This window comes from Canis lupus, chromosome 17 (assembly GCF_011100685.1).
Source record: "Canis lupus familiaris isolate Mischka breed German Shepherd chromosome 17, alternate assembly UU_Cfam_GSD_1.0, whole genome shotgun sequence".
Lineage (NCBI taxonomy): Eukaryota > Metazoa > Chordata > Mammalia > Carnivora > Canidae > Canis > Canis lupus.
Genome location: NC_049238.1, coordinates 39925084 through 40048082, shown reverse-complemented (window position 1 = coordinate 40048082; position 122999 = coordinate 39925084). Strand labels below are relative to the sequence as shown.

General features: G+C 48.9%; 5 protein-coding genes across 15 annotated transcripts; 3 read left to right on the top strand and 2 right to left on the bottom strand.

The window, feature by feature from the left end:
* The first annotated feature begins 8700 nt into the window (after positions 1 to 8700).
* On the top strand, positions 8701 to 18289 carry TGOLN2 (trans-golgi network protein 2). Its single transcript, XM_038561596.1, has 4 exons — positions 8701 to 8887; positions 9108 to 10297; positions 11849 to 11932; positions 13402 to 18289. The coding sequence occupies exons 1-4, from the start codon at positions 8842 to 8844 to the stop codon at positions 13405 to 13407; spliced, it is 1326 nt and encodes a 441-aa protein (XP_038417524.1). The 5' UTR covers positions 8701 to 8841; the 3' UTR covers positions 13408 to 18289.
* RETSAT (retinol saturase) lies at positions 17485 to 31463 on the bottom strand. 3 transcript variants are annotated; one of them, XR_005372478.1, is made up of 12 exons: positions 31129 to 31462; positions 28694 to 28876; positions 28135 to 28376; positions 27398 to 27599; positions 26737 to 26934; positions 24544 to 24663; positions 20759 to 20897; positions 20445 to 20554; positions 20199 to 20365; positions 19823 to 19982; positions 18987 to 19584; positions 17485 to 18014 (listed from the first exon to the last, which is right to left on the bottom strand). XR_005372478.1 is itself a non-coding variant. In XM_038561593.1 (11 exons), exons 1-11 carry the CDS (start codon positions 31292 to 31294, stop codon positions 19445 to 19447), a joined length of 1827 nt encoding a protein of 608 aa, XP_038417521.1. In that variant the 5' UTR covers positions 31295 to 31462; the 3' UTR covers positions 18278 to 19444. The 3 variants fall into 3 exon arrangements, 2 of the variants coding, with proteins under 2 accessions (XP_038417521.1, XP_038417523.1); XM_038561593.1 differs by lacking the exon at positions 17485 to 18014 and having other exon boundaries at positions 18278 to 19584; XM_038561595.1 differs by lacking the exons at positions 17485 to 18014; positions 26737 to 26934 and having other exon boundaries at positions 18278 to 19584; positions 31129 to 31463.
* A 117-nt stretch (positions 31464 to 31580) lies between these two features.
* Positions 31581 to 57697, top strand: ELMOD3 (ELMO domain containing 3). 4 transcript variants are annotated; one of them, XM_038561586.1, is made up of 13 exons: positions 31581 to 31790; positions 32363 to 32426; positions 33791 to 34078; positions 35573 to 35650; positions 36126 to 36195; positions 41397 to 41465; positions 42471 to 42562; positions 43774 to 43897; positions 44191 to 44313; positions 47173 to 47303; positions 54687 to 54763; positions 55031 to 55158; positions 55641 to 57697. In XM_038561586.1, the coding sequence occupies exons 3-13, from the start codon at positions 34025 to 34027 to the stop codon at positions 55841 to 55843; spliced, it is 1149 nt and encodes a 382-aa protein (XP_038417514.1). In that variant the 5' UTR covers positions 31581 to 31790; positions 32363 to 32426; positions 33791 to 34024; the 3' UTR covers positions 55844 to 57697. The 4 variants fall into 4 exon arrangements, with proteins under 4 accessions (XP_038417514.1, XP_038417516.1, XP_038417517.1 ...); XM_038561588.1 differs by lacking the exon at positions 31581 to 31790 and adding an exon at positions 41131 to 41291 and having other exon boundaries at positions 32360 to 32426; positions 33791 to 33917; XM_038561589.1 differs by lacking the exons at positions 31581 to 31790; positions 33791 to 34078 and adding an exon at positions 41131 to 41291 and having other exon boundaries at positions 32361 to 32426.
* Positions 57698 to 58641: 944 nt separating this feature from the next.
* CAPG (capping actin protein, gelsolin like) lies at positions 58642 to 71566 on the bottom strand. 3 transcript variants are annotated; one of them, XM_038561591.1, is made up of 10 exons: positions 71465 to 71566; positions 64650 to 64685; positions 64300 to 64472; positions 64067 to 64221; positions 63689 to 63856; positions 62206 to 62355; positions 61750 to 61842; positions 61211 to 61343; positions 59484 to 59572; positions 58642 to 58818 (listed from the first exon to the last, which is right to left on the bottom strand). In XM_038561591.1, the coding sequence occupies exons 2-10, from the start codon at positions 64670 to 64672 to the stop codon at positions 58753 to 58755; spliced, it is 1050 nt and encodes a 349-aa protein (XP_038417519.1). In that variant the 5' UTR covers positions 64673 to 64685; positions 71465 to 71566; the 3' UTR covers positions 58642 to 58752. The 3 variants fall into 3 exon arrangements, with proteins under 3 accessions (XP_038417519.1, XP_038417518.1, XP_038417520.1); XM_038561590.1 differs by having other exon boundaries at positions 71311 to 71534; XM_038561592.1 differs by lacking the exons at positions 58642 to 58818; positions 59484 to 59572 and adding an exon at positions 60053 to 60077 and having other exon boundaries at positions 71311 to 71535.
* Positions 71567 to 89789: 18223 nt separating this feature from the next.
* On the top strand, positions 89790 to 97152 carry SH2D6 (SH2 domain containing 6). Of its 4 annotated transcripts, none has more exons than XM_038561582.1 (16): positions 89796 to 89865; positions 89996 to 90021; positions 90406 to 90440; positions 90829 to 90911; positions 90996 to 91152; positions 91720 to 91778; positions 92429 to 92495; positions 93419 to 93441; positions 93899 to 93959; positions 94337 to 94415; positions 94560 to 94590; positions 94717 to 94741; positions 95187 to 95242; positions 95507 to 95590; positions 95760 to 95918; positions 96550 to 97152. In XM_038561582.1, exons 1-16 carry the CDS (start codon positions 89863 to 89865, stop codon positions 96664 to 96666), a joined length of 1065 nt encoding a protein of 354 aa, XP_038417510.1. In that variant the 5' UTR covers positions 89796 to 89862; the 3' UTR covers positions 96667 to 97152. The 4 variants fall into 4 exon arrangements, with proteins under 4 accessions (XP_038417513.1, XP_038417512.1, XP_038417510.1 ...); XM_038561583.1 differs by having other exon boundaries at positions 89807 to 89865; positions 90841 to 90911; XM_038561585.1 differs by lacking the exon at positions 95760 to 95918 and having other exon boundaries at positions 89790 to 89865.
* The last annotated feature ends 25847 nt before the right edge of the window (positions 97153 to 122999 follow it).

Here is a 122999-nt window from a genome sequence, read left to right as displayed (position 1 = left end):
GCTGGCCTTCTAGCCTGCTGCCTCTTCACCTAGATCCCATTCCTGGACATTCCCTTTTACCTCGCCAAGTTTTTCTCCTTCACTCAACTCCATCGGTTCTTGCCTTCATCTTCGTCCTCTGCCCAGTGTAAGACTGTCATCATGTCAGAAGCCACCTTTTGCCTGATTGGTCTCCACCAGCATCCCCTTCCCCTCAGCGGGCCCTAACACAACAGCCCCCAGCTTTTGGTGGGCAAAGCGGTCCTCTGAAATGGTTTTTCCCCACACTGAAAGGGATTCAAGGTGCCTGCCACTTCCTTGGTGAAGAAGTCTCTGTGCCACCCCCTCACCAGTCAAGACCTCCCATCACAGTCCCAGAGTGGCAGATGGGACCTGGCCCCACGGCCTGGCTCCCGTCCCCTGGGTCAGTGCTAAAACAATCCGCCAAAAATCTAAACACCCTCCTCCCTCCCCCCATCACCTCACATGCTTCTTCTGTGTGTATTTCTTTTTGTTTTTATGGGGAATTTTTGGAGCATTTTAAACTTCCAGTTGTTTATTTTCACAAAAGAAAATAAAATTGCAGTTGCAAGACCTTTCCAGAGTATTTTAGTTCTTTTGTTGAATCAGGCCTCCCATCTTCATAGCAAGCCCTGTGCTAGATTTTTGCAGGGGGTTGGCGGGGAGAATACAAAAACATGCCTGACAGAAAAATTCAGCTGAACTTCCAGCCTGAAATGTACAGACCAGTCAGTATTAGTAACTGAGATCTAAAGACAGTCATCTTTATTTTCCTTTATCTTCTCATAATTGCCAAGAGGTAAGGGCATCCTTTGGTTGTTTTGCATGGTACCTAGCATCGCAACTCTTTTTTTTTCTTAAGATTTTACTTATTTATTCATGATAGACACAGAGAGAGGCAGAGACATGGGCAGAGGGAGAAGAAGGCTCCCTGCGGGGAACCCAATACAGGACTCAATTCCAGGACCCCAGGATCACATCCTGAGCCAAAGGCAGACGCTCGACCACTAAGCCACCCAGGCGCCCTACCACTGTAATTTTAAAACAGCTTCTTTGAGCTATAATTCACATAACATGGAATTTATCCATTTAAAGTGTACAATTCAATTAGTTTTTTTTTAAGATTTTATTTATTTATTTATTTATTTATTTACTTATTTATTTACTTATTTATTTATTCATGAGAGACACAGAGTGAGAGATAGAGAGGTAGACACAAACAGAGGAAGAAGCAAGCTCCATGCAGGGAGCCTGATGTAGGACTCGATCCCAGGTCTCCAGGATCACACACACTCTGGGTGGAAGGCAGCGCTAAACCACTGAGCCACCCAGGCTGCCCAATGGGTTTTCTTATGTACAAAGTTGTGTATCCATCATCACAATCTTAGAACATTTTGATCACCTCAAAAAGGAATCCAGACCTTTTAGAAGTCACCCCCATATCTTGCCCTTACACACCAGTCCCAGCAACCACTATCTGTTTTCTGTCTCTGGATTTGTCTCTCCTGGACACATGATTTGAATGGGATCGTGCAGGGGCTGCCTATCTGGCTGGGTCAGAAGAGCATGCGACTCCTGATCTCTGGGTGGTAAGTTCAAGCCCCATGTTGGGTGTAGAGATGACAAATAAATAAAACTTTTAAAAAAATAATATGGGATGATACATCATATGGTACTTTTTCCTCTGTGTGCGTGTGTGTGTATTGGGGTTTTTTTTGTTACTAGTAGGCTCCTTGCCCAATGTGGTGCTTGAACTCATGATCCTGAGATTGAGAGGCAGGCATATGCTTTACTGACTGAGCCAGTCAGGTGCCCCATATGTGGTCCTTTCTCACCGACTTCTTTCAACCTACTATTTTCAAGCTTCACCCATGATGTAGCATGTATCAGTATTTCATTCCCGTTTTTATTTATTTATTTTTAGAGAGGGAGATGGGGAGGAGAGGCGGGTGCAGAGGGAGATGGAGAGAAAATCTTAGGCTCCACGCCCAGGGCAGAGCCCCATGTGGGGCTCGATCTCACAACCCTGAGATCAGTTTCAGGCCTGAACTGAAACCAAGAGTCAGATGCTTACAATCTGAGCACCCAGGCACCCCTTTTTCATTTTTGATAGTAAAATATCTGTAACATAAAATGTGCCATCTTAACTCTCTGTAAATGTACAGCTCAGTGGCACTCATTCCACTGACAGTGTTGTATCACCACCACCATTTCCAAAACTTTTCAACCCCCCTGAACAGATTCTATATAACCATGGAGTCATAACCCCCTCAGTCCCACTTCCTCCAGCCGGTGTCCTCATCCCCTTGCTGTTTCCATGAACTTGCTTATTCCAAAGAGTCCATTTAAGTGAAATCCTAAAGCATCTGTCCTTTTATGCCTGGCCTATTTGACTTAGCCCACTGTTCTCCATGTTCGTACATGTTCTTGCATGGATTAGCATTTCATTGCTTTAAGACTTGATAAAATACTTAAGTCTTCCTTTGTCTTTTTATGAGTACTTGCCAGTTTTTTGTTTGTTTTTTTTTTACCCTACTCAGACATGGCTTCTTTTTATTGTGGTAAAATGTACATGATATAAAATTGAGTTTTAACTATTTTAAAATGGACAATCTAGTGGTATTCAGTCCATTCACAATATCACGCAATCCTAACTACTGTCAATTTCCAGAATGATTTCATCATCCCAAACAAACTACCTGTTAAACATTAACTCCCCATGCACCTTAGGATCCTCTAATCTACTTTCTATTTATGAATTTGCCTATTTTGGCTACCTTCATATAAATAGAATCCTACAGTATGTGTCCTTTTGTGTTTGGCTTATTTCACAGCATAATACTTTCAAGGTTCATCTACATTGTAGCATGTGTCAGAATTTCATTCCCTTTTATAACTGAATAATCCATTGTATATATAAACCACATTTTGTTTATCCATTCATCTATTGATAAATACATGGGTTGCTTATACCTTTTGGCTATTGTGAATAATAGTGCCTTGAACGTCACATGTAAGTATAATGTTTGAGTTTCTGTACTCAATTCTTCGGGGTATATACCTAGGAGTCAAATTGCTGGGTCATATGGTAATTATTTGTTTTAAATTTCTGAGGAATTGCCAAACTGTTTTCCATAGCAGCTGTACCATTTTACATTCCAGCTGGCAACATGTGAGGATCCAATTTCTCCACATCCTCACCAACACATTTTTTTCTGTTTTTTATTCCAGTAGGTGTAAAGTGGTCCTCAATGTGATTTTGATTTGTATTTACCTAACACCAGTGATGTTGAGCATTTCTTCATACGCTTATTAGACAGTTGTCCCAGACTATATATTGAGAAGACTATTCTTTCCCCCAGTGAATGGTCTTAGCACCCTTGTTGAAAATCAGCTGACCATAAATGTAGAAGCTTATTTTTTTTTTAAGATTTTATTTCTTTATTCATGGGAGGCGGGGGGGGGGCAGAGACACAGGCAGAGGGAGAAGCAGGCTCCATGCAGGGAGCCTGACGTGGGACTCAATCCCGGGTCTCCAGGATCACGCCCTGGACCAAAGGTGGTGCTAAACCACTTAGCCACCAGGGCTGTCCTTTTTTTTAAAAAAAGAAATGTAGAGGCTTATTTCTGGAATTTGAATTTTATTCAATTCATCTATATGGGGCAGCCCCGATGGCCCAGTGGTTTAGCGCCGCCTTCAGCCCGGGGTGTGATCCTGGAAACCTGGGATGGAGTCCCACATCGGGCTCCCTGCATGGAGCCTGCTTCTCCCTCTGCCTGTGTCTCTGCCTCTCTCTCTCTGTGTCTGCCATGAATAAATAAATAAATAAAATCTTAAAAAAAAATTCATCTATATGTCTTTATGTCAGTACCACACTGTCCTAAATACTATAGCTTCGTAGTAAGTTTTAAAGTTGGAAAGCATGTTTTATAGTTTGCAGAGTATAGGTTTTGCATTTAAAAAAAAAAAACTTACTTTTTTTATTTTTTTACTTTTTATTTTTTTTATTTTAATGTAAGCTCTATGCCCAACATGGGGCTTGAACTCACAACTCTGAGATCAAGAGTTGCATACTGAGCCAGTCAGGTACCCCAAGTTTGCACTTCTTTTGTTCTTTTTTTGATAGTAAATGGAATTGCTTCTTAAACAATTTCCATTTTTAGGTTGCCTATTTCAAATGTATTGAAATAAAATGGAGTTTTGTATATTGGGGTCATATCTTATAACCTTGCTGAATTTGTGTGTGTGTGTGTGTGTGTGTGTGTGTGTGTTTAAGTAGGCTTCATGTCCAACATGGGGTTTGAACTCATGACCCTGAGATCAAGAGTCACATGCCCTACCAACTAAGCCAGTCAGGCACCCTATTGCTAAACTTATTTTAATAAACTTTTAGAAAATCCTCAGGATTTTTATTTTATTTTATTTTTTTAAAGATTTTATTTATTCATGAGAGACAGAGAGAGAGAGAGAGAGGCAGAGACACAGGCAGAGGGAAAAGCAGGCTCCATCAGGGAGCCTGACGTGGGACTCAATCCCAGGTCTCCAGGATCACACCCTGGGCTGAAGATGGCGCTAAATCGCTGAGCCACCTGGGCTGCCCATCCTCAGGATTTTTAGATCACATCATTTGCAAATATAGTTTTACTACTTCTTTTCCAATCTGGACACTTTTTATTTCATTTTCTTGCCAAATTGTCCTGGCTACTTCTAGCACAGAGTTGGGTAAGAGCAGAAATGACTGTTCCTTATCTTAAAGGGAAAGCTTCCATTCTTTTACCATTAAGTATAATGTTAGTTGTGAGATTTTGTACAATGCCCTCTTTCAGGTTAAGAAAGTTCCCTTCTTTTCCTAGTTTGTTGTGTTTTTATCATGAAAGGGTGCAAGGAAAATTTAAGATTTATTAAAAATCTCTGCTACCACTCTCTTAAACTAAAATTGGTGTGCGTTAGGGGTTAGTGCTGAAATCTGCCTTCTCTAATCCTATTCCAGTTAGAAGCTCTGCCTGAAGAAGAACCATATAACTTGATTGGTGCCACACTTGATTTGTGATGCCTAAGATCAGCCAGGCCTCCTGTGCCACTCATTGGTTATGACACTTGACCTTTGTCAGCAGCTCTTCAAATCCCCTCAACAACTCCATGTCACCATCTCAAACCCCACCTTCCCAGTCTTTAAGACTGCATTGCCTCTTAGACTATCAAGAAAATTGAGGCCAACTGAGGGTTTTTTTTGGAACCCTCATATCCCCACCTCCATCTCCACTCACCCTCTAACCATTTTAACTGCCTTTCCACAGGTCTCAAAGTCAACCTGTTTGACTCTGGTTCAAGCCAAAGTCAACTGCTCTGCTGCACACTAGACTCAAACCTTCGTCTCTGTACCTTGTAATCTTGGTCACTCTAAATGACCTCTTCCCTTCAGTCAATTTACATAATTTGAAACTGTTTCACATGCAAACTTCCAGAAAAGTGTAGTTACAATTTACCTTCCATTCACTTCTTATCCCATTGCAGCCAGGTTTGCCCTCAACACTCTACTGAAATATCTAATTCTGGGACATCTGGGTGGCTCAGTGGATGAGCGTCTGCCTTCAGATCAGATCGTGATCCTGGGGTCCTGGGATTGAGTCCCACATAGGGCTCCCTACCGGGAGCCTGCTTCTCCTTCAACAGCCTGTGTCTCTGCCTCTCTCTGTGTCCCTCATGAATAAATAAATAAAATCTTAAAAAAAAAAAATCTAATTTTAACTCCTTATCTTCAACTCTATGCTGTATTTTATTTTGTTGATTTCACTTTCCTCATAGAAACACTCAGGTTGGGGCATCTGGGTAGTTCAGTCGCTTAAGCATCTGCTTTCAGCTCAGGTCATAGTCCCAAGTTACTGGGATCGATCCCCACATCAGGTTCCCTGCTCAGCTCATGTTCTTGCACGTGTGCTTGCTCTCTTTCAAATAAATAAATATTTTTTTAAAAAAAGAAACACTCAGTTCTATGACAATTGGGACAACTGGGAACTCTCAAAGGATGTTGAGTAAAGAAAGTGGGAAACAAGATGATTGTGTCCCAGAAGATAAGTGGCATGACTGGTTGTAGCACTAAAACTATAAAGAGGACCTGTAAGGTAAGAATGGTACGTATGTTTTGTAACTGGCTTTATTTTCAGTTAATAATCTATCATATGCACATAAATGCCTATAAAGAAGGGAAAACCAACAAAATATTCATGACAATAGCTCTGGATTATAAGATATTTTTATTTTCTTACTTTCATTTATCTTTATATTTAAAAATCTCATATAATGTAATTAATTATATAATAATAACTTTGGGGAGTCTTAATTATATGCCAGATATACTGCATGATTTGGACACTACTCTCCTGCCTAGTAATATGGATGCCAGGTCAAGCTAAACAATTCCATTCCCTTCCTTACACACATGCCAAGCAAATATCCTGTCATGTTAGCCAAATATTTATTTAAGGGAGGTGGAGATAATTTTCTTTTAGAAACAGATTCATTTACCAGTTCACATCCTTTAGCCAGAGCAGAGTCACATTTCTGAAATAACTTCATAAAAAATTTCTCTGATTCTTTTTTTTTTTTTAACATTATTTGACAGAGAAAGAGCTCACGCACATGCACGCAGAGGGAAGGGGCAGAGGGAGAAAGAAGTTTGAGCAGACTACCTGCTGAGCATAGAGCCTGACTCTGAGCTGGATCCTAGGACCCTAAGATCACAACCTGAGCTGAAATCAAGAGTTGGTTGCTTAACCCACTGCACCACCCAGGGACCCCACTTCTATGTGATTCTTATTCTCTCCTCAATAATGAGAGTGTGCGTGAGATTTTCTTACAACAGAAGAACACTGGGAAGTATATTGAAGGGTTTGTAAATAACAAAGTACCTGGTCCTGAAAACATTCTATGCCATGTACCTGTTCCTTGAAATTCTGAAGAATTTCAACTGACTGGAACTGCATGACATGTAACCTAAATATTGTACTCAACAGACTACAGAGGAGTAGTATTTCCCTTGGTGGCTGTAGTCCTTTTTGGTGGGATTACATTTTGACCCGAGTTAACTGGAATATTTTCTGATGTAGTTTTCTGTCACACAAAGACTTATGTTCTGGACAACTCCCAGATCATTTGCTCCTAAATCTGGCTTTGCTCCAGACCCATCCTTTGCCATTTTCCTTATTCTCTGTTATCTAGCAATCTTGTTCTCATCTTTAGACTTCCACAAAATATTAGGCTCCCACCTGCTTCCAGGCCTTCGCACATGCTGAAGGGAGAACTCATCCTCTTCTCTTCAACTTCACCTGGGAGATATCTACACTCTTAAGTTAGGATCTATCATTTTTAAAACTACTCTCTACTAAGCACCTAACCTGGCAAATGATTATAAAACGATTTCAAGCAGCCATTAATGTATAAACATAACAGTACTTTAAACAGTATGATATGGGGATCCCTTGGTGGCTCAGCGGTTTAGCACCACCTCTGGCCCAGGGCATGATCCTGGAGACCCGGGATCAAGTCCCATATCAGGCTCCCTGCATGGACCTGCTTCTTCCTCTGCCTGTGTCTCAGCCTCTCTCTCTCTCTCTCTTTCGCTCTCTGTGTCTCTCATGAATAAATAAATAAAATCTTTTAAAAAAATAAAAAAAAAAACAGTATGATACAAAACTATTTACCCAATGATACAAATTTGGAGGAAAATGAATATGTATAGAAAAGAACAAAAAATACACCAATATAAGACGGAGGAAAAAATAAGTACATACGTAAGTGTTAAAAAAAAAAAAACACTAGAAAATAAAACACTACATAGAAACACAATAAACTAAGTGGTAACTGTAGAATGGTAGGGAGCAAGAACTTTCTCATGTATAGCTTTTTTTTACTGAACCATTAGAATGTACCAAACCAAATATATTAAAATGTTTGCAAGACAGGGACGCCTGGGTGGCTCAGCAATTGAGCGTCTGCCTTCAGCTCAGGGCTCAGGGCGTGATCCTGGGTTGAGGGATTGAGTCCCCATCGCGCTACCTGTGAGGAGCCTGCTTCTCCCTCTACCTATGTCTCTGCCCCCCTCTCTCTCTCTGTCTCTCGTGAACGAATAAAGTCTTTTTTCTTTTTTAATGTCTGCAAGGCAGAAAACACACTAAAACTTTAATAGTGATTATCCCGGAAGAATGGGACAAAGATTTTGTCTTCTATTTCTATAAATACGCTCACTAAATCTTCTATAATGACTGTGAAGAACTTTCATGACCAGAAAAAAGATGTACCTTTGGGGAGACCTCGGAGAGCAGTTTCCGCGGGGTCAGGAAAGAGAGGAACTGGACTGGGAAGGCTCCCGCTACAAAGGTGACGGGATCAGTTTCTGTTTCCAGATGGGAGAGACCTGAGCGCAACACGTTTGTGTGCTACGAGCAAAGAACCATGAGAAAAGAGAGGTTAGAAAGGTGAGCAGTCTGAAGCCCAGGCGCCGGGTCCCAGCGAGTGCAGTCCCCACGGGGCCATCCGCAGGCTAGGGAGCTCTGGCTCTGCCAAAATTGTCTCGGAAATACAAGGGCAAAGAAGGAAAAGGGGACTGACGCTCGTGGTGGACCTGGGAAAGGAAGAAGGTGTAAGCTGCCTGCGCCGAGGGACGCTGCGCCGGCCCCAGCGAGAGCAGAACCACCGTCCTCTCCCGCCCTTGCCGAGGCCCCTCCCCTCGCCTGGGCGTGCGGCGGAAGGACGAGCGCAGGAAGGGGCGGGGCTATGAGCGCCCAGAGTGCGCGCGCGGATGTCGCGAGAGCAGTAGAGAGCGGAAGAGTAGTAAGTGCAGGATGCGGTTCCTGATTGCGTTGGCCCTGCTGAGCCTCGCAGTGGCGGGTAAGACCCCACCCCCAATAATCCTACTATCATCCCTAGGTCCACCGTCCTCACCGCGGCCGGGTCGCTCTCTGAACCCGCTTCTTCCCTGCCGGAGCCACCCCTCCGCTTGCCATCACCCACCTCCCCCGTTTGCCTGTTGCCTCGGTCTCTTCTAGCTCTGAGGGCTCCCTTCTCCCGGATTTCCTCTCTTCAGAGCGAACTGGTTTCTCTATTTCAGTGGCCCCAACAGGAGAGCCTAGCGAGCTGCAGCCACAGCCCGGAGACAACGGCCCTAGCAAGAAGCCCAAGCTTGAGGCCACAGGAGTCGACCCTGACAAGCCCAAGCCTGAAGCCACAGGAGAGGACCCTGACAAGAAGCCCAAGCTTGAGGCCACAGGAGTCGACCCTGACAAGCCCAAGCCTGAAGCCACAGGAGAGGACCCTGACAAGAAGCCCAAGCTTGAGGCCACAGGAGTCGACCCTGACAAGCCCAAGCCTGAAGCCACAGGAGAGGACCCTGACAAGAAGCCCAAGCTTGAGGCCACAGGAGTCGACCCTGACAAGCCCAAGCCTGAAGCCACAGGAGAGGACCCTGACAAGAAGCCCAAGCTTGAGGCCACAGGAGTCGACCCTGACAAGCCCAAGCCTGAAGCCACAGGAGAGGACCCTGACAAGAAGCCCAAGCTTGAGGCCACAGGAGTCGACCCTGACAAGCCCAAACCTGAAGCCACAGGAGAGGACCCTGACAAGAAGCCCAAGCCTGAGGCCACAGGAAACGACCCTGACAAGCCCAAGCCACAGCTCACCAGAGATGACTCTGACAAGATCCCCAAGCCTCAGGCCATGGGAGACAACCCTGACAAGAAGCCCAAGCCACACTCTATGGGAGACGACCCTGACGATGAGAAGCCCAAGCCACAGGCCACAGGAGATGGCACTAGCAAGGTGAAGTCCCAGATGCAGTCCTTGAATGACCACTCCAACAAGCTGGTCTCTAACCCCTCTTCTGATAACAAGAAGCCCACCAAGCCTCACTTAAACATACCAGCCGACAAAGATCCCACTCTGAATGATTATAAAAATGAATCTGAGGAGAGAGTATTACTGGACTCTGACCCCACTTCACAGCAGGAGGGAGAAGGCAAGTCTATAGAGCTTACCGAAGATGTGGAACCCAAGAAGGCTGAGGAAGGGGATACGGAGCCTGAAGAAGGTTCACCACTCCAAGGAGAGAAAGAAATGCCTGGCCTTGCCTCCAGTGAGAACCGTGAAGGGACACTTTTGGATTCTGTGGGTAGGCAGAATGATGACCTTTATAAGGACAGTCTTGGAAGTGCTAGTGCAGAAAGCAGCCACTTCTTTGCTTATCTGGTGACTGCAGCCATTCTTGTTGCTGTCCTCTATATTGCCTATCACAATAAACGGAAGGTAAGTCAAGAACTGTCTTGAGGAATGAGATTTCCTCCACCTTGAAAGCTTGGTGTGTGGGCCAATATCTGTCATTCATCTGCCTGTGAGCACTGGAGATTTCAAGTCAAACTTCAGTTTTTCCTCAGATTCTGCTAGGTCTCTTTACTCTCATTTTATAAATCATTTTCTTTCATGTCCGATTCTTTTGAGTGCCCTCTGCTGCTGTGTTAGGTGCCAAATGAGGACATTTTTATGATCTGACCTGAATTGGGGTCTTCTCCCACAATCTTAAATTTAGATCATTTTACTGCCTCCGAGAATCTGAGTACCTGACAGTTTGTAAGTAGAGTACTTATCTTCCTATTTCCACTCTGAAGATAGTGCATCATTTCTAGTTTCCTTTCCCACACTTTTATCTTGCATCTGCAATGGCAGAAAGAGTGGTTACATAGTCTTTGACATCAGCAGCAGAGAGCCCAGGGACTATCTTCTACAATCGGTTGAGTTTCCGATTAGAAGAATGACCAAAAATTGCATGGATACAATCGTCTTTTAATGTTACAGCAGATTTGGTGTGGAGTAATATCTGTGTTGCTTAGCAACCACTCTGATGACAAATGATTGCATTTCTTATTGAGCTCTAAGAATTTATTTTTTTAAAGATTTTATTTATTCATGAGAGACACACACAGAGAGGCAGAGATACAGGCAAAGGGAAAAGCAGGCTCCATCCCTGGACTCCAGGATCACGCCCCAGGGTGAAGGCAGCACTAAACCGCTAAGCCACCCAGGGATCCCGCTAGCTCTAAGAATTTAGTAGTTTCTATAGCCTGGTTAAAATTGGAGAGTTCAGTTTATGATATCAGTATGCCTATGGCTATGAGGAATGAGGGAAGATATTTAGTAAAAATAGTTCTTTATTCTACATCCAAGTGCTCGTCCCACAGAGTAATCTTAGATGTAAAAGCAGTAAGGTTAAAATGAAGCAAGGTGTGGGGAGGAAAAGTACATTTGCAGATAAGAAATAATTATTGCTTGTGAGAGAAAAGGAATGTCTGATCCTAGAGCTGTGTGGGGCACAGCTGGCAGATCTTTGTGCTCTTGAGTAAATCATCCAGACTCCCACAGGCTAACGGCCAGAATAGTCTTCCTTCATCTGTCATTTCCTGTTTAGCAGTATAAAAGATTCTGATGTAACTGGAGGCCCCGTCCTCCTGAAAACTGTTATAATTTAAAGATGCCTCTTGTGAGTTTGCGGCTCTTTCACTGCCGGGGTCATTAACAAATGTAGTACCAGGGCAGCCCGGGTGGCTCAGCAGTTTAACACCGTCTTCAGCCCAGGGTGTGATCCTGGAGACCAGGATTGAGTCACACGTTGGGCTCCCTGCATGGAGCTTGCTTCTCCCTCTGCCTGCTTCTCCGCCCAACCCACCCCCTCCCTCTCATGAATAAATAAATAAAATCTAAAAAAAAAAAAAAAAAATGTACTACCAGGTGATGACCTCTGATTTCAGAGACTGAAATAAGCCATTGTAGAATCATCTGTTAATTTCTTTTTCCTTTCCCCAGATTATTGCTTTTGTCCTAGAAGGAAAAAGATCTAAAGTCACTCGGCGGCCAAAAGCCAGTGATTACCAGCGTTTGGACCAGAAGGTAAGGAAGGGAGCCCCAGGTGTGTGGGAGGGATATGCAGTCTCAGGTAGGCCCAGCAGTGCACTTGATTTGCACTGGTGGTGGCAGCTGATTCTGGGTGCCACTGCCATTGCCCTGCCCTTTGTGGACCACAAAGCAGAGACATCCATATGTATGCATGTCTGCAATATGAGAACTAGAAGAAGCCTTCATGTGTTCTACATCAGCTCCATCTCTTGACAGAGGAGGAAACTGAGGCCCAGAAACATGATTTTCCCCAAAGTTCCTCCTAAAAGTTTGTGCCAAAATCAAGACCTGATGGCAACTCCATAGACACCTATCCTATACTTTTTGCACTGAACCAGCACTTCACAAATTTTAGGAGACATGTTAATCACCCTGGGAATTGTGATGAAAAAGCAAAATCTGATTCATTACATATAGGGTGAAATCTGTGCTTCTACATCTCTTGGAAGTTTGTAGGTGACGCCAAATGCTGAGGAACCAGGCTTTAGGTAGCAAAGCATTAGACTACACTTCCTGAACACAAATGAGTCCAGAAACATAAAGGCCTCCAACTCCCCAGATTGGCTCTATCAAGTACTGTGGACTAGATTTCCTGAGTGGGGCCAACGCAGGCCTACCAGAAAGCAGAGCCTGCTTCCACCTCACAGTGCATGATCGGAGCAAGGCTCTCCCCAAAGGGCATCCTGTCTAAGTGGGAACAGGGTACTTCCACTGCCTTGCTGCCAGCATGCACCCCCTCCTTTTGCCTTCTGTGTAGGGACACTCAGGACATTGGTAAAAAGTAGTTGGTGACTCAACTGTGAATATTTCCAGGACTTCCTATAGGGAACACCGTTCATGTGTATAGCTCACACTGGCAAGAAATAAGCCACTCAGCTCAGAACACCTTTGCTAACTAGCCCAGTAGGTCAGCTTCACAATTTAGCCCTGGCCTAGTACCTTTCCCGATAATGGACTTCAAGGATTTATTTCCCTTTCACTTTTTTTCTAATTAAAAAAAATACACGTGTAAACAATTCAAAACAATGTAGAATCATACAAAACAGAAACTAAGATTCCCATATTCCTTTCACCAAGTGTGCATGTTTTAGTATGTTTGATTTCATAATTTTTTTTAATTTTTTTTTTTTTAAATTTAAGAGAGCAGGGGGCCGAGGGGGGCAGAGGGAGAGGGAGGCTCAGCAGGAAGCCTGACACGGGTCTTGATCCCAGAACCCTGGCAGACACTTAAAAGACTGAGCCACCCAGGCACCCCAATTTCAAACTGATTTTTAAAATAATTTTATGTGCTTTTATTTTATCAATTGCTTTTTGTATGTTGGGGGCAGCTTGTCTTAATTCTGAATTTCTTCCTGAACTGCAACTCTGATAAGTTCTTTTTTCCCCCTAGAATCATAGCAGTGAGGTATATTCCTCTAGAAGGAGATTAATGTTGCCAATGAATTGTGTTGCTCTCATTTCAGATTTGATTTTCCCGTTCTTGAGAACCGTGTCCTCCCTGCTGATTTGTTTTTAAATCAAGAGAAATGAAGAAAAAAATACTGTGACCTAAGAGACACCCCCTCCTCTAGGGTTTGGTGGCAGGTCTGGGCTGGCAGAGGTGGGGGGATTGCTTTGATTTTTGCACCTGCACTTTGGTAACCTTGTACTCCTGTGTCCCCATTATCTATGCTGGTGTCTTCCATCCTTTCCTCCTCTGAGTGTGAGTAGAGCAAGCATGTGGGAAGCCAGTTGTGACCAAAGGGAGATCTCAGCCCCTGGCAGGCTACTGCCACTGGCTGCCTTCCCTTGGGCCTGGGGCCATTTAGTGTTACCCTTTGAAAATAGCATTGTGTCCACCACTATTTATGTTGGCAGACCTAGGAGAACACTCTGCAGGTTGAGGTGCTCTTGTACCAAGCCCTTTTACTTTGGGGAGATGTGCCCTACAAAAGATGAGGTGAATGCTGACAGGTAAAGGGCTACCTGGAACACATGACTCTTTTTAAAGGCTCCAGCAGCAAACCAAAACAGCTTTTAAAAAGTGCTTTTTGCCTGCAAGTCCAACCTGTCTAGTGGACTAAACTAGACTAAAGTGTCCAGACTCTTAGACTAAAGAAGTTCTTTAGTCTTTTAGTCTTCTTCTTAAAGAAGACTAAAAAGTTCTTCACATTTTTCCAATATTTTCATATCACTTAAGACAAAGTCAGTTTCCATTTGGTTGTACTGACTGAACTTGGGGATTCTGGGAGTAGAGCTGTAAAGCCATGGTTCCCATCAGATTTTTAAAATACAGTTACGATTATTACAATACTGTGTTCTTCTATACTCCACAGTCGTCACAGAAATTTTTTAAAATAGGGTAAGCTCATGCTTTGCGTTTTGGATTTGATCTACATTATTTTCAAAAGGCTTTCATGAATGGTTTCCCATAAACTCTGTTTTGCCTTTGTTGCCTAAAGTAGAAAAAATAGACTTGTAATCAGAATCCAACTGTACTCTCTTCCACCTTAATCTAGTTAATGGTTCTCTCATCTGATATAAAATGCCAAGGGTAATTAGTAAAAATTTTCCTTCCAACCCATGTCAGGGGTTATTAAAATTTAAGAAATTCAGAGTTCCTCTGCGGTAACTGAGGTTAGTGTCTCAGATCATGCTGTGGTTTGAAGTTTTCCTTAAATCTGGTCTAGTTGTGTTAACCTATTAAAGAGAGTTGTTTCTGTAAAGAAAAAATGGAAATAGCTGATCTCAGGGAAATACAAAGAATGTGAGATATGAGGACAGTGGGATGAATTCTGTGCTGTTGAGGAAGTCAGTCTGCAGAAGGGACCATCCTGTTGCCACAATATCTGGCACTTTGCTTAAAACAGAGCATGGCTTTGAGTTGAGATTGGTGGAGATAAGGAATGAATGAATGCTCCTGGCATCATTCTCTCTACCTGTACACCAACCTTATAATACTTTATCTAAGGAATCTTCTCTCAGGCTCTCCTAGCATTCCATAAAACCATGGTTCCCCTTTGCCTACCTTTCCTCCTCCTAATGTTTTCTGTTTGCTTGTCTACACTAGCACTTTTCCTTCTACCTTCATGCATGCCTAGATTTTCCCTGCTGCCATCCATTCTACTTCTTACTCCTTCCTTTCATAACCTTTACACACTCACTTTGGTCCTTATCTTCCTACCTGTAGTGTTTTTCCAGAGGTTCAGATTGTCAAATCTAATGACTTGTTCTCAGAGCTTAGTCTTGACCATTTTTTTTTTTAAAGATTTTATTTATTTAATCATGAGAGACAGAGAGAGAGAGAGGCACAGGCAGAGGCAGTCTCCCTGTAGTGAGCCTGACGTAGGACTCGATCCTGGGTCTCCAGGATCACGCCCTGGGCTGAAGGCAGCGCTAAACCGCTGAGCCACCTAGGCTGCCCGCTTAGTCTTGACCTTCATAGAAAAGGACACTATTGATCATCCAAATTGAAATCCCCTTCTTTTGGTTTCTCTGACTGACCTGGTTTCTAAGAACTTTGCTTTACCCTGTGCTGGTGGAGGACAGAGCCCTTAAAGGCAGGTTTCTGTCTTCCTTCATCTTGTCAGAAATTCATCTATTCTTCATCCTCCAACTGAGTGACTCCCAAGTGTTTATCCTTGGCCTAGTTCCCAAAGAACCAAATCCTGTGGTGTGCTAAATATTTCAGCTCGCTTGTTCTATTGGCACTAAAACTAAAGTTCTCTCTTCTACCTACTACACTGCCCATTTTTTAAAAAATATTTATTTATTCATGAGAGACACAGGCAGAGACATAGGCAGAGGGAGAAGCAGGCTCCCTGAGGGAAGCCCAATGCTGGACTCAATCCCAGGAATCCGGGATCATGCCTTGAGCCAAAGGCAGATGCTCAACCACTGAGCCACTCAGGCATCCCAAGCTGCCCATTTTCTTTAATTGTCTCAGCTCCAGCCTATAGTCTTTTATCATTTTTATTGTTATAAAAGACCTATCCATTTAAAACAAAATGTCTCCCATATAGTCTTTCTTTCCATTTTCCTTACTTTCCTGCCACCCCCCCCCCACCATTTCACTTCTCTCCTGAATTTCTCCACCTCCCCCTACACCCACCCAGAGCCATCATAAGTTATCTACCTTCTCTTGTGTGCATAATGAGACCAGATACATCTTTCCAAAATCCTTACCCTGATCTAAAGCTATTATCTCCCTCTTGTGACTTAGAGAATCAAGCTTTTATAGACCCTAGTATTCAGGACTCTGTAGATCTACACTTTCGTACCTTTCGATAGGAGATGTAGAGCATCTACCTTTGTCTAGGCCAAAGGCTCCTCTTGTCAGGCCCATCTAGGCTTTTTGTTCTTACTGTGTCCTCCATTTCCTGGCTTCCCGCAGCTGTTCTTTGGTTAGGGTGCACTCCCTTCTCTTCTTTTGCTTGCCTCTCCAAATGTTCCTTCAGGGCCCACCTCAAGTTTTCCCATGCACCTTCTTAACTGCTCCCACTTCACAGGATTTGCTCTTTCCATTCTATTCTAAAAAGTACTAATGCCAATCACAAATTTTGGAACTCCAGAAAAAAAAGAAAAAAAAAACAGAGGGCAGATGTTATCTGATGTCTATATCTGATTGTTTCCCCAAAGTGCAGCTACTTGCAGGTGTGCCTTTGGCACAATCTGCATATCTGTGTACAGTGTAGTGACATTCCCTAGATACTCTTAGTTCAGGGTCTTGCAAAGGAGACATCTTCTTTGTTCAGGAAGTCTGCATGTGACTTAACTGAGGTCTCATATAGCTCTTCCTGGCTACTGCTTGCCATCCCTTTTTGATGGATTTTGCTTTTGAGGAGAGCAGAGAGATTGGTTTCAGAAACCAAGGTTGGCACTAAGTGGATGCAAAATATGTATTCTGTGGAGTCCACATAGTTCCATTTTTTGAGCATCTGAATAGTATTGTGTTAAAAGAAGACTATAGAATTTAAGTTTCACTTTAGAAATTACACTGAATGGTTTAGCGCCTGCCTTCAGCCCAGGGCGTGATCCTGGAATCCCGGGATCAAGTCCTGCATCAGGCTCTGTGCAGGGAGCCTTCTTCTCCATCTCCCTGTGTCTCTGCCTCTCTCTCTGTCTCTCATGAATAAATAAATAAAATCTTTAAGATTAAAAAAAAAGGTTGTTTTCTCAATAGTTGTCCTTTTGAAAATAAACAATCAGAAGCATGTTTTTCTAGAGATGGTGTATAGGAGGAGAAGTTGGCTAAGGCCTCTCCAACCAGGGAGAAGGGTAGAGGTAGGCAGTGAAGCACATGGAGCCATGAGAGGCACCCCTCTATCTATACAGCTACGGGCTTTCCTGCCCCAGGAAATCACCCCTTTTGGTTGAAGGGTGATTTCTAATAGGAGTCTAGGCTTCAGTCATGGATGTCATTAGAGGTGTTGGTTTTCTTGCTACAGGTTACTAAGTAAATTATTGAAAGAATCCACTTCTGGACTCGGGGGTAGTGGAAGCCAGTCTATCTAAAAAGGCTATAATAACTCGGAAAGCTCTGACAAGTAACTATATATATGCTGACATTTCTTTTCCCGTGATGGCTTTTATTGAAATAGTTGGTGATAGAATTATAAACCTCTATAATTCCCCTGATGGTTATTCTCATTTTTTTTCTCACTTCATGTCATTTAAGTCAAAAAGAGGAAGCCTGCTCCTTGTTTGAACAGGGTAACTTGATACATAATGCTGTTATGTATATGTGATGAAAGCTAGCACACTTTGCACATGTTCTGAATCATTTGAACAGGGAGGAGAGTATTTTACACACCAGACACCAGATCCTGTAGTTCTGCCAGCTGTTTTCTGAAGTCTTGCTGGGAGGGTTGCCTTTGACACTGCCTTGCTTAAGGAATAATCCCAGGAAGAGGTTTCCAGGTTCCATTTAACTGTTCATCCAGAGAAAGACTGAATCTCACCTCAGCTAGTCCCACGAGTCACACGTGAATTTCCTTAATATGTCCCAGTTGCGAAACTCCTCTGTAACAGTGTTGGGTCTGAGCTGTGTAGTTTCAAGCTGCCAGCAAAGCCAGCTTCCTCACACTCTTTGATGTTCCTTTAATTCAGAAGTTTCTCATGTTAAATGATTGTTGAAATTGTTTCCCTTTTTTGTTTACCCAATTAGAGTGCCACTGTTTTTGCAGTGTTTTATATTTTCAGCTTTAATTTAACTATATAATTACTTAATTTTATTTTTTTAAAGCTTATTTGGTCTAATGATAAGTATTTTTCAGTACATAATGTTTTACTGAGCTGCTTTGAATGCCATTTCAATGTAGTTTTGTATCATTGCACAGAAACCAAAATAAATTTCAAATATTAAAGCTCTAATATCATTAAATTTATTAAAATGGTAATAAAACTGATAGAAATAAGGCCTTTAGAAGTGAAAGGCCACTTTTTTTTTCAGCCTTTGTTCACCTTCCCATCCAATCCCCTTGCATGTATCAATAACCAGGAACACTGTCCCTGGCCCTTGCACACATTCTGTGTGCTTTCTACATTCTGATCCTGTCTGATTTCCAGCCCCATTCCTCCCTACCAGGTAGCCATGTTCTATGTCTAGCATGTAGATGGCTTGTCTTCCAGTGTCTTCCAGTTACCTCTGTGATTGTCATCTGCTATACCCGTGACCTGCTTCAACCCCAGTGGAGTCCACTTTCCAGTCCTGTGCCCTAACTACTAACGTCACCCTTTGCTGTTGATTTTTGGAAGATAAACCTTGAGGCTCAGGTAGTGAGCTGCACGAGGGTATCTTGGTGTTGGCCCGATGAAGACCTGTTGTCAACTTGAAAATAAGGAAGACAAACTGAGGGCTTGGCTGTATAAGAACTGGATATTCTAACATACACCCTGCTAAGTAATGTCTTTATCCCCACGTCCACAACCAGAGTGAACCTGTCCTAGGTATTTCCCCACCCTCTGAAAGAGCCATTGGAACCAGCAAAAATGGGATCAGGGGTCCTCTGAACCTATGGAACTGCAACCAAAATCATGCCCAGGTTTTGATAAAAATCTCTTTAGGTACCTCTTATCCTCAGTAGTGTGGAACTCCTGCAGCACAGCACATAGAATAGAAGAGGAGGAGCCTCGGGACAACTGGATCAAGTTGCTTCAGCTGGCCAACACTTTTGAGGGCTCGGTCCATCTAACCAAAGAACACTTGACTTCTGACTACTTAGAGTTGTGAGGTATGGGAGTGTGGTATGCAAAGCATTGCTTGACAAGACAGGCTGCCCAAGTCACTGGCCCACACCAGGCCTTTTAGTACAGATAGCACATTAGAGAGGTATGGGAGCTCATCACCTGCCCAGCTAGAAGAACTGCAGCTTGAGAACTGTGACCTGTGTGTCAGACCTCTTCAGAAATCAAAAACAAATTAGAGTGCTTTATGTGAGGAAGGAACCAGTACAGAAAGACACTATGGCTATGTCAAGGGTTGTGCCATAGTGTTAGCCAGAATCCTCGGATTCGTTGCTTACTGAACTATTTTTTCTTCTTCTGTGCCTGGATCCTTGAGTCGAGCTTCTTAAGGTCTAAGTACAAGTTCCGCTTCAGGATGGCACTGCTGCATAGCAGGGCCCCTTGCAAGGCCCCCATCAACCCACAGGTGAAGATATCCTGGCCTAGGAGACAACAACAGGGGCCTTTGAGCATCTTCCCAAAGAGGGGGCAGGCAACAAGGGCTCTCATGTTCATTAGACCAAGATGACTTTAGATCAGGACCGGGGTCCATAGCCTGCTGGGGCAGCCCATCCCTGTTTAGAAGACTGCAGGGGACAGACCTGAGGCCAGAACAGAGTACTTTGTGTGACAGGGAACCCTAGGGTCTCAGGCCCTGGAGAAATGAGGCAGTCAGTGTACCTGTCAGGTAGAGGTTGGGAATGGGGCTTTGGGCCCTCAGGGAGGCTATCACATGAGGATGTAGACGGTCCAGGTCATGGTCTGCCCCATAGCAGGCACCCCGGGGAGCAGCCAGATAAAACTGGTAGGTCAGTGGGGACCCTCCGACCACACTGTCCACCTGAGAAGACAAAAAGGCAGCCAAAGGGTGGGAGTGGGGCCTTGTGAGATCCTCCTCTCTTCCCTTTTCTGATCTCCCTGACCAAACTGCCTGTCTGCATGGGTTCCCTGCCCTTCCATGGAGCAGAGGTATCTCAGGGCTTTATTTCCTTCCCCCAAAGAAAAATAAATGTCACCAAGAGGTTTGTTGCTACTACCACATAGTCTGCCCTCCTACCTTGCCCTCCAGCTGTGGGAACAATCTCATGATGACCGACAGAGAGGCTTCAACAAAGGAGTGTTTGAGGGTCTCATAGTTGCTGCTCCGCTTTCCTTTTGCTTCCTCCTGCCACTCTTCAAACCACTCATAACAGGTGGGCACCAGCACAGTCATTGTGGACCGGTCTGGGGACACAGAACCAAGTTTACTACTGCCAGGCCCCGTCCCTGCTCCAGCCCCCACCTCCAGGACCGAAAGCCTCACCTGGGAACCGGTCCTCCCAAGTGGGATCTTTGGCTGATGAAGAAGCAATAAAGAGGATGGGCATGTGTGCTGCAGCCTTTTCCCTGGGCATCGACAGATAGTGCTCCATCCTGGGGGTGATGAGCATGGCTGTCCATCCCCATGCCTCACTCGCTGGCACTGCCCCGAGGATAGGTTACCCCCAGGGAGCACTCCCTCCCCCAGAGGGATGAAGCCGAGGCCTATTTCATATCCTGCTGCTGAGGCTCCAGCGTCAAGGGAGGAAGCAAGAGCCCTACTGCTGACCCCTCCCCCTATATGCACACACGCCTTACGCCTTGTCGAGGTCTGTGTCAAAGCAGACAAAGTAGTTGGTGGACTGCAGACCCAAGTCCTCCTTGGTACCTCGTAGGCCGATAAAAATGGAGAAGGCCCCCACGCCAGGCCGCACCATCTCCAGCTGCTGCTTCACACCTGCCAAAGTGTCAGGGCTGCGTGAACTGTGGCTGAGGTGGCCACTCCCAGAACTTGCTGACGCCTGCTCACTTTATGTGCAGCCTTACCCTCGGTGGCCAGCCTAGCACCCGGGGCCATTTTTACAACTGCCACAACACTGACTTGGCCGGGGTCTGCTCTTTGGTCTCCTGCCTGAGAAGAACACCTCAGGTACCTACTCTTCTGTCTCCTCCCACCTCTGCTCTAAGCACCCTTAGAACCCAGGGAGGCCCAGCTTCCCTAAGCTGGCTGTTCTGCAGGACAGTCTCAGGCTCGCTGCCTCCCCTCTTCCCCTGATGGCTTTAAGTTAGGAGCGGATTCCTGGGCTCTCCCCACCATACATAGCACGCATATGAACAGTAGTTTGCTATAAGCCTGATTTCTGTGTTACATTTAATACAAGCCATCTAATGAATAAATATGCATGATTCCTAATGTGAGTACAAGACCTCAAAATGGTAAGTGATGCGGATGAATAAATGCACACAGCATTACTGGCACTTTAGGATTCAGGTAGGGGAGGAGGAAGAAGAACAGTATGGAGGAAGGGGACAGCCTCTCTGAGAGCCATCTGATGTCCCCTGGTCCTAAGCGGCTGTGCTTCCCCACCTCTCAACAAATGACCCCAGACCAATCTTCTGGAAGTGGCTCCTACAAAGTCTTATCCTTTGTTCTCATTCCCAGGACCATTACCTGCCTGAAGGGTGACTGGGCCACTGGCTGCTCTGTCTCATTTGTTTAACAAGTATTTGTTGAGGACCTAAAATGTGCATAATCCTCTATAGGCCTTGGGGACGCTTAAGGGATCAGCTATCATGCCTGTCTACCAGAAAAGCACCTTTCCTGAAAAGTTGGCTTTCCTCATACAGGCTACAAAGAAAGTGCTACGTGTAGGGTAACCACAGAATTTATCCTGCAAAACAGGCAACTTCTGGGAGTAAAACGAGGTTGCACTAGGACTGGAAGTGGAAGATCCACAGGTGAGTGGCTGCTGAGTGCCCTTACGGGGGAGGAGGTGGGGAGTGGCTGTGGAGCACACTTAGAGGGAATGGGTGGGGTGGGGAGCAGCCTGCTGTGGAGCATACTTATGAGGGAAGGAGGGGTGCTGCCCTGGAGCTGCAAGAGCATCTCGTGGCCTACATCCCAGCCTCCAGGGTTAATCTCACTGCCTGCTCCCCCTCTCCAGCTGGGGTGGGGGTGGTCATGGAGAAGATGAAGGGGGGAGGCCCTGGAGTGAACCCTCTAGGGCTTTAGAGGCCCTTAGAATAGCACCTAGCCCCTCCTTCCCCTTTTTCTCCAATAGAAGGATGTGCTACAGGAACCGCACACCTAGCAGAAAATTAGAACCTTGGGTCCCAAATAAGGCACACAATGATCATTTCAAGGCGCTTTTTCTCCATGCTAGCCTTAGCTACCCTTACTGATACTGTCAGCCCAGTCTTCCCCACTCAAACACTTCCGCTTCAGACCATCCCCAGGAGACTCCTTGAGGCTCAGCTGTGGAATTAAGAAAAGTGCTCCCATTCACACAGGCTCCCTCTGCCTGACCACCCCACCTCCACGCTTGATGCCAACAGGCACTGCCTACTCCAGAGGCCACCAGATACCTGTTTCTCATTTGTCTCCAAGAAGGAGACAGACCCATGAAAACTCCACCCCCAAAGCAGCTGGAAACAAAGGGGTCCCAGCACCTGGGGTCTCCTTGGTTAAGCCTCATCACTGCCCCTGCCTGAAATGTTCTCAAACTGGGATTCACGGAGGCAGCATCCAACTCCCCACCCAAGTGGGGCAATTGGTTTTTCAGCCACACAGGGCTGCTGCCATTAGATAAGATACATAAAAGCAGTAAACTTTGTAACTAACTGGATCAGAAAGCAGGGTAACATGGCTGCCAGGGGAAGGAGGCACAGAGCGGGGGAGGGTACCAGGACCCATTAGAGGACAGGGCCAGGGTTCAGAGGTCTGAGGAGTTAGGGAGGCAGGGAGTACCAAAGTCTGTCAGCCGTACAGTCCTGCCCAGCTGCCCTGTCACTGGCCAATCTGCCTCACCCCACTCAGCTCACACAGTGTGAGGGATGGAAGACCTTAGCTGGCAGCGGATGTTGGCTCAGGCCCAGCTAAGTAATAAGGCAAAGCGATGAGAAGGCTGGTTTTGGTCATATGCATTTCATACATATGAGATCATCGCAACTGCCACCCACCCTCTCCCCAGCGAGGAAACCCGGGACGTCACTTTCCTACGGAACCCACTCTGCTGCCCACCTTCCCCAGCATCTCTTCCCTGAGCAGCCACGGGCCCACCCTCTAGAGTTGGAGAGCTCCCTCCCGTGGCTCTCTGGGCTCCACCACGCATCACTGAAGTCCCTGGTTTCCACCCCAGCCATATCCTGAGCTGTTCCTCACTCTCCACCTCCCACTCTAGCCAGAGGCTATTATCTAGAACCTTCTCACCCTCCTGGACTATGAGTCCCCTCCCAGCCAGCTGGTCTGTCCTCAGATCATACCAGAAGCTTCTAGTTACGTGATAACCTAAAGTCCATTTCAAAGTGCTAACCTCTTACTTGACTCTGGCTCGGCTACTCTGTTCTATGTAGGCTGGCCAGCTCTTCTGCCCCTTTTAGTGAGAACTTTTCTCTGGGAGCTCCACATTCCTTAGTCCAGAAGGGGCCAAGAACCCAGGCTTTCAAGTCAAACACACCAATATTTTCACCTTAGCTTTGTTACTTTCGCCTGGGTGGCCTTGGGAAGTTACTTCACTTCACCTCCTGCATAAACATTAGGATGATGACACCTCTCTCCTAGGTGGCAATGAGGATCATGTGCAATGACAAAGGTAAAGCCTCCCACAAAGATTTCACCAAGGAAGGGCTCACCTACAGATATGCCTACTGCCCCCTCACCACAAAAATCAGGCTTCTATATTTTTGACACAGCCTATCAGAAGAGATGACGGCATTGAGTGTTATTCCTGTCAGATTTCAAGCAGAATCCCAGAGTTCAAGGGACAGAAGAAAGCCAGAAGGGTACTCCTGTAGCCTCAGCCCCAAAAAGGAAGTGGTTCCCTTTATTTGAGATCCAACAATTATAGCAAGACTTTCTTCTCCATGTCGGCCTTAGCTTCCCTTACTGATAATGTCAGACCAGGCTTTCCCACTCAAAATAAGTGGGAAATTAAGGAAAAAAGTAAGATTCATACCACAAACTTAGTGAAAACCCAAGAAATATTCCTTTAGGATGCTACCCACCATCAAGAACTATTAGAGAGATGATTTAAGATCTGAGGAAACTGCAATCAGGCACCCTAGAACGGAGACTTGAAAGCCAGAGGGCAAAGTGGGTGAAGTTATGGGGGGAAAGAGAGTAAATATGCCAAGAATGGAATGAGACATAAGGACCAAGGGGTCTCTGGGAGTGATACAAGACTGAGGATGCTTCTCAAGACCCAAACACAGAGGCCTTGCTGGGAACAGATAGATGCTGGATACAGCATGCTCGTGCTCATCTGCTCTCTTAGAGACGGTCACAGGACAGTCAAGAAGAGCAAGAGCACCAGCCTGGCTGGGCAGGCTAGTCCCAGAGAGGCACTGTTGAGAGCTTGGAAGAGCAACACAGCCCAATCTTTTACCTGGCAGACAGCGGGCATTCTCTGGCAACAGGTAGTTATAGGTATTGAAGAGTCCTGCACTGGAGATCACAATAGGGCAATAGATGTTCACCAGCTCCTGATTCTTCTTCACAGTGACACCTGCAGGCACAAGAGCTTGGCTGAGGTTCTGGGCACTCCAGGAGGAAGAGAACGGCCCAGAGTTTGCACAGATCTCTCCCCACCTATGCTGCATTTTCTCAGACCTGGGCATTCAGCCCACCTAGGGCCAAGCAGGCAGGCTCCAGGCAAAACTGCAAAGCGAGTGGGACATCTTTGAGCACTCTCCACTTATCCCAAGTCACTTCTGCACTTTCCTTCCCTGGCTCTCTCCTCATCCCATGTGGGCGCCCTTTAGCCTAAACTGACAACCTCCATACTAACACTGACAAAGCTCCTTGGCTGAAGCCCTTTCACTGGAATCTCAGGACCTTTTTCCCTGCTGCCATATTTCCATTTCCAAAACACTCTGAAAGCCTCTGATGACACCACAACCTCTCTAAGATAAACTCCAAAGTCTTGTACCAGCCTTCTAAGGTCTGGGCCCTTCTAGGTCTCCAGCCCCATCTCCAGCCACACTCACTAAATGATTAGGTGGCACCATATGAAACAGCTGCTATTTAACCATTTTGATCTATAAAAACAGCAGTTTCTGGGGCACCTGGGTGGCTCAGTTGGTTAAGCATCTGACTCTCGATTTCAGCTCAGATCTTGATCTCAGGGTTGTGAGTTTGAGCCCCACGTTGGGCATTCCACGCCAGGCTTGGAGCCTACTTTGTTTAAAAAAGGCAGTTTCTTAGGGTTCAAACTACTACTTCTGGATGTCTAAAAATACTCAGTTCTTTCATACAGCTATACCTTTATATATTGTTCCCTTTGCCTGTAGTAACAGCCCAAAACCTTGGGCTAGCTTCTCAACCTTTGTATGTCTCTACATGACACTTTATATCTCAGTGATCCTCCCTATGAGGCTAGAAACTTCTTGAGTTGCAGATTTTCTTTGTAGCCATCTTATGTTTTTATCTCCATCTTTTATCACCTAGCACCTGAAAAATACAAGTAATATTCTGAACTAATTAAACTGATTAATCCTCCTTGCCTCATGGACCTCTTCTGGCCTGAAGGAGAACTTGCTCTGGACATCAGAGAAAAATCTCCCACAACTGACAGCCCCCTTTCCCTTATCACCTGGCAACTTCCTGGTCTCTTCTACAAATGCATTCTGAGAGATCGCTGCTGGCCTTTTCTCCCTTAGCTTTTTTGTATTCTGGACCATTCCTTCACATCCTTCTCCTTACAAGATTCCTCTGGTGAGTTCACTGTCACATCAGTCCTATCCTCTCCAGCCTGTCTCTAGTCATGGATGGCCTGTCCATTCTTTCTACTGGAGTCCTTCCCTTCATACACCTTCTCCTCACAGCATTCATCCGCAGTAGATTTTGACTGTGAGGTAGCAATAAAGACCTGAGCCAGGGGCGCCTGAGTGGCTCAGCAGTTGAGCACCTGTCTTTGGCCCAGGGCATGATCCTGAAGTCCCGAGATCGAGTCCCACATCAGGCTCCCTGCATGGAGCCTGCTTCTCTCTCTGCCTGTGTCTCTGCCTCTCTCTCTCTCATTCTCTCTCTCTCTCACTCTGTGTGTGTGTGTGTGTGTGTGTCTCATGAATGAATAAATAAAATCTTTAAAAAAAAAAAAAAAAAAGACCTGAGCCAGGATAATGAGATTCTTGGCTCCACCTGCCATTTAGAGATTGAGGGCAGAACATCTTGCTGGCCTACACTGCCCTTTTGAGTGCCCAGGGTACTTATTCATTCCATCCATCACTGAACAAACACATATTGAGTCTCCATTATGTGCTAGGATCTACAGACATAACAATTACAGAGACACAGCCCCTATATTCAAGGAAGTCATGGATTACTGGATAACTATTTTTACCTAGTGACTAAATGATTATATACTGTTCTTTGGGGCAATCTTCTATCCTTCCTGCATCCTTTCTACCTCCAGATTCATCCCTCTCCCAGAGCCCCTGCTCTGGGTAGTTTCGGCCTTAAACTCCTAGTGAGGACTGTTCTTCTCACACCTCGTGCCCTCAAGTGCTTGTTTCTCTCCATACCCCAGTTCTGTCCCATGCCAGCCCAGGGACCATGAAGTATGATGCAGGGCTCTCACCACAAGCTTTCCCAGCTGAGTCTAGTAAGATACTCCTCACAGTGGCACCCGTCAGGACCTCGCCCCCAGCCCGCTGAATCACAGGGATGGTGTGGAAAGCGATTTCACTGGCACCCCCTCGAGGATAAAAGGCCCCTTCTATGTAGTGGTCAACCACCAGAGCATGCATGGAAAAGGCACTATGGCTGGGAGTCACACCTACAGAAGGAAGGAAGGGGTGATGAGACAAAGGCAGGCAGCAGCACCATTTAGAAAGAAACACACATTCCTGCCAAAAAGCCCGCAGCCTAAGTCTACCCATCTCTCGGACCCAAATGAGCCCCAGGGCTTAGGGCAGCCAGAGGCCTGTTTCTATCCAAACATAGGGTACCTTACAGATCCTGGAGCCAGGGGGAATGTCCTCCCTGCAAAGTTCCATGCTGCCAAGATGAGGGAGGACATTGTTGGTTGAAAAGGAAAGCCATCCAGGACATGGATAAAGGAAATTTTTACCAGGGAGTCCAGCAGTAGGTTGGAAAGACTTCTCATCCATAAGCTCCAGAGGGCCTTGGGTATATCCTGCTCCATTTCAGTCAGTCAAGCAGGTTCAAGAAGAAAGATTGAGAGCCAAGAGAGCTGTGCCTCCTCCAGGGGCTGCCTAGGACCCAAGGCCAGTACCCACCGTAAGTGGGGAAGATGTAGCTGAGCACCGCCTGGAGCTCCAGGGAGGCTGGCAGCTGCTGCAGGACCTCAGCCAGGCTCTGGGTGGATGCACGAAGGAACGGAGAGAACCGAGTGAGCAGCCCACACTTGCCAAGGAGCTGAGCTATGCGCAACGGGAGCATCTTCAACAAGATGGCATGGATGACTCCACAGGACACCACCTGAGGGAAAAAAACGAGCAGTGAGAACTGGTCCCATCTCTAGAACCCCTGTAACAGAATCCCCATTCTATAACCTACACCAGCCCGGCACCAGGGCCCAGCACCACTGCCCAGGACTACTTAGCCCTGGCTGAACTTGGATGTTTAAAAATCTGTACTCTGTGAATTGTTCCTGAATTCCACATTCAGATGAGTCATTTTCTGCTCTTCGTTTTCCTGCTCAAATTCTTTTTGAAAAATCACATCTGATCTTAGAAGTTAAAAAAGGGTGTGATCTAACCACATACAAAGAAGGCAGCCTTGTCAAAAAGGAGAACAGAGTGCCCCCCAGAGGCCAGAGTGAGAGTGGCAGCCGCCGGGTCCAAGCTCCAAAGATAGGGCCTAGCTGGCCACAGAAGCCAACTAAGGGTAGGGGTTGAACTCAGGGCAGACTTCACTGTTCCTCCTCTCCTGCCTCACCCACCAGTCACTCCACTAATAAAGAAGGTCAGCCTTGTGAGGGATAAACAGGGGGTCCTCGGCATGTCCCCGTTACCTTAACCAGCTTTACATATTTGTCAATGGCAGCTTCTTCTTGGGGAAACTTCTCCTTGAGGCCCTGGATGTAAGCTTTCTTCCCACTGTACATGGGGAACTCCTTTCGGCCATTGGGCCTTTCTAGTACCATGATGTCAAAGGGAGAGGACAAGGCAGCCCAGTCCAGCTGCCCCTCAGTGATCTGGTCCAAGGCAAAACGGCCAATGCTGCCCTCTTGCATGGACCCAACATAATGGATTCCTATTGGGAGACAGAAAAACAAGGTGTCATAGGGATAAGGGGACTGACCCCTGGAAAGGTGGATAAGGAACCAAGGTGAAAGTGGTAGTCCTGCAGGGCTGAATCCATGACTAGAGGAGGCTACCCACCCTTTCTGTGGGGAGGAGTCGCAACAGAAACTATCACATCTCTGTCCAATTTGGTTCCCAGTGCTTCTAGCTGTCAAAGAAAGTGGTACCTCCGAAACAATAGAAATGTCCAATATCATCCCACAATGGCTACCCCAAGCCTCCTGAAGATACAGCCATGCTCCCAACCCCTTCCCACATAAACCTTACCTGTATCAAATTCAAGGCCATTATGTCTGAAAGTATGACAGCAGCCTCCTGCCTTAGTATGTTGTTCAAGCACCAGAACTCGCTTGCCAGCTTTGGCCAGAATCGCAGCTGCAGCCAGGCCCCCAAAGCCACTGCCAATCACCACTGCATCCAGCTTCTCTGGCACTCGGCTGGCTGAGAAAGCTACCCCAGAGGGAAAAAACAGAAAGTGAGCTTCTCAGGCAAGGGCAGCAAGAGAGCAAAGAGATGGAAACCAAGGAAGACTCCACTAGCTCATACACTGCAAGAAAACTCTAGAGAGTTTGGCATGGAGCAACTAACTCAAACAATTAGCCTGGAAAATACTCAGGATCAGCCAGACAGACTAAAGACAGTGATATGATTTACTCTGGATTGATTTACTCAAAACCAATATGAACCTGGGGATTTTTACCCTACTATCAAAGAAAGCAGTCATTGGCAAACCACTAGCCAGAAAGCTGACAATAATACGAGATGAGAAACTTAAGTGCAAATGGAGAGCTAGGAAAGAAAGAAACCAAGGAGATGAAGGACGGAAGACAGTGTTGTGGGGAGGCTGCCGGCTCATGGAACTGTCCATTCACAAGGTTGTTCTCTTTGGAAATTACAAGTTCTGTTGGCACCAAGGGATCAACCTGGTCCTATGATGGTTCTTCAAAACCCTGAAGCAGAGGCTTGAGCAGAACAGAGATGAGAAATCATAGCACCACCCCTTCATATCTGGGAAGTCTAGAGGAAGAACTAAGGATCCAGCACCTAAGCAAGATAAACCTGGACAGCACATGGCGCTACAAGGGCATTTCCAACACAACATTTGTTCTTTAAAGATCACTCCTGGACGGCCAGGGTGGCTCAGGGGTTTAGCGCTGCCTTCAGCCCAGGGTGTGATCCTGGAGACCCAGGATCGAGTCCCACGTCGGGCTCCCTGCATGAAGCCTGCTCCTCCCTCTGCCTGTGTCTCTGCCTCTCTCTCTCTGTCTCTCTCATGAGTAAATAAATTTTAAAAAATATATTAATAAATAAATAAATAAAGATCACTCCTGAAGAACTGAAATGTGGAGTTTTTCAAGCCGCAAAGGAACTTGGAAAACTTAACTTTTCAGACATTTCTAGAAAAGCACATTTTATATCACAACCCAGGATATACGTAAGTATATAATATAAACACATGAAATAGAAGTTTCACAATACAAATACTTGCCAGACCGAGTATGCCAGAACTCGTTGCCAGAACCAGTATGATGACTCTGATATTTTCTATTCTACCACATTTTGAAATGCAACCCACTAAATTGATTTCATTATGGCCAGGACCCACTAGTAATAGGTCACAGCCTAGTTTGAAAAACACTTAAACTAGTCATCTCAGTTTTAGACCAACCCCAGATACGTGGAGTGACTTGCTAATTGGTTATAGAGTAAATTAGTGAGAGTCCAAGCTAAAACCTTGATCTCAGAAGTTCAGACTATACAGTCTTTCCACTTAAAACAGTATTGTCTCTGCCTCTGTCACAAGATGTGTCACACAGAATTCTAAAATTTACAAGTGGGAGGGACCTTGAAGATCAAAGAGGAAATCTAATTTTTTTTAAGATTTTTTTTTTTTTTTTTTTTTTTTTTAACAGAGAGAAAGCAAGCCAGAGAGCACAAGCAGGGGGAACAGCAGAAGGAAGAGGGAGACTCGGCTCTCCCGCTGAGCAGAGAACTGGATATGGGGCTGGATCCCAGGATCATGACTCCAGCCCAAAGCAGACACTTAACTGACTGAACCACCCAGGTGCCCCTAATTTTTTTTAAAGCAGCAGAACTCTTCCTTTAAACCTTAGGAGGAACCCCAGAATATGTCCTCAAGCTGACAGTGGAGATACTCTAGTTGACCAAGGAGCAGCTCTGAGCCTGAGGCATCCTGTTGAAGCTCTCCCAAAGTTTTAGAACCAAGGTTCAACCACATGATTTGGGAGGAGGCATAACCAGTCAAATCATCTCTAATTGACAAAATACAATTTCCCACACAGATTGGAAGAAAGGAAAAAAAAAAAAAAAAGATTGGAAGAAAGGTGCAGCTCCTCCATGCCCCTGAACCATGGTGGAGGGTAGTTGAGGTCCTGTAACCAAATAGGAGAAGGTCTCTTGTCTCTTCTGCAGGTTGTGGACCTGTTCTTGGCCATATCATGGCCCTGGGATACCCAGGGCGGAACCTCGCGAGTGGGGCGGCCTTTATGGTCCGAGGTCGCCAGGGCGTAGACGCTCACAGGTAACAGACAATAAAGCAGGGCGCCTCCCCGTGCAAGGAAGCCCTCCCAGCACTTCACATATGGGGAAACTGAGGCCCAGGTGGGCAGTGGCTCGCCCGGCAGGGATGGGAATGCAAGCCCGCGAGTGCAGCCCTGGAGCCTAGGTCCCTTCCCACTGACCTCGCTTGAGGACCTTCTTCCTGGCCCCCTTGTCGGTTACCAGCGGCGCGGGGGGCCGCCTGACGTCCTCGGAGAAGGGGTTCGGGGCTCTGCCTGCGGACAGCGGCAGGTGCCTTCTGCAGAAGACCAGCAGCAGCGGAACGGCCAGCAGCAGCCAAAGCCACATGGCGGGTTCCGCGGCCACCGTGCCCAGCCTCTGCGGCCAGGACTCCGCCGCGCCTCAGTGCCCTTCCCGGCGGGGCAAGGGGAAGGCGGAGGCCGCCTGGACCACTGAGGAGCCAGAACCTTTGAGCCCGGAAGCCAGCGGCTCCGCGCAGCCTGACCCTCCCGGCGGCTCGCCCCGCCCCGCCCCGCCCCGCCCCGCCCCGCCCCGCCCCGCCCTCGGAGCGTGCCGGGCCGCCGGGAGGGGGCGCTGCGGGGCGGGAGGCGGCGCGGGGACGCGGTGCGCACGCGCGGGGAGGCGCGGCGGCGGCCTGAGCCCGACGCTGGGCCCGACGCTGGGCCCGGGAGTTCTGGGGCGAGGCTGGCGGGGCGCCCGCTCCGAGCGGGCGTTACGTGGAGATGGTCGCCCCGGGCCGAGGCGAGGCCGGGAGCTCCAAGCTAGAGAGAGGATCCCGCCCGGGGCCCAGAAGGGACTGCCGTGGCTCGCCCCGTGACCCGAGGCAAGTTGCTTACCGGTGCTCCGCCCGGAATCCACGCAGCCCCAGCCTGGAGTGAGGTTCCTGCCGAGACCCGCGCGTCGCGGCCGGCCAGCACCCCGGGGGCCAGTCCTTTCGCCCGCGGCCACGGCGCCCGCCCGGGACGGCGCTGCCTGCGCGAGGGCGGGGAGGGTCCTGGCGGCGCCCCCGAACCTCCGGCCGGGTCCCCGTGGCCCCTCCCCTCGGCGGGGGCAGTGGGGGCCGTGGGGACAGGGAGCGGCCCCGCGACGGGCCTGATGGAAGGGTCAGAGAAGGACTGTCAGGTCTCTGAGGGCATTCGCATTTAAACCAGGGACCCAGTTTCTGGATTGAATGCCTACTCGGTGAGTTGAGCTCCAGCAAGAGGTTTGAAAATCATACCCCTTATACTGTAGCTCCTTGCCTGAATACTTCATTTGAAAAGGACCCATCCTTTATGGGAAGGCCATTTCTTTGGGCCCGACTATAAGGAACTTGCCTAATGGGGGAAGTGACTTTATAACTTCCATTACTGGCTTATTTGATGAGTTTTTTGCTCTTTTCTTTCTCTGATACAGATAGGAAGTGTTCCTGTTGAAGTCCCCAGAGCTCCAGTAGTGCCAGGAACTGAGGCACTAGCAGGTGTGTAAAGCTGGTCATGCTACTACACTGCTTGATTTATTTTATACGCAGAAACAGAAGAGGCTTCCTGAGATCACTGGCGCCATACCTGCCTGTTGTCACCTTCCCAAGGTTGGCTGATGTGTGAATGTTTTGTTACGAAGGTCAAGGAGGAAGGAAAGAAAAGGGAACCAGATGCTGAGGCTCCAGAGGACACAGTGAGAGAGAGCTTGTTCCTGAGGTACCATGACCAAGGAGCACTGTCCTCCCCACTAAATTACGGTGACCCAAATGTCCAGCCCAATAGCCAGGAAATATTCCCATTCCGGGTGCTAGGAATCACTGCATCCTGCCACCTGACAAAGATTCCAGTTTGTTACTGGCAGCCAGTTCTTAAGGAATCCAGATCATGTTCCCACCGTTGTAGACTAACTCCAAAGATAGGCCACTCTCCTCCCTAAGTTACCCAAGTCTGTGAAACATGATGGTCAGTTGTGTATGGGCTGTTTACCTGCTTATGATCCAGACTTGTTATAACAGGTATCCATGATGTACATGATAAGTTAGGGACTTGTCCAGCCCTCCTCCCAAAGTGGCCTCGTATTGATGACTGTCTTAGAGTTAGCCAAACTGGCTAAACAGCTGCAACATGTGCAATATTGGTGTTCACTGTGAGGAAGGCTAGGCAATGTGTTGCATTTTTTATTTTCTATCATCCTAGGAACCAGGCCTAGTATTATAAGTCCAGACCCAATCTGTGTCTGATGCCTAAGCAAAGCCTGAGGACTTCAGCTAAGAACACCCATCAGGATGACGCCCATTAGCTTCATAACTTTGATAAGCTGCCCCCAGATCCCAGTGACTTCATTGTCAGAACCAGACCTCACCACTTAACAGTGGAGCCACTGTCCTCTGGATATTGAGAATCCAACCCAAAGAGGATTCCCCTTCTTTCCATCCAGTGGCATGGGTAGTAAGAGTTAGGCATTTGACTAAAGCAGCTGATTTATTCAGAATAAATTTACAGCTGCTTAAAGATTTTTATTTATTTTTCACGATTTATTTATTTATTTTTAGATAGAGCACGTGAGCAAGGGGAGGGGTAGAGGGAGGGAGATAAGCAGACTCCCCGCTGAACACGGAGCCCTACTTGACTGGGGGCTCCATCTCAGGAACCTGAGATCATGACCTGAGCTGAAATCAAGATCTGGATGCTCAACCTACTGAGCCACCAAGGTGCCCCTACTTAAAGATTTTTAAAGTCAGTTTTTCTTAACAGAGGCTTAACTGAATGATGAAACTAGTTTTCATTTGTAATGTGTGTGTGTGTGTGTGTGTGTGTGTTTTTGTTTTGTTTTGTTTTGTTTTGTTTTGTTTTTTTACAGGGCTGAGACTTCAGAGACCTCAGGGATTCCATTTAGTACTCAGAAACCTTCGACACACCCTGGTGATGGCACATAGGGACTGTTTACTTACTCTTAGCCTGAATGACTGCCAAGGAAGAAGACAAAGGTAGAGCAATCGGACCTCTGGCTCTCCCCATACTTCTAATCTCAGAACATATTAAACTCCTTTCTGAGCCCAAGGATGAAGCTCACTTGAATAAATGACTTTGAGTCATGAATGAAAACTCTTGCTCTTTCCATAATGAGAGAGAATTAAGAGATGGACAGGTAAGCAAGCACTTCTATTTGAGAAGGAAGGTGTTTGAGATATATTATTATTAGTAATAACACAGAGGATACATCAAGAGAATGTGGAACTTTAAAATGTTTTGAGAAAACCCTCCTTATAATGCTTTTGTTCTATTAGGAGAAGCTTCTATTGATTCACCTCTGAGTCAGTTGCCTTTGCTGGTAGTTTATCTCCTTTTCTTTTTTTAGAAGATTTTTATTTGGGGTGCCTGGGTGGCTCAGTGGTTGAGTGTCTGTCTTCAGCTCAGGGTGTGATCCTGGGGTCCTGGGATTGAGTCCCACATCGGGCTCCCTGTATGTAAGTGGTGAAATAATGTATATACTCTGCCCTTTGCTTTTTCCACTTAATATATCATATGGATTATTCCATATTGTCCATAAAACACTTCCTTGGGGCACCTGGGTGACTCAGTTGGTTAAGCATCTGCCTTCAGCTCAAGTTGAGCCCCACGTTGGGCTCCCTACTAAGTGAGAAGGCTGCTTCTCCCTCCCCTCCTGTCTTGTACTGTCACTATCTCTGTCTATCTCTCAAATAAATAAATAAAATCTTTAAAAAAAAAAAAACACTTTCTTATTCTTTATGGCTATGTTGAAGCTCATTGAGTTAATATGCCCATTAGCGGGCATTCAGGGTTTTTTTTTAGCCTTTTGTTGCTATGACAACAGTCCTACCACAAATGATAAATTGGATAAATTCCCAGAATGCAATTGCAGGCCCAAAATGGGCAAAGGGTATATAATTTTATCAGATGTCAAGTTGTAGAGATCGGAACAGTTTACATTTCAGTGTGTTACAACACTTGGTTTTCTAGCCAACACAGCATGTTAGCACGCTTTTTGATATTTGCTCATATAATAAGTAAAGACTATTATCTCAGAGTCATTTTATTTGACATGTCTCTTATTATAAGTAAGGTTGAGCATTTTTTGTTTGTTTCTGAGCAGTGCATGTTTCCTCTTCTGTCAGCTGTCCAAATCCATACATGCCTGTTTTTCTACTGGGTTGAGTTTCTTTTTCTGACTTCTAGGATTTTTTTTTTTTTCAACATCTTAGGAAAGTTAGTTCTGTATTGATAATCTAAGTTGTAAAGTTGATCAGGTGTTTTTTGTTTTTTGTTTTGTTTTGTTTGTTTTTTTAAAGTTGGTCAAGTGGTTTTTAAAAGCATAATGGGCAAGGGTTTAGCTGAAAAGAAAGGCCAAAAGTAAAGAAACTGCCTCACTAAACTTTACTGACTCAGCTCCTGAGACCTTTCACAGAGCCAAGAAATATGAGATAACATTAAGCTTTTTGCAGTTTTCCTTATGACTAGATTAAACAAGTTTTCACTCACAGTATTCCTTATAGTTGAGTTCTTGAGATTTCATGTTTTTGTGTGTGTGTGGCTTTGGGAAAGGGAAAAGGTGTGACATTTAAGCTGTCAATGTCAGAGGACTGATCTGTGCCCAAGAAGCTGACCCTGCTTTGTCTTACAGGTTGAAAGTGTGTGTGCTGGGTGTCCTCCACCATATGACAAGGACAACAGTGCTCTTCGGGCTTTCAGAGGAATTCCTGTATGTATCACCCACACCCCAGTACCTCCTGCCAATGCAAGCTTTCGTTGCATGCTGCTCTGTGGTGCCAAACACCAAGGACTCAGGATGGCACTGACCCTGCCTCTAGGAGCTCACACTTAGGGGTGGAGTTGGGGGGCACAAACTTGCAAAACAACCTCCAGCTAATAAGATAATTGCGGTAACGAAGCAGAATATAAAGTGCAGTGGGAATACCGAAGGCACACCACACCACAGTCTTAATTGAGTTGTGTGAATTTTTGTTTATTCTTCAGGGAGAGCATATGCTTGTCCCCGTGTCACCCAACTTGTACATCAGAGTTGGAGTTTTCAATGTGCCTGTCTTTAACACTGGTTTTAGTCAACCCATCCTTCTGACCAGTTCCAAGAACATTCTGTACAGTGGGTGGGGCATGTTTGTGTGGATGGGAGGGTATGGATTTGCCCTCACGCTGAAGGTCGGCTGCCCCTACAGATCTCAGAGTTGAAGAACCATGGCATCCTCCAGGCCCTGACAGCAGAAGTAAAAGGATGGGAGCCAGGTGGTAAGGTCCTCTTCAGAGCCCTTGGAGTCGGGGTGGGACCCAAGTCAGAGCTCCCCATTGTCTCCTTTTCATCATTTGAATTTCTCTCACTACTTATCCTATAGCATTTTACAAATTTATCATTCTTCAAGGAAAATTAGAATCAACAGTGGATTAGAAGTCAAAAGACTCGACTCCTAATCTAGTCCTGTGAGACACTTATTTATTATGTGCCCTTGGGCAAATCATATCTCTGTGTCTACAGTGGAGATATCAATGCCTTCTCTATCCTCAAAGGCATACTATAGGGATCCCTGGGTGGCGCAGCGGTTTAGTGCCTGCCTTTGGCCCAGGGCGCGATCCTGGAGACTCGGGATCGAGTCCCACGTCGGGCTCCCGGAGCATGGAGCCTGTTTCTCCCTCTGCCTGTGTCTCTGCCTCTCTCTCTCACTCTCTCTGTGACTATCATAAATAAATAAAAATACCTTTAAAAAAAAAAAAAAGGCATACTATAACAATGAAATGAGACAGTGTATGGGAAAAGGCTTTGAAAAAGTATCCTATTTTATCTGCTCTACATGATTCTTTCATATACTGTATATAAAGCTCATTTCACTTGCTAATTTATGACACAGAAAGGTCCACTTCACAGGTGAGAAGCACCAGTTCTAGAGTCCCATATCTCTGGTTTTTAAGTCCTGCCTCTCTGACCCACTAACTTGAGCAAGTTTCTTGGCCTTCTAACCCTTACTTACTTCATCTATAAAACAGAAAATATGTCAGAACCTGTGCGATGGGAATTGTGTAAGAATTAAATGAGCTAAGATAAAGTGCTTAGCACACAGACTGTAATCTGTAGTGAGTGCTTATTGCTACGTATTGTTATCTTTAAATTCTGCAAACTGAAAATGTAATCTCCACAGATATGGGGCTTGGTAAAAATATTCTTTTTTTTTTTTGTAAAAATATTCTAATGTAGAAAAATTATTTGGAGATCTATGAAATTTCTTCTAATAGAATTTGATCTTTGCTGTGTGGTGACAAACCTAACATTTATTAGAGATTTGCCTTAAATGCCAAAATATTTTATATTTCAGTACAGCTAGCATTTATGTGCCAGATATTTTTTTTAAGATTTATTTATTTATTTGAGAGAGAGAGAGAGAGCAAGCAAGTGAGCATGCAGGGGTGAGGGGCAGAGGGAGAGGAAGAGACTCTCAAGCAGACTCCAAGATGAGTGCTTGCTGAGCCCATGCAGGGCTCAATATCACCACCTGAGATCATCACCTGAGCCAAAGTGAGATGCTTAACCCACTGAGCCACCCAGATGTCCCTATGCCACATATTTTTAATTATATTAAACAATTGGAGTTTTCTTCCACGTTGCTCTCAGCTCATTTAAATGGATGGGCTTGTGAGGCACTTGGCTGGCTCAGTTGGTGGAACATACAACTCTTGAGTTGGGGTTGTGAGTTCAAGCCCCATGTTAGGTGTAGAGATTATTATTTTTTTAAAGATTTATTTATTTATTTATTTATGAGAGACAGAGACATAGGCAGAGGGAGATGCAGGCTCCATGCAGGGAGCCTGATGTGGGACTTGATCCTGGATCCTGGGATCATGACCCAAGCCCGAGGCAGGCGCCCAACCACTGAGCCACCCAGGCATCCCGAGATTACTTTTTAAAAAAATAAAATCTTGGGATCCCTGGGTGACTCAGCAGTTTAGCACCTGCCTTTGGCCTGGGGTGTGATCCTGGAGTCCCAGGATCGAGTCCCACATCAGGCTCCCTGAGTAGAGCCTGCTTCTCCCTCAGCCTGTGTCTCTGCCTCTCTCTCTCTTTGTGTCTCTCATGAATAAATAAATAAAATCTTTTAAAAAATAAAATAAAATAAAACCTTTGAAACAGACACCTACGTGACTCAGTCAGTTAAGTGTCTGCCTTAGGCTGAGATCATGATCTCGGGGTCCTGGGATTGAGCCCCACATTGAGCTCTGTGCTCAGCAGGGAGTGTGCTTGAGATTCCCTCTCTCCCTCTCCCTGTTCTCCTCCCCCTGCTCATGCTATCTCCTCTCTCTCTCAAGTAAATAAATCTTTAAAAAGGAAAAGAGGAGTACTTGGGTGGCTCATTTGGTTACACATCTGCCTTTGGCTCAGGTCATGATCTCAGGGTCCTGGGATCAAGCCCTGCGATGGGCTCTGTGCTCCATGGGGAATTTACTTCTCCTTTTCCCTCTGCCCCTCCCTGCTGCCTGAGCTAGCGCTCTCTCTCTCTCTCTCTCTCTCTTTCTCTCTCTCACTCTCAAATAAATTAAAAAAAAAAAAAAAAAAAAAAAAAAAACAATAAATAGGTTTTCTGGGTGGTATGGTGAGTTGAATATTGGGCTCTTAGTTTCTGCCCAGGTCGTGATCTCAGGGTTGTGAGATCTGACACACATTGGGCCCTGTGCTCTGCATGGAGTCTGCTTAAGACTATCTTTCCCTCTCTCCCTGCCTCTCTCCCCTCAAATAAATAAATATTTAAAAAATAAAATAAACATGTATATAGAGAGAGGTAGGTAGGTAGGTGGATAGACAGGCAGACTTACTAACTCAGTGATGCTGTTTTTCCTATAGATAAGTAGAAGAGAGGCCAAATAAAGGAGACAGTTGAAAAAGGAAGAAAAGTAAAGAACTGTGCTAATGTGAGCTGCATTTGCTATCCTGAAGATTTGTTTTGCCTCCACTTTTTTCTGTTAGGGGGAAATTAGTATTTATGTCAGCATCATCTTCAGATGAGTCTCCCTGGTTCCAAGAAGGAAGGGAAGAAGTGCTCTTGCTATGCCTTGGGCATTTGTCTCTAGTTTTTAGGTACCAGAATACAACTGCTAGTTGAGACCTTGTACTTCTGTTGACTAACCTATAGTCACAGCAGATTCCCAGATGCTGATGAGATTTCTGCTCTCAGCTCACAGCCTTCAGCCAGGGTGTTTGTAGGTGAAAGGTTAAGGGGTGCCTGGGTGGCTCAAGTCAGTTAAGTGGCTGACTTGATTTCAGCTCAGGCCGTGATCTCAAGGTCATAAGATGAAGCCCTGCATCCAGCTCCATGCTCAGCAGGAAGTCTGCTTGAGATTCTCTCTCCCTCTCCTCCCTGCCACTCCCCACCCCCCACTCTACCCCTGCTTATGCTCTCATTCCATCTGTCTAATAAATAAACAAATATTTAAAAAAGGAAAGCAGGGCTTCTGGATGGCTCATTTGGCTAAGCATCTGACTTCAGCTCAGGTCATGATCTCTGTTTCCTGGGATTGAACCCTATAACAGCCTCCACAGTCAGCAGGCAGTATGCTTCTCTCTCTCCCTCTGCCCCTCCCCCTGCTCGTGCACTCTCTCTCTGAAATAAAATCTTAAAGAAAAAAAAAAAAGAAAAAGAAAAGTTTGACCAAGTAGCTTAAAATGAGGACCTGCAGGGTGAAGAGTCCGTGAAGCCAGGCGTCAGTGAGGGTGAGGGGTGATGCATCCCTCCTCAGGGCCATAATGAGCAGTCTCCCTGCTGCTGTTCCACTCTTCTCTTTATTCAGCCGCTTTCTCCCTCCTTTTCATCTCCCAGGGAGATGAAAAGCACACTGGAAGGAAGTTTTATTTTCTTCACCATCTAAAGTCAAGCAGTCTGTATCCTGGTAAAGTTATCTAGTTTGAACCCTGAGGCTCGGGTCTCAGTCCACCCCAAACTGGAGCCGGCAAGATTGAATTTCCCAGAAGTCCAGACCCATGTCACCTCCTGCCATTACCCAGTGCTCTGCTGGACCCAAACCCAGGACTGTGTCTATGCCACTACCTAACACGTACTGAGGGTCATGTACCTGCTCCTCGCTTCCCCTCACCCCATCCCCAGAAGCTGAAGAGTTACATCATCTTCCAGCAGTTATGTAAGTGATGACACAGGGTTATGTACCTTGCTCACAGAAGTGCAGCTGGGGAACGCAGATAGGAAGTGCTCGCCAGCATTTGGCTTTGGAGTGTGCTCTCAGCAACAGCCCTCTATGGCTTCCCAGCAACTTTCTCTGCCTTCAGTTTCTGTTAGTCTTTTGAGTTTCTGGTAGGATTGGATTGGATTGGATTTCCAAGTATACTTTCAAAATAGTTTATTGCCCTGTGATAGCCTCAGTCAAGACTGCATGGCCCAGAGAGCTGCTCTCTCACTCTTACTACTGGGGCTGGAGACTAGGGGTCACGATTTGGGGTCTTAGACTGAAGTCTCCCTGTTTTTTTTCATGATTTCTGATCTCCTCTCTAGCAAACGGGAAAAGCCAGCAACAGGAGTGTCACAGAGCTAGCCAGTGACAGCTGTGGTTTGGAGAAAGGGCTGTGTGGTGGCTATAGAGAACCCATCTTGCTGCTTTTTCTCTCCTGCTTTCCCCCTTTTCTGGTGCTTTCATTCATCCAGCAGAAATTTGTTGAACATCTACCCTGTGGCAGGCACCGTGTCAGGTTCTAGAGAACCCCGTCCCTGTATAGCTTCCAATGTGGTGGGAGAGATGCTTACAACACTGATGAGCCTGGGTATTAGGGGCTCCCACTGCAGACCTAAGGAAGTCAGGGAAGACATCTGGGGGAGGGATGATGGCTGAGGTCACTGACAGATGAGAAGGAATGACAGCACAAAGGGTTCTGACTGAAAGTAAGGGTACCTGAGGTGACTGCAGGAGAGAGCAGTGTGAGCAAAGGCACAGAAGGGGGGCTGCTGAGAGAGTTCAGGGAGTTCTGGGTGCCCTAGGGCACAGCTACAAACATAAGAAAGATCCAAACTGGGAAAGTATCTAGAGGTTGTGCTGGAGAGTTTGGGTTTTGGGGTTTTTTTAAAAAAGATTTTATTTATTTATTCATGAGAGACACAGAGAGGCAGAGACACAGGCAGAGGGAGAAGCAGGCTCTATGCGGGGAGCCTGTTATGGGACTCAATCCCAGGTCTACAGGATCACATCCTGGGCTGAAGGCCGCGCTGAACTGCTGAGCTACCTGGGCTGCCCGTGTTTGGATTTGTCTGGAGAGTTATGGAGAATCCGTGGAGGGTTTAGAGCAGGGGATAACATCAGATCTGCCTTTCCGAATAATCACTGGCAGCCATGTGGAGCAGGTATCTGAGGGCAGTGGGACCCAAGGTGGGCAGACAAGTGTGGGGCTGCAGTGGCAACCCAGATGTACGTAGTTCTCAGAGGCTCTCCTTTTCTCACTATTGCAGTTGTGAGTACAGAGGTGCTCAGAGCCCAGGAAGAATGGGAAGCTGTGGACAACATCCAGGCAGAGACAGGTAACCACAAGGATGGCGCTGACTCCACACAGCCCGGCTGCTAATAAAGACACCATGCACATATGCGAGTAACGTTTCTGTGACCATGGGATTAGGAAACAATTCCTGAGAGTTCTCATTTTAGCTCCCTGACATAGAATAAAATACCTTTCCAAAGCCAAAGATGATGACATTCTACCTCTGGGGGAAATGGGAATGAATGCCATGGGGAAAAGGCTGCCATCTACTCAGACCCGAGAAAAGACAGGGAGTACTTGAGCCAGGGTCAGCCTCTGTAGGGTGATGAGGTTGGGTCGAAGGATGGAGGCAGGCAGCCAGGTTCCCTGTCCAAGGGTGGGCAGGTTGTTCACTATACAGAGAAGTCTCTGGAGATAGGGGCCATCTGTTGGAAGCTCTGAAGCCATCTGCTGAAAGGCTCTGAGGACTGGGTAAAAATTCTCTCTCTCACTTCCTTTTCTAACGTGTTTGGGTGGAGCTATAGGAAGGTAGAACTCAGACCCATATCTAGCTCGAGCTCTCCTTGAGCACGTGGAAAGTCATTACGGTGGGCTGTGTCAGTCATCCCCAACATTGCTAACTGATGGAGAGGGGGTCATTCGTATGCAGGATGTGAGAAAGGGCGAAGTGGAAGTTAGGAAAGGCGCATAAACACCTTGGTATGCTCCTGTGTGGAGCTCCTACTCCAGGCAGTGACTTGCTTCCTCACAGAAGAGTGGAATGGGCCCTCCCCCCGCCCCTGCCCAGCAGATCTGTCCCTACTCACTCCTGAGGTGGGCCTAGCAAGCCTCTGAACAGCCCGGTCTAAAGGGGGGACCAGTCCAGCAGATAATGCCAGCCCCCTGAAGGTTTTAGTTGGTTGGAGGATTGGTTTTAGTTGTAGATGCCTGATGTCTGCAACTGAAAGCCGGGTTTGGCTTAGAGCAACAGCCAGAAGGCCCTGAGTAAATGTTTGCTGACAGGATGACCACCATTATGAACCTGAGGGTGTCCTCCCTTTTGCCACAGGGATCCAGGCCAGCACAGACCAGCCTGGGCAGCTTATCTCCTTCAGTGAGGCCCTGCAGCATTTCCAGACTCTGGACCTCTCTTCCTTCAAGGTATGAAAGTAGGGAGGTTTGGGGTCCTAAGAGCCAGGTTTCTATCCCACCAGGTTAGGGCACTGGGCAAGCAAGGTAGAAGCTTCCAGCTGAGGACCCTACCTCACCTAAGAAATCTTGGAGCACGGAATCAGGGGTAGCCAAGGACTCATGCTTCATGCAGGACCCCAGTGGCCTTTGGGGACTGTGCCCCCAGAGCTCTTGTGGTCCTGTCACACAGAGGGCTATGTTGCTGCTCCCTCCTTTTCCCTCCTAGGGATGAGGAGGTTTGGAATCCAGTGCTAAATAGTTCCTTAGAGAAGTAAGGCATTCTGTCTAGAAAGCTGAGTAATGCATGGCCATTATAGGAAAATCATCCATTCCTTCAGGGAACCAGAAGTTATTGGGGAATTGTAAAGTTGGAAAAAAGAAGAAACATTGAGGAGAATAAAAGCTGGCAGGCTCTCTGGGGCATCTTGAGTGATGAGGAATAGTTTTAGAGGATTATGATTTCAGATCTTCAACCTAAAACCTGGTTCAAGAGAGGCTGAAAAGGTAAAAATCAAGTTGGCTTATAGGACCCAAAGAGCCAGAGGGTCCCAAAATCAGAATATTCTAAGACCTGCAGCAGTGGCCCTTGTGCAATTAAGTCAGCAGGACCTGGTTTAGGAGGTACTGGTTGTGGTATGGACAGAATGCTCCAGCAACCCATCAGGTATCCAGCTCCAAAAAAGTCCCCACTAAACTCCCCTCTCCATTAGCTCTCTCACCCTAGAAGTTAAGAGGACTGCTAGGCTCTATAATTTATGTCCTTTGCAGAGAGAGACGGACCTACAAAAGGTAAAGCAGCCCTGCTGGGAAACCTGGCCTGGCTTTTGTCAGACCAAAGTGGGGGTCCCTACGCCAGCCGTCTCTAGCCTCCTTGGCAGTCAATGGAATAGGTAGCTCTGGAGAAGCCCAAAGGAGCAAATGCCAACAACAGGCTAATAATGCCCATCCTTGGTGACATCTGTTTTCTACTTAGAAGAATCCTGGGAGCCAGAAGAGCCTGTCTCTAGAGATTGAGCAGGTGCTTCAGGGTTTTTACCCCCTTTCCCTGGCCCAGAGACCAGCCAATTAGTTTGGGGAGCTTTTTCTTTCTACTAGAACAGTCCCTTTACTGGTCCTGATGGTAAGTTCATTAAAGCAGGTGAACTCAGCCATCTGCCCATTGCCTGCAACTTCCTCCCCAGAAAAGAATCCAACCAACTATTCGAAGGACTGGGCTCGCTGCCCTCCGGCACTGCCTCTTCGGGCCTCCGAAGCTCCACCAGGGCCTCCGTGAAGAAAGGGACTTGGTCCTGACCATTGCTCAGTGTGAGTGCACAGGTGCTGCCATCAGGCAGGTGCTGCATATGTGGTCAAGCAAAGAGCACTGTTTGCCCACCCGTTGCTGAGGCTAAGCCAGAGGTCTTGCATGTACCGTGTTGGTGGGGAGAGTGGGAGCTGTGGGGTGAAAGTGTGGAAGTGTAACACAGTTACACTTGAGTGTACAGTCCAGATCTATCCTGTCTGAACCATTCTCTAAGAAACTCACAGTGCCCCCCCCCCCCCCCCCCCACCCAGGGAAGCGGGCAATCTGACAGAGTTGGGGTTGTGTTTTTGAACAGGTGGCCTGGACAGCCAAGACCCAATGCATGGCCGAGTCCTTCAGACCATCTACAAGAAGCTGACTGGCTCCAAGTTTGACTGTGCCCTCCATGGAGACCACTGGGAAGATCTGGGCTTTCAGGGTAAGAGGAATGGTTCATCTTCTTTCCTTGACATCTGAATCCAGGACTAGAGGAAGAGCACAGATAGTCCTCTTCCTGTCATGCCAGCACCCCCAAGGCAGGACATCCAGGGGAAGAGGGTACAGGAAATGCAAAGGCCCTAAGGTGAGCATCTTTACTGTGCTTGAGAAATAGCAAGGAGTGTGGCTGAAGTGGAAAGGTCTCTTGTGGCCTTATAGACAGTTGTAGGGCATTTACTCTAAGGGAGATGGAAAGCATCAGAGTGATAGGATTTGGAATCTGGCTTTTTCTTTTTCTTCATTCCTTTTAAGACAGATGAAAATTTTACTTTATGCTATTTTATTTTTTTAATCTTTTTTTTAAATTTTTATTTATTTATGATAGTCACAGAGAGAGAGAGAGAGAGAGAGAGAGGCAGAGACATAGGCAGAGGGAGAAGCAGGCTCCATGCACTGGGAGCCCGAAGTGGGACTCGATCCTGGGTCTCCAGGATCGCGCCCTGGGCCAAAGGCAGGTGCTAAACCACTGCACCACCCAGGGATCCCTGCTATTTTATTTTTTGAGTGAAACAAAGTCATTTCAGCTGTTTTGGGATTATGCTACTCTTTTTTCAAAATCATATCAAGTTACATTTATATGGAATAGGAAAATGTCCTCATTTAGAAAGGAAATTTCATGTACCTGTGATTAATTAGTCCATTTGTATTGACAGCATGTTTAAGTCCCTTCATTCCCCCCCTCATCTGTAATATAATTATCTTAAATATTTGTTCCATATGCAATGAAAATCATGTCAAGATTATGATTTTTATTTCATCCACCAAACAATTTTAAAAACTCAAGAGGAAGAGCAAAGCATTTACCCACATGCTTTCTCTTTCCTTTGATCTGTTTTCTTTTTTTGATACTCCGAGATGTCTTCTTTTATCATCTCCTTGCATTTTCAAGAACTTCCTTTAACTGTTTTTTGAAATAGTTCTACTGGTGATTAATTCTTTTAATTTTTGTCTGAGAATGTCTTGATCTCCCCTCCACTCGTCAAGGGTCGTTTCTCTGAACAGAGAATTCCAGGTTGACCATTCTTTCCCTGCAGCACTGCTACTTGCTTCTGGCTTTTGTGAGAAAGTTACTGCCAGTTGACTTCTTTCTCCCTGAAAGGCAATGAGTTGTTTCTCCATCTGTGCTTTTCAGATCCTTTTAGTTTGACTGTGCTATGTCTTAGTGTGGATTTCTTTGGGCTTATCCTGTTGGGTTTGCCTAGCTTCTTGAATCTATAGGTTTAGATCTTTTGCCAACTATGGTCCATTTTCAGCTGTTCTTCTATTACCTTTTTTTCCTTAATTCCAGTGTAGTTAGCATACAATGTTAAATTAGTGTCACATGGTTATGTAGTGATTCAGTAATCCCATACATCTCCTATTGCTCATCAGGATAAGTGTACTCTTAGCTCTTTACCTATTCCCCATCCACCCATCCGCCTCTCCTCTGGTAACCATCTGTTCTCTATAGCTAAGAATCTGTTTTTTGGTTTGTGTCTTTTTTTTCCCCTTTGTCCATTTGGTTTCTTTCTTAAATTCCACATATGAGTGAATACTTCATGTACTTTTCTCAGCCCCATACTTGTTCTTCTCTGTGGGACTCTGATGACACAGATGCTAGATCTGTGCTGTTCCACAGGTGAGAAGCTGTATTCATTTCTTTGGATCTCTGTTCTGTAACTCCTAGATCCCTAAGGCTCTGCTCGTTTTGTTTTGTTTTGTTTTCTCTCTGATGTTCAACAGATTGGATGATTTTTGTTGTTCCATCTTCAATTTCACTGATTCTTTCCTCTGTTGTTTCTGTGCTGCTGTTGAGCCCATCGAGTGAGTTTTTAATTTTATTTATATTTTTCAGTTGTTAAGTTTTTTATTTTGTTCCTTGTATCTGATATTTCTTTACTGATGTTCTATTTTTTCATTTTTTTCAAACTATTTATCAAAGGTATTTTTATGATAACTGCTCTAATAGTTTTCTAGTTTTCTATTGTTGCTGCAACAAATTAGCACAAATTTGGCATAGCTTGAAACAACACAAACTTATTAAAGTTAACTTATTTATTCAGGTAATCTCTGCACCCAACATGGAGCTCAAACTCATAACCCCGAGATCAAGCATCACATGTGCTTCTAGACTGAGTCAGCCAGGCACCACACAACACAAACTTATTATCATATAGCTCTGTACCTCAGGAGTCTGACACAGGTCTCACTGGAGTAAGATCAGTGTAGCAGCAGGGCTGCATTCCTTTTTGGAGACTCTAGGAAAGACTCCATTTCCTAGCCTTTTCTACTTTCTAGAGGCTGCCTCCACTCCTCCTCCTCCAAAGCCAGGAACATAGCATCTCCCTGAGCCTGGTTCTGTTGTCTCCTTCTCTGATTCTGTGTGTCTGCCTCCTCTCACTTTTAAGGACTCTTATGATATTGGGGCCACCCAGGGAATCCAGGATGATCTCTCTATCTGCTGATTGACAACCTTAATTCTACCTATGATTTTTTTTAAGATTTTTATTTATTTGACAGAGATAACAAGAGAGAGCATGAGCAGGGTAGAGGGGTACAGGAAAAAGGAGAAGCCGACTCCCTGCTCAGCATGCAGGGCTCAATCCCAAGACCCTGGAGAATCATGACCTGAACCAAAGGCAGACACTAAACAACTGAACCACCCAGGTGCCCCTCTACCTATGATCTTAATTTCCCCTTGCTATGCAATAAAATATACTCATAGGTTCTAAGAATTAGGACAAGGATATCTTTGGAGGGGCCATTATTCTGCCTATAACTCTGGCATTGCTCACTCTCCAGTTCCTTATCTCGGTTACAGGAGCAAATCCAGCCACAGACCTGAGGGGAGCAGGCTTCCTTGCCCTCCTGCACCTGCTGTACCTGGTGATGGACTCAAAGACCTTGCTGATGGCCCAGGAGATTTTCCGCCTGTCTCGTCACCATATCCAGGTGAGGTTTTGCTGGAAAGCCAGAGGAGAGGGCTGTGGAACCACGGTGGGTGCAGGGTGCTCCTGAGAAACCAGGAGGGCCTCACAGGAGGCTGTCTCTAGTTGCTCAGGGCTCTCAGGACAACTGAGGCAAACCAGGACCAGGCTTCCTCCGCTAGCCTGACCTGCGCTGGAATCTGAGCTCTACCACTCATTAGCCTCGGTCTCAAGCAAGTGCTTCAACTCCTCAGAGCCCTGGTTTTTTCATCTGTAGAATGGAAATCATGGACTGTTCAGCTGAACAATTAGGAAAATTAAATGAGATGTGTACAAAAGCAATAGGCACAGCTGTGATGTTAATGTGTCAACTCACTGTCCCCCCTGAGGATATCCCTTGAACAGTACTAGTAAGTTCTCCTAACCCTCAAGGAGAGTTAGCTTTTACGTGCCTATGAGGGTCAAATGACCCATGGTATTACTGACAGGCCAGAATTGGCTTCTGTAGCCCTCGGTCTGTCCAAGCCTTCTCTGGGGTTGGGTTTAATGGTTTTCCCAGGTAGTAAAAGTTGGTAGTCCCACCATTTTATTTTTTTTTTTTTAAAGATTTTATTTATTTATTCGTAGACACAGAGAGAGAGAGGCAGAGACACAGGCAGAGGGAGAAGCAGGCTCTCCATGCAGGGAACCTGATGTGGGACTCGATCCCCGGTCTCCAGGATCACACCCTAGGCTGCAGGCGGCGCCAAACCGCTGCACCACTGGGGCTGCCCGTCCCACCATTTTAGAAAAATACATCTGCCCTGTTTCCTGCCATTCACCTATGCCACATGTATTGGACCTGGAATTCATCCACTAAACAAATTTCTATTCATTATTCCCTATGCTAGTTATTGTGCTTAGTGCTTAAGGATATACCAGTGAACAAAGGAAAGACCCTTCTATTTTTTTTTATTCATTTATTCATGAGAGAGAGAGAGAGAGAGAGAGAAAGGCAGAAGCAGGCTCCGTGTAGGAAGCCCAATGCGGGACTTGATCCTGGGTCTCCAGGATCAGGCCCTGGATTGAAGGTGGCACTAAACCACTGAGCCACCCAGCTGCCCTGCAAAGATCCTTCTAGCAGAGAAGACAAGGCAGTGAGGTTAACACATAAATTATAGAGTTCAAAAGTGGTAAGTGCTAAGGAGAAAAAACAAGTAGGGTATAATGTTAGGAGAATATGGGAAGTATTTTATGGGGCATTCTCATGCGAGAGTGGGTTAAACCAGACCTTGAAGGAGGTAAAGATGTTGGCCCAGTTGGTACCTGGGGGAGAGCATTCCACATGAGGAAGCAGCTAAAGCAAAGGTCCTGAGGAAGGAATGCATCTGGCACATGAAGGGGTAGGAGGGAACCTGCTGGAACCGAAGGAGCACAGCAGAGCAGTCCGAAGGGAGGTCCTACAGCTAACAGGGAGCAGATGACAGAGGGCCTGGTAAGCTATGATAAGGACTTTTGATTTCACTCACTCCCAGCTCTAATAGGAGAGGTCTGTCGTGGTGGGCTTGCCAGCCCTGGCCCCAGCAGCACCTCTCACACAACAGGAAGGTGGTGTGCCTAGATACTGCCTAAGGCAGAGGGGCCCAAGAATAAGTGGCTGCAGGTCACATCTGCAGCATTTTAATCAGGTCATTTTACCTGAGAGGGCTGGAGCTGATCAGGCCTGAGTTCCCAAAACAAACTGTTGCAGTAATGGTGTCATAGGCCGTGTTATGTAGTTCTCAGAATGTCCATTTCTTTCTTTGTAACATGGGAAAATAATTTCAACCCAGCAGAATTATTCTACATTGGAGATAAACTATGTGAAGTGCCAAATGCATTAGTCTTTTGGTGAGCATCAGTTATGAAAGTAATTTTTGATTTCCAATAGTAAAAATACAGCACACACACGACACAACCATTAGTAAGGTAGTTGCCTTATTTTAACTTTTTATTTATTTGTGTGTGTGTATGTGTGTGTACCTTAGGTAGATCTCTTTTTTTTTTTTTTTTTTTAATTTTTATTTATTTATGATAGTCACACACACAGAGAGAGAGAGGCAGAGACATAGGCAGAGGGAGAAGCAGGCTCCATGCACCGGGAGCCTGATGTGGGATTCGATCCTGGGTCTCCAGGATCGCGCCTTGGGCCAAAGGCAGGCGCTAAACCGCTGTGCCACCCAGGGATCCCCAGATCTCTTTTTTAATCTAAAACTAATGGAATACAAAACAAATAGTCATACAGATCCTGCCACTGAGGCACTTTTTCATTTCTAAAGTCTACTCAGTATCTCTGTATCTTTTTGGGTAAAGCACCCATTAAATCTTAAGGCTTGGGGCACCTAAGTGGCTCAGTCGGTTAATCATCTGACTTTTGGTTTCAGTTCAGGTCACGATCTCAGGGTCATGAGATCAAGCCCTGCATCAAGCTCTGGGCTAACACAGAGCCTACTTCTCCCTCTCCCTCTACTCCTCCCCCTGCTTATGCTGTCTCTCTAAAATAAGTAAAATCTTTTTTAAAAATTTAAAAATAAGAAAAATAAATAAATCTTAAGGATTTACTTCACCTGTCTATTCCAGAAAACACTGGAGGAGGCAAGAATAGGACTTCATGAGCATCTGGTCTTAAGATATATTGGGCCCCCACAAGTTGAGAATGTGGGCATATTCTGTGGTCTTCACGATGCAGAGATGTCTGGGTTAGGTTTGAGAACTGTACCTGTTAGCCTCTGCAATGATGCAGTCTCTTGCAGCAGCACTGCTTCATTATAACAGACTCCCAGAAGTTGAGGAGTACCTCAACAATCCGGCCCCTCATTTTATTTATTTATTTTTTTTTGAGATTTTATTTATTTATTTGAGAGAGAGAGGGAGAGCATGAGCATGGGCATGAATGGGGTGGTGGAGGAACAAAGGGAATGGGGGAAGCAGACTACCTGCTGAACCAGAGCCCAATAGGGGCTTTGGGCTGGCACCCCAGGACCCTGAGATCGTGATCTGAGCTGAAATCAGACGCTTCCCCAACTGAGCCCCCGAGGTGTCCCCAGCCCCTCATTTTAGATAGAAGCCTAGAGAAGGAAAATGACTTGTTGAAGATCCCACAACTAACCGGTATTTCCTATAGGTCATCTCTGACCTCAATGTCTCCCTTCTTGTGATTTATGAAGGCTCTCTAATAAGAGTTTCCTACAGAAATATGGAAGCCAGGGTAGAGGGTTATTACCAACTCAGAATTCCTCATTTGTTTTCAAGGACGGGCTTGAATGAGGGGAGGGAGTAGGCCATTCAGACATCAAGGAGCATCCCAGACATAGGGAGCAGCAGGATGAGAGAGGAAGTACTGGGAACTTGATGGGCAGAGACCCAGACTGACTACTTTGACCAGTCTGTTTCTCATCCCTTCACCTGCTGGCCTCCGTGGGATTTACTGGGGATTTATATTTACTTCACAACATGCATGTCAGACAATAAGATGGAATAGCAGCTTAACCTAATAAAGTAAGAGGGTTGGCACAGGCATCAGGAAGCTAGATGTAAGTTCCATGTGCGGTATTATTATAGAGCTATAATTTGAGACAAGTCACTTACCCTCTCTGGGCCTTAGTTTGCTCTTACATGAAATAAGGACTTGGCCTAAACAACTCTAAGATCCCTTCTAGATTTATTTTATAGTTCCTTGAACTATAAGCAATTCCAAGATTTTAAAGCAAACTTGACCTCAAGCCCTTATGAATCTTGAAAGCACCATTTTCCAGGAGGCTTGTCTGAGGTCAGAGTAGCAGCTGGGGGATACAGCCCTGCCAGCAACCAGTCCTGTTCTCTCCTAAGGGGAGAACTAAAAGTACTAGGCCCCATGGTAGCTAAAGGCCAAAAAATATGATTGCCAGAGCAGACTGCCACAAATGCCAGCAATGGGGAAGTGCTTAGCCCACGCCATGCTGAGAAGTGGTGTCGTAACACAGACACAGGTGCAGGACACATCAGGCTCCTTGCTGGCAGGCGAGGAAGCACCTTACTCATATTCACACTTCTATAGCCTTCTGTGCAGTTTCCATCCATTGTTTCATTCCACCAACGTGGCAGGCTGGCAAAGACATAAAGCAGCAAATGGTCCTTTAATCTGTTTTCCAGCAAAGTTATGTGAGGGTCAGAGTTATACAGCTAGTGAGTAGCTAGGCCAGGACCCACGTTCTGACAGCTGGCCTCGCAGTGGGCTCCTCACAGCAGTGGTTGTCAGCCAGCAACCGACTTCAGAGTCCCCTGAGGGGATGCAGATGCCCCCGCCCCCTCCACTGGGTTGAACCTCCAAAGAGGGGCGGGGGGGAAAGGTCAGCAACCACTATGAAAGAGGATCCAGTCTTCCTTGCTTCAGAGTTCAAAGATGGTTAAGCCTGAATGTGAGGGATGAAGAAAAATGGAAAGTCAGAACTGTCCGGGTCTGGTGTCCTCTGCTGTCCCTTGGTCAGTTCCCTAAACACAACCTCTAGAGGGTATTTCAGTTCCCCGCAACACTTTTCAGGGCCAAGGGACCTGCTGAAGAAAAGGAGACACGTAAATCTGAATTCCAGTTTTTCACTACTTTTTAGTAAGTGGGCTTGGTAAAGATGTACCCGAGAACGAGCAAACGCTAGTTTAGATCCTCTGTTAATTATGTCGCTACCGTATTCTTGTTCCCATATTTATTTTTAGACTGAAAAAAGGCAACGGAGGGGGCAATCTTATACAAGGGATAAGTGGTAGGTAGGCAGACCGTGAAGGTGTAAATGTGTTGCTGCTGACCTCAGCCACTCATGCTGAGGCAAGAATAATGATGGTAACAGTTGTTAGCACCTCCTTGGGCCAGCACTGGCCTTAGTATCTTGCATTTGCGATCTAAATGATTTCTGACAGTTACTCTGTGAGTGGGTCCTGAGATAAGAGAAAATGTGAACTGTAGGTAATAAAACCTCACTTGTAGAGTGTTTATGATGCTAGTGACTTGCCTCCACCCAGCATGGCACTTGTGTCAGGGTCCCCAGGACCACCCCCAGGTTGATGATTCACTGGGAGGACTCATGGGATTTGGCCTATAGTCATACTCAAAGCTATGATTTAGTCCAGCAAAAGCAAAACCAGCAAAGGGAAAGAGTGGATGGGACAAATCCATAGGAAATCAGGAATAGGCTTCCTTCCAAGAGTCCTCTCCCAGTAGAGTCACACAGAGCACACTTAATTCCTCCAGCATGGAATTGTGCAGCATGGGAAATGTTGCCAACCAGGGGAGCTTGCTATAGAGAGATTCAGTCCCCAAGGTTTTTATGGGGGCCAGCCGTGCAGACACCATCTGTGTAGCACATACCAAAATTCCAGAATCACGGAGAAAAAGCAGAGGTATTCAGCATAAACCATATTGTTTGTACAAACAGCTTAGGCGCATGAGTCATTCTGATGAAATGGTAGGAATCCTCTCAAAATCCAGGTTCCCAGCTACCAGCGAAAGGCCACCCTTGTAAGCAGACATTTCTAAGGACAGCAGTCTCAGGCCTGTGCGTTAACTCTTCCCTGCACAGCACTCAAAGATACTTCCTTTTTGGTTTCAAGAAACAGGAAAGCTAAGTCTCATAGAGTTCAGGTAGCTGTCCTAAGGATACAAAGCCAGTAGGTGGCCAGGCCAAGATCTGGAACCCAGATGTCACGGAAGACCAGGAAAAAAATCTTTGTGGAGCCAGAAGACCCTGGATGGTTCAGTGCTGTCAGACAGAACTTTGCAATGAAGACAATGTAATGTATCAGTCCTGTTCAATATAGTAGCTACTAAGTACATGTGGCTATTGAGCACTTGAAATATGGCTAATAGGACTAAGGACTTGAGGTTTTTTTCAACTTGGAATTGAATTTTTAATTTTGTTTAATATTTATTTATTTATTTATTTATTTATTTATTTATTTATTTATTTAAGAGAGGGAGCACAACTGGAGGTAGGTAGGGAAGGGACAAAGGGAGAGAGAGAAGCAGACTCTCCACTGAGCCTGACAATGGACTTCATCCCAGGACCTCAGAATCATGACCTAAGCCAAAGGCAGATGCTTAACTGACTGAGCCACCCAGGTACCCTAGTGTTTACTTTTTAATAAATTTAAACTTAAATAGTTCTATGAGGCTACTTGCTATCATACTGGACAGCGTAGTTCAGCATCATAATGTAATAGCTTTTTCTTCCTAGGGGAAGCATGTGAGATAAATAGACTTTGGCTCTTGTTCTAAACTAATGAGTGCACTGATCTGTGTGTCCCTCTCGGTGGCTGTGCTTGGGTATGTGCTTGGGAAACTAACATGTAATATATGGAAATACCCTGGGAAAAAAAAACCCGTTTTCATTTTCTTAGTTTTTTTTGTTATTAAAGAATAGGAAGGATGGGGCACCTGGGTGGCTCGGTTGGTTTAGCATCTGACTGTTGGTCTCAGCTCCGGTCTTGATCTCAGGGTGGTGAGTTCGAGCCCTGAATTGGGCTCCACACTGGGCAAAGGAGCTTGCCTCTCCAAAAATAAAGCATTAAGGTAGACCCCACAGGGGATTCTGAGGCCCCTCCTAGTTGAAGCAGCCCTGCCGAACCCCATGCTGCCCCCTCTCTGATCTGCACAGCTAGTTCTCAGGCCTGTTATTGACAAATGGGGTGTGCCAGCAACTCAGGCTGACTTTCTACCTACTTTCTACCTTTGCTGTCTCTACTTTTGAATCAAGTGCTTATGAGCAGTCAAATAAGAAGCCTAGAAAAGAGATTGTAGGAGACTGTACGGTTAGATAACTGAGCCTCATCCCTCCTGTGTTCAATCTGACCCCAGGGGGTGGTGTGGTCCTTGGGCAACACCGTGGTGGGTCTGGTGAATGAAGACCAAGGAGAACCTATGGGTCGGGAGGTGAAGAGGATGGAGAGCTAGCACACAGATTATGCCTGCTGGCACACAGGTGAATTATCCTTAGTTGGAATCCTGGTTCCAGTGCCTCAGGAAGATCATTTCAGGTCACTGAGTCCCAGCTTCCTCATCTGTGAAATGGCAGGATTATTACAAAAATCAAGTATAAGCAGGGCAGCCCTGGTGGCGCAGCAGTTTGATGCCACCTGCAGCCCGGGGTGTGATCCTGGAGACCCGGGATCGAGTCCCACATCGGGCTCCCCGCATGGAGTCTGCTTCTCCCTCTGCCTGTGTCTCTACCTCTCTCTCTCCGTGTCTCTCATGAATGAATAAATAAAATCTTTAAAAAAAAAAAAAAGTATAAGCATCAGATGTCAGCTGCTGCCTCTGGGCCGTGGCAGCCACTGCTGCCAGCAGCCCTGCTGAGTTGTGGATGACGGGCCCCAGAGGGCCAGAGCCTGGGCTGCCACTGACCCTGTGCCTGCTCCATTCCAGCAATTCCCTTTCTGTTTGATGTCTGTGAATATCACCCGCATCGCAATCCAGGCATTAAGGGAGGAGTGCCTCTCCAGGTGAGTCCCCACACTGTTCACACCCGGCTGCAGGTTAGCTGACCCAGCAGAGCCTGGTTCCCTCCCGCCCCTGCCCTATTCTCGCAACTCTCTCCAGAGACCTGCAGCTCCCCGGGAAGCCCTTGCACCCGTCTCACAACCCTGCCTCGGAGGTGAAGGCTGCCTGGGGCATGGCTCCCTGGGGGAATCGGGCTGGCAGAGGCACCCAGCTGTCAGCCTTTGTTCCCTTCTGAGTGCACCGCCCCCCCCCCCCCCCTTGTGCTATAGGGAGTGTAACCGGCAGCAAAAGGTGATCCCAGTGGTGAATAGCTTCTATGCCGCCACCTTCCTTCGCCTCGCACACGTCTGGAGGACACAGCAGAAGACCATCGCTGACTCTGGATTTGTCCTCAAAGGTGTGCTCTTCTGGGAGAGGCCTGAACTAGTGTCCCCAGGTTCAGGGACACTAAGGTGGTTGCTAGACTCATTTAGGCTGCAATTCTCTTCCTCCAAACCCCCTACTCTTACTTCCTCAAGCTCCAGATTCTCAAAGTCTCCCATCAGCCCACCCTCTGGCTTCTGCTAGTTCTCCTTTCTCTGCTACCTCTCTTTACTGGCCTCAGAGCTTCGGTGACCATGTTTTCTGAATCAAAAACTGGGTCCAACAGTTGGACTGACCATTCAAAGTTGAGATTGTTCTGGTCAAGGTAGAATGTGTGGTTGCTGTGGCTTTATCTGGTTCATCTTCCTTCTCTGGTGAGCTCTCTACCTTAGAAGACCCCTTCACCCTTCTTTCCACAGAGTCTGGGTTGGGGGTGCTCCCTAGAGCTGCTGGGCCTGGACTGGTATGTATTCCAACGCCCCTTCAAGCCTTTAGTTCTCCAATCCTCTGTTCCAGACTTGGAAGTGTTGGCCAAGAAGAGCCCAAGGCGGCTACTCAAGACCCTGGAAATCTACCTGGCTGGAGTGTCAAAGGGACAGGCCTCATTGTTGGGACCACAGAAGTCCTGTGGGACACAAGCCCCTCACTCCAAGGATCTCACCTTCACAGGAGTGTGTGACCTGCCACCACATTCATCTGAAGGCACATGGCTGATCTGACTAACCCAAGGCTGACAGACTTGAAGGCTGGGCCACAGGGGCTTTGGGAGGGTATGTGGCGCATTATGCCAAGCATACCCCGGTGGGCCTGGCCAGGGAAGCCAAGGGCCCTCACTCACGTGAGATAGTAGGGATAGTTAGACTCACCCCACTCCCCACAGACCTGCCTCCAGAGCAAGAATTTGCATAACTGGAGATGAGCTAGTGGAGAGTTGGTTTTCAGGAAATCTCAGTGAGCGAATGGATCATGAGGTGGGAAAACCCTGCCTGGATATTCCATGTATCCCCACACTGAACGGTATTCCCATGCGGAGGTGCCAGAATTCTGACTCCCTGGGCAACAGGGCTCTCAGGCCCTGAGTGTCCATGGGATAGGGACCCTGTAGCTAGAATTTGAAGAGAGAATGTAGCAGCGGCAGCAGCCAACAGGAGGCAGCAAGAACCAGGGCAAGAGGCCTTCTCTCCATCCTCTGCCAGGCTGGTATCCAGGCCCTTCTGGGGATTCTGGTCTTGACTTACCCACCCTCACCTCTCCGCATCCGTCCGCTGTTTATGATACAGAACCAGCTTTCTGGTAGGTGGCACCCCTGGCACCCCTCCCAGCTGCCCCCCAGCTGGGCACCCCCCTACTACACAGCACCCACCCTGTGGAGGTGTACCAGTTCCTGACAGGGATGGTTTGCTGGCCTGGCTGAAGGAAGGAGGAAATTCACACACCAGCAGTTTTTGAATAAAAGAATTGTTCTAGGCCAAGGGCCCCAAGTGTTTTCCTCCAAGATAAGCCTTGCGCCTTCCTGTGGTCCTGTTCCAGGCCATGGTGAGAGCCAGGGGCTCCAGGAGAGAAGGTTTCTCTGCCCTGGCCAGACTCCACTGAGCGTATATGGTGTCCATCCTGTACTTAGAGGCCTAGAGACTCCTTGTACACTTGAGCCAGGGGGCAGGGTGGCCCGAGCTCTTGTTAACATTGCTGTGAGACCTCCACATGTTTTTCCTACATTCTCTTCAGGAGAAGCTGGTAGCTCTGTTCTCCATTCCTCCAGGCCAAGGTATCCTGAGCTGGGGAGCACGGGGCAGGCGAGACCCCATAACACCGCTCTCCTGTCCGTACTCCCTCAAGGAGACCCATGGAAGACCATGGTCTCACCCCTGCACGTTTCTCCAAATCTAACCCACTGGAGCTGGGGTGCATCACAGAGGTAGAAATGGCAGCCAGCCACCCAGGTTGGCAGAGCACACCCCGCCGCGGTTAGCAAGATGCTTCAAGGGTGGGACTGGTAGCAGACCAATTTGCCTTGTGCCATCTTGGCCCAACCTGAACCAATCCTTTGTTTGCTTCACCTCCAGTCTGGGTGTTTAGCAGGCCTGTAAGGGTGGCCAATTGCTTACTGAGCTTGGTGGGGCTGGAACGCAGAAAGGCTACAGCTCAGCCTCCACTTCGGAGCATCAGTTCCGTAGTTCTTCTCCTGCAGATTCCCTCCGCTTGCTCTTGGGCCAGAAGGCTAACTCAGAAGACCTGACGGTGAATGCCCAGCCTGCATCATGGCCAGGGACCCGTCCATGCAGGCTTCTAGCTGGAGGGGAGGCCAGTGGCCTCTGCAAGAGCCCTTTTGAACCAAGTCACTCCCATGTAATGTCTCCAGAGTGCTCAGCTTGAGACCTTGTGAATAACCAACAATACAGTCGCCATGGAGTTGTATGAAGTTGGTTCTGTTGGGGAAGGGGGAGGGGAGCCGAAACCCTTTGAAAGTAGATGCAAAAATCTTAACCTGTACATTTTTCTTAGGAAGGGCCTACCTAGGCCTTCCACGGGAGATGTAAAATACTTCACAACCCTAAAAAAGTCAGAACTATGGATGTGGTGCAGCCCTTACTCACTCTCCTTTACAACCATCCGTGGCACATGCTGTCTCTAGGCTGTCACGTAGGCCACTGGACAGCTCTGCAGAGACGGCCTGGGGGATATGTAGAGGAGGGCATGTTCCCGTGCTGCTTTGCACAAAATCAAGATGAACTTGGAATTAATTTGGGATGGGAGAATCCAGCCCATCAGAGCTCAGAAGCCCTTGGGGTGCTGACACGGAAGTGGGTCAGGACAGTCGTAGCTTAAGGTGCTGCCCTTGGGGTGCTGGCACGGGAGTGGGTCAGGACAGCCACTGCTCTCCCTGCCTCGTGAACTGCCAGACTGCCTCAGCCTTGCTCCTGCCCCTGGATCCTGCACTCCAGGTGGGAGCGCTGGGGGCTACTCCGTTCTCCTATTTAGCTACCTGGCCTCTCTGATACTCCAGCCACACCCCATTATACGAGACAACAAACTAAGGCCTAGACAAGGAAAGGCAACTTGCCCAGCCTGACACGGAGGCAGGGTAAAATCAGAGCCAGAATTCGTGACTCTCAACACTAGTCTGGGGCTTTCCCCCAGCCCTACAGTGGCCCCATGCTCATCAGCCCAACATGATGCAGTGTGCCTAGGAGGTGACAAGCCAGACTTGTGTACAGGAGTGAGAAGTTGTCCTCTTGGACGGCAAGCATGTCATTCGGGAGCCAGCGTGTGAACTGAAGCCCCGGCTAAAGCCATCCTGAGGCCTGGTGCTGTGCCTCCTCCCCAGCGGGTCCACAGCAGTACCTGCCAGCCCTCTGGGACCTCCCGGCCCGGCTGCCTCCATCCTGCAACGTCAGCTTCAGCCCCAGAGCGGAGCAGGCGGTTGTCCCTGGGCCCTCCTCTGCCCCAGCACGTGGATGAGCTCAGGTGGGTAGTGGGGGAGCGAGGACTAGCTCAGGGCAGGCAGCGGGGCAGAGAGTTGGGAAAGCACTTGTCTCCTTTATTCAACAGCCTCGGGGGCACCTCAGCACTGGCCAGGCAGCCAGAGGAGAAAGCCGGCAGGAGGTGGGGGGCAGGGAGGCGCCCACCCTCATTTCCAGTCCTTGAAGAATTGCTTGAAGATGGGGCTCTCGCGCCCCTGGGGCAGAATCTCCACCTGCAGGGCAGAAAGAGGGAGAAGTCTGGCCCTCAAGGTTCCACCCTCGGGCTGCCAGAGGAGAGATGCCCAACATCCTCTTAGCAAACACCATGTACTTTTGGGGCCCCTGGGTGGCTCAGTCAGTTGAGCATCCACTCTTGGTTTCAGCTCGGGTCATGACCTCAGGGTCTTAAGATCAAGCCCTGTGCTCAGCACGGAGGAGTCTGCTGCTCTCCTCCTCCCCCTGCCCCTCCCCCCATCTCGTACTTGAGAGCTCTTTCTAAAAAATTGTTTTTAAGATTTTATTTATTTATTCATAAGAGAGAGAGAGGCAGAGACACAGGCACAGGGAGAAGCAGGCTCCATGCAGGGAGCCTGACGTGGGACTCGATCCCAGGACTCCAGGATCACGCCCTGGGCCGAAGGCAGGCGCTAAACTGCTAAGCCACCCAGGGATCCCCCTAAATTTTCTTTTTAAGCAAAAGAAAACACCATGTACTTTTAAATGTTGAAGGATTAAAAAGGGCTTTCCCACTGGAGGGGGCCAGTAGGGAGGCCTGACAGTTCCTGACTGTGCCCAAGGGTTTCCTGCCCTTCTTGTCCAGTCTGTGGGGCAAGAGGCCACAGGAAGAGACCCCGGCGAGGGGGGGGGGGGGGGGGTACGACACAAGGCGGCTCCTCACCTGAGTGTTGGGGGCATAGCGCATGCGGGAGATGAAGTCCTCGGCCACTTGGAGAGCCGCCTGCCGCTCCTTCTCGTTAGCTTTTCGCCCTGGATCAATAGGAAGGGGATTGATTGATTGATTGATTGATTTTTTAAAAGCAGGGACCCTCTCTAGCCCACATCCCATTTTCTCAAGGGAACTTAAGGTGGGATTCCATAGAATAGCTGGACCAGGAGGTGCTAAGATGCTGAGGAGCTGTTTGGAGGTGTGAGGTCAGCCCCTTGAGACTTCTCCCAACCCGGCAGCCCCAAGTGGGATGAAAACTGTTCCTCCTATCTGCTCTAATCAAAACCTTCTGCTCCGACCAGGGCCCCACGGATATTCAGAACTAACATTCTCTGTGGCCTGAGACTCTAAATCTAGAGTCCCACCCGGGACACCTCGCCTCTGGAGTCTGTCAACTGTGCTGTTGACAAGTATCAACAAGTATCAAGCCTTTTGTGTAACACTAAACGGGACAAAAGGGTGTGATTTATCATCATCTTACTCCCATAATGCCCAACAGCTGAAACTGGCCTTATGGCTCTGCCATCAGGTCTGCCACCTAAGAGCCTGTAAAAAGGAAGACCATAAGTTATCCTTCCCCTCCTGTGGGCAATCTCTTTCATGCAAGATGTGCTCAGTTTAAAGCAAGAGCCTTCTCTTCCTGGCTCCCAATATTTTTCCCCTCTGGTTTCTCTTTCAAAAATGGTTCGGTTCTTTGCTTAGGGTTAAATTCCCTTCCGTGGGCATCCGGGAACCCCTCAAGCTTGGAAATGGTTCATGGGAAAGATACTCTGGCAGGAAGGGAAGGGCAGCCCCAGTGCGCAATTTCCGATTGCCCTCACCCCAACTCCTAGAAGGCTCCACGCTGCCTGCTGCTCTGGCCCTTCCCCGAGCCTAGAGTACTCCTGGCCAGTAGCCGCTATCCTGAGAATGCCCAATCCTTCCCCATCTTCCTGACCAGGCTAGGACTGCAGGTTTCTCTTGGCTTTGGTTGCCCCCACAAATATTTATTGAGCAAAATGCTATTTCATCAAGACACCAGAGATGATATGGTTCCTGCTTTTGGTAAGTTTATAATCCGGTCAGGAAGGTAAGACATGCTGGAGAAAAGACAGGCATGGAGAAGTAAGGAGGTTCCCGGGGCCAGTCAGAGACTCAGAGCTTTGTTTCAACATTTTTGGAGTTAAACCAAGAGAACAAGCTTATACATGACAGTGTTTCTATCTCCAGCCAGTACAATTTCTTGGAAAAACAAGTTCTACTAGTTCTTTACTGAGGACACGAAGTGAGATTTAATTTATGTAAAATTGCTCTGTCACACCTCAAGGTAGAATAGCAAGATTGGGGTCCCAGCAGCCCAGAAGGCTAGGAGTGCTCTAGGACAGCAATGCTTGACAGTAATCCTGGGCCGGCATCAAGGCTTGAACCAATTAGATATGCAAAATCTTTGGCTGGGGGCGGGGTGGAGGGGGTGTCCTGCCTTCTGTTCTAACAGGCCCTCTGGTGATTCTAAGGCTTGCTGACATTTCAGAACCTTTGCCTGGAATTTAGGGGGTGGGAACAGCAAAGAGAAACTGCTCAGCAGCTCCCTGAGGCTGTTTTTGAAAGCAGTCAGGCAGGCTGAGCCCTCTAGTGGGAAGTGTGCCCAGGTCAGAGCAGCTGCAGGGGCCTCAGGCTAGAATGGAGAAACCCCCGCGTACCTTTCCAAATGTAGATCTTGCCACAGAGCCCATTGTCCAGCACGAAGCAGTCATCAGACAGCAGCAGCTCAAGGGCAAAGGGACTGGAGTCGGCCACCTTGGTCAGGTTCATCTGTCCAGTGGCATCGGAGACCTGGGGGAGGATGGGCAGTGCCAGATCCCACCCCCTGCCCCCAACACACAGCCCTAACCTCCGCCCATATGCCATGGCCCCCACGGCCCCCGCTCACGGCCCCAGCCCAAGGAGCAGAGAGGAGACTGGAACCACTGCAGAAATTAAGTAGATTCCAAATCACAAATAAATGCAAAGAATCCAAAAAAGTAAAGCTCAGCATCAGCTTCACATCTCCTTCTCCAAGAATGGGCTGGAAGTGAAGTGTCAATATCTCCTCAGGGGGCCAAACATCCATCCATTTCCCATCCTCCCCTCACTTGGAGCCCTGGATAAACCACTGTGCTGCCCCACCCAATCTTCCCTGGGCTTTATCCTGTCCCTAAAGCACCCCTGCCTGGACCCAGGGCAGGCCCGGAGCACCTACCTTATACAGAGCCGCGGCCTGGGCATTTGTCCGGTCCGCTGTGAGGTCTTCCTCAGGGTTGCCCTCCTTCAGAGCAGGCTTGGGGCCCAGGACCTAGAGGGGCCAGGGCAGGCCAGGTTTCCAGGCATTCCTGGGCACCTGTCCCAGACCTTCCCAAGCCATCATGCCCAAGGCTATCATATCTGAGGGAGGTAAATTGTGTCCCGCACAAGGGGGTGAGAACTGGGTCCAGCCCAGTCCACCTGCCAGGCCACTGGTCCATCTGCCCAAAAGGCAACTTTACTCTGAATCACACGAGGGCATCCTATGATCCCTTATGATCATAGCCCACAGCATCCTTAGCTCACAGCCCTAAGCTGTACACAGACCACCCACCCCTATCCCTGCCACCCTCATCTGACCACCCTCAACCCCTCCCCCAGCTTCTCCCGGCTGCCCATCCCAATATCCCCCAACCTGGATCATCTCTGCAGGTTCTTCCCCGTCAGTGACAATCTCCACTTGGGCCTTGCCCTGTCGCTCACTGTCCCGGATGGCCAGGGCCAGGTCCCGTGCCTTGTTGCGCTCCAGGATGTTGGACTTTCCACCACACCAGGTGAAGATGTTCTGGAGGGAAGTGGGGAGGCTCAGATCCCTGCATCCAGCTTGTTGACTGTATATGTGTGTGATGGGGGTGTGGGGTGGGGGTGTTCCTGAAGAACTGCCCCGGGAGGCAAGACCATCTAAGACAACACAGCAATCTTTGCAAGTGTTTCTCTGGCCAGCCCCATCCACCTCCTGCTTTGTTTCTCCACATGGCTTTATCCAAATAGACTTAAAGGTCTTTATCTGGTTTGTAATTTATGTCCCCTGACTAGAAAGTTTCATTAGGGCATGAGGGTTGTGTTTTGCTTTGCTTTGTTCACAGCTGCGTGCCCAGTACTAAAACAGAGATGGCACAAATTTAGGCACATATTAAATAATGAATGAATGAGTGACTGGGCGAATGCCATCCTGGTGCCCCGTATCTCACACGGCTACTCGCCCCCTGCTGAGCTCGTCACCTGTCTCCAGCTCCCTGCTGCTAGCCCTCCTTCTAAACTGCTCCTGGGGACGCCCAGGTGGCTCAGCGGTTGAGCGTCTGCCTTCCGCTCGGGGCGTGATCCTGGAATCCCGGGAGAGTCCCACATCGGGCCCCCTGCATGGAGCCTGCTTCTCCCTCTCCCTGTGTCTCTGCCTCTCCCCCTCTGTGTCTCTTATGAATAAATAAATAAAATATTTAAAAATTAAAAATTAAAAAAATAAACTGCTCTGGGTTGGTTTCCTGCCTGGAACCTTCAGCACCAGATGCAATCCAGACTCCTCAACCAGTCTCCAGACCTAGGTCTCAGGCTCCAGAACCCTTTCCGTTCCCTCCGCTCCTGTCCACACCCAGGGATCCATCAAGCCAGTCCCTTCCCTGCCGTCAGCATGTGTGTCTGCACCTCACCCCCTTCCGCTGCCCCAGCTCACCTGCTCCAGCTCACCTGCCGCTCGGGCTGTTAAAGCATCATCCCCGCCCCCCCCCCCCGCCCCCCCCTCCCGCCCCCAGGCACCTTCCTGGGACTGGCTTCAGCTCCCGCTAGAGGGACCCCTGCCTGCCCCAAGCCCCTGGCACAGGCCCTGCCTCTGACAGTCCTCATCACATGCCACCGTGCCACACAGCAACGGGCCTTGTGGTTCCCGAGCCGACTCCGAGTGGGCATCAGAGACCCCGCGTGAACGGCCCAGCGGACAAATTCACGGCAGGGCGGGCGGCTGGCCAGAGCTACAGGCTGGGAGAGGAGAGAGTAAGCCGCGGGGCCTGGGTGGCGGAGGGGCTTCTGCTTTCGGGACAGGCGATGTCTTCTAATGGCTGGAGTGGCCTCTTGCCCCTCGCCGGCCTCCCGGTCCCTGCCGGCTTAAAGGGCCTGCGACTCACCGGGCCCAGGTCCAGGATGAAGCAGTCCCCGGTGTTGAAGCTGTCCCAGCTCAGCGCCCGCTCCGTGGCGCGGATGTTCTTCTTCCCCTTCACCTGGTACAGCTTCTTGATGGGGGCCGCCGTGGCCCCTGGGGAGGTCTTGTGAAATGCTGACTCCACTCCACCTTCCTGCAGCCCAGACGCCCACCTGAGTGGGTGACGGCCCCCCACCCCCGTGGCCCTCCCTACCCTGTCCCGGCAGGAGATGGGCAGAAAGATGGGGGGGGGGGGGCAGGCCCGAGGGCGCCTGCGCCCTTCGCAGGGTGAGAACTGGCGGAAGGACGAGCGGCGGGGAGAGCAGCCGCGGGTGTGGGGGGGCGCTGGGAGGTGGGCTCTGACCTGGTACTTGAGGCCACGCGGGAAGTAGCTCATGAAGAGGTCGGACTCGTTGCCCTGCACCTCGCGGTGCTGCACCGGCCGCTCCCCAAGCAGCGTGTTGAGGTGCACGGCCAGCACGGCGCAGGCCCCCTGCTCATCCCGGGACGACTGCTGGCCTGGGGGGGAGGCGCCGGCCCCTGAGACCCCGCCCCCCGCCTGGGCCACGCCCCCAACTCGCCCCCCAGCCTCCTTACCTATCCAGAGGTGCAGGTGGGAGAGCTCCTCCGGACCATTGTGCAGCACTAGGTAGGAGTCCCCGGAGAAGAAGATGCCCTGGTTCTCACGTGCTACCGGCACTGGCTTCAGCTTCTCCACCCGCCACACATGCAGGCCGGGATCCTGCACCGAGCCTGGGAACGGGGAGCCACTGCCGGAGGGAAGAGGGTTGGCGGTGGCGGCCCGGGCCCATGAGGAGTGGACCCCAGCAGACCCCTGGGCAGACCGGGCGGGCGGGGGACGGTGGCCTGGGGATGAGGGAAGGGGTGAGGGGGGCAGCCCTGGGGGTGAAGAAGGGGAGGGATGAAAGGGGGGGCACACAGCTTACCCCTGGGGGAGGGAGGTGTACATGCTGTTTCCGGTTCTGGAAAGACATAAGAAGCCACCATGATTACAAATGTTATGACAACCACCCTTCACATTGGCCTGGGGAGGCCCTTCTGGGTGTCAAATGCTATCATCTTCATTAACTACCTCACCTCCAAGAGCCCAAGATCACCCTGGCTCCATTATGCAAAGAAACTGAGGCACAGAAAGTCTAAGTCCAAAGTCACAAAGCTTGTGAGTGGCTAGTGAAAACTAGGTTTCTGACTCCTGGGCCAGGGTCTTCCCCTTGCTGTGACCTCTCAGCCATACCTCTCTTCTGCTTCCAGACCCTTAACACTGGGCATTGCACAAGGCTGACATACAGCTCTTTAAGCAATAACTGCCTATATTAGAAAAGCCGAAAATCAATAACTTAAGTTTCTACCACAAACACACCAAAGAAGGAAAAGCAGATTAAATCCAAAATAATCAGAAGAAAAGAAATAATAAAAATAAGAGCAGAAATGAATAGAAATAAAAAATAAAAAAATATAAATAAATAAATAAATAAATAAATAAAAGAAATGAATAGAAATAAAAATATATATACAGAGAGAAAAATCAATGAAGCTGGTTTTTGAAAAGAAAATCAATAAAATTGATGAACCTTTAGACAAACTGATTAGGAAAAAGAAAAGACACAAATTTCTAATTCAGAAAGATGATTCACTACAGATTCTACAAATATTAAAAGGATAAAGAGACTATTACAATACTTATGCCAATATATTCCACAACATATATGAAATGGGCAATTTCCTTGAAGGATACAGATTATGAAAGTTCACTCAAGAAAAATAGATTACCTAAATAATTCTCGAATCTATTAAAGAAACTGAATTTATACATAAACCAACCCTGCCCCCTCCAATTCCAAGTCATGGTACATTCTTTTTTTAAGACTATTTATTTATTTATTTATTTATTTAAGAGAGAAAGAGAAAGCATAAGGTAGGAGGGGGAGAGGTAGATGCAGAGGTGGGGGAGAAGCAGACTCCCCCCACTGAGCAGGGAGTCCCATCTGGGGCTTGATCCCAGGACCCTGAGATCATGACCTGAGCTGAAATGAAGAGTCGGATTCTCAACTGACTGAGCCACTGAGGCATCCTCCAGTCATGGTATATTCTACCAAAAATTTAAGAAAGACATAATACCAATTCTATGCAAACTTTTCCAGAAAATAGGAGAGAATACTTCCCAATTCATTCTATGCCACCAGCATTATCCTGATGTAACAAACCAGATAAATATATTATAAAAAAGAAAATTAGTGTGTGCTTGGGTGGCTCAGTTGGTTGAATGTGTGACTCTTGATTTTGGCTCAGGTCAGAATCTCAGAATTGTGCGATTGAGCCTAAAGATGGGAGTCTGCTTGGGATTCTCTCTCTCCCCCTCCTATTGCCCCTATTCCCCATGCTCCCTCTCTCTTGTTCTCTCAAATAAATAAATAAAATCTAAAAAAAAAGAAAAAAGAAAAAAGAAAATGAGACCAACATCCCTCATGAACATAGACACAAAAATATTATCAAAATTTTAGCATATGTGGGGAATATAAATAATAGTGAAAGGGAATATAAGGGAAAGGAGAAGAAATGTGTAGGAAATATCAGAAAGGGAGACAGAACGTAAAGACTGCTAACTCTGGGAAACGAACTAGGGGTGGTGGAAGGGGAGGAGGGCGGGGGGTGGGGGTGAGTGGGTGATGGGCACTGAGGGGGGCACTTGACGGGATGAGCACTGGGTGTTATTCTGTATGTTGGTAAATTGAACACGAATAAAAATTAATTTATTAAAAAAAATTTTAGCATATGGAACTCAATAATATACAAAAAAGATAAAATGCCACGACTAAATGACATTTATCCCAAAAATGCAAAGTTAGTTTAACATCCAAAAATCAGGGGATCCCTGGGTGGCGCAGCGGTTTGGCGCCTGCCTTTGGCCCAGGGCGTGATCCTGGAGACCCGGGATCGAATCCCACGTCGGGCTCCCGGTGCATGGAGCCTGCTTCTCCCTCTGCCTGTGTCTCTGCCTCTCTCTCTCTGTGACTATCATAAATAAATAAAAATTAAAAAAAAAAAAAAAAAAAAAAAAAAACATCCAAAAATCAATGTGACCCACCTTATTAACATATTATATACACATGAAAAAGAACACCTCTCTAAAAGGAAGCCATTTTAGATTTCTTTCTAAGTTGGCAAGACTGTAAATAAATTTTGTTTAAACCAAAAGCCTGATTTATGTCCCGCATATGTAAACATACGTTGTACACCTGCCTTGAAAACGAGTAGCCTGAAGGAAATCATCTTGTTCTTAAAATACTGACCAATGTTCCCACTTCCTGCATTCCTTGACATTAAAACTCATGGTTCTTGGGACGCCTGGGTGGCTCAGTGGTTGAGCATCTACCTTCCGCTCAGGGGGTGATCCCGGGGTCCTGGGATTGAGTCCCACATTGGGCTCCCTGCAGGGAGCCTGCTTCTCCCGCTGCCTATGTCTCTGCCTCTCTCTCTGTATCTCTCATGAGTAAATAAGATCTTTTAAAAAAACTTCATGGTTCTTACTTATATGCTAATCTATAATCTCTGGAGCTTCTGCAAGATGTAGAAAAGTAGATAACCCTGTAAAAACTGTTTATTCTCTGGAGCACCTTCTTCCCTGTGAAGAGCGTATTTCTTGTGGCAGCTGTCCTAACTTGGGCTCAAATAAAACTCTCTTTTCAAGATTATTTATTTATTTATTTATTTATTTATCTCACCCCTCTCCTTAGCTCCTGTAAGAGTCTTGTTGCTTCACCATCTTTGGAATTCCCATGTCGATGTGGATTCTCCATATGTATGCTATTACATTTAATTTTTCTCTTGTTAATCTGTCTCCTGTCAATTTGATTATTACCCCAGCTAGAAGGACTTTGAGGGACAGAGGAAATTTTTCCTCCCCAAACCTCAAATATCATATTATTCTATAGGTCAGTGAGAGCAATCTTTTTTGGACAAGTTACTCAGGGGAAAAATAGTAAAGGCAAGTATTTTAAATATATATATTATTTTTCATTCACTGTCTCTTTCCTAGGTTCTGATTACTACACAGTTTCTTTCTTTCTTTTTTTTTTTGGGGGGGGGGCATCAAATACATAGCCCACACTAGCAAGCAATGTAACACAATTCAGCCTGTGCAGGTGAACAGCATTTTTGTAAGGTGAGCATCTGTGACACAGAGTAAGGACCCGGGGAATTTCAGGGTGAAGATGAAAACTGGTGCCATGGGGAGCTTCTTGGGGCTTGAGGAAGCAGGAAGGGCCAATCTTTAGGGGATGGGCAGGAGAGCAGAGGGTGTTGGGTCTGAGTAGAAAACAGAGGGATAAACAGGAGCAGCAGTAATGGATGTGAAATACCATGTGAATCATGACTTCTTTTCCATTCCTAACTCACAGCATAGCTGAAGGCATTTTTTGAAACCACTTTTTCCTAAAGCAGGAGGTGGTGAGGGGGAAGGTTGGGGGAGGGAAACTTTAACGTTCCTCCATTCCACAGAAGGTCACATGCTTGCCCACATCCCCCACCACAGGCTACTCAGCCTGTGACTCAGGTTTGAAGTAGTGGGGCGACTGCCCCACGCCCAAGCCAGCAGGAAGAGATGCTGTGAACAAGAGGGTCAATTGTTAGCTTCACTATTTTTCCTTTTGTGTTACTGATCTGTAAGCTTGGGCCATAACTCAGAAGCCAGCAGCCAACCCTCGAGACCACAGGCCTCCAAGAGCCACTGCAGGGTTTAGATGAAAGGGGTTTGGCCACCTGCTTCTTCAACACCCCAGCTGCCTGTTAAAATTACCTTGGAATCTTATAAAAACACAGATGTCCCAGCCCAAGGCCTGGAGATTCTGATTAGAGTGTGGAGTGGGGCCTGTGCATCTGCATTTTTAACACATGTTCCATGCAATTCTGTGCTGCCAGTTAACTGTCCAGAACGGCATCTCGCACCTGCTTGTACATTAGAATCATCAAGCTCAAAAAAATCCCAATGTCCAGGACACATACTAGAACAGTTAAAATCAGAGTCTCTGGGGTGAGGCCTGGATAGCATGTTTGAGAAGTCCCAGGTGACTCTAAAGCTCAGGTCAGGGCCGAAATTCATGCTGTCCCATCAGATCTCTGCCCATTGGCCTTCTGCTCCAGGCTCTCACAGGTAAGAGGCCACCTGACACCTCTCCCATCCAGCTGTTCTGCCCAAACCCACAGCAACTTGAGCTTTCCCAGTATGCATACCAACCCATACCACCTCAGCTGTCCACGGAGACTTCCAGGACATTCGGTAGCCTCAGACTTCTCTGGGAGTTCCCCCAGCCCTCTCACTTGGGAGCACAGGCGTCAGTCTCTACTTGCATGACCTGACAGCTTCATGTCTCAGTCAGAGCAGCAGACTTGCTTGACACTCCTGCATTCCTCAAGCAGCCCACACCAGGGTCTATGCAATTCCATACAAAGTCTACACTGGGAGCTTGGCACTGGGCAGAGCAATGGTGCAGGCACAGAAATGAGAAAGAATAACCCATGTCTCATGGTCTAACTGGAGAGAGAAGTAAGGAGCCATCACAAAGCAGTGGGGCCACAGACAAACTTTCCCTAAGTGAGGAATGTCACAGAATCACAGATAGTCAGGGTTAAAAGGAGCCTCAATGCTTATCTTATCCTGCTCTGCATCTGCCTCCCAACGTATGCCTGTTTGCACACAGCTCAGGAACTCCTTCTATAGCATCCCTCAGCATCCTCCTCTTGAATACTTCTGGTGATGGAGAACTTACCACCTCACAAGACAGCCTCCATATATACATACCTCTTCCATTAAAACCTTTGTTTCTTCTCACTCTGCCATAGTCCACTGAGTTACGGATCTGCCCACCTGCCCTACTAGACTATAAAGGCCTTTTGGGCGGGGAGTGTATTTTGCCTCTCTTAGCTAGAACCTGAAGGGGAGCAAAATATACCACCCCAAAATAAGCCACTTTGGCATGTTGATTATTTTAAACCGGCTATTTTTTAAGAAGGATTTTGTTTATTTATTTGAGAGAGAGAGCACAAGCAGGAGTAGCAGCAGAGGGGAAAGGAGAAGCAGACTGCCCGCTGAGCAGGGAACCCAATGCAGGACTCAATTCCAGGACCCTGGGGTCATGACCTGAGCCAAAGGCAGACACTTAACCAACTGAGCCACCCAGGTGCCCTAAATTGGCTATTTTTAAGAAGCAGCAGACATTGGTGACATTCAGAAAACCAAGTAGAAGTTGCCCTTTGTAAGAGACATTTACACTTATAAGGGAAGTCTCCCACTGTCAGGGTGTCTCCTTACTGTATCAGGAAGGGAGGAGGGGGTGACTGCAGCAACTTATCAAAGAAGAAAGCAGCCACTTAAATCTGCATAACAACCTTACCCTTGTTCAGTAAGTAGGCTTTTCCTAGTAACCTCCCATAACTGACCCCCAACATATTTTGTCTTTAGCCTAAGAGGGTATTTAAGGTGATGGCTTTGACCATTTCAAGTTTTCCTGGATCTGTCCCAAGTATACAGGAGGTATCCGTGTTATTAAACTTTCCGTTTTTCCTCCTGCTAATCTGTTGTATACCGATTTAATAGACCAGCCAAAGAAACTAGAAGGGAAGAAGGGGAAGCTTTTCTGCCACTACAAACCCCACCCTGTGCCTGGCACCCTGCAGGTGCTCAGAGGGTGTGTTGGATACTCAGGACTTTGTGGGGCCATGATTCCTGGAGCAGCCAGAGCGTGAGGGAGAGCGTGGGATTTCACAGGCTGGGACAGGTTGTAGCAGCCCCGAGGCAGAAAGCAGAGGTTGAGGAATCCAGTGAGACTGTCAGGATGCCAAGGGTGGGGGAGGATGCACACCGTGCTGACCATTCCAGGGCCCAGACTTGGGAGGGAACCTGCCTTTGAGGACACCCTGGGGGACTTGGGGGCAGGGGGAGGTGTCCCTGTGATGCATACCTTTAAGGCAATGCTTGACAACTGTCAGGACAACTGCCCCTGCCTGCCCTCCAGTGCTCTCTCTGCCCTCCTCAGACTCTGACTCTAGATCTCTTCACTTCACGGTCCACCGGCCCCTAGAGAAATGCAACAGCCCCTCCCCCTCTCCCCAAGAAAGAGTGGAGGGGTGAACGTTGACGCTAGAAATGACAGCAAGTCCTCCCAGCCTGGGATGTGGGCATTCCCCGGGTCGGGAGAGCTGGGTCCTGAGCCCTGGCCTGGGGACTCTGGCTAGTCCTCTTTCCCCTGACACTAAGTGGGGCTCCCCACCTTCTCTCCTCGACCGTCACCTCCCTCCTCCTCCCCTTCCCCTACCCTCCAGGCCCAGGACTATACTCGGAGCTGAGGTCTTGTTGGATTTGCAGAAGAATGGGCTGTGCTACAGTTTGAATTCCCATGCTCTGTCCCCTTCCCCCCCACACTGCAGCCCACCTGTCTACAGTCACCTGGCCCTGTCTTAGGAACGGGCATCCCCAAATCTGTCAGGAGGTCCGCATCACCTCTCCCGCCAGCCAGGACACCGCCGGACCCAGGCATTGCTCATCAGGATCCTGGGCACAACCCTGGGGCTCCAGCCCGACGGTAAATGTACCTGGAGCCTGGCACCAAGCTGCCAGGACAGCGGGCTGGGGGACACCGGTCCTGGACAGAGCGGCCTCCAGAAGCGTGGGTCTCTGTCTCCAGAGCTGGCAGCCAGCCCTCACCTGCCCGCGTGAGGGTCCCGGGGGCCGCCCTGCCACTCGCACCTTTCCGCGGCTCTCCCGGCTCGCACTTCTGCTTTTCGGCGCGCCGCACCCAGCTTCTCGCTTCCCGAGGTGGGGCTGCCCCGCCCCCCGGCCCCTGGCTCCGCCCGCCCGCCCGGTCCCCTCCGGCTCGGGGACAGTGTGAGGGGCGGCCGCCTGGAGGGAGGAGGGCGCGGCGGAGGGCCCGCAGGGGCAGCGCCCCCGGGGAGGCTGAGGCCCAGCCCCGCCCCGCTGCTGGCTGCGGGCTAGGCTCCTAGCGGAGTCTGGGCCCCGCGAGGAGAGCCCCACGAAGGCCACCACGCTCGCCAGCCCCGGGGGACACGTCTGCCCTCCTCGGCCTCAGCTGGCTTAGTCACATTTCCTGGGAGGGGTCACTGCCTCCGCAGTGACTTTTTCCTCCTCCCCCAGACTTGTCTTTCGCCTTGCCCTGGATGCATACATTTGATTGATTGATTGATTTTTAAAGCTCACTAAGGAGGGAGTGCCTGGGGTCTGGGACACATTCTTCGCTGTGTCCTGTATGTCAAATGCCTCGAGTCTACCCTCGGTCATCTTCTTTTGTTCACCAGATGTTTACACACAGTCTTGGCACTGGGCACTCCGAGAGTCAGCAGTAGAAGGAAGGGTGGTTCCGGGTGCCTGGCTGGCTCAGTGGGTAGAGCATGTGACTCATAACCTTAGGGCTGTGAGTTTGAGCCCCACATTGGGTGTAGAGCCTACTTTCAAAAAAAAAGAAGAAAAAAAAAGAGAGAGAGAGTGGTTCTGGCTTATCCAGGGGGCCATCTGGCCTACATCACATTGTAGGACCCCAGAGCTAGTCTGGCCAACTTGCTTGCACACTTTCTAGAGGATGCTGAGGCCCTGAGAACACAAATGTCTGGCCCACAGTCCTGTGTGTCCAGACTCAAGGTCATCCAGGAATGAATGGCTGGCAGAGGCAGTATAAGGGAAGCTTCTATTTCTTTCTGAATCCATGCAGAGGGATGAAGCAGAGTTTGTGTGTGCTCCAGGAGCAAGTGGGCACCCCCCAGTTACTTAACCACATGTGTGGCTCCTCCATCAGGACTCTGGCCTGCCTGTTCAGCACACAGGCCTGCCCTGGCCTAGGTCTGGTCTACGGCCCCACCCAGGAGGCAGCAATTTGGGCAGCAGAACTAAGTCAATCCACATGTTAAAATTTCTGGACCAGAACAAGGTAGTAAATTCTCTTTGGAGAATGCAGACTAGCTGGCATCTGAGTGTCTCCATGCTTAAACTGCTGGAGCTTAAACTTAAGCGCAGCGTAGTCTGGGTTGTAGTACCAGCTAGAGCATTGTCCCCACGAGAACCGGAGGCTGGACAGATCATCTGGCAGAGTGGGAAGAGCTGAACAGTTTGACTACTTACTCGCTATGTTTAATCTGGAGCCTCCCCAAGCCCAATCTGTAAAATGAGCGGAAAGAGAAAGGCGAAGATTAAATGAGATCATAAAACTAATTAGCAAACAGATGCTAAATAGATAAACCTAGACTTCTTTTTCTTCCCAACAAAGAGGGTTTACTAGGTTAACCCCAGCACACATGCCGGCTGCCTCAGGAAATTAATGCCCCTGCACCCTCCAACCTCAAGCTTGGTGTAGCTGGCAGGGGGATGGAAAATCATACCACACCTCACTGCCCCTTGCCCCCTCCCCTTACTTCCACCCTAGCAAGGCTATACCCAGGGGTAACTGGGGGGGACTCTTAGATTCTGGACTCTGCATTACCCAGGACACAGGATGAATGGGAGTCACTGTTCTCCACATTTGAGCCTCGCTTGGTGAAACGTGGCCCCATCACCACAAAAATAAAAAGTTTCCTGAGTTAACAGCAAAACAAAGGAGCAGGTCACTCAGCCGGGGAATCCGAGCGCCTTAGCACTCAAAGCACGCTAAAACCTATCTGGCAACCGGACTCTAAAACTTGCTTTTCGGTTTGGGTTTTGTTCTTTGTTTTTCTTTTTGTTTTTTAAACCAGACTCACACTCACAGATGGAGTAAAAGAAAGCATTTCTTTAGCAAGGACCCGCCCTTTCCCGCCCCTCCTTTCGGGAAGCGGGGCCACACCGAAGGCGAGCGGGCGTGCCCGGAAGAGGGGAGGGGGGAGGTAGCTCCGCGAGGAGGCGTCCCGGGCCCGCCGAGCCCCTCGACGCCCACGGGGGAGCCGGGCGCGGCCGCCGGGACCCCAGAGCGCCGCCGGCCTGCGTGCGCCTCGCGGGGTAGCTCGGGGCGGCTGCCTCGGCGGCCCCCCGCGCCCAGGGCAGGCAGAGGGAGCGCCCGGGGGCCGGAGCCCGGCTGGGGGCGCTGCTGAGCCGCCCGCCGCCCCTGCCGCTCCCCGGGGCACCCGGACGCCCACGTGGACCTAGAATCCAAGCGGCGTTAGGGAGGCGAACCCCTGCCAAGCCGCGCGGGGAACTCCGCCGGAGACTGCCCCGGCCACAGCCCCGGCGACGGATAGATCCGCGGCCGCAGTCACGCTAACTGCGGCTGTCCCCTCCGTGCCTGTGTACTGGTGCTTCCCAGTCAGACCTTCTGCCTCTAATGGACGGACGAGTGTCAAGGAGGCTCAGAGGGGATGACTTGTCCAGGGTCTCACTGCCAGTTCAGCAGCAGAACCAGGATCCCAGCCAGGGCTGGTCTGACCTCAAAGCCCGGGCTAGGCCCGCAGTACCTCCTCCCCCTTCTCTCTATTTCAGAGGAAGACAGGCCAGCCAGTGTCTGCCCCAGACAGCCAGGCCCTCCAGAAAGTGAGTCAAGCGGCACGTGGGCCACTCTTCCACCTTGGATCCTGAGTGGAGAGCCATGAGCGGCGGGCAAACCCCAAAAGATATCAGCTGCCAAAAGGCATTGGGATCAGGCTATGGATCTGGCCTCCTGACACAGTGGTAACAGGACATTGTTTTCCTTTCTTGGGAAGCAGCTTGTTTTTATTATTTATTTATTTATTTATTTATTTATTTATTTATTTATTTATTTATTTATTCTTCATTCATTCATTAATGAGAGACACTGAGAGAGGCAGAGACATAAGCAGAGGGAGAAGCAGGCTCCCCACGGGGAGCCAGATGTGGGACTCAATCCTAGGACCCCAGGATTGCCACCTGAGCCAAAGGCAGACACTCAACCACTGAGCCACCCAGGTGCCAGGAAGCAGCTTTAAAACTTGCAACTAAGGGAGCTGAGGTGGCTCGGTCAATTGAGTGTCTGACTCTTGGTTTCAGCTCGGGTCATGATCTCATGGGTCGCAGAATTGAGTCCTCAGTTGGACTCCATGCTCAGAGGGGAGTCTGCTTGAGATTCTCTCCTTCTGCCCCTCCCCACTCTTGTGCACTCTCTCTCCCAGATAATTAGTAAATAGGGATTTTATTTTATTTATTCATCTGAGAGAGAGAGAGAGAGAGACAGCACAAGCAGAGGGAGGGGCAGAGGGAGAGGGAGAAAAAAATCCCAAGCAGACCCCATGTTGAAGGTGCCCAACCTGAGGCTCTAGGGCTCGATCCCAGGACACCAAGATCATGACCTGAGCTGAAACCAAGAGTTAGATGCTTAACCTACTGCACCATCCAGTGCCCCAATAAAATTTATTTTATTGGGATCCCTGGGTGGCGCAGCGGTTTGGCGCCTGCCTTTGGCCCAGGGCGCGATCCTGGAGACCCGGGATCGAGTCCCACGTCAGGCTCCCGGTGCATGGAGCCTGCTTCTCCCTCTGCCTGTGTCTCTGCCTCTCTCTCTCTCTCTCACTGTGTGCCTATTATAAAAAAAAAAAAAAAAATTATTTTATTATTATTATTTTAAAATATATTTTTAAAAAGATTTTCCAACCAGCCTGAATTTCTCAGAGGCCTACTAACACAGGTTGGGATAAGGGAAGCAGTTCAAAGCTTGGTTCTACCCCTTTCCACCTAGACTGTGCTGGGCAATGACACTTCACTGAGCAGCGCTTAGAAACTACCCTCCCGGGGGATCCCTGGATGGCTCAGTGGTTAAGTGCCTGCCTTCGGCCCAGGGCATGATCCTGGAGTCCCGGGATCGAGTCCCACGTCCGGCTCCCTGCATGGAGCCTGCTTCTCCCTGTGCCTGTGTCTCTGCCTCTCTCTCTCTCTTTCTCCTGCCCCCCACCCCCGTGTCTCTCATGAATAAATAAATAAAATCTTTAAAAAAGAAAAAAAAAAAAAGAAACGACCCTCCCCCTGTCCACCCTCCTCTAGTCAACTGCTCACCCTGCAGACTCAGTTGAAATATCTGTCCCCTGAAACAGCGATCCCTGCCTCCCTCCACTGCAGTCTCCAGGTGCTCTGAGCATCAAGGCTACTAGGCCACCTGGGTCTACAGCCTCCATGGGAAAGCTTTTTAACCACGCCCCACTAGGAAAAGTGGAATTGTATCTACGGAAAACCTAGTTGCCCTGGCTCACTTCCCAATGGTTGTGCCCTGCCAATGGCCAGCTAGACACAGTCTTTCCAGAGCATTCTCATTTTCTACATTTTTTAGGTAAAATTTATAGTGAAACGCACAAATCATAAGCATAATGAGTTTTGGCACATGCAAACACCCATATAAACCTATATCCTACCAAGATACAAAACACTTCCACCCCCCTAGAAATTTCCCTTGCCATCATCCCTTTTTATTATCTGCTACACATGTGCCTCTCCCACCACACTGTTGGCTCCTCAGTCCAGAAGCTACATCAGGTTATCCTTGTGAAATGAAGAGTCCAAAGGCAGGCCATGACAAGATGGGCCACTTTGGCATGAAGACCATATTGAGTTAAAAAGCAATCAAAACCCTGCAGATCCAGAAAAAGCTCTTTACCCCCTTTCCCCAGCAAATGCCTAAAAAGTTTTATTTTTTTTATTTATTTTTTTTAAATTTATGATAGTCACAGAGAGAGAGAGAGAGAGAGAGGCAGAGACATAGGCAGAAGCAGGCTCCATGCACCGGGAGCCCGACGTGAGATTCGATCCCTGGTCTCCAGGATCGCGCCCTGGGCCAAAGGCAGGCGCTAAACTGCTGCGCCACCCAGGGATCCCTTTTTTTTTTTTTTTTAATTTATGATAGCTAAAAAGTTTTAAATAAGGACCTGTTCCAGGAAGACAGCTATCATCATCAACAACTACATTATCCTATGAACTAGGTGTGGTAGACGGTTAGGAACCTAGCCAACTCATCTTTGATCAAAGTCCTCTTTGTCCCCTTGTTTGTGAGTGGCCTAGGAAACATTTGTTTATCAAACCTTTACTCTTTTTCATCTGCCTGTGAGTTGCATTCTTTCTCTTTGAAATCCCAAAACCCTACCTCCTTCTCCTTAACTCAGAATGGCATCTAGATCTCATTTTGCCTGGCTGGCTCTGGAATTTCCATGTCTGTGTGGGCTCCCCATATGTACACTATTCATTTTCTCCTGTTAATCTGTCTCATGTCAATTTGATTTTTAGTCTATCTAGAAGGACCTTGAAGGGACCAAGAAATACCTGCTCCCCAGACACCAGCACCCAGCAGAGCACATAGCAGGTACAGACACTCAAAAAAAATTTTTTTAACTAAATTTTTATTCTAATTAGCAGACTAGAGAGCAAAATCTCTACATTCTAGTGTGGCCTCAAGGTACTTTGTCACCTAGGGAAAGTCACTTAAACCTTTTGAGCCACAGGTTCCTCACCTGTGAAGAGAGGAAAATAAAACCGTCATCCTATCTTGGGGAATTGTGGGTATCCAGTGAGATGACCCATGGGAAACTCTTTGAAAAAAATAAAGGGCTGGACACATGTTAGGTGCTACTATTATTATTATTATTATCACTTCTAGGACAAACATCTGGCTGAAAAAAAAAGGAGAGAGAGGCATCTGACACTGACTTCTGGATTTGGCTATTTTGGCTCTAGCCAAGGTCTGGGGCCATCCAAGATGGCCAGCTCTCTGCTTCTCTGTCCATGGACCCGGGCTTATGGATTGATCTTCAGGGTTAAGAATTTCCTGGAATTACAAAAGATTCTCCCTAATTGAGTTCCCAACCTGGCTTCTAACTACCCTGCCATATGGTCCTCTCTGAGTCTGTTTCCCATCTGTAAAATGCAGACACCAGACAAAAAGTCCCTTCTGGGTCTTCTGACTTCAATCCAGAGGCACAGCTCAGGCTGAGCAGTTGTATTTTCTCATCCTGGGAAACTGGAAGGGATCCGTTGCAACACTTAAAAATTCCAACATCAAAATTCCCCAAAATATTCCTTTGAAGACATTGATTCAGAATGCATCTAGCCTTTACATTTGATCTGTAATGAATCTTCCTAGATCCTTTCAACCAGCTCTAAGGATTGGCCAGGAGTCTGGACCACCACATTTTCTGAATAAAGCTGTTGGGTGCTCAGAGACAGGCTGGGCATGACTTGCTGGAATTTCTTGGTGACTCCTTGGAAAGTGTGACTCGTCCAGTACAGTATAAATGAGCAGGCCAGGAGGAGCTCCAGTGGGGCATTGTGGTGACAAGAAGGGCACTAGGTGATTGGGGCAGGAGGAAGGGCTGGTTTATCCCCTCAAAGCCAGGGTCACACTGGGTCCTCAACATCATTGTAAGCTCATGATAAGAGCTAACAATCTTGAGTGCTGGCACTATCCAGATGCTGTCCTTTATATGATTTTCTTCTTTAATCCTCCCATTTATTCTCTAAAGTAGATCATTTTATTATCTCCCTTTTACATTTACATTTTACATTTCCAGATGAGGAAATAGAGGCCAGGTAAGGTAAAACAAAACAAAACAAAACAACTTGCTCCAGAATCCCTTTAGTTAGTGGCAAAAGGTGGATTGGGAGCCTGGTAGTGAGATCCTCCCAATCCTCACAGCATACAGCCTCCTGAGGTGGAGCTGGGCTGTGTCAGGCACTCCTACCTCCTCCCCACCAGGCCTACACTCCTTCCTCCTTTCCCAGGGCCCATCCTGGTCTCAGCATCAAATGCTAGTGCCAGTTGGCAGTCCTTTCACTTGTAACAAACTACCTCTGTTCACCCTCTAGATACTTTGCTTTAAAGAAAAGAATTTGGGGGACGCCTGGGTGGCTCAGTGTTTGAGCATCTGCCTTTGGCATCCCGGGATCCTGGGATCAAGTCCCACACTGGGCTCCTTACAGGGAGTCTGCTTCTCCCTCTGCCTGGTCTCTGCCCCTCTGTGTCTCTCGTGAATAAACATGAGAATAAATCTTAAAAAAAAAAAAAAAAAGTATTTCAAAATAATTATAGTCTCGCAAGAAGTTGCAAAAAATAGTATAGAATATTGTTACATGCTACAACCTGGATGGATTTTTAAAACATTATGCTAAGTGAAAGAATACCATCGCAAAAGATCACATATTATATGATTCCATGAAATGTCCAGAACAGGCAAATCTGTAGAAATAAATAGTAAATTAATGGTTGCCTAGGGCTAGAGGGGATAAGAGGGTGGGGTTCAGGGGTTGGTTACTAATAGACACCAGTTTCCTTTTGGGGTGATGAAAATGTTCTAAGATTAGATTGTGGTAATAGTTGCACAAGTCTGTGAATATACTACTCTGCTTATGTAATCCTCAAAGCAAATCTATGGGCCAGGGTTGCCCCATTTCCTGGTTTTCTTCCTCACTAGAAACTTCCTCCCTTCCTGAGCTCCCTCTACAGGGTTGCCAAATTTGGCAAATAAAATCTTATCTGTCAATCCTATGAGGGAGTCAGCTCTAACGTGCTCAGCCAGTCCTGGGCGAGTCTGTTCATCATTTTTGAGACAGCACTGATCACAGACTCTTTTAAGAACTAAAAGGGCCCTGGACCCTCCTCTTGACCAGGGTGGCCCACAGGCCTGGGCAGGGCCTCCCCGGGGCCAAGTCCTCACTCTGGCCTTTCCTCTCCCACGTTTACACCCAGGCCTGGCTGGCCTGACACCAGGGCAAACTGCAGCCAGAGTACGCAGTTTTTCGTGCCTCAGTTTACCCATCTGGAGGCTGGTCTTGCAGGTGCTGCTGAGGCAGTGGGCCTACTGCAAAAAGAGCAACAGGAAGCCGGGCCGGAGCTGCGAGTCCGGTGCCAGGCCTACTGCCCTGACCCAGGCCAACGAGGCAAAAGGATGGCACAATGCCGGGCTCCGCTCCGGTGGGACCCACCCCCACCCCCACCCCCGCCAGGCCCTGTGCCCCCAGGTGCAAGCCCCAGTAGGAGGGGGCCACGGGGCGGGGCCTCGGGAGCTACGGTTCGAGACCTCAGTGCCACCCCCAGGTCCAGCGGGCCCTCGGGCATGCGGTCACGAGGACCGGGTCGCCACAGCGGCTCTCGGCTCTCGGCTCCCGGGACACGCAGACACACCCGCGCACAGGCCGTGCGAGCCCCGCCCCCAGGAACTACAAGTCCCAGCAAGCAGTGGGCTGAGGGGCGGTCTCGGACACCCGGACGCTCAGGCCGGGAGGAGTGGCCCGCCCGGTGGGATACCCCCCGCGGAGCGGGGCTCCCTTCCTTCGGAGAGGCGGCACTTCTGTCCCCGCCAGCCGGGCTCCTTGGCCCTGCACGCCCGGCTCGACGCCGGTCGAGCCCTCCTGCTCCGCTCACCTCCTTCTCTGGCTCGCACCCTCCCCCGCCCCCGCCAGCCCGGGCTGCTGGAGAAGGGATGGTGGGTGGGGGCTCGGCCCCGCGGGTGGAGGGGTGCCGAGTGCGCCCCCCTGACCTTTCCTCCTTCGCCTGCAGCGAACTCCCTTTCCCAGGAGGGAGGAGCAGCCCCTACCCTGGGGCGGGACTACGCCTGCCTGTTAGGGGCCTTGTGTGGCCTTCGGGTCTCCTGGAGAAGCTGGAGGAAGGCCTGGGTTCCCCGGCGCCTGGACCGTGTGTCCCGATGTCCCCCGCGCGGTGCAGGACCGCTGTCGGTGCCCTGCGCGCAGGCATCAGATTTACAGGACAGAGCCTGGTAAGGCTGAGAGGCTGTCAGGAAGCTATAAGCAGGGCATTCTCATTCGGTATGCTCTCCCTCAAAATGCTCTGCTCACAGCTCGGGGTCAAGCGCCAGACTCTTGTCCTAACTTTCAGGTTACCCAAGGATCCTCCAGGCGTTACAGAAGAAACTTACCCAATCCCTTCAGTACAAGTCGGGACCTCAGTCAGTCTGCTCAGTGGATGAGCTGTGCGGAGGCCCCACTTCATCCGCCCGCCTGGGCCAAGGCAGTCTCTCTCCAGAGGCCTCTCTTCTCAGCTGATTTCTGGCTCCCAAGTGGGGATTCAGGTTACACCTTATCGGGAGCAGTGACACCACAGTGGCCAGCAACATATTGGACTTTCTGTCTCCAACCCTATTTTCAGCTTATACACTTTTTGATCTGATCATGTACTGCTGTGTCCCTGATCAAAGAGGTTGATAGGAAAATACCTAGTTTATGAAGGTATAGCCATGACTCTGTAATGTCAGTGAGATTGTATTCTTCTGTGGTTAGGTCGAGACCAGCTGTTTCCTAGAAATATTCCATTTAGTTTTGGAACAATTAGAAACAACATCAGAAATGATATTCAAAGTAGATCACCCAGGTTCCCTTGGTAGCAGGAGTGGGGGGGCATATTAACTATTTAGTTAGGTGGTCTTTAAGCATACCCATTTCTGTCTGGGAAGTTCTCATAGGCCTGATTTTCCAAGTACTTTTTTTTTTAAGATTTTATTTATTTTTTCATGAGACACACACAGAGAGAGAGAGAGAGAGAGAGAGAGGCAGCGACATAGGCAGAGGGAGAAGCAGGCTCCATGCTGGAAGCCCAATATGGGATTCCATCCAGGCATTCCGGGATCACGTCCTGAGCTCAAGGCGTGATCAACCGCTCAACCGCTGAGCCACCCAGGCATCCCATCCAAGTACTCTCGTTAAGACAACCAGCCTTTTGTTGAGTCGTCCCTCTGGGCCTAGAGAGGAGAGATAGATAGAAACTTGGAGACAGGGCAGCCCAGGTGGCTCAGCAGTTTAGCGCCGCCTTCGGCCCAGGGCATGATCCTGGGGTCCCAGGATCAAGTCCTGCGTCGGGCTCCCTGCGTGGAGTCTGCTTCTCCCTCTGCCTGTGCCTCTCTCTCTCTCTCTCTCTCTGTGTGTGTGTCTCTCATGAATAAATAAATAATAAATAAAATCTTAAAAAAAAAAAAAAAAAGAAACTTGGAGACAGCCTTGCCCCAGTCCCTGGATTCTCTAATAAGAGCCCATTCTCTCCTGTAACAGCGATTTCTGCATTCCGAGGCTGAGCAGTGGAATCTTGAATCAGTTAGAGTCTGTGTCACTTGGCTGTGATGTACCAAGCTATTTAATGCCTATCCCTACTTCCTGAAGATCCAGCTGACTGGGTACAGGTAATGTCCAGGACGGTGTTAACTAGATCATTATAGGGAATGTGGCTAAGTGTAAGGGGCCCCCAAGGTTGGGTTCTTCCCCCTTCAGGGCCATGGGAGCGACTCAGGACCATACGTATTTTATACATGAAAGTACCCATACTTATCCTGGTTACACATCTCAAAGCAACTGCAAGATTCATATTTTGACAGAGTTATCCTTGGCACGTGAATGTTTTAAGTAAAAGATGGTTAAAACCATCATTTAAAAGAATAAACAGAGGGGTACCTGGCTGGCTCAGTTAGTAGAGCAGATGACTCTTGATCTTGGGGCTAAGTTCCAGCCCAGAGTTGAGTGTAGAGACTACTTAAAAACAAATCATAAACAGAAACTCATTGTTTTTTTTTTAAGTTTTTATTTATTTGAGAGAGACAGAGAGCACGTAAGCCGGGGAAAGGGGCAGAGGCAGAGGGAGAAGCAGACTCCGCTGAGCAGGGAGCCTCTATCCCAGGATCATGACCTGAGCCAAAGGCAGACACTTAACCACCTGAGCCACCAGGTGCCCCAGAAACTCCTTGTTCTAATAACACCTTCCATCTTATTCGTACATACTTTTAAAATCTTGCATTTGTATAGGGCTTCACAGATTTCTGCCCAGGTTCAAAGCAAGGTCCTCGCATCAACAGCAGGTGGTAGACCTTGGTCCCTGGTCCTGCGGGCCTCGCCCCTTCCTCCGTCGGCCAGTCCGGGGAGGACAGGCAGCCACGCTTCTCCTCGCCACCAGGGGTCGCCCTTCCCCGTAGAACTACTGCTGTGGTCCCCGCAGCGGACCGGACCGGGTGGGGGGACGAGGACTCTAGTCCTGCGTATACCAGTGCATGGCCCTGGCCCAAGGCCCAGCGTCCACTTCTGTTTGAGTCTCAGTTTTTCCGTTGGTAAAGATGGGGAGGGTGGTCTCTGGGCCCTCCACGCCCATCAAGGAAGGATGTGGGGATGGAGACACTTCCGGCGGGCGGCAGTGCCTGGAGTCTGCGAGAGGGAGGTAAAAAGCCAGGCCGGTTCTCCATAATCTCTCGGCTCACCAGAAGGAACAAGGAGGTTCTGGGAGTAGCGGATATCTGGCTCTCTGGCTCAGAGCTGAAGAGGGAGACCTAAGTGGGGCCATATTTCATCTGTCCAGAGGGGTGGGGGGTGGAGGAATGAGAAGATGGAGGGGGAGGGATAGATACCTCCACACACACTCAGAAGAAAGGACCCAGTAGGGTAAGGGCACCAGCAGCCACAGATACCCAGAGAAGAGTCCTCTGGGGAACCCATCGGCATTGAGGGAAGGGAGTTGTCTGCAGGCCTCAGGCGCTCGGTCTAGACCTAGTGGCTGGTGTCTGATGGGCAGTAAAGAAACAAGCTATGGCCTTTAAGGAGAGAGACACCAAAGATGTTTGCAGAGACACATTTTTTTTTTAAATTCTTAGTTATTTATTGTCTCTCCTGATAGAATGTAGGCTACAACAGGCAGAGATTTTGTTTTTCCTGCCATTCTGTGCAGTATTTCCAATGTTGGGGCCAGTGCCTAGCACGTAGTAGGTGCTCCCAGAAAGGCAGGCTTTGAGTGAGACTTGAATATGTACCTACAACAAATATTTGTTAAGAGCCTGCTGTGTGCCAAGCTGTGGGCTGGGCACTTGGAATTGGGCCTTGGACTGAACAGACATAGTCGCTCCCCATTTAGAGTGCTTACAGTCGAGTGGGAGTCTATAGTCTAGCTCTGAAATCTTATGTGGGAGCCACAAGAGAGAATGTGTCTTTGGGGGAGACAGAGTGCCCTGGTCTGGGACCCCTGCTGAGGGTCATATAAGCTGTGGCTTATATGGGGAAAGAGGAAGAAAGGGGCCAGAGTGTTCCAGCAAAAGAATGGCAAATGTGCAGCTTCCAGAAAAGGAGCCCGTTTGAGGCCAGAAAGGGATGAAAAAAGCAATGTAACATTATGTTTGCAACCATCCTGCCTCCCACCCCCACTTTACCCAGGCTTCTCAAATCCTGGGACACCTCCTGGGCTCCCTATGCAGGTGTTCCTTCTAGAATCTGGGCAGTGGGCTAATGGATCAAGTTTAAAGATAGCTTAAGAAGTTACGGTGATTTGCATAATCGGGCCTTGGTGGAGGGGAGAGGGCTGCGGTTTAGGGAAGGAGCGTGTGCCTCCACCATCTGTGAAGACAGTGTTGCCACTTGCAGAGCTGAAGAAAGTGGATGGGGGGAGGGGTAAATTTTTTTGGAAGTATTACACACATTGAGAAGAGTCCTTTTTACTGTGTTTCACTATGCATTCAGAGTGCCCTCCCTCTGTTATTCTCTAAGGACTGAGTAAAGATCTAAATTTCTTCCAACTGAAATTTCCTTAAGTCAACAGGGTGCAGAGGGGCAACACTCCTCATGGTGTGTAACCTCAGAGAGAGGGCGAGTGTGAGTCCGTGGGGAGAATGGAAACAGGTACGTGCCTGAACTTACAGGGCAACCAGAAGCATTTGGTCTTCATTTGAGGAGCCAGGGGAGTCACTTGTGGGTTTTAGGCAGAGCTGTGGCATGGCAACATCTGCTTGAGCAAAGGTTCCGGAAGAGGGAAGGACAGGGGGTGTGGGACAGGCCCACCAGGGCCAAGCAGAAGCGGGGTGGTCCCAGCTTGTGCTCCTTACCGCAGGGACCAAGAAAGCTGGCGTCAATTGTCAGCCCCCACCCTAACCCTTGGAAAATCTGAGGGCAGCTAGTGTTCTGGGCCTCCAGGAAAACACAGAGACATCCTCCTACACACCCAATTTGGTATCACTTTTAGGGAGAGGGCGAGGTCCCTGACATTTGCTCTAACCCAACCACAGAATTCCACTGGCCTCAGGCTCCATCTGCTCAGGTAAAAATATCATGAGGACTCATTCTCCCTGACCCCTCACAGGACCGTGTTTATGACTTCCAGGTCTCCCCTTCCCAGCCCTGCGTGTTTGGGCCATCCCACGCCACAGAATTGGCCCTAACCCAATGTTCAGAAAGTTCTACTATCTACTCACCCTCCCCGCCCCCCCACTTCTGCTTGCCCCTATGGATTCCCATTTCCTTGGGAGAAGAATTCCTACGTTATCAACACCTTTTGGGTTTTTTCCACCTTTCCCAGTACTTTCCTGGCTAAGGGAAACGTGACTGTCCTGAGGTGACACCATACCCAAACAACCTCCCCTTGACCACCCCCAGGGCCCTGCCTTTCCCAAGTGCTTCTTTCCCCCAAATACCTCCTGACATTTGAAATCCTGGTCACTCCTCCCCCACTTCCCTCCCTTCGTTCTTCTATTGTTGTTTACATTTGTATTGGCTGATCTTTTTAATGATAAAAAAAATTAATACTTGTCATAAAAACAATCTCAAGAAGATGGAAAGATAAAGCTAAGACATTTCTTTCTACCTGGTCTCACCTTTCTAGGAGACACCCATATCTGGCTTCACAGTTTGGTCTTCAGTAGTCTCAATTCTTAAGAGTTCTTTTTTTAAATATTTTATTTATTTATTTACGAGAGACACACAGAGAGAGGCAGAGACATAGGCAGAAGGAGAATAGGCTCCATGTAGGGAGCCTGATGTGGGGACTCGATCCCAGGACCCCAGAATCATGACCTGACCCAAAGCAGATGCTCAACCACTGAGCCACCCAGGTGCCCCCAACTCATAGAGTTCTTAAGTGAAGGTAAGACAAATCCACCCTAGCTAGTTTAGGCTGAAAAATAATTTATTAAAAATATTCTGCAAAAAAAATAATACAAAAATAAATAAATAAATAAATAATATTTTGCAGCTCACAGCATCTCCAGGAGGACCAGAGAAACACCCAGGAGCAGTGTCCCAAAGGTCACGGCCAAGTTGGCCTAGTGGAGGCACCTCTTGATGCAGACACCAGTGTTTGCCAACACTGCTACCCTGGTCCCTGGGGTACCACTAGGGTCTCAACCTCTAGCTTCTGGAGACAGGATAGAGCTGTCATCCCCTCCCCAGAGCTGGTTCTTCTTGATACGAAGTCTGACATGGGGGCGTGTGACTGGCCAAACACCTGCACTCCAGCTGCAAGGGACGCTGGGAAGGCCTCATGGGGCTCCTCTGGATGGAATCAGGATTCGTAAGATGGAGAATGCCCCAAATGCAGGACATGCTCACCAGCTGGAAAGAATGGCACATGTCCCCTTGCATTCTCCAGGAGTCCTGCCACCCCCATCTCAGCAGCTCCTGCGCCACATGCTGCACTCCCTCACCCCTGAGACCTCTGGCCACAGCCTGCTTACTGTCTTCCTCCTGGTCCTCGAAAGCCACCCCTTTCCTCCTCAGAGTGCTGCCCACTTCGCTACACCATGGATCCTGGCTAGATCTCACCACCTGCCCTGTCTGCTGGCAACAACCACATCAAACACGGCACCACTGTCTCAGGGACATTTATCATGTGGGTGCTGTGTGTCCCTTGTTCCATCACCACATTTGACCCTCAGGAGCTCCTCCACGAAAGGAATGCCTACTGACATGGCCAGTTTACTCAAGAGGAAACCGAAACTCAGAGATTGAACATCTCCCTGGGTGTGCCCTCTCCATCACTCAGTAGGGGCCCTTTGAGGGCAAAGTCTGCGTCATGTTCTTCCTCTGCTGGGGACTCCTGTGTTCTGAACAAGCAAAAGTCCACATGTGATTCTTTTTTTTTTTTTTTTAAGACTTTTATTTATCGTTTTGAGAGAGCACACAGGAGCAGGGGGAAAGGCGGGGGAAGGGCAGAGGGAGAGACAGAGGGAGGGGCACAGGGAGAGGGAGAAGCAGCCCCCCCCCCCCCAGCTGGGAGCCCTATATAAGGCTCCATCCGAGAACCCAGGGTCATGACCTGAGACCGAGGCAGACACTTAACCAATCGAGCCATCCAGGTACCCCCAATATGTGACTCTAAAAATGTCCTGGAAGTCACATGTTCTCAGACTGTTTTCTGTAGAACAGCATTTCCCAAAACCGATCATAAAATTGATCTAGGATGTTTGTTAAAAGTAATACAGAGTCCTGGGGGCACCTGGATGGGTCAGCCAGTTAAGCGTCCCACTCTTGGTTTCGGCTCAGGTCATGATCTCAAGGGTCATGAGATCAAGCCCTGCCATAGGCTCCGCACTCAGGGCAGAGTCTGCTTCTCTCCCTCTGCTCCTCTGCACTGCTTGCACGTGTATGCTCTTTCTCTCTCTCTCAAATAAATAAATATTTAAAATGATAATAGTAATAATACAGAGTCTCAATTCCCTCCTAGAGCAGCCAATCCTTAAGATCAGAGGGAAGGTCTGGAAACAAGGTCTTTTAACAAGCTCTCCAGCGATTGTTGTGATCATGCAAATAGGGGGAACACTGCTGTAGAGAGCTGTTTTCTTAGGGTGGATTTAGACTATCCTGGGCCTGCAAATTACAGCCTGTTCTCATTGGAGATCAGTAGCTAGGGCCCTGAAAATGGGGAGAATCACTGAGAGCCATGGAAGGGCCTTAAAATAGGCTCTCGGCTGCTGACAATGGAGCCTTGCAACCAAAATGTGAGCTTCCAGCAATTCCACTTCTAGGAATTCATCCTGAGGGAATAGCTATGGTTACGCACAGAGCAATCCTGTGCCAGAGGAGAAAGAGGTTGTCCAAATCTGCCTGTTTAATTAGTAAGAGGCATAGTCCTCACCCCACAGACAGATAGCCAGATGAAGCCATGAAGCAGGCCTCCTTCACCCCCTGCTCCTGGATCTGTCCAGGCCAGTGCCCCCACCCAGATGGCACAATTCCATCCTCTGTGCCCGGGGCCCATTTCACTCACCCAGGTCCTAGAATTTGCCTATGCAAAGCCCTGAAGGTGGGGCAGGGGGCGGGGGGCAATACTGACAGGAAACCCACTCAGTTTGGGTTTTCAGTGGGGTGGTGTCTAGAGTTTCCTGCTGACTTTGACCTGCTGACCTTGACCAAGAGGGGGACCCCTCGGTAAGGGAGCCTGCCCTCTGAATTAGGGTCCAAACATGGAACAAAGGTCAAATGGGGAGAGGTGGTCAGGGAGGAGACTCCAGTCCCTGAGCCAGGCCTGGATTCTTTGTTTTCATTTTTCTCAGTTTTTCCCACTCTACCACATGGGCTCCCTGTTTAGGAACCCCAGTGATTTTTCATAGCTTCTTAAATGCACGTTGGCTTGCAGGTCCCGGGAATCATCCGGTCCTTTCTCTCTGAAGACTGTGGCCAGCTCCAATCCTGGCACTGTCTCCCTAGTGTCCTAGCCCCATGGTCTTCAAAGATGAACTTCACTTCTCCTTTCTGCCAACAGCCAAGACATCACCAAAATAACAAACATAAGAAAGTTCCATCTTATGTTCACGATCCTCATCTCTGTTTCCTCAGTCCCTGGTTTATTTATTATTATTATTATTTTAAAAAAGATTTTATTTATTTGACAGAGAGAGAGAGAGCAAAAGAGCACACTAGCACAAGCTGGGGGAGCAGCAGGCAGAGGGAGAAGGAGAGGCAGGCTCCCCACTGAGCAGGGAGCCTGATGTGAAGCTCCATCCCAGGACCGTGGGATCATGACCTGAGTCTGAGACAGCCACCTAACTGACTGAGCCACCCAACTGCCCCATCAATCCTTGGTTTAAACAAAGTCAGACACCAGGCCTTTTTTTTTTTTTTTTTTTACCCCCAAACTTCTCAGATATTACAGAACACCTGGAAGTCATGGATGGGCTCCTTATGGAGGTCATGTTTACTGCTGTGTCTAATTCCATCACAGGAGAGAAGAGTAAGGACTCAACCCTAGATGAGATACAGGATCGTCCACTGGTCAGTGCACAGGCTCTGGGATGGGCACACCTTGGGTTGAACCCCACCTCTAATACTTACTAATTGTCTGCCCTTGGGAAAGTCATTCAATTCCTCAAAGCCTCTAACCTCTGGACTGAATTGTGCCCATCCTCCACTCATATGAAGCTCTAATCCCCAGTGTGACTGGATTTGAAAACAGGATCTTTAGGGAGGTAATTAAGGTTAAATGAGGTCATAAAGGTGGAGCCCTGATTCAATAAGACTGGTATTCTTTTAAGGAGAGATGAGAGTGTCTCTCTCCATTTATGCACAGAGTATAGGCCATGTGAGGATACAGCAAGAAGCTGACTGTCTGCAAGCCAGGAAGAGACTTTTCCCCAGAAACTCACCCTGATGGCATACTGATCTTGGGCTTCTAGCCTCCAGAACAGTGAGAAAATAAATTTCTGTTGTTCAAGCCATCCCATCCTGTGGTATTCTGTGACGGTAGCCTAATCTAATACACTTAGTTCTCTCATCTGAAAAGCAAGGATAAAACTGGCATTTGCATCATGAGGCTATTGTGAGAATCCAGCAGGAAATACACATACTTCCTTCTTTGGTTTTTCTACAACATCTTCAGCACCTGGAACAGTGCCTGGCATATAGAGGATGTTCGATAAATATTTACTCAATGAATAAATACATCAAAAGGAAAAAAGGAACCTGTCGAACTAAATACATATGCATATTTCCGAGCTTTTCACTAACTTCTATTTCTTTGATCATCGTTCACCAGGGAAAGATAGCAAGCATAAAGCATTTAAGAAAAGTGCAAGGAGAATCTCTCATTTTCAACTAGATTTGCCCATTAATGTCATGTGTTCTGTGAGTTGGGAAAGGACAGGCTGGCTGATCCTGGGGTGAATTGGAGTCCCTGGAGGAGGAAGCATTGATCAGAGAGCTGCAGGAAGCCTCTGAGCACTGGCCCAGCCTTGTGGGCCTGAGGCCCTGGAGCAGAGGGGAGAGCTCTTCCTTCAGTGGATCAGAGGGGCTGGAGACTGGGACCACAGCTGTGGAAGGCAGTGTGGGGGAGGTTACAGGAACCTCCTGGGGCAACTTGGTCTGAGGTTAGAGGCCACAGCAGACCCATCTTCCTGGTGCTTGTGAGATGCAAATGATGAGAATAATAGGGCCTCTGTCCCTAGGCTATTTGTGGTAGAGCCTAGGCTCACAGGAATCATAGCTCCTTCAGCTTGGTCATGGTGAGAGTTGGTTCTGGGGCAGCCCGGGGTGCACAGACCTGCCCACCCTTGGGGGCCCGGGACTCTTCCCAGGGAGAGGTATCCTATCTGCATTGACTACCCCTTAATGCCCCTTCCTGATTCTTTCCAGGACAAGCTCAGGGGAAGCAAGCTCCGGTGAGTACTCAGGCTCCTCTCTTTCCTCTGCCTCCTCTCTTGTCTACCTACCTCACTGCCCCTCTCCTGGGTACACCCCTACTGGCCCAGTGAGACCTTCACATACCTCTGCTCCACTGGGAGCACTAGTGCTCCCCCACTACCAGTTTTGTTAGGACACCAATTCCTCCAGCTGTGTACCCACCAGGTACTAGCTCTGCCTCCAGACTGTTCTTCCTGCTGCCCTGGTCCCAGGTGACTGCCACACAACTCCCCCGAGCAGGGGTGGGGGTGGGGGGTGCCATTCACATAGTCGTGGATGTGGATGTCCTGGGAGTTGTGTAGTGTCTGGCTGACACAAACTCTAAGGCCTCTTGCACAGAGTTGACTAGAGTCTGGTTGCAGGTTGGGGCCACCCCTTCCACCCCCCAGATGTGCAGGTAAGTGATAGTGGGCAAGAGGGGCCCAGAAGAATGGGGTCCCCTGCACATAAAGTCTCCTCCATGTGGCTCTGGACCTCTCCTGTCCATCAGAGCCCAGATACTGCTAAGTCACCAGGGCCTAGCTCTTCCACCTGTCTTGCTCAGAATTTGCGGTGCACGTGGTGGGATGGTCTGTCATAGGTGGAACAGGCCCTTAGCTGGGAGGCCCCTTTGTTTTCAAAATGCCTACCTCACTGGCCCTGCTACAGTGCTGGAAAAATAATTCCTTTGAGTTGGATGAAGCAGTGAGGCCCACTGTAAAAGTGCAGATGGTTTTTCATACTGGGGAAAGTGAGTACGTCACTGGGGGCTGGAGGGCGCTGGAAGGGGAGGCCAGTCTCATCAGTCCCCTGTCCAGATTCCCCACCTTGGAACAAAGACGCCCCCATCCCCTCTCCTCTGCCTGCGCCAGGGACCTGGAGATGTGAGGTAAGTGCTGCTGCTTGAGCCTAGGGTGGAGGGAGGCAGGCCACGTGGCTACCACTGTGCCTGCCCCTCTCCTATTCCTTCCAGAAAGCTCAGGAGGAGGAGGAGGAGGAGGAGGAGGAGGAAGAGGAGGAGGAGGAGGAGGAGGAGGAAGATAAATATGAGCTGCCCCCCTGTGAGGCTCTGCCGTTCAGTTTTGCTCCTGCCCACCTTCCTGGCACCAAGGAGGACTCTTTGTACTTGGGTGAGGCCTGGGGAGGTGAAGCAGGGAGCTGACTGGTGAGGCAGGACAGAGGATCCCCGCAAGGAAAGAGGGCGCAGGCCTTGCCTCTTCTCCCTTTGTCTGTACTGGGGCGGCAAGGGGAGGCCTCAGCTGTCAGCTGTGGAAGCTTCTGGGCTGGGCAGAGAGAGAGAGAGAGAGATAGAGATGAAGGAGAGGCAGAGGGAGGAGGGAGAAAGGCAGGAGGAAAAGAGGGAAGGGGAGAGGGGCACTGTCACCAAGGCAACAGTGGGAAAGCAGGAGGCCCCACAGGGTCCCTGGGGCCTCCTCTGAGATCGCTCACTTCTTCAAGCAAGGGCAGGGATGCCAGGAGAGCCTGGCTGCTGCTAGCATCCCACCCCCAGGGCTCCTCCGCTAGGCCAGGTGGGGGCAGGAGCACTGGCCTGCTCCAGTTGCCATGGAGACGGGGCTGTGGGGAAGCCAGTGAGGGGAAGTGGGGGAGGAGGAAACAGGCTAGGTGGGGGGGAGGGGGGAGATTGGAACCTATGTGGGAGGAATCCACCGACCCATGATTCTTGGGGCCTTTTCCAGATCACCCTGGCCCCCTGGGCCTGTGCAAGTCACCGCCACCGAAGTCCCAGGCCACAATGGTGAACAGCAACCCCCCCCAAGTCCCTCCTTCCCCATTCACCCCACCCAGGCCACCATTTCCCAAGGAGTAAATCGAAGAAGCATCTCATTTACAAGATTCCCCCATATCTGCAATCAAGAGGCCCCCCCCAAAATTATATGTGTCAGAAGTGGAGCCCTGTTAGCCCCTGTGGCTCCCACCTGCCTGGCTGGCCCTCCCTGCCCCCCACCCCCGCATGTCAGCATCCCCCAGGACTCACCCCTCCTCTGGAGCTGGAGAAGGCCGGACAGGCTCAGCCATGGCTCCCTGGAGCCTGGGGACCCCTCCCTAGAGAGTGAAGAAATCCCTCACTGTGCTGCCATCAGTGCCAGCTCGAAAGGCCTGCTGTGCTGAGAAAAGCTTACGGTCTCGGAAGTTACCACTTTCATCATAGATTTTATTGGAATAAAAAGAAAAACAGGCAGAGATTCACAACAAAGGAAGAGCTGAAGAAGAGAGGCAACGAGTCACCTCTGTCCATTAGCTCTTTGCTGTCGTGGTTTCAGGCGACACAGATAAATACAACTCGCTGCACCCCAGCCCGCCATCCTCGCCCTTCCCCTGCCTCAGTTCCCCTCCCTACCCCCACCGCCAACCCTGTCCTCCTTCTCCGCCCCCTTGTGCCCACAGCTGAAGGCAGCACAGAGTCTGTGGGAGGCGAGGAAGCAGGGACAGCCCTTCCCCTTCGGGAAGCAAGGTGAGAAGGATGTCCTGCCTCTTTCAGAGGCCTGCTCTGTCTCCCCCTGTGAAGTGAGGAATCCTGGCCCCCTCCGGGTAGACTTGAGCTCAGGTTACTTGGTTTTCCACTTTGCCTGGTCCCTGCACTGCCCCCCACCCCCTGTGGGTCCTCATTTTTACCTGCTGAGTCCCCATGCTCGCTAAGGCAGGCAGTTCAGGGGGAGACTGAGGACAGGAGCCCAGAAATGCTTTGCCTAAGATCACAAAGAAGCAGAGTCCCCGAATCCCAGCTCCTCTTCTGCGTCTGCTGCCATCCCAGTGCCAGGCAAGGGGCGCTCCGGGATGAGGAGATCTGAAGGGCAGCCTTGCCCGCCTGGAGGACCCTCACTATTGAAGCCCATCTGAGTGTCATCCCCAAGCAAAGAGGCCCTTTGGCCACGAGTCTCGGTTTCCATCATGTCATGATTGCTATCACTGTCCAGGGACTGCCTGTGCAGAGGGCCCTGAGGCCTGTGAACCCAGAACCCTGGGATGTCGGGATAGTGAGGGGCCTCAGCCAGCATGTTTTCGTCTGAAAATAGCCCAGGAAGGACAATCTCTCTCTAAGGTCAAACAGCTAACCTGAGGCACTTTCATGTTTACTGTGCTCAGTGGTTGGTAAACCTTCATGACCTCGAGGGTGGTTTTGATTTTTGAAACAGCCCGAAGTCATTTGGAGCAAGCCTGGCAAATCATTCAGGAAGTCAAGCTGAGCAACACCCCGGGGGTTGTGAGAAGTAGGGGGGTGGTCAGAGCTCAGGGTGGCTTTCTCCTGGAGCTTCAAAGCTGGCTCTGAGGATCCTCTCAGACAAGTCCCGAGGACACTCCACTCTTCCAGCCTGAGTTTCATTGAATTCCTTTCTCCCTGTGCTTATGACTGGTGGTTTCTCCTTTTCCTTCCAGAGCTGGCTGCACCTGCCAGAGTGGTGAGTGGCCCCTCCATCCCCATTCACCCTCTAGGGTTCTGGCTAGGAAGTTGGCAGTATTAGGGTAGGGGGCCTGGGAGGGCCAGGAAATATCCATGAAACCAAGGAAAAAGGCTCAGAGCAGAGTCAGTAGCTTCCTGTTTGCCCGAGGCCCCTGACAGGGTGTAAGCCAGCTGTCCTGTGCCGCCCAGTGCTCCTGGGGAAGGAGTTTGCCCAGAGCTCCTCCTGGACACCCACATTCTAGGAGAGCCAGGGCCCACAGGCACCTCTGAAGGGGAAGCTGCCTATGGGTGCTCCTTCCCAGACAAAGGAGTAACTTCAATCATTCTAGCTAGCTCTCAGAAAAAGGTCCACCTTGTGAGGGGGGTGGGAGTTGTCCCCCCACATCCCACCTCCCCTCCCCACACACACCGGTGATGGCTTCATCCTCCCTCCTACTCACTGGTCAAACCCTTAGGTGCCAGGTCTTCCAAAGAAATCTGATGAGGATCTCTACCTGGAGTGTGAGCCCAGTCCAGGTGAACACCTCCCTCAATCCCAGATCCCTCCTGCCCTGAGGCCCTCGGCTGCTCAAAACAGGACACATTCTGGCTCTACCTTCTTCTCTTGGCTTCTCTCACTACTCCACCAATACACATTTGCCTTCAGACACCCTTTAGCCTTTGGTCCAGGTTGACCACCACTGTGCACAGTAGGGGGGACCACTTAAAGCAAGGGCTGCATGGGGCTTCCCAGCTGTTCTGGCAGGACAGCACTCCTTCTGGTTAGAAGGACTCCCCGAGAGCCCAGGCTGCTGAGAAGCAGCAGGCCCTGCAGGCATCTGCACCCCTCCCTGGTCAGCATGGATGTCCCTGCCTGGTGCGTGGCCCAGCCCAGCCTGCCCTCACTGTTTTAGTCCTGGCCCTGACTCAGGCTCCGAGCTCCCAAGTCCTGATGCCACCAATCTCACTGCCAAGGATATCAGCGGTGCCCAAGTGAGTGCCCACCAGGGTGTGTGTGTGTGTGTGTGTGTGTGTGTGTGGCTTTCCCAGCTCTGACCCTGTGATCTCTGGGTTCACTGGGCTCTTTCTCTTAAAGGAGGTAAAATCTGAGCTCTCTTTCCCAACTTGCCCCCACAGGCCCACTGTAGCCCCCCAGGAAGCTCGGAATGTAAGAGGCTAGCAGCCAGGGGAGAAGTGACCTGGGGTGGGGGGTAGGAGGCTCAGGGAGGGAACAGGGGCCCAGGGTTGGGCCTACGGGACCGAGTCTCTTCTGACCAGCCTTCCTATGTCCCAGGGAGCCGCGAATGGCACCTCTAAAGGTAAGTACAGGCATCTTGAGCATGGACTCCAGGCCGTCCTGGCAGCCTGCCCTGGCCACAGCCCTGTAGGCCACAGACTCCCCCTACCCCCAGCCCTTCATTCTCCACTTTGCTGTGGGATTCCTTGCAGCTCTGACTTCAGCTGAGAGCAGGCCTGAGGGGATCCCACTGGGCAATTTTAGGGTCCACACCAAAGTAGGAAACTCCCAGCCTGTACCTCAAGATCATCCCCCACCTGGAGGTCACATGTGACCTAGCTAGTAGGTCCCATCAGAGCCCGAGACCTGGAGAGAAGGGGTAAAGCGCTAGGCCCTGCTCTGGGCTTCAGGGCCTACCTGCATCACCCTCTAACCTCTCCCCCCTTTGCAGCTGGGCCCAAAGCCCTCTTTGCCTAATCCCACCCCACCCCCCCAGCCTCCGCTCTGTAATCTGCTTCTTCTGGCAGGAAGGAGATCCTCTCTTTCCTCTAGAGCACCCACCTGGAGCACCCCAGCTGCTGAGGTGAGGAGGGGCAGGGAGAGGGCTGGGAGGAGGCCTACAGGGAACCCTCTTGTGCTGGAGTCCACCATTGGCTAGGAACACATGAGCGTGTGTGTGCAGCACCATGCTGGGCACCAGGCACAGCCGCATCTTTGTTCTGCTTGCGCAGACCCAGTCTGGGGAAGGCAGATGTGACCACAAATAACTGCCGCCCAGGGTTCTGTGTTCCCCAGCCCCCCTCCAGTGCCCTGGCACGTCTCTGAATGGCTGTGTGTGTATGTTCAGGACGGCAGCCTGCTGGGTCAGCCCTGGTACTCAGGAACCCGTGACCGCCATGCTGTTGAGAGTGCCCTGCTCCGATTCCGAAAGGTGGGCAACTGCAGCACCCCCCAGGCCTCTTCGGAAACCGTTTTGCTCAGGGGCTCCAGCTGACTGAGCAGCTGGAGTGGGGAGGGCAGTGGGATGTGCTGGCCATTGTGGGTCAGGGCTGCAGGGATACAGTTGGGAATGAGGTCAATGGATGGGGTCTCCTCCACAGGATGGGGCCTACACGGTGCGCCCCAGCTCGGAGCCTCAGGGCTCCCAGCCCCTTACCTTGGCAGTGCTTCTGCATGGCCGGGTTTTCAACATTCCCATCCGTCGGCTGGATGGCGGGAGCCACTATGCCCTGGGTCGGGAGGGCAGGAACCATGAGGAGGTAGGTGCTGGAGGAGGATGGAGACTAGCAGCCAAGAGGGCACAGCAGAGCTGGGTGCTGGGTCCAGCCAGGTGCATTTCCCCAGGAGAAAAATCACATTTTGCATTTTTTTTTCTTGACTGGGTAGAAATGACAGAGCCCAGTGACTTAAATTCCTTCCCCGAGGTCTGTTCTCCTGCAGGGGAGACACTCCCTCTGCAGGGCTCAGTTTGCCCAGGAATAGGCAGGGGTGGTGGTGGGGGGTGTGGTTGGGGGTGTGGTTGGGGGGGGGCCAGGCATTTGTGCCTGCCATGAACCCAGTTAGGAGGAGAGCAGGGCCCAGTCTGTCTGTGCCAAAGACTCGACTTTGTGCCTGATACTTGCTGAGGTGACCATGCTGGAGGACCCGGGCAGACACAGAGCCCTAGAGTTATTTCTACCAGGCCTCGGAAATAGAAGCCTGGCTAACAGCACGCCCTCACTTGCAGTTGCAAGAAAGTTGCATGAGGCCTGGAATGGGGCACAAAATGGCAATGGAACTTCCAAATATCAGCAAGCCCCCTCCCCAGAGTCCCACAGTTCCTTCAGGAAGTTGCCCCCAGCCTGAAACTCTGGGAGGGGGGAGCTCAATGATGTCCTCTGTCCTGTCCAGCTGTTCCCCTCTGTGGCTGCCATGGTCCAGCACTACTCACAGCACCCCCTGCCTCTTGTGGACAGACACAGCGGCAGCCGGCAGCTCACCTGCCTGCTCTTCCCCACCACGCCCTGATGCCCCAGCAGATTATACACACCCACCTCTGCGCCCATAGTCTGCGCTTTGCCCTCGCCACCTTGGGCTGTCTCCCCCTCACCGCTCCCAGGTCTCCACCCCTCCAAGCCTTCCCCTTCCCTTGCCCCAGTCCCTGCAGGCCTGGATGAGAGGCTTTGGTAACGGTTACCCAGAAGCAGAACCCCTGAGCCCCCCACCCCATATTCACTGCCCCTCCCTGCTGTATCTCCAAGGCTAGGAAGCTGGGGTCAGGCAAGGCCCCCACTCCCAGGCCCCACTCATGGCTGTGTTGCCCCGTTTACTAGGGCCTCCCAAGCTGCTCTGGATAAGGGCCTCCTCCAGGAAGCTGAGCCTCAGGAGGCCAGCCAGGGGTACTGCTTGGACACAAAGTGAACCCTTTCACATTCTCTTGTGGGCTTAGCACAGGGCTGGCATTTTGGGTTGCAATGTACACACTCGGCTTTCAATAAATTCTTGTTGAATGAATTCTTGAATCTGCTGAGCGAGGCAGAGATGGCCTTCCTGAAGCTCCGAAATCCTTAGGTGTCCCAGGGTACAGACTGGGTCTGGGAGTGATGGAGCCGTGGGGGCCAGGCCAGGGCGGGAAGGGCCAGCCCCATTTCTGTCCCTGATTGGGTGGAGGCCAGCCTGGGGCGGCAGGGTTTTGTTTTATTTTGTTTGTGGGGGGTCGGGGTGGGGGATGGGTGGGAAAGGCTTGGCGCTGCCTCCACCGCCCCACTCAATGGTAAGAACAGACTTAAAATTAAGTACTTGCCCCCCACCCATTTGCCGTATCGTGGTGCCCCGGAGGGGTGAGCCAGGTCTTGCCCACGTGGTGTTGTCTAGCGTAGGGGAGACAGGCGGACCCAGGCGGCAGCTGGGTGTTGGACACGCCAGTCCTAAGATGAAAAGCTACAGAGGGCCCAAGGGTGGAGCTCAGGGAAGACAAGAGGCCAGGGAGCAGAGCTGCCGGCGGGCCGCGGCGACGAAGGTCCAGGCCGCCTCGGGGCGCCTGGGGGTCCGAGGTCCGCGGGGGGGGCGCGGGGAGGGGCGCGCGGAGGGGGGCGCGCGGGGAGGGGCGCGCGGGGAGGGGGGCGGGGGCGTCCCCAGGCCCTGGCGCGGCGCCCGGAACACCCCGTGCCGGAAGCGCCATGTGACCGTGACTGCGCAGAAGCCCCGAGCGAGCGCCGCCAGACAAAGGGCGTCTCTGCGCCCGCGGGGCGCTCGGGCTGGCCCGGGGGGCCGGTGGACCCCCTGCCTCCAGCCCTCCCCCCGGCCCCGCCTCCCGCCTCCCGCCTCCCGCCTCCCGCCGGCCGCGGGCTCTGGGAAGCAGGGAGCCGCGGAGGGTGCGGAGGCCCCGACGGGAGCGCGCGCGCCGTGGGGTGCAAGCGCGACGCGGGGCCAGGCCGGGCGCAGGGGCGTTGGCGCGGTGCCGGGCGCTGCCGGCCCTGACACTACCGTCCCCCTAATTTCCTAAGAAGAGCGGAGATCCTGGTCCCCCCGCAATTGTCCTAGGGGAGGAGGCTTCGGGGAGGCGAGCTCCGGACGCTGCAGGGCCTGACGGGCCCCGCCGAGCGCCCTCTCCCAGCCCAGCGCCCGGGAATTGGGGTCCATGCCTGCCACGTCCACGTCCCAGCAGGGGTGCAGTTTCGGGCCAGGCCACGGGGAGAAGAGCAGCGTGGGCAGGTGGCACCGGGCCAGGCCAGCGCGGGCAGAGCCGTGTGACGTGGAGAGGGGCTGAGCCGTGGGGGCTCTGGCCGGGGCGGCGGGCAGGGAGGGGCGAGCCCAGGCGGCCTCCCTCCGCCCCCAGGTGGGCGTGGCCTGGCCCCGCACACTTGCCCCAGCCTGACCCAGGCCAGGACTCACTCGGGGACTGGAGGGCGTGGAGAGCCCAGCCTTTGTGTTGGCCTCCGGGTACAGTCTTGGTCTCTCATCTCCCACCAGAGTTTCAGCTTTGACTTCTCCTTGAGCCTTCTACCCCAGGGCCCACTTTTCCTAGCCCTGAATTTGTGTAGCCCCAAAGCCGGCTGGCCTGCGAGGGGAGCAGAGGCCACAGCTCAGAGATCTTAGTGGCAGAACACTCTGCTTGGTCCCCGCTGGAGGGCTATCTCTAAGGAACTGGCCTCAGTCCTTCCCTCCCTGGGAAAAAGAGAGGAAGAGCGGTCCAGGCAGTGGGAACAGCCTGTGGTAAGGGCCTCTGAGGGCCTAAAAGGCTTGATCTAGAGAGCCACTCAGTTTAGTCTAGTCACATTTAGATGTCCTCTGTTCCAGGAAGCCTTCCCAGATCCCCAAACCTGGACACCCCAAACTTGGGACACCTTCTAGCAACTGTCTTTTCACTCCTAAGAAGGGACCAAGCTACTACTGCCCGCTATTGTGTATTCAGGAATACAGTAGGTGCCAAATATTTGTCAAAAGAGTCACTGTATAAAAAAAGAAAAAGAAAAAGAAAAAAGTTATGGAATAAGTCAGATCTACCCTGGATTCCTCTAAAGCTGTTAACATTCCTTGATCAGAGCTTTCTTTGTAAGAGAAAAGTCCAACTTAGAAATTTATGTGATGACAGGAACATTCTATATCTTCATTGTCCAGTATAGTAGCCACTAGCACAAGAGGTTATTGAGCCCTTGAAATGTGACTAGTGTAATTGAGGAACTGAACTTTTCATTTCAATTGAATTTAATTAAATTAAAGTCACCACATATGGTTTGTTGCCATCCTACTGTTCCAAGTCTTTTGCACTCCCAAGGATGAGGGGTAGTGGTAAAAGAGAAATCTGGAGAAGTTGGGGGGGGGGCACTACATCCAGAGCAGCCTGGGAAGCTGCTCCATAATGAGTGTGGGCAAAGGGGAGCCATTGAGGCTCAGAGCAGGGGTAAGTGCAGGAAGAAACATATTTTAGGAGGGTTCTCTCTAGCTGCAATGTGCTAGTGGGTTGGAGAGACAGCACAGAGACAGGGAGAACAATTAGAGGCTGCAGATATTTCCATGATTTAGGTGAGAGATGACCTCCTTTGATTTTTTGCCATGCCAGTGTCCCTCCAAACACCCCAGCCTCATTTCCTCTCACCTAACAGGCCAGACTCCAGAAAACTCCAGGCAGGGTCACACACAGTTGGGGGATCAAGTCTGGAAGAAATGCCATTTGGTGAAGAAGCCCATGTATTGCCACAAGTGGTTTGCTTGTCTCCATTTGCCAAGAAGGGCCTGTAGGATGCAGAGCAGAGGAAGTATGCAGCCGGGAAATACGTGAAAGTTGTGGCTACACACCCTGGCAATACCAACCTGCTGGGGCTCAGAGTGTGCTCTCTGCAACCATCCCGCACACTTTCAGCTTTGGTTTCTAAAGCAAACAGCCTGACCTCGGGCAAAAACATGGGCTCTGGAGTCTGAAGGACCCACATTTGAATCTGGCTCAGTTTACTCACTGCCTGTGTGTCCTTAAAGTCTGTCTGTCTGTCTCTCTCTCTCTCTCTTTTTTTTTTTTACAAGATTCTTTATTTAAATTCAGTTTAGTTAACATATACTCTATCCTTAGTTTCCAGGGTAGAATTTAATGATTTGTCAGTTGCATGTGATACACAGTGCATCAATTACATCAAGTGCCCTACTTAATGCCCATCACCCAGTTACTCCATCCCCCACCCACCTCCCTTCCAGCAACTCTCTTTACTTCTAAAATGGGGCTAATGATACTTACTTCTTAGGGTTATTGTCAGAATGGGAAATGATTTATGTAACATACTTAGCCTAATGTGGAACCTGACATAGAGTGGAGCCAAATGATTGGTACCTAATGATAATCCTATAAATAGGCCAAGCTTGGTTTTGGTCCCACCTCCATGCTCCTTTTGCAGGGGCTCTTTCTGCCTTCAGTCTCCCCAACACACACAGACATGCATGCATGGGTGTGTACTCAATCTTTACATACTGTAGGTACTGTGATTATTGTCTTGTCTGCCCACCTGGCTTTTCCATCCCCCTCCTCCTGGTGACACCATCCACCTCCCCCGACCACAGGACCAGGCATGTGACCTAGGTCTTGCTAGGGCCAAAGCAGGCCCAATCAAAGCCTTCTCTGAGATGGATATATTGATGTTAAGAGAGAAGCCATCTCTCCAAGCCTGAGTTGGCCACCTTTCCCATCACATGGACAGAGCCTATCTGCAAAAGTTAGGCAAAGATAAGGAGCAAGAATCTTGGAGACACTGGGTCTTGCCCCAAGGCCACAGATTTTGCTATAGTGCCTTTCCCATCTTATGAGCTAGAAATTTTGTTTTTGGTTTAAGCTAGTGGGAGTATGCCTTCCGATATTTGTAAAGAAGACTCCTGCCCACCACAGGTACTTGTGTGTTTGAAGTTTGGCGGGGGCATCAGGGATTTTTCTGAAGCACAGAGCAGTTAGTGGTAGAACCAGAGTTTAAACTTGTCTTTCTGGCTCTAGATCTACTATAAACTACACTACATCCCACACATCAATCACAACTATTTACTTATTTACTGAGTGCATATTATGTGCCAAGCCCTGAACTAGCATCCTGTTCCCCCTCCACACCTACTTTAGGACTCCCCTCCACTTACACTCTCAATCTCTAAGGACCTGCAAATCAGAGGATGTAAGAAACAGCTCTTTCCACCAGGATAGGGGAAATACAAATTATACTTTCTTTTAGGTCACTTTCTTGTACTGGGCCTCATTTTTATTTTTATTTTTTTATTTTTTCTTTTCTTTTTTTTTTTAAAGATCTTATTTATTCATGAGAGACACATAGAGAAAGGCAGAGACACAGGCAGAGGGAGAAGTAGGCTCCATGCAGGGAGCCAGATGTGGGACTCGATCCCAGAACCCTGGGATCATGCTCTGAACCAAAGGCAGATGCTCAACCGCTTAGCCACCAGTCGTCCCCGCCCCCCCCCCTTTTTTAAAGATTTTATTTATTTATTCATGAGAGACACAGAGAGAGAGAGAGAGAGGCAGAGACACAGGCAGAGGGAGAAGCAGGCTCCATTCAGGGAGCCTGACGTGGGACTCGATCCCGGGTCACCAGGATCACACCCTGGGCTGCAGGCGGCGCTAAACCGCTGTGCCACCAGGGCTGCCCTGGGCCTCATTTTTAAAATGGAATAGGAGGGGCAGGGTACTTGGCTTAGGTAACTTCTAAGGGCCTTTCCAACCTCCATAACCCAAGTTCTTCAGGGCCTGGGGCTCATTGCATGCTGCCTGGAACTTTGTCTCTCATAGCCTGGCCTGCTTCCCCCAGCGCTCTCTGCTTCTGACCTCATCCCCTGCAGCCCACCCTGCTCAGCCCTATGTGGTTTGCCCTCTCGGGCTGAGCTGGCCTTCTGTGCTCCTTGCAGAGAAGTGCCCCCTTCACAGTGCACTTGAGAGTAAATGAAAACCCAGGAGATACAGCTTATAAAAGGCAAACGTAGGTTTGGAATAGCCTAATGTTTGCCCTGAGATAATGAGTGGATCAGCCCAGGCTCCATAAAAGCCTGGAAGTTAAGGCAGAAGGTCAGAGACCAGGAGCAAAATCTCAAGAACAAACACCAAGGCAGGGTCTGCATGGGGGGTATGGGGAGAATATTGAAAGAAAAAGTTCTAGCAAAAGAATGCTATCATGGACTCCTACAGCTCTGGAGCCATCTTGTCCTGTCTCCTCCTGTTGCAGATGAGGAAATTAAGGCCCAAGGAAGAAAGAGGAGTCTGTGACTGGGGGAGTGGGGTCCATTTTCTTCTCTAGCACCACCTCCACTAGGGGTAAGGCCTAGAGATGGAGAAGAAGTGAGGGAGACTTGGAAACTGAGTCCAGGAGAGGCCAGAAGTGCTAGGTTAGGGATGACTCAGGCTCCCCATGAGCCATGAGCCCTTGTGTCCCTGCCCCCTCACCTGCCCTCTCTGCTCTGGCCCTCTGGGCTTTCCTTTCCTTTGCCCACTGCCCTCAGCTCAGCTCTCAGGACATCACAGATAGTCGCCCCAATGGGTTTGCAGCAGGAGGAGGCTGATAAGAGTTCACTGGCCAGAGAGTGAGGAGGGCTGATAGGTGCCCTCCAGAGTGCTCAAAAACTCTGCACGCCCCTTTGAGAAGCTCCAGGAAGAGGGGAGATGAAGAGGAGCTGGCTTTGCACTTACATTTAAAATAGACTCCCCGGGATCCCTGGGTGGCGCAGCGGTTTGGCTCCTGCCTTTGGCCCAGGGCGCGATCCTGGAGACCCGGGATCGAATCCCACGTCGGGCTCCCGGTGCATGGAGCCTGCTTCTCCCTCTGCCTGTGTCTCTGCCTCTCTCTCTCACTGTGTGCCTATCATAAAAATAAATAATAAAAAAAAATTTAAAAAAATAAAAAATAAAAATAAAATAAAATAGACTCCTCTCCCCGACGAATATGCACTTCTGTATCCCAAAAGGATCCAGGGAGAGAGGAGGTGCCAGGTAATTCTCATGGATTCCATAAATCCCAAACACTGGGGAGAAAATCCCCTCCACGAACCTCCTGTCACATCCAGCCTTGAGGTGAATCATTAATAAGTCAAGTGTGATGAAAGGCCACATTAGAAGTCTCCGTGATACACATCCTGTCCACATCTGTAGCACCTGATGCTGTTGGTAGAAGGTAATTTTTAAAGTTGAGGTCAGGAGCCAGAGAGAAACCAGCTCCAAAGTCCCCGAATTTACCTGGGAGACACCACTAACTTTAGGAAGGTTTCCAGCAAGGAGACCTTGGCCAGGCCGGATGACCTCCCAAGGTCCTCAGCTGTGCCTGTCCTTGATCACATACACCATATGCTGCCCGGAAAGCTGGGAGTTGGGGCAGCTGGCTGACCTGGAAACAGCCCAAGGAGAGCGCCAGGACTGCCGGCTCCTCCTGGCCAATCTCTCCTGAGAGCAAGAGGCAAGGCCAGGAGGCTCCTGGGAGCCTCCTGCCCAATTCCCAGGGCCTGGCAGCCAGCTCTGCAGCTGATGCAAGGCCAGAGGTGGGTGAGCTCAGCCAGTCTCTGGTATGGGGAGCTTCTTGTACCCCTGCATGCTCTGGAAAACATAACCATTCATTCCCCATTGCCTTAGCCCTCCTAGGTCTCTATCTCCATTCCTTCTGGAAACAGATCCTCAGGAAAGGATCTGGGAACAGGTGCTGCTGGGAGCCAGCGTAGCACTGGGTATTTCTGAGTCATCCCAGCTCCCCCACACCTGCAGCCTGTGAACAGAGCAGGGACCCAGAGCTCTGCTTCCAGGGACTTGTTCAGGGAGGTTCTGGGCACCCGTTAACCCTCAGGCTGGGGATAATAACATGATGTGTACTAACAGAACATGGATGATGTGTGCCACCTTTTACAAAGTGCTTTCATGAATTAACTCATGCTCCAAGGGAGATACCAGGAGGCAGGGAAGCCCCAGAGGAAGCAGCTAAAGCCAGAAAGGGTAAAGGGGCAGAACCAGAAGTCATGCCCATAAGGTTTCCTGCATCCTCAGTTTGCCTTCGTGACAGTGACAGGCTTGCTTGTCACTGGGACCCAGGTGAAACAGAGGAACTTTTCGCAGGGGCCCTGGGGACCAGGTGGAGGAGGCTAGCAGAACGAGTTGTGGATTTGGGGTGGAGGTACACTGGGAGCCGAGCCTGTCTGGGAAGACCTGGAGACATTCTGGGAGCACAGAGATGGGGGGGGAGAAGGACACTCGGAGGCCTGAAGTGGCAGCTCCTGTGTGTCAGTTCCTCCTTCAGACAAAGGCTCATGGGGTATGACACCCTCAGGCTGCCACCAGCTGGGTCGGGGTTGGTGTCTGGGGTTGAAGCCAGCTTCAGGACTGTCACAGCTTGGGACCAGTGACAGTGGCCCTGCTGGCCTCCCTGTCGATGCCAGGGCTGAATGAGGCCTTCCTTGTCATCTGCCCCATCCTACTTGGGTCTGCCCTTTGCCCTCAGCTGTGCCTGAGCCTCTCTGGGGGCCTGTGCACTCATCAGGGTGGCTGTGCACTCATCTGGGTGGCCTTGCGCACCCTCCCAGCACCGCTTGTTGCTGACGCAACCTTCGAGCCCCGTGAGCTCAGGCCGGCCAGGCCCGCGGGCAGGTGAGCACACAGTGCTCTGCACCGGACAGTACGGCCTGGGCCAACTGCGCCCGCCCACCCTCGCTGACAGGCCTGGCAGAAAGCGCTGTGCTGGAGCTGGAGGCGAAGGGAAAGGCAGGCGTGCCTTTCTCATCAGGACTCCGAGAACACGCCGGCTCCAGGGGCCACCCCAGGACCGCCAGCAGGGCGGTGTGAGCCCTTTGGTCTACTCTCCCAGCAATCCCCGACCGCTCACCCTTAGAGAAGGTGTCTCTAAGGGAGAGCAGTCCGGGCAAAGCCAGCTCCTGCCCCTGTCCTAACCTCAAACCAGCTCCTGGAACCACTTTTAGGTTGGAATTATATTTATTTTTTTATGAGATAGTCTAATCCCATGGTATTACATTTATTTTTTTTAATTTTTTTAAATTTATTTATGATAGTCACAGAGAGAGAGAGAGAGGCAGAAACACAGGCAGAGGGAGAAGCAGGCTCCATGCACCGGGAGCCCGATGTGGGATTCGATCCCAGGTCTCCAGGATCGTGCCCTGGGCCAAAGGCAGGCGCCAAACCGCTGCACCACCCAGGGATCCCCCCCATGGTATTACATTTAAAAGGCATAAGAGTACAACACAGAGAAAGACAGGATCCCTCCCATATATTTGCTTAGCTGCCCTGCTCTCCTCCCCAGAGAAAAGCAGGGTTACCAGTTTCTTATGTATCTTTTCGGAGACAGGCTAGATTAACCATGGGATTTTTGATTATCAGAGCTGGCATAGCGAGGTCACATCTTGCTTAGCTTTTCTGCTTGGGATGAGGAAGGATAAACTCCCCTGCTTTGACCACTCCCTGAGAATGGCCAGGAAGCCACCAGAGATTAACTTCCCGCAGCAGGCCCACGTTCCAGTTCTCTCCCCTTCACCACCCTCCTCCACCTGTTACTTCGCTGGATGCCCGAGGCAAGAGCGAAGAACAAATGAAGAACAAATGGCGTTGGCCTCCTTTCTCAGACAGCGAGCTGACGAGCCAGGATGTGAAGGAGACTCGAGGACTCAAACTTCAACCTGGGGCACCCTGGTTTTCCCATACCATGACTCCACTTCCCTAATATCCTCCCTTCGCCTTCTACATGACCTTGAGTTCTTGTTGACTATGAACGTTGCAAGAGCAGGGTTGGGGATCGCCTTCTGGTACTGCCTCCAGGCGGGACTCTAAGGGGGGGTGGGGGGGGTGGGCAGCAGCCCCACAGAAGCGGTAAACAATGCTCGCCAGACCCAATGAGAGAAGCAGGGGGTGTGCTGTTCTTCCGGGGGCCTCCCAAGGCCCTGAGTTTGCTACCTGGACACACGCACATGCCCAACCACCAGACTCACTGACCCACAGGCCTGTGCATTCTTAGTTGTTGTCTTGCATAGTTGGCTCAGCTAATGCTGAGGAGGCCAAGGCCGTGGGTTGGCACCTCAGGGGTAGAATCATCCTGTGGTGAGACATTCTGTTCCTTGCCCATGAACTATATAGAGTGTTGCAAATTACAACTGGGTGACAAAAAGAGATTTTCCCCTCCTTGAAATGCAAAGTACACAGTTGTCCAGCTGAAGTGGTGGCCTCCCTTGTGATCCCCTTCTCCTCTCTGTTCTTCCCCACCCCACCCCCACCTCTGTGAGCCTCAGGGTTTCTCTGGGGCGAGCCCTGGTGCACCCTCCTGTTCCGTCCTGTGTGTAAAGGTGTGCTTCAGTAAAGCAGATCTCTTTGAAGGTTACAATGTGCCCAGAGTGATTAGGCTCTGAGGAAACAGGGTCATAAGAAGGGACAGTGGCTTTGAAAAGTATGAGCTGTGCCTGTTTAGTGATGCAGCAGGAACAAGAGGGAGACTTTATTTCTTTAGAGAACAGAAAGTATCTGCCGTGGCTGCTGTGTGAATTCAGTCTCCATGCTGCCGTGGGAGTGAGGACACTAGTGGGGTAAGGGGCCCCTAGAAGGGAGGCCTGTGACCATGACCAGAGGATCAGAGGCTGTGCTGCTGGGGGGCCAGAACAGGCGGCAGTTGGGGGCTACAATCAGAAAGGGAGAGACCTGAGTGTGGAAAAGGGTGAGGGAATGGCAAATCTAAGATGCAACTGGTCAGAGATCACAGAAGGAAGCTGGAAGCTCCACCAGATGCCAGAGATCCAATGTACTCACAGAAGAACTTGTCTGTTCCAACAACATGGCTCCTCTGCCCACTTCCTCATTCTGCTCAAGGTGTCACCATCGTGATGACCAGAGCACCTGGTCTGGGTCCAGGACTTCACCTAACTCTCACCAGCCTCCCCTGAGACCAAAACTCTCTTGTGGGATCTCAGGCCCCCATCTGCTTTCCAAGGATTCCAAATGCAGCCTCCTCTCAAGCCCTGCTCTGCCCTGCCCCCACTGCCTTGTTCTCTCTGGATTTCCATCACAGGTGGCTGTGTGGGGTCAGGATAAACATAATTCGGAGAGCAGAATTACTGTTGCATTAAATTGGTTGGAATTGGTTTGTTGAACCATTGACCATTGAAAATGGTGGCCTTTCTTTAATATAGCCATAATAGATAGCATTCCTCTAGAAAAATTGTTGATAAAGTAATGATAGTATCACCCACATAGAGCCTGAAGTCAGCCCACCAATACTAGCAACAACAGCACAACGGTTCATGGTTAGTGAACACAATCTCACCTGGCCTCTGGGCCTTCACTCCTTCCAGGTTCCCCTTTATTTTATGGGCTCCTCCTTCTCTATATATTTTTCTGATTCCTTGTCATCTTCCTGATATCTAACATTGGAGGGCCCCAGGACTCTGTCATTCTTTTTGCTCTGTCCCTGTTCACATTAGATGACCTTATCCAGGGTCAGGGAAGGAGGTCCATGTCTGTGCTGACAGCAACTATGTTTACATCTCCAGCCTTAGCCTGTCCCCTAAACTCCCAGCTTGAGTACCCAACTGTCTACTCAATGCCTTGACCTGGACATCTAATAGACATGGCCAACACACTATCCAAAATCAAAAATTTATTGGGCCCCTCAGCCTGCTCCTTCCACAGCCTTCCTGTGGTGGAAACTCTGGCCATTGACCTTCTTCTTTCTTCTTTCTTCTTTCTTCTTTTTTTTTTTTTTTGTAATGCAAGTGCCTGACTTAAGCTCAGAGGGCTAAGGTATCACTTCCAAGAGGCATCCACTTTACATTGCCAGCTACAGGACTAGACCAAGAACCAGGCCACTCCCTGGACTGAGGCTCCTTTGTTTTACAGATTTTGGTTGGCTTTGATAACTGATCATTTGGGTCCCTTGCTTTTTCTTTTCTTGTGCTTTAAATTCTCACTCTTATGTTTTAAATTCACCGACACAGAGTGAGTCTGTGAAAGCCTAGGCCTCCGCCCTTCACCCCAGGCCTACATGTGCATTCTCTTTCCCTTTCTCTCTCTCTTCCTGTGATCTCACTCTGTGACCCCAAGCATGCTATGTAATTTCCAGGTCCTGTAAGTAATAAACCCTCGTTAAAAAAAAAAAAAAAAAAATTTCCTGACAGTTACTGCTGAAAGGTGTGTTGCAATCATTATAAGAACTACAGGGCCAGTCCCATCATGGCATTGCTTACTGAGAGGCTGAAACAGGCATGTGACACTTCCCAATCTCAGTAAATAGCTGCATGGCACCTTCATTCTTCCAGTGCTCAGACCAGACTTGGTTCAAGGACTCTTCCTTGATGTTTCTTTTACTCACACTCCACAGTCAGTATATCAGCAAATCCCGTTGCCTCTGCCTTCAAGATACCTCCACCACTGCTCCTCTTGCTACACTATTCTTAGCCACAGAAGTCTTGACCATGGCCTACCTGGCTCTGCATCCTCTGGCCCACCACCTCTCCCGGCCTTCATCTCCTGCCACTCCCCCTCCTTGGCTCCTGCCATACTGGGTTTGTGGCTGCTCCTCAGACCTGCAGCCCACTCCTGCCTGGAGGCCTTGGCACTGCTTGCTGTCCTGGGTTGAAATTCTCTCCCCCGGCACTCACAGAGCTGGCCCTCTCATTTCTTTGGATGTCTGCTTAGATGTCACCTCCTCAGTGAGACCTCCCTAAACTACTATCCTATTTAAGATAGCAAACCCCTCCACACTCCAACCTCTAGACCCTTTATATTCTCTTCATAGCACTTAATCACGACCTGGGATATCATATATGTGTTTGTGTACGTGTGTGCACATATAAGCATAAGATATTACATCTTTCTTGGTTGTTTATTATCTGCCTCTCCCTCTAGAAACTCCATGAGGGTGGAGACTTTGTATGAATTGGGTATAGCAAGACTGCAGTATCCAGAATCGTTCTTGGCACATAGTTCCATAGTTATTAAAGTTGTTGAATGAATCATCAGACTTAGCTAAATTCGTTCCCCAAGGCCATACAACTAGCATATGTAGAAACTCAGAGGGTTAACTAACTTGCCCAGGGTTATAGAGTGAGGTGCAGAGCTGAGATTCAAATCCAGATCTGAATTAACTACTGTGCTTTCTACCTCCCCATCCTGCCGATGCCACCTACCTGGGCCCACCCAACTGTGGCCTTCCTGAACGGTAGCCTGCCCTTCAGCCTCTTTCTCACTGGAATCCATGCTCTAGAAAACATAATAGTTTATGTTTTTTGTTTAATTATAGCATAGCACAGGCTTCTCCTAGAAAATAGGAGAATATATTTTTTTAAGTAGGAAGAAAAAGATGACCAACTGCCTAGAACCCAGAGACTACCATGGTCACTCTATCACTCTCTTATTCCAGTCTTTTCTGTGACATTTGCTCATGATAAGGATCATCATTATAATCTGGGCCACAAATCCTTGGTTCTAATCCCAACAAAAGAGGAGCAAAGGCATATAATGGACATAGAAAAACAAGCAGGCTTTGGCTAGAGGACACAAGGACAGGAGGTCTCCCCAAGGTGGGGGTAGACAGGCAGGAATCGACAAGAAGGATCTGTGGGAGGGGAGGTGGAGCTGATGGGGATGGCTGTCTCAGCTGGAACGCTGGGGAAAGTAAGAGGCACGGTCAAGTGGGAGGAAGGGATGGGGAGCTGAGAACAGTAGCTGAGGCTGTGGAATTTGAACTCAACAAAGGAAGCCTCCAAAGATTCCTGCGTGAGGGGTGGAGATAAGAGAAGTAGGGAGACATTGCAAGATAAATGGTTCTTATCAGAGATAACTCACACAAAGACTACTGAACTGAATGTGAAGGTCATAAGAAGGGGAGGAGTCAGAGATCACTGCCAAGGTGAGTGGCAGAGCCAGTGAGTGTCAAGACTCAGAAAGAGGGAAGGGAGCCTGTGGACTCAGTTCTGGTTGTTAAGAATGGGTGGAGAGCAGTTCTACAAGCTGCAATGTCATAAACAGATGTTCCCCTGAGAAGAGGAGACGGGTGAGGGGAACAAAGGGTAGAGAAGTAGGCACCAGGACGTTCTCCAGCCCAGACCCTGTGACGATGCTGCCCGGTGGACTGGACCTGCTCTCACTTGCCTGGTCTGGAGGGCCCACCACACCTGGGGCCTACTGGCCTCCTCCTGCCTTCTTTATGCCTCCACTCAGGAAGGCCCTCCACTGCCAATGGACCAGCGTCTTCTACACTTAGCTTGCCTCCACGTGCTGGGTCATAGTCCTCCCTGGCGGGCTCCCAGGTCTTATTCCTCAAACACACCCTCAGCTCCCAGTCCTCCTTGCTATATTTGCCTAGAGCCACAGCAGCAGGCACCCAGCAGAAGTTCCACAAATACCCCTTGTCTTGACTTCCCTTTCTCTTCTCTCCTCATTCAATCCTTGGCTCTGTCAGCTTCACCCCACCAATGGCCAGAGGTCAAGCTTGACTCTGAGTTGCAGGTTTAACCTGGGGTCTTTGTGTCCACCACTGTTGATTGGGGCCAACTTAGCCCTGTAAGTTTCCTTCCTAGGACACATTCCCCCCAATAACTACCCAGGCCAGCTTTTTTTTTTTTTTTTTTTTTTTAAAGATTTTATTTATTCATTAGAGGTACACAGAGAGAGAGGCAGAGATGCAGGCTGAGGGAGAAGTAGGCTCCCCGCAAGGAGCCCAATGTGGGACTCGATCCCAGACCCTGGGATCACGCCCTGAGCTGAAGGCAGCCACTCAACCGCTGAGCCACCTAGGCGTCCCCCAGGCCAGCTTTAATGTACCTGTGAATCACGCAGGGTTCTGGTTCGGATGCAGAGGCTGGTTTGGTGGCCTGGGGAGAGTGCAAGATCCTGTGTTTCCACCAACTCTCAGGTGATACTGATGGACTACACATGGAGGAACGAGGACCTGGGTGACTTTGGGTAGTCACTTTAATCCCTCTGGACCCAATATTCTCATCTGCCAAATAGGGTTCTGACCACTTCACAGGGTCAGATGAGTTAGTGTTTGTGAAAATAATATAAAAACCAAAGTCATGGAATGAATGTCAGCTGTCCCCATCTATCTCATGTGTTGTTGCCAGGATGAATGTGATAAAATACACAACGTGCCTTAGCAGGTGTGCAATAGATGTTAGCTGCTCCCTCTCCAGAGGCTGCGGGGTTGGGGTTTGTTTTTTTTTTTTTTTTAAGATTTTATTTATTTATTCATGAGAGACATAGAAAGAGAGAGGCAGAGACACAGGCAGAGGGAGAAGCAGGCTCCATGCAGGGAGCCCGACGTGGGACTCGATCCTGGGACTCCAGGATCACACCCTGGGCCAAAGGCAGGTGCTAAACCGCTGAGCCACCCAGGGATCCCCAGAGGCTGCAGGGTTGTATGCATAATGATCTCCTGGGTAGAGATATGTTTCTCAAAGTCAAGGCAATTAAAGAGTCACTCTGGGCTGGGGTGAGGTAGGAGGGTGGAAAAGAGGGAAGGTGTTAAGGGGACAGAGTTCCTTGGGGCCTGGCCACAACATAGCTAAGAAAGCAGAGGCCTCATTTTCCCAAGGGGGATCCACTGCCACCCCACAAAGCAAACTCTGTCCCTAGAAGCCAAAGTGCCCATGCTGTGTCCTACAAGCCCAAACCAGCTCAGCTCCCAGGTCTGCTCTGGCTCATGACTTCAATTCTTATACTTGCCCTGCCTGTCTGACCCCTCCTAGCCTGGGAATCTGGCATTGACCTTGACCACATCTCCTTATCTCATCCCATCACCCCATTGCTCCTGTTACACACTGGTTTTGCTGTTGGTGACAGATTTCCAGACTGACGCCAGCCTATCCCAGGCGGGGTCCCATTATGCCCAATCTGCCTGGCAGGTTATACACCCACACCAATCTCACAGCCATTTACAATGGGATGAAAGCCATTACCAGCAGTGGGTGACTGTGCGTGGTGATGAGCTGGGTCCCTGTGCCAAGGGAGAGGTGAGAGCTGAAAATCATTCCGGGCTTCAGGTCTGGGAGGTAGAATGATGAGGTCAGTTTGGAGCATTGAGCTTTGGGGCCAGCATTGGTCAGGCAGCAAAGTGGACCTTTCCCTTCGGCAGGTGGAAGCATGGGACTGGAGTTACCAGATAAGGCATGCCGAAGTGGACGCTTAGAGACACCCATGAAATTGCTGAATCTATGTAGAGATGAAAGAGAAGACTGAGGATCAGACATTGGGGAGCATGGCTGTCCACCCATAAAGCCCAAATCAATTCTGAGGACTGGGTCAGTCTGACCAGGCCTCTCAAACAGACTGTGTTCCCTCTCAGGCTCCAAATGGCTTCCTTCTGAGTCCAATCATGGAGGTGTGTATTGGGGGGCTGGCAGGAAGGCAAGCAGGCTCTGGTCTCCCTTCTTTAACAGGTCTCAATGTAGAGTCTTTTTAAAAAACATTTTATTTATTTATTCATGAGAGAGAGAGAGAGAGGCAGAGACACAGGCAGAGGGAGAAGTAGGCTCCATGCAGGGAGCCCAATGTGGGACTCGATCCCAAGTCTCGAGGATCACACCCTGGGCTGAAGGCAGCGCTAAACCTCTGAGCCACCCGGGCTGCCCTCAAATGTGGAGTCTTGATGTTATTTCCCAATAGGATGATATATACACTCACAGAAGAACCGGGAGAGAAATGACAAAAAAGACACAGTGTGGCGTAATGACTGGCCTTCCTACGTGTAATGCACAAGGGACTCCTATTTCTTTAAAATTCTGTGAAAAGTACAATTATATTTTATTGTATCTTTTCTGTGAAAGTATTATTTACAGGTGAACATTAAAATAGACCATGATGTGGTAATCCTAGCAGGTATTTTTCACTGTTTCAGAAAGGAGACCACTAGATGAGAAGGGGGCAGGACCTTTGCTTCTGCTTCTAACCCAAATGGCCCAGAAGTCCAGCTCCTATGGTCTTTAGAGATTTCACTGTCCAGTCCAAGTTACCAGCTGATGTGATCAGCAACCTTGGAAGTCAATCTGTCCTGGAGTTTGGATTCACCTAGACTCAAAATATATATTTTTTAAATTTTATTTATTTATTCATGAGAAACACACACAGAGAGAGGCAGAGACATAGGCAGAGGGAGAAACAGGCTCCATGCAGACAGCCCAATGTGGGACTCGATCCTGTGACCGCGGGATCACACCCTGAGTCAAAGGTAGACTCTCAACCACTGATCCACCCAGGCGTCCCTCAAAATATTTTGTTTAACCCCATTTTCCACCTCAGGCTTAAATGAACTTTTACAAAAAATAAGATGAAATAAAATTACTTTTTTTTAAAAGATTTATTTATTTATGATAGACATAGAAAGAGAGAGAGAGAGAGGCAGAGACACAGGCAGAGGGAGAAGCAGGCTCCATGCCAGGAGCCCGACGTGGGACTCGATCCCGGGACTCCAGGATCGCACCCTGGGCCAAAGGCAGGCGCCAAACCACTGAGCCACCCAGGGATCCCATGAAATAAAATTACTAAAAAAAAGCTTCCCTTTTAGATTTGGCTTTCTGACTCTGTGCTTGTGTTCTGTTTCAACACTTTCATACTTCTGCTCCTTGGTAAGGAAAGCACACTTGGTCCCGTCCCAGACACATTGAGCAGACAGGGAACCACCAAAGGCCCTGCTGACATGTTTGTTCATTTGAGACAACTTCATAGGAAAGTGAGGTCTCTCCTCTCGATGTCAGTCTGGGTACACACCACACACACATTTGGTGCTTTCCTAATCTTCTTGGTATAAAGATAAACAATTCTATTATCAGGGGTTCAGGACAGCCTACTTTTGTCAGAGGTGGTGTCGTAGGACAGCCTGCTATGGTATGTCAGACTCTGGGGCATTCTAAATGCCTCTAGACGCTGTCTCCAGAAAAATTTTTAAAAGTTTTAGTTGTGGTAAAATACATGTAACATAAAATTTACCATCTCAGCCATTTAAAAAAAAATTATTTATTTATTCACGAGAGACACAGAGGGAGAAACAGACTCCCATCAGGGAGCCAGATATGGGACTCGATCCCAGGACCCCTGGATCATGCCCTGAGCCAAAGACAGATGCTCAACCAGTGAGCCACCCACGTGCCCCCATCTTAGCCATTTATAAGTGTATGATTGAGTAATGTTAAGTATAGCCACATTGTCGTGTAACCAGTTTCTAGAATTGTTTTCATTTTGCAAAATTGAAATGCTGTATTCATTAAATAACAACTCCTCATTTTCCCCTCACACCCCCAGCTCCTGGCAACCACCATTCAACTCTCTGTCTCTGTGAATTTGGTGAGTCTAGGGACCTCATATAATTGGAATCATGCATTGTCTTTTTGTGACTGACTTGTTTCACTTAGCATAAGGTCTTCAAGTTTCAACCATGTTGTGGCATGTGTCAGAATGCCCCTCCTTTTAAAAGCTGAACAATATTTCATCGCATGAATGTATATACCTTATTTTGTTTATCCACTTATCTATCGATGGACACAGAGGTTGTTTCCACCTTTCATCCTTTATAAATAATTCTGTTATGAACATAGGTGTATGAATATCTCTTCAAGACTCTGTTTTCAATTCTTTTGGATATATACCCAGAGGTGGATCATATAATATAATATGATCATATATATTGATTATATAATACTTTCCCTCAGGCAAATAGAAGTGTGGGACTTGAGTTACCAGTCTGCAGCCATCAAATCATATAATAATTCTATTTTTAATATTTTGAGAAACCATGACACTGCTCTCCATGGTGGCTGCACCATTTCACATTCCCACCAATAGTGTACAAAGGTTCCAATTTCTCCATACTCTTGCCACATTTATTTTCTGTTTTTGTTTTGTTTTGAACTTTTAAAAAAGATTCTATTTATTTGACAGAAAGAGAGAGCACAAGCAGGGGGAGTGGGAGGCAGAGGGAGAGGGAGACACAGGCTTCCCGCAGAGCAGGGAGCTGGATGTAGGCCTCGATCCCAGGACTCTGGCTTAACCAACTGAGCCACCCAGGCATTCTTTCTGTTTCTATGGCAGCCACCCTCATGGATGTGAGGTGGTACCTCACTGTGATTTTGATTTAATTTCCCTAATGATTACTGATACTGAAATATTGAACATCTTTTCGTGTGTTTATTGGCCATTTGTGTATCTTCTTTGGAAAAACATCTATTCAAGTCCTTCACCCACTTTTTAATGGAGTCATTCATTTTACTTTTTGTTGTCAAATCCTAGTTCTTTAAGATCTTAATTCCTTAATACGTTTTGCACATATTTTTTCCCATTTCATAGTTTGCCTTTTCAGTCTGTGGTGTCCTCTGATCACAGAAAATTTCATTTTGATGTAGTCTAATTTATATATTTTTACTGATGTTCATGCATTCAGTGTCACATGTAAGGAAATCATTACCAAATCCAATGTCATTAAGCCTTTACCCTGTGTTTACTTCGAAGAGTCTTACAGCTTTAGCTCTTATGTTTACATCTTTCATCCATGTTAATTTTTTTAAAGATTTTTATTTATTTATTCATGAGAGAGACAGAGAGAGAGGGAGGCAGAGACACAGGCAGAGGGAGAAGCAGGCTCCATGCAGGGAGCCCGATGTGGGACTCGATCCCGGGTCTCCAGGATCACACCCTGGGCTGAAGGCAGACACTCAACCACTGAGCCACTGGGGCTGCCCCATGTTAATTTTTTATATAATGTAAGGTAAGGCCTCTTTTGTTTTAAAAATATTTTTTTCTGATTATGAAGTTAATTCATGTTCATTGTAGAAAACTTGGGAAAGTATAAGCCAATAAAAATCATCCCTAATTAGTGGTGTGCTGAAAAAAAACACTTGATTTATATTATTTACCAACTTCTGTGGCATCAATACTCCCACCGTGTTCAATCTCAATCAACTTCCAACTACCAATGTGATATCACTAAATGCGGGGTAGAGAAGAGATGGGCACAACTGGCTCTCACATCACTGCCACTAATTAGCTCTCACTAATCACTGCCACTACCACGTGGCCGTAGCCATAGCTATGTTGCTTCAAACTGATGCAGCCATCTTGTGACTATGAGGCCAGATGGAGAATTTTAGAGATGCCAATTCAGCATCTGAACTTTGTGGAACTGCTGAACTAAACCCCGGAAATGCCTATTCTCAGATTTCTTAAGTAAGATTTTTTTTTAATGGCTTAAGCCAGGGAGCAGCATATTTTTTCTGCAAAGAATCAGATAGTAAATATGTTAGACTTTGCACAACTAGTTGTGACAAACATTGTGTGGCCAGTGGAAGCAGCCATATGCAACGCATAAAGGAAACTGTATGGCTATGCTCTAGTAAGACTTTATTATAGACACTGAAACTTAAATTTCATATAACCTTAACATATCACAAGATCTCATTCTTCTTGGAACGCCTAGGTGGCTCAGTGGTTGAGCATCTTTCTTAGGCTCAGGGTGTGATCCCTCGGTCCTGGGATTGAGTCTTGCATCCAGCTCCCTGGAGGGAGCCTGCTTCTCCTTCTGTCTATGTCTCTGCCTCTCTCTCCAAGTCTCTCATGAACGTACCATGTTGGCATCACAAAATGCCAGTATCTCCCCGAACCTAGTGTTGCCCAGAAGATAACTGGTGGGAGATTTGGGGCAGCCCTCATGCCAGAGAAGGGCCCATATATTCCTAAGTCCCTGTGAGCCGCCCCTGAAAGACTCCCAGAAATTCTTGATGAGCTCTTGGCAGACCAACTGTCTCCTCAAGTGAGTGTTTCTCCCATGGCTTTCCCATCCCGTGCCCTCTTAGAGACTTCCCCATTGTCCCTCTGCCTGTTCCAGCTTCTGTGTGTAGACTATCTCCTCCCTTATCTAATCCAATAGCAGCAGAAACTCAGAGATTTCCTGTGGACATCAGATCCTACCCCAGGAGCTGTGATGGCTCCCTTTTCCTGTCCCTTCCCTCTTGTTTCTGTCCTCATTATGATGACCAACAGGATGGGGAGAACAAAAAGAGCCTCAGATTTCAATCTTCTGTTTCCTAGCTGTCATAGATCCTGAGAGACTATCTTTCTAGAGTCACTTTCCTAGGGGGACTGCCCTTCCCTATGTCCATGACCATGGGAACTGCCATGTTAGTAAAATAGGACTCTACTCCCACCACACTATCAGTACCTCCCACACCAGCCATGGCCCCTACTCTCCTTGCGGAAGTTAATTGGTTTGGGAAGGACATGTGACTCACACTGGACTAATGCTCACTTCCTAGGGATTGGGAGAGGCAAGTGTGTTTCCCAACATAAAATTTTAAACAACGAAAGTCAGCAGAAATCAATATTTCCCCTCCCTCCTGAAATCCATTAAAATGACAGCGGAGGAATTTGTGAAAAGGCATAAATGAATAAGAACAAAGAGAATCTGGGAGGAGACAGAGCAACAAAATGTTGGAAGCTGTAAAGTAGATGGTTGAATGATAACTGAGTTAGAAGACCTGAGAAAGCTGAATCATAAACCAAACCAAAAAAATAAAAAATAAAAAAACAAAAAACCCAAGATACTATGGGTTTACACCATGGAACCCCCAGGAGCTTGAGATAGGAGGCAGTAGGTACCACTCATTTGGAATAAGGTTGAAGCTGAGCATAGAAACAGGAGGACTGGGATGCCTGGGTGGCTCAGCGGTTTAGCGCCTGCCATCGGCCCAGGGCATGATCCTGGGTCCCAGGATCGAGTCCCACATCGGGCTCCCTGCATGGAGCCTGCTTCTCCCTCTGCCTGTGTCTCTGCCTCTCTCTCTCGGTGTCTCTCATGAATAAATAAATAAAATCTTTAAAAAAAAAAAAAAAGAAGCAATTAGACCCCCAACCCCTCTTCCACTGCCCTTAGTGAGCGACTGTCCCTCCTCTAGGAAAGCATAGAGCAGGTTTTCTGGACTGGAACACATCAGTCACAGCTGAGGGCAGAGGTGGCATATTGGAAACAGGGGACTTACACAGGGACATCCTACATACTGAATGAGGAGGCCACTACCTCTCTTCCCCCATTCTGCAATCAGAACACTGGCAGACTTATTCCCTCTGAGTATGAGACTGGCAGAAACAGAAAAGTTTCCCAGAAAAGGGAAATCTGACTGAGCCCAAGAAGAAAGAGCTAGAGATGCTGACATCAGAGGTTTCCCAATGAATTGGCCCAGCCAATTCACTCTGCAATCAAGTCCTGAGGTGGCAAGCCACACATATGTACATGGGACTTCTAATAAACTTTTCTGTGCCCCCCTCTTAAATATCTGTGCAGACAAGACCTCTCCAGGATGATGGTCAAGGGAGATCACATGGCCATCCTACATAGCAGTCCTAAAGAGCTGTCTACACAAAACAGGATCAGGTCAAAGGCACTGGAGAGATTTCTTCAAGATGATGAAACTGATAGAACATCCATTACATTTGCACATGATGAGAGATTTATACCACTCTAGGGGGAGGGAGGAGTTTGAGACTGAATTAATAAGAAGTATGTAGAAAACCAGGCAAATGAAAAAACAAGACATTCAGTTACTCTGGGGGAAATAGAATTGTGAAGGAAGGGGAACGTAATCCACTGGGATGATGAAGGGCTTGGGGGTGGTGTGAGGGGGTGACAGGGTGTGGTCTGTGGAAAGTCAGTCCTCACCCTCCATGGTAAGAAGTCCTTACCCAGCACTTGAAATTCTTCCATGGGTGCCAGGGGCAACCTGACTGGGTTTCTAATAAATACTTCTTTTTGTGATTAAATTTGTCAGAGTTGTTTTTTATTGCTTAAAACTAAAAGAATCACAGCTAAACCATTAACCGCATGATCTCTGCCTGTCACTTCTATCCCTGGGCCTGGGGCTCCCCACCCATATAACAAGGTCTTATTCTTTGATTCTATGCACCTTTCAATTGGTCAACCTTCTTCATCTTCTTTCCTCCGACTCAGCCTTTCTATTGTCACACGCACTTACCAAAACTAAACTTCCTTTGGGGGTGTGCCCTGGCCCACATTATGTCACAGTGAAGGATGCTGACAAACTCTGCTGACAAGATAGCCTGCTGAGGCAATCCCTGGGGAAGGGCCAGAGTAGAGCAGAACCAACTTTTTAGGTGTGATTCTGCTGCTCCCCAATCCTGGACTTTCAGCTTTGGTCATCTACACTTTATTTTTTAAGATTTTATTTATTTGGGATCCCTGGGTGGCGCAGCGGTTTAGCGCCTGCCTTTGGCCCAGGGCGCGATCCTGGAGACCCGGGATCGAATCCCACGTCGGGCTCCCGGTGCATGGAGCCTGCTTCTCCCTCTGCCTGTGTCTCTGCCTCTCTCTCTCTCTCTCTGTGTGACTATCATAAATAAATAAAAATTAAAAAAAAAAAAGATTTTATTTATTTAATTGAGAGAGAGAGAGTGAGCAGGAACAGGGTGAGGGGCAGAGGGAGAAGCAGACTCCCCGTTGAGCAGGAAGCCCAATGGGGGAGCTCTATCCTGGGATTCCGGGATCAGGACCTAAGCAGATGTTTAAATGACTGAGCCGTCCAGGCACCCTGATCATCTACACTTCAACTTGCAAGTTGATTTATTTATCCCATCTACATTTTAGACAAATTTGAACCAACTTTACAAAATTAATAAAATATAGGCGAAGACAATTAAAAAATAAAGACAGACCTACACTCAAGTTTTAAAAAGTTTAGAGAAATTAACATTTCAAGGAAAATGTGATGATGCATTGATATAATGAAGTGCTAAATCTTGTTCCAAGTTCATTGGCAGGTAAGACAAAATAAAAATTATATAATTTGGGAGTTACTCTGCATTCAAAAAACATTTATTGAATACTGAATCAGTCTAGTTAATGTTTGGCTACACATAAGAGGAAAAAAGCTAATAGCTGTATGTTTCTTTTGACAGTAAAGGAAGTCTGGAAGTAGGGAAATCAGGTATAGAATGGTGTCTTTCTGATCATTGGGAAACCAAGATCCCTTACTATTCAGTATGGCTCAAGTCACAGCTATCACAATTGCCTTCGAGGAAGAAGGAAAGATGAAGAGTGAGAAGGGTATTTCTCTTCTATTTTAAGGACACTTCCAGAAAGTCCCAGAAATACTTTCACTAATATTTTATTTTATTATTTTTTAAAGATTTTATTTATTATTCATGAGAGACACACACACAGAGAAAAAGAGAGGCAGAGATACAGGCAGAGGGAGAAGCAGGCTCCATTCAGGGAGCCCGACGTGGGACTCTATCCCAGGTCTCCAGGATCACGCTCTGGGCTGAAGGCGACGCTAAACTGCTGAGCCACCCCGGCTGCCCCCCACTAACATTTTAACATAATGAATTTAATCACATGGGCACACCTGGCTACAAAGGAATCTAGAAAATGCCTTTTAGCTGGGCGGATTACCACCCCAAATGAGATCACTAATGAATGCTGGGGTAGGCAACAAGCCGTCTCTACTACAGACACTATGTGGCAGGTGCTTCTAGGCTCAAGAAATACAAAGACAACACAGTTCTAGTCCCTAAGGAATTCAGAAATGTTAGGAAAATGCTAATAATCAATTGAATATTCTACCATTAGAAAAAAACATTCTGTGAAGATGTGAACAAAGAATTGAGGGAAGAGAATAAAGTAGCAGTGAGTTGTCTAGAGAGACAGGGAAAGACTCATAGAGAAGGTGACAATAGAGCTGGGCCTTTGGCAAAAGAGAAATTTAGAGAGGAGAAAGCATTCTAGATACACAAAGAAGAGCATCAATACAGGTGGATTCTTGGCGGGGGCGGGGGGGGGGGGGCGGTTGACTCATTTTGTATTCTTTAAAATAGGGTCATCAGAGTCCTGGTGGAAGATAAGGTCAAAACAGAGTGGTAAATGGCAAAAATTTCCACTGAAAGGATTCTAGAGGGAATGGGAAGCCCTGAAGGTTTATAAGCAGGGAGATCTTGGGGTCAGATCTTTATGTTTCAAAAAAGAGCCATGGAATGTGAGAATTAATGAGCTAAGACAGGAGGGCGTGGGAAGCAAGGCGACCAGCTAAGGGGCAAGCTAATTGTTGAAGTGATTTGCCCTAAGGACCTGATTGAGGCAGGGTAGCACATGCATTTGGGGGAGGGAATGGTTTTGAGAAACAAAAGTTGGCTTGTCACAGGTTATAAGGAGAGTGTGGAGAGGCAGGGAGGCCTAGAAGACTCTGCAGTGTCTAGTTAATCCGTCAGTGGCTTCTGATTCCCAGCCTCTTCTATCTCTTCATTAAACTAGGTGCCTGGCACTGCTCCCTGAAGTGGAAATTCTTCGGTGGCCAAGGCAGATGTGCTTCCTGCCCTCCGGGAACTCCTGTCTGGGAGGGAGGGGTACCAATTCACTGAGCAATTTAAACACGATGTGGTGCCAAGCACAAGCAGGCCCATGTGGAGGTGGCTTCGGAAGAGCAGTGTGGGGGAAATCAGAGATGGAGGAGGAGCAAGGCAAGGGAATCAGGGCTAGGTCTGTCCATTGGGCGTAGCCATTTGGACACTGGGTTGCACCAAGACTGCAGTAGCCGGCCCAATGTCCTGCCCCCACTGGCCAGTCTCTAGGGGCATACATTAGAGTCCAGGTCTTTAGTTAGTGGGGGCATTTCCCCAGGCACCTGAGAAGAAACTTTAGAGTTCTTCTCGCCTAGAATAATACCCCATGACAGTGAGGGTGTGGGAAGGGAGAACTTTCTTTCCTGAAGTGCAGGTGGGGATGCCTAACTAGCAAGGACTTTCTAGAAGAACTTGGCAATAAATATAAAATACTTTGGGAATATACATTCTCTTGATTCAGTGATTCTTCTAGGAATCTATCTCAGAGAAAGAGTTAAGGATACAAACAAACAGTTTATATTAGCAAAAAAATTGGAAATGACCTTATTGTCTAACAATTAAGAATTTACCAAGTAAAATCATCTGATGAATTCTGTTCAGCCATTAACATCCATTGTGGTCATTTTTTTTTTTTTTAAGGAGTTTCTTTATTTACTTGACAGAGAGAGCACAAGCAGGGGGAGTGCCAGGCAGAGGGAGAGGGTGAGGGAGAAGCAGGCTCCCAGGGGAGCAAGGAACCAGATGCAGGACTCAATCATGGGATCATGGGATCGTGACCTGAGCCGAAGGCAGACACGTACCTGACTGAGCCACCCAGGTGCCCATCATTTTTTTTTAAGGTTTTATTTTTAAGTAATTACTACACCTAATGTGGGGCTCAAACTTACAACCTAGAGATCAAGAGTTGCATGATCTACTGACAGAGCCAGTCAGGCCTTGAATTTTCTTTTTATAATGGAGCAAACAATTTTGGTTAAGTTTTGAACAATACAAGTTTTTAAGTTAAATTTTTGTGTATGCTGCAAAAAGTCTTGATAATAAAAGGAAATTTCAGGAGCGCCTGAGTGGCTCAGTCTGTTAAGCATCCAACTATTGGTTTCAGCTCAGGTCATGATCTTGGGGTTGTGGGATCCAGCCGGCCTCAGGCTCCATACTCAGCATGGAGTCTGCTAGGGATTCTCTCTCTCCCTCTCACTCTGCACCCCCACTCAAATAAATAAATAAATCTGTTTTTTAAAAAAGAAAAAATAATAAAAAGAAATTTCAGTTTAAGTTACAGATACAGGGATCCCTGGGTGGCGCAGCGGTTTGGCGCCTGCCTTTGGCCCAGGGCGCGATCCTGGAGACCCGGGATCAAATCCCACATCGGGCTCCCGGTGCATGGAGCCTGCTTCTCCCTCTGCCTATGTCTCTGCCTCTCTCTCTCTCTCTGTGACTATCATAAATTAAAAAAAAAAAAAAGTTACGGATACAATTGCTTTTCTGAATTATTTATAAATATACCTCTTCAAAGATAGAGGCTTCAACT

Excerpts from the sequence above, each read along its gene's own strand:
- TGOLN2 (XM_038561596.1), top strand. The coding sequence starts at position 8,842 with ATGCGGTTCCTGATTGCGTTGGCCCTGCTGAGCCTCGCAGTGGCGG. Across the intron at positions 8,888-9,107 it reads GCTGAGCCTCGCAGTGGCGG|TGGCCCCAACAGGAGAGCCT; the intron begins GTAAGACCCCAC and ends TCTCTATTTCAG. Across the intron at positions 10,298-11,848 it reads CCTATCACAATAAACGGAAG|ATTATTGCTTTTGTCCTAGA; the intron begins GTAAGTCAAGAA and ends TCCTTTCCCCAG.
- RETSAT (XM_038561593.1), bottom strand. The coding sequence starts at position 31,294 with ATGTGGCTTTGGCTGCTGCTGGCCGTTCCGCTGCTGCTGGTCTTCTGC. Across the intron at positions 26,935-27,397 it reads CTACATCTTCCCCACTTACG|GTGTGACTCCCAGCCATAGT; the intron begins GTGGGTACTGGC and ends TTCCTTCTGTAG. Across the intron at positions 20,366-20,444 it reads TTGGGAGGACCGGTTCCCAG|ACCGGTCCACAATGACTGTG; the intron begins GTGAGGCTTTCG and ends CTGTGTCCCCAG.
- ELMOD3 (XM_038561586.1), top strand. The coding sequence starts at position 34,025 with ATGAATGAAAACTCTTGCTCTTTCCATAATGAGAGAGAATTAAGAGAT. Across the intron at positions 36,196-41,396 it reads AAAAGGATGGGAGCCAGGTG|TTGTGAGTACAGAGGTGCTC; the intron begins GTAAGGTCCTCT and ends TCACTATTGCAG. Across the intron at positions 43,898-44,190 it reads GGTCCTGACCATTGCTCAGT|GTGGCCTGGACAGCCAAGAC; the intron begins GTGAGTGCACAG and ends GTTTTTGAACAG.
- CAPG (XM_038561591.1), bottom strand. The coding sequence starts at position 64,672 with ATGTACACCTCCCTCCCCCAGGG. Across the intron at positions 64,222-64,299 it reads CCACCTGCACCTCTGGATAG|GCCAGCAGTCGTCCCGGGAT; the intron begins GTAAGGAGGCTG and ends CCTCCCCCCCAG. Across the intron at positions 58,819-59,483 it reads GCTATGCCCCCAACACTCAG|GTGGAGATTCTGCCCCAGGG; the intron begins GTGAGGAGCCGC and ends TCTGCCCTGCAG.
- SH2D6 (XM_038561582.1), top strand. Across the intron at positions 90,912-90,995 it reads CAGGGACCTGGAGATGTGAG|AAAGCTCAGGAGGAGGAGGA; the intron begins GTAAGTGCTGCT and ends TATTCCTTCCAG. Across the intron at positions 93,442-93,898 it reads TGGCTGCACCTGCCAGAGTG|GTGCCAGGTCTTCCAAAGAA; the intron begins GTGAGTGGCCCC and ends TCAAACCCTTAG.